Source organism: Pagrus pagrus, assembly GCF_965226575.1.
Source record: "Pagrus pagrus genome assembly, chromosome: 10".
NCBI lineage: Eukaryota > Metazoa > Chordata > Actinopteri > Spariformes > Sparidae > Pagrus > Pagrus pagrus.
The window spans coordinates 25,377,627-25,521,805 of NC_140194.1; the positions used below are offsets into that span (position 1 = coordinate 25,377,627).

A 144,179-nucleotide genomic window follows, 5' to 3' on the forward strand; every position below is an offset into this window, starting at 1 on the left:
ATCAGTTTAAATATCATGTGGACACTTCTGTTCATATTCTCCTGCTCCCTCTTTTTCGCTCGTCCACATAAGCACTCTCTCTCTCTCTCTCCCTCTCTCTCTCTCTCTCTCTCTCTCTCTTGGCTGCGTGTCTGCATCACACTTTTTTTTAATCAACTGATGTTTTTTATAATGCCTCCTTTTAGGGGGTGCTGCAGTCCCCTCAGCACCCTTATTTCCCAAGTCCATGAACCAGATTGACTTAACAGCATTTGTCACTGCGATGCCTCTTCTTAGACACTTCTCCAGGGAGTTGATAGTTGTGCATTGAGCACTTTACGAGCTCTGCACAAACATTTTTCAGCTGTAATATTCAGCGTCTCTCCTCGTTATCCAGGGAGAAACGTATAAAGCCGTGATGAGTTTAATGAGCTCGTTTTCTCAGTACTTTCATTTCCAGCTTGTAACTAACGATGATCGGAGACTTAATGACAAGGAGCTCTGCAGAAGTTGATGTTATCTTGGCTTAAACATCACACGGGTGAACTTTGGTTAAATCCCCGTCAGCCACATGCTCTGAAAAGTGCTGTAAAGCCTGAGATAATCAAGCTAATGCAGTACCATAACATGCAAATGTGCCCTGGTTGAGTACCCGTCAGAGGCAGTCAGTAACGCTGCATAAACCCTCTGGACTGAGAAATATTGCAGAGCGACGTTCTGCCTTCTACTCCTCAAGTAATTGTGGGAGGAAATCGTTTTGCCGCTGATGGCAATGAGGGCTATGACCCGTATCATCATCTTCATCACGGTCATGTTTATCATTGTCTACATCATCATCATTATCATTACCCCTTCTGCCTACATCACCTGTCCAAAAGACAGTCTGGGGGATGGTGATGGTGTTCAGGGATTCATCCAGCCCTTTGGTGCCATAAACTTCGGTCCACAAAAAAAGACATTCTAATTACCTCACCTCAGAGCGGAAAATAGCTTCCTCCTGGAGATTAATAGTCCGAGAAGCTACAGTATAGAGTCCCAGTGTTCACTTTAACTGCCAGATTAGAGGTGGCTTAATTTGAATCTAAATTGAGGCGTAAAAGGCGGGAGGACGGCGACAAAGAAACTTGTTTTGCAGGAAAAGGAACTGGGATTGATTAAAATGTTACACAAAATGGGAACCCGATGGAGTTGAGGTTATTGACCTCAATCTAATCCTGAGCTAATTGCTGAGGGAATTAAGGAATTGGATGTGAGAGAGTGGGAAAAGGATTGTCAAGAAAAAAAGCCTTTTGGCAATCTTCATCTAACCCTAACGGCTGTACAAGGGCAGAGGACTTGATGTCAAATATGCCGCTGAGGCTTTCACTGACGCTTTCCTCTCTGCTGCTTTCACTGCAGCAGTTTGTCTTAGTGCCCAGAAAACAGCTGGTGTGTGTGTGTGTGTGTGTGTGTGTGTGTGTGTGTGTGTGTGTGTGTGGGTGGGTGGATGAGGTAGATGTGTTTATTTGAGTGTGTGCTGCATGCGTGACCTTACATGCCAACTAGTGAACAGAGTAGAGAAAGCAGCAGAGTGCTGCTGAGGCAAATATGAAGCAAAAGGGGATGTGCACAGCAAACACACACACACACATGCACACTTACACACACCTCTGAACCAGAGAACATATGGGCAAACAACACAAAATGTTGGCTATTCTGTTTCAAATTGGAGACCAGCTGTGGCACAGTGACAAGGTGGATATTTCACTCTCAGGCTGCACTCTGCTCTATTAAACTAACTGAAGGAGTCAATTACCGAGGCTGAGGAGAGGAGATCTGGACACAGAAAAAGATTTAGTGAAAGAAAAGTGAAGCTAGATGGAGTCATAGAAGTGTTTAGTGTGTATGGCCCTTGTGCAGCTCTTTGAGTCATGTTGAGATGCCTGATGATGAATCAAGTCCTTCATAAGTACAGCTACATGTAATGATTATTTAATTACTGATTCATGTTTCTGTGTTTTTTTAATTAACTGATTCATTGTTTGGTCTATAAAATGCCACAATGATGTAGAACAGAAAAAAGCAGCAAATCCTCTGGAAACAGCAAAGGTTTGGCATTTTTGCTTGATAAATGACTTAAAGGAAAAGTTGACACAAAAATAAAGTATTCATTCATTGTCTACTCACCCCAAGCCGATGGGAAGTCAGGTGAAGTTTCGTAGTTAACAAAACAATTTCTGGAGCTTCACAGCAAAACAGAATTGCAGCTTTCTCCTAAACAACTGAAGTAGATGGGGACTTGTTTTAAAACATTAAAAAACATCCCCCAAAATAGCACAAAAAGGCTCCATTAAGCTTGTCCAGTATAATCTAAGTCTCTGGAAGCCTCGAGATCCTAAACTGATTAGAAAATATATTATTTACACCCTTTTTAAAGATAAAATCTTCCCTGCAGCTGCTAAGCTGATGCTAGTGGTGTTAGCGTGTGCCTCGTCTGAAGTGTGTGCACTGGCTTGACCTGTTTCAAAACAGTTTGGAATCTCAGGGCTTCTGGAAACTTGGATTATGCCAAAATAGCTATATGGAGCCTTGATATATATACAGTATATATTTTTTTATTTTATTTTATTTTTTTCATTTTAAAATAAGCCCCCGTCACCTGTGAAGCTCCGGAAATGATTTGCAGACTACAAAACTTCACCCCGACTTTCCATTGGCATCAATGTAAGCAGATATTGACTTGAACATAGAACAGTTTTGACGTTATGATCTATGTGTACTGTACTGCTGTGGTATCCACTGAAGTGAGCATGCTAACCAGCTAGTCTCATCCCAGCCCTAGCGCTGTAAACACCAATACTTCCCCAGCTCGCCAAGCTTCCAGTCTTGACCACTAGCTGCATGGCTAACTGAGCTAACTAGCTAACAGCAGCTACAGTTAGCAGCAGTTAGCAGCTACTCTGTATTACTACAGCAATATGCTGCCCAGTGTTTGTTTTGAGTATGAAACAGGTGGCTGATTCCTACATACTGCACCTTTAAATGATTATCAAAGTTGTTGATTAGTTGTCGAACTATCATAAGACAAGAAAGACAATGTTTTTTGTTGTATTGAATTATCTGTGCATTATAACTACCAGATGGTTTGAGAAAGATTCTCGTTATGACAAACAAGCTACGGTTAAGAGTACTTAAAAGACTATTTAATGTTGCACGTGACAACATTTTTACATCCCATGCCCTTTTTTTCTTGTCCCTCTCTCTTGCTTTCTGCTATGGAAGCTGGAATGTGATGAAGGTCAGAGAAAAATAATGTGATATTTACTTAGCGCTTTCTGCTACCATTCACTCCCGCCGATAATGCATCACTCTCAACAGAACATTTAGTCTTTGGCCTTCATTTGACTTCATGAATTTTGTGCAGACAGTGCAAACAAGGTTGTTTTGAGCTGCTGCAGCTCTGTTTAGGTGCCTCACTATTTTGTTAGATCTAAAAGTAAAATGAAACGCCACTCAGAGGAAAGTATATAAAAGTCGATGCTGTACACGTTTTCCTCTGAAAAACATTGTTGTTTTCTGCATTGTGCTTATGCAGTAATCCTTGTTGAGTTAAACTCTCCCCACAGCAGGAAGTGGAAAATACTTCTTCTGTCATCTTCTCTTTCCCGGAGTCATTGCTTATCTGTTTACCGGCCGGCTGGCATGTCGTCTGGCTCCACTGTCTCAACAGCAGCTAATGTCACCGTTCCACGTAACATGACACTCGCTGTGCTGCATTCGCCGTCATGATAGACAGCATGTCAACACCCACACGTGAACACGCAGCAGTCAATATGAGCACATACACATAATCTATGGCTCACAGTCACACAAACCCCAAGCAGAAACAAACTTAGATAGAAGAACCTGTTCCCTTCACAGAAGTAATGATTCCAAAGTAAACCTGAGTCAGAACGAGATGATGTAAAAAAGAGCAAGTTGGCCATCTGTGGACTTGATCTTCAGATGGAGAGATGTCAGTGAAAGCAAAGGAAAACATGCACTCCACAGGGGAGCAGTTGGTGAAGTAAGGGCATCTTCAAGGAGACTAGAAAATGTTCCTGTCTGTTCAGTAACAGCGACCACAGGAGCCTCGAACAAACTGATGCAAAACACACTGCAAGCTCCCATCTGAATGATAACTCATATGGAGGTCAGCACATATAGCGTCATTTATAGACTGCCTCAGCTGTTATGCGTGCGCTTTACATTTTTTGTCTATGGTGTGATGTATGACCTGTGACGCTCTGCTCTTATCTCTGTTGTGGTTCTGACTCCATGTTTGGAGTCGCAGGCCAGATGAGGCCATCCATCAGAGGGGTTTGATCTCCGTCCTGCTGGGTCGCTCCTTCTGCTTCATGTAGAGTGGTGCTGCACTGAGCCTGTTCACCATCTGCCTGCTTCAGGCCTGCTTTGCTGCTTCCACACTCACTGAGCACTGCTTAAAAAAGAAAATAAACACCCTAATATAAAGAACTTCTTGTCCGTTGTAAATGAAGTTTAAAACTAGATAAAATGGATAAACTAGAAGTAATTAGCTGCTTGCTCGGTATGTATGACTCTTTACCTATTTTACCATGGCAGTGTTTTGTTTTTTAACTTATGGGTAGGGATGGAATGGAACTATGTACATGTACTTGAGTACAATTTATACTTCTACTCCAATACATATGAGAGGCAAATATTGTCCTTTTACTACACTTTATTTATCTGATAACTTTAGTTACCAGTTATTTTGCAGATTTCAAAATGTAATGGGCAATCAGATTAAAAAAACAGCATTAGACAGTGAAAAGAGTGTATAATTTACTTAGGAACATGCTTTTGAAACTTAAGCCACTCCTATAGGTGACTTTCAACACTGCCTCTTGAGTCTTTCCAGGTGGTGACCTCAGTGATGGATGTGACTCATATGAGCTCTGTGTTGTAAAACAATTAATGCAACAGTGAACAATTATTTTCTTTATTGATTAATCTACCAATTAATTAAATATTTTTAAAAAATTGTATGTGGTTATTAAACACTTGTGGAAAATATATCTAACGGAGGCAGAATATCTGACAATTTAACAGTTTACTGAAACAGTAAACTTCACAGGAAATTAAATAATTATAAATTACCCCAAGCATCTCTTTTGCATTATAATCTAAAAAACATTGGCCCATACTTCAATATGATCAATATATACGCAGATAATGATAAATCTGTGAGAGGCCAATATGGACTGATAATACTGGCCAACCAAGATATCAGTCGGGCTCCAAATGTCACCATGTTTACATTTTCCAAAAGCGCAACATGACATTTTTAATTGTCATGTTGGAATCACTGAATTTTTAAAAACATTTTTGCTAAAATGATGACTTGATTAATCAATGATCAAAATGTTTGCCACTGCTTACTCATTCAGACAGAAAGCAGTTTTTATTTTGAGTAGATTTTGATCACATGATGAACGCTAGTACTCACTCTTCTTATTGCTTTATTTTTAGTTTCAACCAACACCTGAAAAAAAGAAATATCTGGCTCCATAGCTGCTAAACACTCTGAGTCACTCATGTTGTGTTGCTGCCAGACAGGTAGTATACGGTGGGTTTATCGGAGCGTTTCCACCGGCTGCCTGCTGCTGCTGCTGCTGGAGGCAGATCTCATCAGCACCGTGAAGCCAAAACAAAATGAAAAACTTTCAAAAGCTCAGATAGAGATGAGAGGAACTGCAGATTCTGCTCCTAATTCTGTGTGGGGGACATTTCACATCACACATGGTCATCTGATTGATTGTTAGTATTAAAATATTGATAAGTGCAGCTTTAAACATATTTGGTCAAACTAAAATCTGAATATAAGAATGGATAAAGTCTGGGAATAAGATGAGGATGTGCCACTCACATCACGTCCTCCTCTCTGTGAGGTGGACAAAAATGTATAAACTTCTGAATATACGATGTATAGAGAGCAGGATTATCCTGCTGAGGTGTGCAGAACGATTCTCTCTCCGATGCTCTCTCTGCATTCGTTTGAACAGCTAATGCTCTCGTTCTATAGAGCGAGGAATCGGTTCCCTATTCCCTATACAGTCCCTATACATGATGTATGCACAAGGTCTCTGCATCAAGAAGCTTCGGGGCTGCAATATAAAGTTACGTAACGTAACGCTGCGACTTCACTTCGTTTGTTATGTAACATGCTTTTAAAATCTACAGTGAAGCCTTCACATGAGACATTTTGTACATTCTTATATTTGTTCAGCCACCAAATCCAGTGAAGTTTTCAAAGCGTCAAGGTCAAATTTAAAACACCTGAACTCTCAAATATCTGAATTTTTAAAGCTGAGTCTTCTTTACTCTTTGTCCCTCTGGTTACTTTGTCCTTCTCTTCCTCACTGCGTCTCTCTGTTCTCTGCAGTCTGTGACCTCGAACAACCCCCATCCATCTTGAGAGTTTGATCCTGTCCCACTGTGCCCAGCCTGCCACTGCATGCCTGTGGGGGCTGACTGTCCTGGACTCTGGGACCATGAGACTGCTCTAAGCCCGGAGCCATCTGGTTCTGCTACATTTCCCAAAAGCACACAGTTTGAGTTGCACTTTGTCTTTCCCTCTGGTGCCATACATTTGGTACTTTTGGTACTTGTGCTTTCACTTTTAACCCCTTCACCTCCTCTCTAACGCTGGCATTTCCTGTGGTAAAACAAATTGCATTGGTCTCTACTGTTATTTCTTCATTATGTATCCTTTACTGCTTCCTCCCTCTTCATTTTACCATCACTGGATTGGAAGACTGTCTGTTTTTCCTCTGTTTGTCCTGCCTTCTACCATCAGAGTCTCACCTCTCCTCCTCTCTGTGCCCCATCATCCACTTTCTGACCACAGAGGGGGGGTCAAAGGTCAATTTTAGAAGCAGTTATTTCTTTATTAGTTGTGATGACAAGATAAGAGATCAATCTTTCTCCTCATCTCCAGCTGAAGAGCTTTTAGAGTGGCTCTGCTGCTTACCTTGGCCCATTAATATAAGACCATCTGCCTGCTTCGGGCCTGGGTTCCCAAAAGTAAAATGAGTTTGATCTCTTTCTCTCCAGCTCACTCGCCCTGCTCATTTTTTTCTTTTATCAGTGCTGATTGGGCCTTCATTAAAGGAGGAAAATGAATGGCCCTATGTCTGCTTTGATAACTGAGGGGCTGTCAAAACAAAAGGTTCCCAAGAACTGCAGCTACTGGTGGAAACATCAGTAGAGAGGAATTAATTATAGTGCACTTGGTTATACAACTAGTGGATAAATTGTTTTTGGAGAGAACCTAGCATTAATGCAGCTGTAGATGGCAGACTGGAAGCAAAACATGTTTAATTGTGTAGTAAAGCTGTGTTACATCAGCCTGCATGCTACGAGGAAGCAGCTTCGATCAACAGTGAAACATGTGAGCTCTGTTAAGGTCGCATTAGGTTACAATGTGACAGAGAATAAAGTGAAGTCAAAGAGTCAAAGTCATGATCCTATGTTTTAGTTCCAATGATTTCCTGTTTTATGCTGAAAGTTTATCCACGTTTCACTTTCCACTTCTTGTCTTCATCTGTTTTCCCACCATTTTTCTGTGTATGCCTGTGTTTCATTTGTTCACTAGATCTTCATCAGGTTCAACCTACGAAGGGTAAAGAAAAACACTGACAAATGGTGCATTCCATTACAAGTCGGAAATCGGACTTTCTGAGTCACTATTTCCGACTTCCAGTCTAACAGCGTTCCAGTGCATTAGCTCGGAAAAACATGGACGCTCGCTGCAATTGGAATTGCCACTCGGATGGCCGTTCCATCGCACTTTTCCGTGTTGGAGGTCGTTTTAATCAATGGAATGCGCCATTAAATACACAAAGGCTAATGGACGAATGAAACACAGGTGTACACAGAAAAGTGGCGGGAAAACAGACTAAGACAGGAAGAGGAAAGTAAAACATGAAACTTGACAACTTTCAACATAAAACAGGAAATCAACTGAGCTTAAACCTATGACCATAACAGGGCTTTAAGCTAAACATACATGTATAAAGGCTGACATTTTTTTTATGCCTCTTTCTTGTAGATATTCAAAGAATGCCAAAACAGAATTAGAAATCCATCGACGGGCTGCAGCTCTGACAACCTGTCCAGGACTAATTGCAAAGTTATAAACACTTCAATCCACAGCTAAATTGTTTGATAGCTCTGTAAAACTATTCTCTCTCACATATTTCACTGTTGATAGTAGCTGCTTCCTCGTAGCCAACAAGTTGATGTAACACCTTCAATACTTACTTCAAAATTAAATATTGCTTCCAGTCTGCCATCTACAGCTGTATTAATGACTTCTTTCCAAAAACAATTGATCCATTAGTTGTATAACCAAATACACGATAATCAACAAAAGATTCAGTCTGATAATAATTCAGCTTTTTCCCTCAGGGCATGAGGGCGACTTGGAAAATGGGCATCATTCATCTCTTACTCATGTTTCCACCAGTAGCTGCAGTTCTTCTGGCAGCCCCTCAGTTATCAGCAGACGTACAGCCATTCATTTTCTTCCTTTAATGAAGGCCAAGTCAGCACTAATAAAAAAAGGAATGAGCAGGGCGAGTGAGCTGGAGAGAGAGAGATCAAACTCATTTTACTTCTGGGAACCCAGGCCCAAAGCAGGCAGATGGTCTTATATCAATGAACCCAGCAGGTAAGCAGCAGAGCCACTCTAAAAGCTCTTCAGCTGGAGATGAGGAGAAAGATTGATCTCTTATCTTGTCATCACAATTAAAAAAAAACATTTTACTGTCCATTATAGTGGGTAACGCTTCTTAAATTGACCTCATGTCAGTGTTTTTCTTTACTCCTCACTGGTTGAACCTGATGAAGGGCTAAAGAACAAATGAAACACAGGTGGAAAAATGGTGGAAAAACAGACAAAGACAGGAAGTGAAAAGTAAAACATGAAACATGAGGATAAACTTTCAACATAATACAGGAAGTCAACTGAACTAATATATTTGACCATGACAGGCCTATTAAAACTGGGTTCAACGTCTCAGGTATTTCTCTGCTACACTGAATATTCATGATTAAATAAGCACAGAAAACTTTTCAAAGTAAATTCTGCTTTATTTAGTATCTTTTAAAAACCGAACCCACAAAAATCCAGGATGAAATGTAACTAAGTACATCTACTCAAGTACTGTATTAAGGTACTATTTTGATGTGCTTGTACTTTACTTGACTATTTCCATTTTCTGCTACTTTATTCTTCCCTCCCACTACATTTTGGGGGCAAATATTATACTTTTTAGTCCACTATATTTATTTGATTACTTTAGTTACTAGTTACTTTGCAGATTGCATGATGAAACAGAGTCAAAGTTACACATTTCTAAATTAATGTATTTTAGATAAGATTAACAAAAGCACTGATCCCATAATCAGTCAACCCATAGTATACAGTCCACACGTCAATATATGTGTCATTTACTTTTACTTTTGATACTTTTCAATTGTCTGGTTGACTTTAACTTTTGGCGAAGTATATTTTAGCATGATATCTTTACCTTTACTCAAATATGACTTTTGGGTGCTTTTTACAACACTGTCAAAAAAGAAATATTCAAACCTGTGAGAAAACCAAGGACAAAAAATATAATATAATAAAATATAAATATAAAAATATCCAAAACTTTTAAATCTTGGCCAAAAGTAGACCTCACGTCGGACTTGATTGTTCATTGTAAGAAGCTTATTGAGAAAAAACCTTGTACCTTTTCAAGATCCTAAAGTCTATTGTTTGCAAAACAAATAGAGGCTTAGTGTCTGATCGATGCCAAAAAAAGCAGACTTACAATAGAAGATTGGAGTTTGGCACTCCTCTTTGAAAGATTTGAAAAATAAAAAATGGAAATATCATTTCAGCTTGGTTCCTTTAATAAAGGACCCCTAACATGTGTCCTCTTACTGCCAAAGACCGGATAGGAGAGGCTCTGAGATGAATGTACTGTTAAAACACTCATATTACTATCCTTGAGGTATTGTGAAGAGAGATCTGCACAGAATATTCCTGCAGTATATCTGCAATTGTGAGTCTGCCATTGACTAGAATTGGTTTCCTCTTGAGCTGTTTGTAACACTCAATGGGGATGAAAACTGCACATTACTGTCTCTCACAGCATGACGACACACTATCATTAATAAATGGAGCGGGATGGGGCAGTGCAGCACATCACAGACCTGAAGTGCAGGTGGACTATTTTAGCCCACCTCATCTATCATTAAAACATGCCACTGTATAGACAGACATGTCTGACGATCGGCTGATGGATGGATGGACAGAAAGACAGGAAGGCAGATGATGGCGTGCGGCTCCATTATGAATAAGATTTACTGTGATATATGTCAAATATTTCACAGACATGCGTCTTTGTTGGCAGAACAGAACAGTGATCTCTGTACGACACAGGTACATGTACGACATATTACCATCAGGTTTCACACAGAAGCTCCAGCCTGACTTGTAGTCAACTTATTATTAATGGATGTAGAAGCCAGGTCAGGAGATGAGTACCAACAGGTGCAGCACACAGTTTGCCCTTGTCCAACTCATCTATAAACCATAGAGCGCGTCCCATTATCTACTGTATCTATTTTAATATTTCACCATCCATACTGCAGTGCTCCTCTGTACTGCTGACTGTCAGCACTCTCACTCTGATATGGTGTTTGCATCTGTGTGTGAAGATGCATTAGCCAGAGGGGATTAAGGCTGTGAAGAATTTCACGTCTTAATTAACCCCCACTCATCAATTTCTCCCCTCATGTGTCACGGCAGCAAGCAGGCACAGTCCGGCTCTGTCTCAATCTTTTTCATGACTTATTTGGTTCACATGTCTCAATCCTTTCAAGCTGAAGAATTCAAGGTTTTCCCAGGACAGCGTTTTATTATAGCTGCAGTGGGGATCGCTGCACAGAGAGGATTTATATACAGGTGCATAAAGCAAGTCTTTATCTTTATGGTATTCAGGTCTTATATTCCTGGTTGGGCCGGCTCAAACAAAGGGCCCGCAGGTGGTTTTAAATCAGATTTTGGGTAAAAATCCTAAATAAATCCAGCTGTAACTCACAGTAGCAGTTTGCTGGGCTCAGATCAGATTTTTTTTTTTTGTTTTTCTTTCTCAATGTCAGTGTCAAACTTTTTCTTCTTGACTTGCTCCAAGACATTCATTTATTTCACAACACACAGCCAGTAACAACACAAGACAGCATGCTGAAGTATAAATAGTTTATATTTGAGAAACTAACGTGATAAATATTTCACCATGAGACAGTAAGAGGTTTTTGGACAGTAACTTTTCGGAGTATACATCACAAATGTGATGTCACAGGTGTATATTGTCACAGACCTTTCCATCATCTTATGGTAGCCATCATAGTGTTACATGACATTTAAAGCAACAATGAAAGGAAAGTCCTGGAGAAAGACAGCCGATTGTTGAGTCTCATCAACCCAGGATTTTTTGTGTTGGCGCTTGATCTGAGATGAGTGTCAACAAACAAATATGTTTCCCCAAGAAGTTACATTTTGTTGCTTTGATTGACAAGTTATTTCTTGTACACTTAAAATGACATTTAAGGTTCAATTTGTAAGATATTTGATTGTTGAGTCTCATTCCCTGGTCTTCAAATACTGATGATTTGGGTATGTAGGTCGGGCTGGCCACTGACCCATAGCGTCAGTATTTGATGAGTCTGGAAGAACAATCAACTATTTTACGAATTTGGGCCTTTAAAGGCAACAATAACTTTTGGTTTCCTAGATCCTGTATATGCAGAACATTACCCAAAGAAACATCAGTGAACATTAAAACCAAACCAAATCACCAGGATCAATGTTGGCATGTCCATTTATGCAAACCACAGTTATGTTTCAACTTTATGTTTCTTTAGGTTCAATTAGATTTTTTTTCTTGTGACAACGCTGAGCTTATGTTCTGGTTAGGTTTAGGCACCAAAACCCACTTGGTTAGGGTTAGGAAAAAAATCATGATTTGGCTTAAAGGAAGTGTCTTCTTAAAAATATCTAAATAAATGCTGAAATGCAGTCTTGAGCAGTGGTCACTGGCTTGGCAGCTTTCTTGCTTTACTCCACCACCATAGCTCAGACTACAAATATGAAAGTTAGGGTATGAACATGTAATGTGAGCGTGATAGGACGCGTTTTGCATAACATGTCAATATGGTACAATATGGTGCCTGTGATAAAGTGGTTTGCAGAAACGTTAACTGCTAACATTTTATCCGACAGCGACCGGGCTGGAAAAACAGTAACTAAAATTCACACAAATCCATTCAAGGCTTCTGTTTTTGTTGCATCTGATAATTCTGAAATTGTTTCATGTCACACATGAAATATAAATCAAGTAACATTACATCCCTCTCTCTTCTCAGAAATCTCAATCCACCTACTTCTTATCATTGTAGTGATGAGGCAACAAATATGTTTACCATAATTTGACTTTGGTTGAGGGATTAGCACTAAGCGGGCAGCTTGTGTGCTAATCTGCCCTACTGCCCTTCAGATGAAAAGGCAACGGGGAGCAAAAATATGAAACTAGGTCCAGTGCAGGTGCTGCTCTGAGCCTCTGCAGTTGGAGACAATAAAAAGATACAAATCTGGTGATAAGAGCATATAGAATACAGAAATAATGCAATTGCAGTACAACTGTGGTATGCTGGGTAAAGCAGATAAGACACATACAGTTTACAATATGGCTAACAGATGTAATGTAAGATAACTGGAACTGAAGGATGCTTTTTACACCCATATGGAGTGAATTATACAATGGGAGGTCACAGAACAACACAGCTGACAGTCTCCGGTGTTAGCTGCACATCAGAGAAGTCCATCACCTACCTGGACATTTGTACAAGAATATCTGATATGTATTATAGCACCAGCAGAAAATGGAGGATGCATAGACTCATACATCATGTGGCACAGTGAGCTGCATCCATCAAACACATTATCCCAAGACATTCCCTGTGAGTAGGGTTCGATGTTTTCATATGTACATATACATACACATAAAGATGACATACACTGATTCATAATAAACAGAAGGAAGTGTTTCTCCTTTGAGAGTTATTTGGATTCTCCTCTGGCCTGTGGCCTTCATTATAATAATGCCTAAAATGATTGAATATAACTTTCTTGGAAATTACTGACCTTAAAGCAACTTGAAACCATGACAAGATACTCGGTCAGTGTTATATTTAGAGATCTTTCATGTATAATCTTTGAGATTATGAAAAAAAGAAAAAAAAAACACAGCTTTATCAAAATTCTCTTTCATACGTTATTTTTTACTTGCAGACCCCAAGGATAATACTGAAAAACACTGAAATGCAATCCTGCTATCTTTACAAATGTCATTCTATGGCTTAGGCATACTGGCAGCTGCAGGAAGAGGTTGTCTCATGATGCAAGCCATAACCACTGCAATGTGCAATTTAAACACGATGTTTAATGAAGAGAAACCAAAAACAGACAGGTATAGATTAATAGATGGACACAAACTGGCTGTTAAGTGAAAAAGCTGCTTGAAAGACTAAATAAGAAGGTGCAGCGGCTTTATAACTTAATTAAATCATGCCTGGGGCGAAGAAAAAGAAACCTGCGCTGAATACTGATCGGCTGCTGGTACTGATTCCTTTTATCCTGCAGCGCTTTTGTACGAGGAGACTATCGAGAAACAGGTGAAAGAACTGCAACCTTCCTTGATTCTTTATAGTAAAATTAGTGTTTTGCTTGTGAACAGAACGTCTGAATTAATATTTGTGCACTCTGGAAGGCCTGCATGGATGAGGTTTAAGTATCTCTGTAATGCCCCATGCATTACATAAACCAAACTCTGTTTAATGGGGCATTTCTGGGTGAGTGAAGATGCTTCAAAAGTGTTTACGACTTTAGCTCGCCCGTCTAGGGATTACTAAAAATGCAATGAAAGGGAAAATACATATTCTAGTCTAAGTGACTGTACAGAGATGATTTGGGGGCAAGGGAGCGTCAGAAAAGGGGGGAGGGTACACTACAGTACGTTTTCTTTTGGCTAAAGGGTAGTTTGACTTTCTGGTCTTTTATTTTTTCACGCTGGTTTTATGCTTTATTTTAGCTTTTCTTTAACATAGTCAATGATCACATAAAAAGCTACAGTAACACTTTATAGTAAGGTCCTTGTAATAAGCCTCAGTTAACAGCTTATTAATGCATAATTAGGTATATATAAAAGATCTAAATATATATTAATAATGCTAAGAATAGTCTTGCTTTTTCAAAGACAAGAACATAAAATTTGGACTCCTCCACATGTAAAAATGTTCATATAACCCCTGAAGGTACATTTCTTTTGGCACTAAAAGGGATCTCACCTGGTTTATAAAAAGGGCCGTTTCATTCATACATTTACAAATAAAGTCTTTTTTGTTTAGAAGTGTTAACACTATATGTGCTCAATAAAAGATTTAGGTAAAATATGCTGTAATATCGCTGCTGAGTATGTTGATTTAACTGACTGACTGTGCACTGTCATGTCTCACTGTTATTGTCTAAAAAACACAAAAGGGCATTTTGAAAGAGCAAAAACACACCACAGAATCAGCAGACTATGGGATATTTAAGTAATGGGACGTTGACGTGTGTTGAAATGACAATGCCACAATTATTCACTTATACTGTACATTAAATGACATATTTTGACCTGAAGTCTGACGTGTTCTGTGGTGTCTACATAAGATTTTGTGACTGAGGAACAGTGCAGCATGGCCACATTTTTTTCATTGTTTTTTATATTCCTTGTCGAAGCACTGCTTGTCAATTAAACCACAAAGCAGAGTCATAACACACAGGTTGATGTCTTATGCAGCTAATATTACTTGGAGTAAGTTCTGTGGCCATGACTGGGTTCTGGTTGCCAACGGCAAAAATCAATTTCAGCTGCACGAACACACCAGCAAGCATGTCACACACAAACACACACACACACACAATGTATCATGAGAACATTCGAGTGGGGTGTGGAGTGTGAAGTGGGAAACTCATCAGTCAGGGGGTAGATTCCAGTGCAGGGCTACCAGTGCAGGACTGTTTTTTACAAGATACCATTACAGCAGCAGAGATCTACTGTTAGTGAGCTGCCAATGTGAGTAATGTTTCCTTCCTACAGTTTCCATGTCCACTACATGCCAGGATCCAAGTGATGTTCAACACAGAAGAAAATAAATAGTATAAAATGCTAAAAATGAACCAAAATACTTTCTTATCTTACTAACAATTTAAAGGCAAAGGTGTTTTGTTATAAGTAGTTTGTTCAAGGCTGACACTGTTTGCTGAATTGCACTTGATAAATTGTTTGGGTCTGCATGATATGCACTCTTTGGCTCAAGGCTCAACACTAAAAAAGACTGGAAAATCTGGATAGACTTTGGTTTTTGTTTGTTGTTGATGCTAAATGCCTCCTATGATATTTCCATCAACTTTGCAGCTGATGTGATTAAAAAGCCTTAGAAAGCCCTGGATTTTACTTGCCAAAAGCAACAGCCACGTTCAACCTAGCTTGACCCGTGTGTCCTGGCTGTAGAGAATGACCTGCAGCAGGATGGCCACGTCGATCAGGATCTGGACTGAACCGCAAACCCAGAACTGAGTCGGGCTTTCATTCATCACAAAGTAGGTGGTCTTGAAGACATCGCCGGCCGTCCACAGCAGCACCATCTTCACACTGGAGAGACACAAAGGCGTGAGGACAAGAGTTAAAAAAACAACCACGATGTTTGTTTACAATAACTAAACCAGGGAGAAAACTCGTCACATACCCACATGCCATCAAATTTACAATTTAATGGTGCGATTAGTGTACACAGCAACTTTATCTAAATTGCATGATCGATGCTTTAATATCTCATTAAAACAACACTTTGACTAATGCTTGGTTAGGTTAACACAGTCCATGAAATAAGCACATCAGAAACATCAGCCAGGTCGGACCATTCTGCTTAAAGGGGCAATAAGTACAAATTTTAGTTTTAAAAAATCTAAGATGAACTAAACTTGTCAACAGAATGTGAAGAAATAACAGTTTTGACATTACGTCACAGATGTCTATGCATTGTGTTGCAGAGATGTCACTGATGTTGGCATGCTAACCAGCTAGCCCCAGGCCTGAAAACCTCTTTCTCCCAGCAGTCCAAAGCTCCTGTGCTAGCACGGTAAACATCAACACTCTCCTGGTAGTCCAGCTAAATGCACGGCTAACTGAGCTAACAAGCTAACAGTAGCTACAGCCATGGATGCACAAGCAGGTTACATTTAGCAACAGCAGTTAGCAGTTACTCTGGTGATATGCTGCCAATAGTTGTTGGGAGTATGAATTCAACAGGTGGCCAATTCTTATGTATTGCACCTTTAATGACAACATATATAACCAAGTTTGACAATTTCAAGATGTAAGTAGTAAAAGTGCATTAGAAGTAAAAACAAAAACAAAAAACAAACAGCGCTATGCTTCCTATCCATGTCTATCTGTGAATGTTGGACTGATTTTTTCGAGTGTTTTGGTCTTTATTGTTTCTGCTGTGTAAGAGACAGCAGGGAAGTGGTAAAAAAACACACAATAATTGCCTGTATGAGAGAAAGACACTGAAGAAGATAAAAGTACTGTACCACACCAGCGGCCTGACGCTGACACAATGTACTCTGCTCCTCCACACATCACTTTCTATCATTCCACTGTCGCGCTTTTCCTTTTTACCCCTCCTCTGTACTTCTTGTCGCTGCCTCGACTCATTTACTATACTTTTTCTTTAACTCTTGCCCTTCACAGTCTCTGCCCTGATGCCAGCGTCTCTCTGCTCTCTCTTTTATTCTCTATTCTTGTTCTCTGGATGGTGAAGTCCCATTGGCATGAATGTAATGTGAGTTTGTTCTTTTTATTAGGGATGACTGGGCCTGGGGACAGAGCAGGACTATCAGTCATCAATGAGACATACTGTAAAGGTCAAGGAGGTTAGGGAGAAAGGAAAGGAAAGAGACAGAGACAGACAGCCTGCAGAGGACAGCATTTATCTGGCACGCAGGAAGAGAGACAGGGCGAAGGCAGCATAACCAACAGAGAGAACGAGAGGACCCTCTGTGAATGGGGAGTAGACCTCTGTGAGATATGGATGATGAGTGCGTATGGGGGTAGAGGCAGCCTAATGACTACGGGGATAGCTGCCCTGTACTATCCTTGAGCTCTCCTTGTCATGTCAAACTCCTGACTCTCCCCTGGGCTCCCTCGGGCCCTGATGAGGAACCCAAACATTTGTGGCAAATAATCCTGTCCTGGCATTGAAATGAGGACATCATTATTCAACATATCTGGGAATGCACTAAAGCTGGACTCTGCATGCAAAATCAAAATGTGAATAATGACCCAAACTTATGCAGGCTGCAAACACAGGTTGTGCTGGAGAGCGACACATGTACAGCTGTTACAATAAAGCTGTGGACACTTTCATATGCAATCGACCTAATGGCTCATTAATTGAGTTGTGATGAAATGGATTGATTGTCTGATTGTCACTGTAGGGGAAGTTATTAGTTCAGGTCACATTTTTTCTTTTTAGTTTCTAATGGATGTCAGTAGTGGTAATTAGATTGGTATTTGATTGGCTGTTCAGCGAAGCAAATCAGGGCATAAGAGGAGAAACAGGGAAAGCCCCTTGAGCCTGTCGCTGTAGTATCCATGATTTCACCCATTTAACACAGTTTCTTAGTCTTAGCGGTGTTTTCAAGTGCAGATTTTTGGCCGAGACACAGGCGACGTGAGATGATGTACCGGTTGGCTTTTGTCGCCACTAATTCTTTGATGTCAGTTTAGCGTGTCTGGGTTCTTGGTCCCAATAAAACTCAGTACTCTAGTCATTATTCTGTGACTCTGTACACCATTACTCCACGTTGTGATCCAACTGGATAACATACAGAGATAAAAGAAGCTAGTCATTGCTGACTTTTGGGTCACAGCAACAGGATCTATGAAAGACAACTAATGACAGCTAGATTCCACGCTTTGTATAATGTTGAACAAAAACAACACTAGTATGCAAGAGCTGCAAATAACTCAGCAGGTGTTGAAATAAAACAAACATAAAGCAACATCACCTGGGAATCAGGACTAATGCTAGCGAGCTTGGCTAACTAGCTGCACTTGCCAGGTGAAGATTCCAATTTTCAAGATATCAGTCAGCCGGTGGAAACGGCCGCCCAGAGGATTCAAGCTTAGACACTTTTTACATGAATCTATCAGCTTTTGAGTTAAAGGAAAATTAAATTCTTACAAATGAAAAGTTAAATTCTTCAATTCTGCTTTATATGTCGTGCATGACCAGGAGCTATGGAGGTTAATGTAAGCGAACTTGTATTGCTGTGTAAAAGACATAATTGAGTCAGCTATCTTTGTGACTCTTCCCTACTGGTGCTGCCGTTAGACTTTGATGTATTATTTACCCTGCAGTTGTCACTGGTGCCTGTGGAGGCCATCACTGAGCAGAAGTTTTAAACAGATATTAATTTATTTACACCAAAAGCTAGACCATAACTACTCTGAATGTGAGATGAAAAATCCAACAACACAAAGCCAATCTGTTTCAGTCAACACACAGCTCCCTGCTTTTTACCAGTTTGGTCCAACTGATCCTCCTACCTCCATTTTACCCACTTCAGGCTTTAGGAAGAATCTCTCTCTAACGCTGACCAAGAGGCACTTGTTAAGAGTCTCAATGATGGGTTCTGCTCCCCTACCAATTTAAACTTTTGGAGTAAACACTCCAGGGTTTCATTGAACTGCTCCAAAAATAAGTGTGCTAAAGAATTTAAATGATCATGCTTTTACTTCTCTCCCTCTAAGCTTCCTGTACTCCTTGAGGAGAATACTAGCTTTTTTCCCTCAGAGAGTACCCTTGGTTGAACTTCAGATTTCTTATTTCATCTCTGTTCTTATATTTTTCCTTTCACTGTGAAACTTTCTTCTTTTATCCAGTGTCCTATTCAATCGCCATCTGTACTTTCATTGCCTCTGTCATTGCTTTTGCTCTGCTCCTCTTCTCTATAAAGGGAATAGATTTAGTGACTTTTTTTGGCATCTACTTCGAAACATGCAAAAGCAATAAAGTTGCCTTTTACAGCATGGTTAGCTTGCTGATTGAAGCAAAACACAACTAATGAAGGGAAATTGTTACATTTACAACTACGGAATAAAATAATAATGCTTTGTTTATTTTTCTTCAAAATTCAAGCTACTGTTTGAACATGGGTATAAAAAAAATCACATATTACATCAGTAAAGCTGTATTTAAATTCTAAGTGTACAGGCCATGCCTTGTAATACAGTGGAATGTTTGTGCTGTCTGACACACATCAGTAAAATATGCAATTGTTGTTTACTTACTAACGAAAAATGGAGAAAATTTTAGTGAGATGTGCTGAACGACACAAAACCAACTGAGCGGTAATGTGAGGGGGCATTTTGCATTGCATCAATTCAAGCAAATTTGGTGTTACATCAGTCTCACACCAGCTGTGTTAGAGCAAATAGTTTGCAGGAGGAAGTGCACAGAATAAAGAGCAGCACAAAGCACCCATCTAGGTTGCTATGGACTACATTTTAGCCTTAATCCTATTTCCAATTTTTACCCCTACCCCTCATTTCTGAGTCCCCCCGTGCTTCTGAGAACAGTAGTTACAAGTTGTGGTTGAAATCACCCCCTATGAAATGGGATAACCCTTAGGCCTAATCCCAATGCATCTTGCCCCTAACACTTAGTCCTATCCTCCATTTAGCGTGTTCATGCTAAGTGGTGGATTATCCCTATTCCTGTTGGGATGGAGGGGTAGGAACAAGTTACATGGCCCTCCAAACTGAGGTTTTTGAGATGCACACTTCAAACCGAGGGTTATGAGAAATCTCTATTATTTCAATGTTGTATAGTACTTTTCTTCATAACAAGCATAAAACAATCACTACTAATTTGCTGATGTCTAGCTAGCTAATGTTGCATCATTATTGCTTTAGAAGTATTTCAATGTTGAATTCCCCACTCTGATAGCATATGACACCTGAAACTTGACTACATTCCAGCAGTGAAGTTGCTGCACTTGGTAGCACTCCTCCAATATCCGTACAGACTGACAGGGAATTGTGAGTGTCCATGCTTTTCTATCTCCATCAGACAAATGGCACATAGTATTGTGGTAATACAAGGAATGCCACATTGATGGACCATTGAGTATCATGGCTTTCACTCTGTCACTGTTTTTGGTGCTTTACACCAAAGGTTTTATGTTATCGGCTTTTGGACGATAATGAAATCATAGCCGATAATAGGAAGCCAAATTGCTTTAATTGACTTAACAAGCGCAGCATCTACCCACTCTCATACATAATACAAATCTTATTAGAGTTAAGTAATATTAAATCATCTATCTAAGACATATAATGGTCTTGTCCTTTATGATATATATTGCCATGTTTGAGAGATTTTTACTCAATTCTCAGTTATATAAGTACAGGAAATCAGAGACGCACCAAATTACTTTTTCATGGTTCTTCTCCAGATAAAATGTACCCAGTTGTCAAAGATAACACGTTATTTCACATTTTTTAATTTAAAAAGACGTTCCTGGCCTGTTGTTTAAGCACAGGCTAAGAAGTGAACAAAGTTTAATGATTTTATATTACATAACCCTAATAACATTTGTTGGATTAAACTTCATAGAATGTTTCCCTCCTCTCAGAACCCTTGTGGAAAAGGTATTGCAATCTTGTTTTCTTCCTCTGAAACTGTAAAAAAAATGTTCGGGTTGACAACAAAATGTTTGGTTCTCTAGTCTACATCGCGTGGCTCTACCCAGGTGCAAAGGTCAGACGTCATGATGGGATTACAGCATGCTGCCTTTGTTCTTCGTCTCCTCTGTCTTTATTGGGGAATTGCAAACCGTCTTTAACTCTCTGTTACTGTAATTGAGTGTAGATGCTGCACTTCATAAGTCAATAACAGCAATTTGGCTACTTTGATTTCAATATCGGCCAATAGTCAATAACATAAATGTACCAATATTTTGATGTGAAAGCACCAAAAGCAGTGACAGAGTGACAGCCCTTATACTCATCGGTCAATTTTTGACCTGACTTTTAAACAAAACAAACCTTGTAACAGAAGCAGAGTGAATATAATATAATGTTATAAAAGTCTGGGACAGACACTGAAAAAACCTTAGCATATTTCCTCAGTATAAACACATCAATCATATTTTCATATTTGTATTGAAGCAGCAGATTACCATGTACAAGCATTTCACGGATGGTTTGAGCTGCAAATGAGTAAATAATGGTGAAGAGGAGGAACATGATGCAGAAAAATAGAAATCTAGAAAGTTCCATGAAAAACAAAAACCTTGCCGGTCCAAATGTTGCAGTTACATATATTAGGGTAAATTTTGAATTCAGTGGAGAATAATTTTTTTTATTCCTACCATAAAAATGCACCATTCAGTGCACACACTGTACTTATTCATTTTTTTAAAACTGCTTCATCTGTCGTTCTCCACAACACTCTGACCTTCATTTGTTCTGCATCTTCCTCTCAGCCTCTGTCTTTCTCTGCTCCCCGCTCTGCCTCTTCCTAACCTTCCCTCCCTTCCTTCTCCATCCTTCTCCCTCCCAAATTCTCTGCTCCCCCCTTTGGCTAATTTCTTTGCTCAAGAGACGGCAAACATCATTAACGAGGATGAGTCATTAACAATGTAATTAAGGAGGGCGGGTCATCTGTACAAAAGCGGTCTCTACAGCTGCGCAGCGGAATGGAGACAAAAAAAACAGTTTGAGGTCATTCATCTTTGGATGGAACACACACACACAAACACACACACACTTCCCACATTGTAGAGTCTCTGTTTGTCATGCTAGTCTCATGTAGCTCCATCTGGCAGTGACACCATTATTCAGGGGAGTTGTGGCTCAGTCGACAACTGATGAAAGACCCAGAACAAACAAATGAAGTTGCTCCTGAGTGAGGCTTTGAGTGTCCACAGGGAGAAGGAGTTATTATGGTATTGATTGAGAATATTGACTGACTGACTGACTACCTCGCTGTCACACACTCGTGCACACACACACATACATCAGTCAGTACGTCTGCCAGCTTGTCTTATTTTTGCACAAAAACAGCAAATGCAAACCATGAAATTGCTTATTTGCTTTGCTTTCTCACCAAAGCAAACACACACGCACTGATGCACATACACAAACGCTCTCACGTTGACTCAATTCAGTCGCTCATTGATTACAACTGACCTGATACCTTGATCTGAGCCAAGTGGCAAGAGGTGAGAGACGAAAGGGTGAAATGGTGCGGTGAAACAGTGTACTTCAGGGACGGGAAAGAAAATACGGGAGCTGAGAGATCGATGACGGAGGATGGAGGTAAAAGGAAAATGATGAAAGATGGATGACCATGTGGCCGGGCAAGGGGGCGATAAAACTAGAGAGGGATGAGAAACGAAGCCACCCTGATGGAGAGTTGGAGAGTGACAGGACAAGGGAGAGGGATGGAGAAAACGAGAGTGGGGGTCTGATTGCACGGTGTGATGGCTTCGGCCGTATGTCGGCCAGGCAGTAATTGTGCTGTGTATTGAACGAGTGCTGTCAGGCCAGCTATTAGCTCCTCTAAGCGGCTGGCGTGGACGAGCAGAACACTACTGCGGGAAACAGGGCTGAGTGACATTTAGAAAGAGAGACAAAGACATGGGATGGGGGAGAAAGAGAGAGCAAGAGAGAATTAAAAGGACATGAGTGAGGTACGGTCAATTTAGTGATTTCATGTCCCAAATCATTTGCAAAGTTGTCTGATGCATCTTTAAATGTCACTTTTGAAACAGCATCTAATGGCTTAAGTCATTTTAAAGGACATGCTCTTGTATATCATTTTCAGTATACGGCAGCAGAAGACTTCTTGAGGCCCCATCATTATGCCAGACAGACACTGATAAAATATTTAGCTCTCCAAAAATTTCAAACAGCAACTCCAGAATGATTAAACACACATAATGTCATTTCTGACACTAGGGGTCTCTCAATCAAAGAAAAAAAGGGAAGCAGTGTGGGATTATGGGTGTTGTTGTCATCATTGTTAAAAAAAACATGATTGCCAATGAAAATCTGTCTACCTGACTCAGGCAGAAATGTTCCAAGATTAAGTTTTCATGTTAGTCTCATTTGCAGACTTTCTTTCTCACTGTTTGCCGAAGTTATAGCCACAGGGAACCGAATAACCCACCAGTACCGTTAAATAGAATTATGGATTTCTCTGTGTTTGAATATTGTTGGCAACATTTTGTATAATGTAAGTACACAACTCAGCAGAGTAAATAACAAAGGTCAAGTCATTTTACCTTTATTTAAGTTTCAGCCACTTAATGGTAGAGTTTTTGACCATGCAGGCAGCACCAAGCAGGAAAGTTTTGATTGAGATTGTCCTTACTTACGGGCAACATACACATTCCTGATGCCAGTTTCATGTTATTTTGCTTCCTGACAGAATGTGGTGACAAAATGCACCAGAAAGTATCGATGTGCCTGGAAAGGCATTGAAGAGAAGGACTGAATATTATTAAAAATCTACTTTGTAAATGTTTTATGAGAAAGGAAATGTACTCCACACATTTGTTTAATCTTAAGAATACACATAATGCACTTTGGTGAGCAACGCTGAACGTAAACATAACTTTGCTTACACAAAAATGCCACGGGGGATCATTAAATACTTGGTTAGGGAAAGATCATGGTCATAGTAAAAAATAAGCCTAAAACCTCCAGTGGTTTAACTTTTCACCTTGCGGCATTGATGCATAAGGGTGTGGCTGCAAATGAGCACAATCCAACTATACCCATCGGTGATACTGTACTACACTAGAGCCACTTATCCTTTGTGTGTAACTGTTCTAAATATAAATAAAAAATAATAAAATCTTTAAATTGGTGCAATCTAGATGATAGATAGATTACTTTATTAATCCACAAGGGAAATGTTACGTTCGCAGCAGCAATTCACATAAAATCACACAACTCACAATAACACACAATTGAGAAACAGACACAAGAATAGTAAAAATAACACAATATTTGCAAATTTATACATAAAAACGCCTATAATACTGTGAGATTGAAAGGGGACAGACAGAATGAATAAAACAAAAATTTGAATATAATTCTAAAATGTGCAAAATACGAGGGTTCAGGTCTGGTTGTGCCGTCTCCTCCCTCCGCCCATAGAGTCATTGTAAAGTGCTAGGGCAGTGGGGAGGAAAGACTTGAAACAACGGTCCTTGTTGCAGCGCAGTTGGAGGAGCCTTGAGCTGAAGGCGCTCTGCTGCCTGATCAGCAGGTCGTGGAGAGGATGTAAAGTGTTGTCCATGATGGTCAGCAGTTTGTGCAGTATCCCTCTCTCCAGGACCACCTCGAGGGGCTCCAGAGCAGTCCCCAGTACAGAACCAGCACACATTAAACGATCTCAGCTTCCTCAGGAAGTAGTTTGCCCTGTCCTTTCCTGTATAAAGCCTCAGTGTTGTACCTCCAGTCCAATCTGGTGTCAAGGTCAACACCAAGGTATTTGTCGCTCTCCACTACTTCCACCTCTTCTCCCAGGATGGAAACAGCTCAGGGTAGTCCGGGTCTCCCTAAAGTCTACAACCCTCTGATTCATTTTTGCCACATTTAGAAGAAGATGGTTTTCTCCAAACCATGAAACAAAGCAGCCCACCAGTACTCTGTACTCCTTCTCCTCTCCACCACTGATACACCACACAACTGCAGAGTCATCTGAGTTTTTCTGCAGGTGACCGGACTGAGAGTTGCATTGAAGGTCTGAGGTGTACAGTGTGAAGAGGAATTGTGTGGTCCCCTGTGATGCAGCTGTACTGCTGACCACCTGCTCAGACACACACCCCCCCAGCTGTCAGACTGTCCAAAATCCAGGAGGTTGTTGATGCGTCTGCCTGCATCTGTTGGAGCTTCTCACATAGCAGTGCAGCCTGGATGGTATGGAATGCATTAGAAAAATCAAAAAACATGATCCTTACAGTGCTGCCTGCTTTGTCCAGGTGAGAGTGGACTTGCTGGAGCAGATAGATAATGGCATCATCAACACCAACCTCAGGGCCGAAAGCAAACTGCAGTATGTCCAAAGGGGTGCTCACCTGGGGTCTGAAATGACTCTAATTGGTTGTTTAGCTAAGTGAATAAGTGAAATGGATAAAGAAAGGGAAAGCCCATTGAGCCCAAAGTATCCAACATTTTACCCATTTAGTGCTATCTCCTTTCTTTTTCACTCTGCCCGCAAGTGCCAGTACCACCTCCATCAGGATTACAGGGATTAATACAATACCAAGCAGCTTCCATTTAATGTATTGGTGAAGCCATATAACAATAGAGGTCAGAAGACTATCAGGATCTCTGTTATTGCAGTTGTCGGATTTATTGCAACAGGTATGTGTCATTAGAAGAGGTACTGGATTAGGTTTACTCCATTCTGTGTCCTCTTCACATCCTTTGACCTCCCTCCAAATTGCCCAGTGCCCTCACAACCCCAACCCCATCCCTCTGCTGCTTTAAAACAATCTGTCTCTCTATTTCTATTCACTCCTCACACCAAAACTGCTTCTAAATCATCATCCTCAGCCCTCCTTCACATCTCTGCCTCTACTCCTGTCAACTGCTATTTCGTTATCTTCTTGTCCCAGCCTCCTTTGCTGCCTTTCACCTTGTCCACTGCCCAAGGGACCACTGGATGGACGGATGGATGGATGGATGGATGGATGGATGGATACTAGGACGAAAGGATAGCCAAATTGAGAAAAAGATGGCTGACTGCTTCGCACAGAAACCACAGAGCAGAGAGCAGACTGGACCCATGGCAAACATTTGTATCAGTATATGGAAATTTTATGACTGCAGTCCGGAGTACAGATGTGAAGGTGACCTTGTTGTGGATGGCAAAGCTGTCATGCAACTTTTGCAGAAACAATGTTTACTAAATTCTGCAACACTGAAATCACAATAAAGAAACAGTTTCCCATTAAGGCTGACACAAACTGGGTGTTCTCTACAATAAATGGTTTTAGGGAAAGTAACGCAATCACCTGTTATACTGATGTTTTTCTTTTTTCCATTTGAATTAGTTTTGACTTCAAAAGAAGAACAGATAAATTAATACAACTTCTGTTTAGTTGGTGTCCCCATGGCTGAACCATTGTACAGCATTTTGATCTTGTTGTACAAAACATTACTTTGTTGCAAACCCCTCTGTAAAAAATAATCTATTTGAGGACTTTCTACGACCTAACAGCATAGAAAAAGACAATTTAAATGGTGGTGTCTGAATCTTCTGAATCAAGCTTTCGTGGATAGCGATTCCAAACTTTTGAATGGTACTGTAGGTGTTTCTGCCTTTTGTGGTACATCTCACATTGTAAAGAACATTCTGTAACTCAGTGGACACACAGCACTTTTTCCATCACTGTTGTAGAGCTAAGTAAGCACCTGGTCATAAATTAAAGCAAGTGCGGGCTTTAATCTTTAAATGGGGGAATCCCACTTTGTATGTGAGACCTAAAGAGTCTCCAGAGGAGGGTTAGACTGTCCTCTAATTGCTTGATAGTACTAATACACAACTCCATGGGAAGAGACACGCTTGAGCAGCAGGGGATGATGTTTAAAGCTTCAAAGAGCTTCAATCACTTCTTTTGCATCAACCATGCATGTGTGCATTTGCATGTGTGTCCACGCTCGCAAATCTTTGTATAAACATGTGTGCGCCCACACATGAGGGTGTGTGTGTGTGTGTGTGTGAGGTGATTTAGCAGCAGGGCTGTAGCTCTCCCCAAGGGGGGGCAGATAGAGAGACGAAAATCAAAGGGCCCAGCTAGAGAGAAGCCGAGCTGCTCTTAACCCACTAACTATGAATTATGCATGTTGATCGATTGCACAGAGGCAAACAACGAAAAAGTTCCCAACCTGCCAGAAAAAGATGGATTCTACTTCACCAAATGAAGCGGAGGGGAGGTGAGGAGAAGGAGCAACACACACAGTTTGCCTGAGGATATTTTAGATGCTTTTTAGGAGACTATAAACAAGCCAGAATAAATGAGATGGCTATTTCAGTATATTTATTCCATCTATAATCTTATGTAATCTAAAACAGTGCTCTATTCGTCATACCGTTGCTTCTTAAATAAAAAATCAATTATGAATGCCTACAGAAAACAAAGATTGTGCAAGGCAACACAATCCTGTAGAAGGTATTTTAATAAGTCAATAAGAAGTGAAATTCGCTCACTTGTGATACACTTTATATTCCTGACAAGAACATTTCAAGCAAGGCCTTTATTCAGTGTACAAAGTGAGGCAAATATAGTGGTATAGAGTATAGACAACAGTGGCTGATCACTGTCACATGGAAACCATACAAGTGTTTCAGGTCAGTGTAATAGAAATATAATTCACATAAGCAATCTGTGGCTCATCACTCATCAAATAACTCATCAAATAAAAGAGAAATGTCCCACACTTCAACCCACAAGGCAAAGTTACAAGACCAAACAACAGGAATGTGGTAGCAGGTCGTGTCATCAGCATCTTATATGAAGAAAAGCAATACTGCATTTACTGTATGTGTGGAAAAGCCTCTGTCATCCTGTCTGTCTGAGCCAGGCTCCCGTAGTTGACAGTGGTGATTATGTGAAGTGATTACTGTCTCTGGCAACTTGTATTGAAAAAATCATTGCAACAGTCTGCCCTCCCGACCGCAACTTCAGTCAACTTACCCCTCCCCCCAAATTTTTATCTGCGTCTCAAACAGTATCTACAGCAAAGCTTCTGTAATCGTTGAAGTTGTTTTAGCTAACCTGCTGTCCATTTTGCCTCACTCATCGCTACGTCACTACATGAAGAAGGAGCTGTAGGAATACCACAAAATGTCTTTTCTCTGTTACTACATGAGAGGGGGAGGACAAACGTGGGTTCCTGACCAAACGCTCTATAACAGTTCTTACTGTTGGAATATAGAGCTATTTAACACTTATTTTAATAAAAGATATATCACTTACAGCAGCTTTAATACACAAAGAGTGAGAGATCGTGGGATGAAAGATGCTAGATTCATTCAAGCAAGTCTAGTAATTCATGAGAAAAATTCAAAGGTGTTTCAAAATACTCTGCAATGTTACGAAACTGAGTTGAGTTGAGTTTAAAAAACTATCCACACATGAAGATGTGTGGTAACACTGCCAGCAGCAAAAGAATTGGCTGAATTTTGGAAAATACTGGTGATCAACACTACACCAAAACGTGGTACTATGTCTTGTTTAATTGCTGCCTTAAGTCCAAAACCAATCCTGCAACAATACAAGAATAATATAAAGCATATGAAGTGAATCTGCAATGGAGTTTTTAAAGCAGTGACTGTGTGGCTATTTGATTTTATCTCTGAAAAGCATTGACTGAGGGTTGTAGGGGTTGAGATCATTTTTACATTTCTAAGTAAAAGTCTGAAATGCTGCTTCTCACTGTTGTGCTGTCTGTGGTTTACTACCAGTGTGCCTGGGGGACTGCTTCTGTTTTATCCCAGGCAGCAGGTCCAACATGGCTTTGGCATTTAACTTAAGTTCACTGCCATTATGGATGGGAATATGAGGGAAGCATTATTTGTATAAATTTGTTTCCAAATGCCCTCATGATTTGCATGATGTCTTACTTTACTTGTTTACAGTACAATATGAAGTACAACCCCAAGACTATACAGCAAAACACCAAAACAGGCATTTCTCTAAATCCCTACCATATACTGTAGAAACAAAAGACAATGTGACATCTCATAACACAATCTCCTGTCTTTCCTTGCCTCCGGACAAACAGGACTGTGATATGACAGTGAGAGCTACTGACTTATATAATGGTTTTCGTGTTAACTCACTTTACTATGTAAGGACGAAATGTATGCACACTGTTCAAAACTGGGCTGCAAATAAGGATCATTTACTGTTGAATTTTGGAGGTCAAAAAAGGTGTACAGCTCAGTTTGTTTTATCAAATGAACAGTTCAAAAACCAAGATATTTAATTTATAATGATAGGAAACGGGAAAGAAAAACATTCACCCAGGAAACGTGTTTGACATTAAACAGTTACAGTGTCACAACAAATTGGGACAAAACACTTCCTATCCTGACACACGGAAATGCTTTCATATACAGCTGTCTGTCTTTTCTAAGTCAACTCTCAGTTAAGAGTTTTGGAAAGTACTTGCATTAATTGTTCATCTTTTCTTTCTATAGATATTTCTATAGACTTTTTCGTTTTAAACGGGAGGCTTCCCAACATTATTGCTTATTTGGTTTATGGCCAGTCCTTCCAAACTAAAGACATTCCAACCCAATGGCCAGAATAAATATTAGCTACATTTCTGCAAAATCACAGATACATTTAAACTTAACATTTCTTTATGTTCAATTTTCTATTTCTCTCTTGTCACAACGCTGTGCTTATGCTCTGGTTAGGTTTAGGCACAAAAACCGCTTGGTTATGGTTTGGGGAAACATCATGGTTTGGCTTAAAATGCCTGTTTTGGTCAGCTGGAAATTGTCCCAAAGTCTCAAACATCTGGTTTTGTTGCCACAAACATGGCTTGAAATTGCCCCCAGGTCACCATAAAAATATTCAGCGGTGTCTAACTTACAAATGTTGAAACACCATGACCCCCCATCAACAGTATTCAGTGAATTCACACTTACAAATGCCAAAATGCAGACTCGAACTGCAGTCACCCGTTTGGGCAGCCTTGTAGCCTATAACTGCACCACCATCCCCTCCACCTCCTGATGTGAAAACATGTCATGTGACCGTAATATGGCACGCTTTGTACAAATATCAATATGGTGCACAGCCTATGACATGTACATATTTGGACGAATCTGTGGTTTGTATCGGGGCTAACATTATATCTTGGCGACTTAGCTGTGTCATCCCCATTATCTTTTGCCAGACGGCAGCTGGGTGAACAGACTGTGGCTTGGTTGGGTGTTGTCTTTTAGCACCTCACCAATACTAACGCTCAGTAGATGGGTACCAGTGAGGTTGTGGGCGGTTTGAATGAGGTTTTAATTGGGGGCTCCACCATTGGTGGCTTGAATCATTATCATAGAGCGATTTTGCAGCCTGTGCGAGCTAAGGTTGGTGTTTTTAGAACATTTTTTGTGCAGCAAAACTGAAAACTATGTACATGTACCACATATGCAGCTGCTTTCCTCACACCCACATTCAAGTGTTCCCATTTTGAGACTCACAACTCTGGTTGACAGGTCACAGAGTGCCTGGAGGTCATAACAGTGTCTGTATAATATTCTCCAAGGCCATACTGTGGATGCCCATAGTCCATAGCCTCTACATAATGGCTGCTATAAGCAAAAAGTGAAAACATCAATGGGCTGCTATGGCAGATCGATAGAAACATGACCACCACTCACATTGTAGGGTGTTACCAAAAGCTGAGAGCAAGAAACAAGGTGCTATCTGTGAAGGTGTGAGTGAGACACAGTGACAAAGTGAGAGAATGGGACCTGGATATGCTGCACATGCACAATAATGGGACAGGTGCTTATCTCTATTTTTTTTTGTTGGACTCAATTGAATGTAGGTAGTTTGACTACTCTTGTTCCAGCCATGACGATAAAGAACAGTAAATTGTATTGAGAAAGACAGAGAAGAAGCTGCTGTCTAAGGAAAAGAAAATAAGATAAGAATCCCTTTAGAAACAAAGCTGTTCTGTATTTGTCTGCATAGTTTTCATTTAGTTGGACAGGCAGACTGCCATCTTCGCTGTCCCCTCCACTGTCGCTGAGTGACATTGTGAAGGTTGGCTGCTTTGGTGCAGAGCTTGGAGAGCAGAACGGGAGAGGAGGCAAAATAGATAAAGTTTAATGAGAGGGAAGAGAAAAACAGGCGGGCTCCCCAGGCAGCCAAGCAGACAGCACCGCTGAGCAATCGCTCACACACAAAAGCACATTGTTGTTTATATAAACAAATCACAACTTTAAAATTCAATTGGAGCTTCAACCTGAGTAATCAGTGCTTTCAAATGTCAGGCAGGCGACAGCATCACTCAACGACCAAACTCTGGTGGATTAAAACCTGTCGTCTCCATAAAGTCAATGTCTAACGAATAGCTAAAGTTTAAAGTTTTTTCATGGACTGAATGGTATCGTGTGCTGTAAGTAGTGTTGTTTGTTTTTGAATGAATATAAACTTGAAGGATAATTGTGCAAAATAGTAAATCCATTCAGTAACACACCTATAGTTTGGCTCACTCAGTACACACCAATGGAGCTGTGACATGTTCTATGTGGGTGACAGTCGTCCTGTGTCAGCACTACATGGACTCACAGGGGAAAATCAATGTACTCCTGAGAATGACAGCAACGCATGGTGCACTTCACTGCACCCATGCATTTATCTTCTGGTGGTCAAAAATGCTAACAAAGAAATGATTGATTATCGGCTTAACCTGTATTATTTATTTATTTTATATATTTAAGTTTTACTGAGAGTAATGCTCTCTTTTGCAGGAGTGCACTGTTCACATTCACACCTGGAAGCTGCCCTGACAACTACTGATCAGCCGGGGTTCAGGGCCTTTGCTCAAGGGCACCTCGGTTGTAATGAGGGAGAGAGACAAGGGCTGCGCTTTCTTTCTCGAAATTGCCTACCAGATAAGAAATAAGGCAAGACATAAAGGAGCAAATTTTCAGATGTGAATGATACATTCCCCATATATTTCCTTTTCCATCACGTCCTTCTGTTTTTTCCACACCTCATTCAGTCTTGCCTCTCGCTCCCTCTCTCTCTCTCTTACTATCTCTTTTATTATATCTTTCCATCACAACTCTGTCCCTTCCTTGGTTTCCCAGGAGTAGTGGTATGAGTGTGGAAGTGTGCGCACACACATGCAGAGCATCGATAATGACCACAAAGCTTAATTACACTAAGTGCGACTGAACGTGCCTGTGTGTTCGTCTCTCTCTCTCTGTAACTCTCTGTCTGGTTTTCCACAACATGCACCTGTATGAAGGCGTTCATTTGTGCAACCTGGAAAAGGTGAGAAGTCCTTAATGAAATGAATCCATACACTCATCATCACACCTCAGTAATAGGACTCAGGGGGATCTGGTTGAACAACAACGAGTAACTGTTTCACATGGGATTACATGTGAGGAAGGGCAGACTACATGCTGCCTCATCATATCTGGAAAACAATTTGTTCGTCCTTAAATGAACAAATGGGAGAATCCTTAAGTACACGTGACAAAGGTAAAAGATGTTTAGATGTTATATATGCAGAGACAGGAGTGCTGAATGTGCTGTTTCAACCCAGCAGGGTCATTCAGTTAAACCGTAGAGATCGATAGCGAGGTTAGAAAATATCCATGTTGAAATTACAGTATTTTCTGAAAAGAGTCATTCAGTATTGTGGAATATTTTCTGACATCTGTGTTGTTTCTGTTGGCTTGTATCATACTACCACATTACTGAGTATGCAGGGATTTTGCCATAGATCTGAGTTCAGCAAATTGATGTCCCCCACCCTTTCATCAGTCATCTCAGAGCTCTAATGTAGTTTTATTGCGTATTTAATCCTTGGCGTGATATTCACTCTGAGTTGAATGAGTGCTCACAGAAAGTGCAAGCCCAGATGTATACCCTGAGGATACTTTATGTGAAATGGGGCATATTACAAAGAAAGAACGTCCTGCCATTTAAACAGTAAATCAACTACACTGCAGCATCAGTACACTCTTGCATTACTCGAAGACATCAAAACTGAAGTACATTCACAGCTAATTTCTGGTGTTTATGGATTCATGTGTGGCAAAATATGTGCAGGCTTGACTGAATTTTCTTGTGTGTTTTAGTGTAAAAGCTACTTTGACAATTCTGAGTGATAGTTGATGCACAGAAAACATCGAGAGGGGCCTGAAGGAGAATTGTGGATATACATTAAATACTGCAGTATGTGGAGTATAGATAAGTAAGTGAAAATGATTTATTCTAAACGGGAAAACGGGCACACCCTCATTAGGCAAAAGCCCTTCTCACCTCCTCTTTAGTGACAGTGTACAGAAGTGTACAGTATTTCTATGGTATTCTTATACTATAAAATAGAATACAGCAAACTAGGACAGAACAACACTAACAGAGGGATTACCAAAATGATACGTGAATATCTGCAAGACAAACTGCAAACTTTTGCCATTACCAAGTCTGAACGGTCAAAGTGTCAATCATTTACAGTAATTAGCCGTGCAAGCTGCATGACTCTAGTAACGGTAATGTCTGTCAGAGTATCCACTAAATTGGTCTAGACTGAGAGGAATGCCAACAATGTGCACAGACATTCATGACACATTCATGATGAATTGCAATGACTTTGGTGTCCTCTTAACTTTCATTTAGCGCCATCATCTGTCTGATACTTTGATTTTAGACCAAATGCCTGCAAAACTATAACATTGGGATGTGGAACATCATCTATCTGGTGGGGAGGTACTGGGTCTGGACACCAAACTCCTTCAGAACTGCTGGACTATCCCCTCTTCTGGAGTAGACTAGGATGAGAGGCGCTGGGTGGGTGTAGGACCCGGGTTGCCAACACGGGCCTGCGGACCCCAGTGAGCATATGACTTGCCAGCAGGGCACCTTAACCATAATTTTTTTTTACTAATAGGCCTACATGTAGCTTATTGAATGTATAACAGTGTTCCCCTGACATACTGTATACTTAACTTGGGTGGGCCCAAGTATATTTGGCGACCCATTTTAGCATCTTATACTTGTATTTTTTTTTAGCCGTCCATAAAAGAACGGCATCCACGCTCCCATCTACTGTCAATCACACATGCTCTGCAGACAGAGAGAGATGCTTTCTGGCATTACATCCCTCCTGTAAAAACACTGATTGTGACGCAAGCTCTCCAGTTTGATGTAGGCCTACTTATGCTCCAAAAACAATTTCTCGTGCATCCCGGAAAAAAGGTTGGGGACAGAGGTCACAGTAGTCTAAAAGCTCTCAGATGGATGGATGAGATACAGCCTCACAGAACTGCAAGCGTGGCTGAGGACTGTTGTTCTTGTTCAAGCAACAATGTTAAACATTCCCAAGATGGAGGATTTGCTGCTACTCTTTGTTTTATGGGAGAGGTAGTTGAATCTCATTACATTTTGGGCTGTTAGTCAGACAAAAGCAATTTCATGGCATCACATTGAGCTTTTGGAAATTGTGATGGGCATGATTCATCATTTGCTGACATTTAATAGAACACATGATTACTTGATAAATAAAATGATCATTTACCTTATTTACTTTACTTTAACCCTAACCCTGACTCTAACCTAACCCTAAATAATCAATAGGTTTGCTGCAGCCCTCAAAAGACATATATTTCCTGACTGAATTTGTGTATGAAGGAATTTTGAGTCAAGAACTGGAAAACAAACTGCTGTCGACTCCAGGGAGAGTTGCTAATTCCATCTGTCTCTGCAACATCCTAATTTTAGGATCATCATCCTATTCCCCTCGTGTGCATGTTAACTTCTGTCTGACTTCTATACTTCCAGAATATTCCACAGAAAAAAATGCCTGCGTCCTGAAAAGAAGAAGTAAAATATTTTGTTTTGTCTCTTAGGGCATTTTTCAGAGATGACTGACCAGCAAAGCATGCGAATAGGCTACACACACACACACACACACACACACACACACACAGTATACATGATTTTTGCACTGATGACAGACAAGAGACATAATGAGGAAATAATGATCATAATTAGAATGAAGTTCTGTGCCATTAGGGGCGCAATTGATCTTACAGCCCTCTACCTGAGAGGCTAATCAGTATACACATTGACCTTTGCACACACAAGAATAGCATTCAGAGTGCAAGCTAAGCATTTTGTTTGCCCCCTTTTTCTGCCTCGCTTTCCATTCAAGGTGACCTTGAATTTAACCTGGGTACGATCCAAACCTTAGAATTTACCTTAAAATGTGGAATGTGCTTTGATACCCTGGGGTATCATTTCCAGTTGTTTTGAGCTTGAAAGGAGGGACAGCATGCAAAATTATATTTTTAATTTAAATCAGTGCATCACTCTTTGTCATTGGTAATGCATTTACCCTGGTCAGTGAAACAGATTGTTAAAGATTCAGTCTTTGAGTTTATCCAAACCCTGACTCACTGTTTTTTCCATGTAGCCTCTAATGATTAAAAAATGACCTTATTAGCATATTTTGTTCGTGGGAATGTAAATGACTTGCACTCCCTGAACATTTAGGTTAATGAGAGTACTTTCCACGTGGAATCCTGTGGGAGTGTGTATGGCACTGTAAGTACAGTGAGTGAGTAATGAGCTTTCTGCAAAGCTCTGACCTCAAAGTGTGCTGTACCTCATGCCTTTTGTGGAGCGGTTGTGGAAGTTTTGCAGCAGCTGCGGGAGGCCCAGCATGGCCTCGAACATCACGGCCAGGGAACCCAGCGTCTCCACAAACACCACAGAGTCCAGAAGCAGCAATGTGATGACTGCACAAAGAACGGTAAAGCCAAAGCAGAAGAGCAGGTAGTCCTCGAAGGCGCTCCACTTCCAGAAGTAGCGAAAGTCCAAGTCTGGAGAGGGAGAGGGGAGAGAACGAAGCAGATGGAGAGAAACAATTTAAATTTTGCTCATTAGCTGTCGTCAGTATTGTTTAAAGTTTGGAGAGACTAATTTGAATGGATGTGACAGGTAGAGGAGAGAGGGAATCTGAAGCAAAATGAAGAAAGGGAAAGAAGTGTGGGAGGATTTAAAGGAAAGAAAGAAGACAGAAGAGCCTGAAGAGATGATCGAATAAAGAGGCAGAGCAAGCATGAGGAGGTGTGTGTGTGTGTGTGTGTGTGTGTGTGTGTGTGCGCGCGTGTGGTGCTGGAGGGTGAGAAGGTGCCTACAGAATGTGAGGATGGAAACAGAAGAGCAATGGTGACAGGCAGAGATTGAAAGGGCGATATAGCGGGAAAAAGACGAGAGGAGGAAAGAGCAGGAAAAAGAGTGTTTCATTAAAGGATGCATAGAAATTCTGCAAAGACAGCACTCTTAAATCAATACTACACACGTACATAAGTGAGTGGAACAAAGATAAATGAGATACTCTGAAGCTTTACATTTCTATTACTTTGGAATAACCTAGCCTTTTGCGTGACCAGGCTATACATTTAGAAAGTTTATTACCTTTGGTATAAAGCTATCTTTCCACTGACACAGCTCTATTAATCATGTGTGGCCTTTACCATTCACTGATAAATAACAGGAACACTGCTGTCTGAAGCTGTTGTTTACTACTTTGCTTGAACAAAAGAGGTGGCCCACCCCAGGTACAAAAGTCAGTGTGTAATTCTGAATTGGAATTGAACCAAAATTTAAATAGTCACAGTGGTCGAGTAACCTGGAACAATGTCTCTCCCATCGGCTTCAGAGGGAGCTTACAGCTCCGAGGCTGGTTCAGCAGCTGCCAAGAAAAGCTTGTAGCTTGTGAGGGGAAACATTCAGCCAACTAGATCTACATTCTCGTCACCATCAGCCAGGTCCTCAATGGGCCATAATGTGAGATGATCGACGATCTCTTATTGCTTATGTATGACCATGGAGCTGTGGAAAAACTAGCTGACATCAGCCAAAGGAGATTGATGGCTAAATAAGAGCACATTAGTTAGTGTGGGGACTCAAGTGTGACGCTGCACGCTGCCAAGCATCTGACTTTAACATGTGCTGCTGTTACTTTTCACAATGACTGAATAGGCTGCACCTATATAAGACGTGTATGTGTGTCCTTGCATGTCTATAGATGAGAGACAAACGTTGACAGCAAAGACTGATAAGAAAAATCCTTTCGAATGTGGCAATTATAGGGCTGTAACATATTCATTATTGATTAATCTATACTTTCTTTAATTAACCATTTAATCTATAAAATGCCTGTGGACCAGATGCATACAATTTAATTACCGCATACCTTGTTTGATTCTGGCTGAGGACCTTTGTTTCATTAAATTGTTGCTATTTAATCTTTTGTCAGTCAAATAAGCAGTCAAAATAGTAATTGCTGCTGCATCAAATTGGTAAGAAGTTAGATTTGTATTTATGCTGCAATCCATTGTGATGAACACTCCATTGTAAAAAAACATGGTAAAGTCCAATGAAACAGTCATCCAAGTTGCAACTTCACTGATATGAACACACATGACATCACAACAGTATGACGCCGCACACAATGAACAATAACCTTTCACCTTTTTATCCCTTTTTATGTTATGTAGTGTTTGTGTTGTGAAACATGCTGCTCTTTGTAACCATGCGGTACAAGCCCATTTTCTCTTAATTTGTTGAATCAACTGCTGTGGTTGCTTGTGAAGTTCACAGACTTGCCATACAAACATCAATGAACAAAATTATATATTTAAACTAATTGAAATATGACTAAAAGAAGAAGAATAGAAAATGTAATCAATAATTGAACAAAAGTATCTTTTAATTCCATCCCAGTTGTGTGCCTTATTTGGGGTTTGGATTTAGGTTTTGACTGATATTAGTGTTCAACTGTACAAGACAAACAAAAGCTTTCTTAAAGCTTTCAACAACATCTCAAGATTTCCATTCGGAAATAATAAAATGTAATAATTACTTTAAAAGGAGACTCGAACTGTAAAGGCCTGCCAATGAGCGATGAAGGATATTAAAACCCTGTGTTCTCCTGCCTGCTCTTTCATCCAACACCCCTCTCAATGAAAGAGAAGCACTTCCATTCGTCAGTGCTTCTCTGTCTGAACAAGACCTCATCCATTCATATCATCTCACATACTTTGCATGCTATGTAAGATCACACAAAATATTCAGCACACACACACGTAACACCAGGCTGGGACGCCTCCCATTCCACTCCAGTGAACTGTATCTGCTGTTGCATCCTGGGAGAGACAGATTGAGACATCTCGCGGCGAGTGCAGCGTGGCGCGCTCGCGGCAAACAGCGAACGTGATTAATGGCTTTATCACCTGGAGACACAAAAGACATATCGCCCACAGCAAGCAGACAAGCGAGGTGGGAGAGAAGAGCAGCACAACACAACATGCTTCTCAGCTCTCTCACACACATGCCTCTTGACAAATACCGATTCTCAGGGTGTGACTTGTGTCTGTTCTCACAAACGATGACACTGACAGAAGCCAGAGAGGTGGAGACAGAAAGCCTGACACGCTTACTCACAAGTCCCCTTCACTTCAACACAACATCAAACCTGCAGTCAGTGCCGCCACTGGCAGCTGGCAGAGGAAGACTGGAGAGTCAGGGGAGGCCTAGAGGCTGCCCCTTTATCAGCAACATGAGGGCTTTCCATTTGTTTGAGGCCAAGGTGGTGATGTATAAACATGCTGACAGCAGCAACAATGAGAGTAGTGGTATTTCACAACTCCTGTCAACTTTTCAGTGTATAAAGCCTCCCAATGATCCTCTCACATTTTCATCTTTTTAATTTAGCTTCCCCTCCTTCTCTCTCCAGCTTATCGCCAGCACACACACTTACACATTCAGACACCCAAAACACTCTCCTCTTGTCCTCTTACCAGGCAATCCAATCTATTTTCATGCACAAAGCAACACACCCACTTCCCCTCCTGTTATCCCCGCTCCCTCTCTCTCTCTGTCTGTCTCTCTCTCTCTCTGTCCCATTTCGTCTCTCACTTATAAAGCCTTGTATGTTTACCTGCATAATCAAATTGCCCGGAAGAGCAAAATTAAAAGGGAAAGCTATGCATCATTCATGGAGCCATTTATTTTATTTGGCCTCCTCCCATATCATGCATCATCCCCGGTTTCCTCTTCCTGACTAGCTCACTTCTTTCCTCTCACTGTTTCAAATCTTTTTTTCCACCCACCTCACTGACGAATAAAAGTGCCAGCTTCACACTCAAACACCTCCTTTGTGGCTGCTGTCCTGTCACCCGAGAACAGAACAGGTGGCTTGGCCTTTTCCAAACAGCATCCTCCTGTCTGGTGTGTGTTGAGGCCAGGGCGGCATTTCAAAGACCCGAGAGGCTCCGGAGAGCCAGGAGGAGGCGAGACGCTCTTTCTTCACACAGACTCTTTGTTTACACAAAGCCCATTCAAGATCAAACAATTCAATTACTAAAAACCAGCGAGGAAACAGCGCAGAGGAGGTCAATGCCCGTGTATGAAGTTATTTTGGGAAGATGTGAAGCTGCTCGGGCAGGATAAGTCAATCAATTTAAGCAAGTGTGTGTCTGTTCAGGCTTGAGTTCGAGTTGATTGGGGATGGGAAGGAATGGGATGGAGGGTGAGCGAGTGTGGAAAAGAGGGAGAGAAGACTCGAGTCAGCTGAGTGGATATATGGAGGCTAAACTTGTGGTGTATGGCATCAAGTTGAGCAGAGAAAGCACAGCTCAGAGCTGAGAGACTCTGAGACAGAGACAAGGATGGACACTGACAGCTAGAGAGCCTGGAGATATGCTGAGTCAGCACTATCAGTCTGCGAGCAGAGCAACTCAGCTTGGTGTTATTTTAGGACGTGTGAAAGTTGCTGTTTGACATCTCTGGTGGGTCTGTTGGGTGCTCGGTTCCTTGCTCTAAAGTACAGCTTTTTGTAGGACATGCAGGATGTAATGGACTTTACAGATTATTATAACGTTTAAAAAAAAAGAAATCTTTTTTTAGTTCAGATCAGGCTGAAAATGTCAGGACCCAGAAACTAGTCAAGGGTGATCTCATAGTAGGGGTGTGCAGTATACTGGCTTCAACAGCATCACTGGTGTCAGGTTCTGCTACGACATGGATTTGTTAATCCAGTGTTGTAGCATATTAAAAACAATGGGCTTTCCTGTAGCTATGATGACCTGCAGTTAGAGGGTTAAACATGTCCTTGTAAGTTACATCCAGTGACTACTTGTGCAAGGTCAAAAAGGATCCCAATTTCTCTGTTATTGTCTGCAAGAACCAACACCAACGTCTTCATCTACTGCTGTCATTAGAGGAAGTGAAGCTCCAGTTGATTCACTTTAATGTGGATTTGTGTGCTAACCATCTTAACCGTCTCAATTACTGCTTTCTCAACAATGGCCAGTGATGCAAGAAGAAGGATTCGCTTCAAACTCAAACTCAAGCTCAAGGATGGATTGTTACCAAGTTCAAACTTGGAACCTGTAGGTTTTTGGCATTTTCTGTCAATTGTAGGCTATGGCGTAGGTCATGCATCTATGTAGAGGCTAGGCCGTAGATACAGCGTAGATTCAATGCAAAAGCATAAATCAAGCTTAACTCTGAGAAGGAATCACAGCTTATTTACTAATTAACCTACATTATCTGGCAGGCTAATCCTCCAAAAACACATGTAGGCTCATACCTATTTTAGAATCATGTTTGAGTGGAGTATCCCTTTTATTTTTCTAATACTATGATGTAATACCGTGGCCAGAACAAAACGGGAAAAAAATACTGTGAAATAAACTTCAGCTTATATCGCCAAACCCTATCTCATACTGTAGTTGAACCTGCAGGCTGTCCTTGCTTTTTCAGCTCATGAACACATCTTCACTGGGTATCGATGGCACAGACACCTTCTTGACAAGCTTTCATAGGGACACCATAACACACCAACACCGCTCTGAAAACCAAGACTGGGCATGTTTGCAGAAGGTGGTTCATGAGCAGAACAAGACTGAGTGAAGACAGATAGGAAAGGGTCCGCTGCTCCCTGCTTCTCCCTCTTTCTCTGTCAGCTCTCTGAATAATACAAAAGCTTCTAAAATAATGTCCACTAATTAAGTTACTGTGGGAATGTAACACACTGAAGCACACACAAGAACAAATTGCCTCCCCAGTGGGTTTCCTCTCCTGAACTAGAACATATTCAACTTGGGAGCAGAGTGACTTCATTACACAACTTTGTCTGGTAAAACATTTTGTTAATTTATTAACACAAATATAAGTAATGCTGACTGAGCATTTCACCTACTTCTCCCTTCAGTTTTGCAGAAACTTTGCATCGACTTGTAATCACAAAATCATCTACAATACTTGTAGTATCAGCAATTATTTATGAAATTAAGCAGGACACAGAAGAATCCACACACTGGACAGTCAGCACAAACCTAATTAAAGTTAACCAATATAAGGGAAATTAAAGAAAGAACAGTGATCACAAGAACCATCTCGTTATAATTCCAGAAATGCCCCCGATTTTTATCAACCACCCCTCTACAACATCTGCTCCATTTCACTCTCTTTCCCTTCTGGTTACACAGCAGACAGTTTCTTGCACATTGTCAGCCTGGACAAACATCAGCACTGTGTGTCAGATGGCTGGGGTCCAGTCATGCGTTAGAAGGGTTATTTGTGGTAACAAGAGCTGCTATTTCGGCCCAAATTCACACCTGCCTGGCTGTGAACTTTCCAGTCATGTTCTTGACTTTTGAGTCATCATCTCACATTCTTTCATGTTCATGTACAGTTTAGTCAACAGCTACTGCCAGTCTTCAGTCACACAAACAGTGACCGTCTGACGGCAAGAACTGGCTCTTAACTGGTTTCCTTAGATGCCAAAAGAGCTCAGTGTAAACATGTTCTCACTTAGAGTGGGCAAGACCCAGAAAAACTTAACCAAGTAATTAACAGCTCATTTACCTGAAAATGTAAAAATAAAACAACTGAAAATGTGTGAGATGGTGATAAGCAATTAAAAATAAAACAGACAACACAGTTTGGGTCATTTTCACTGGGAAAAGCAGGATTAAGATAAGAGTTTGTGTCGGGTGGATCTGTTTCGCTAAGAAATTAAAATGTCTGATCCAATCTTGACGATTTACACACAAAAATGCCTGTATACACACACAAAACCACAAGCACAGGGAAATCACAATGTCCACTGCAATTACTGTAACTATAATTTCCAATATCTTCTGTGTGCTTGTTTGCCACAGGGGACTGAGACATATTCCAATAGGCCCTGCACCAAATTGTGTATTTGATTTGCTTTTGTTGCATAATCTTTTCAGCCAACATGTTTAATCCAGTTTTGGATTTGTTGCTTCACTGACCAGTTTGTCCAAAGTACATCCCCTATTTTTATCTTTTATGTGCAGCGAATTAAATAAATAAATTAAGATGTAATGGAAAGCCACATTGTTGCTTTAGTCCCTGGCAGCACTGCAGTGCTCTCTCAGCTCTGTTTGGTCACATCCGCCAAAGCAAAAAAGCCCGTCTGTGTCGTCTAATGCATATCTATTCACAGGGACGACTTGCACATTCATTTGCATAATGTTTTGTGTATTACAAAAGTCATCCATGCAGAAACATCCAAGTAATACATTTACAAGTCAACAGTACTGCCGGTGCTTGCTTGAATGCTAAATGATGAGGGATTGTTAGCCTCGCACAATTACTGGATGTTTATGAGATCAGGAGCCACTCCTCTCAAAAACAAAGAAATACACCTCCTCAAGCACTCCAGCTTTATCACTTACAACACAAACAAAATCCTAAAAATAACAATCAGTCAGTTTTGCCATTTGTATTACAGAATCCCACTTTCCAAACGACAGTCTCACTCTCAGAAGGCTCCAAAACTGCTGTTATATCTAGCCAAAACACTTCACTTAAAGGTCCTATTTGTAAGAAAGGTTGATTTTTGAGTCTCATTCTGAATTCATCAAAACGGACGCTTTGGGTTTCCCAACTCCTCACATGCTAACGTTTATTGGATTGAAGGTAGGGTCTGCTGCTATCCCAAAGTGTCAGTTTTTGACAAGTTCGGAATGGGATTCAAAAATAAACTTTTCTTCCTTTCTTTGAATCAGCCAACTGATTTTTTTTTTTAACAGAGCGAACAGCATCAGATTACTAATTTTGTCATTTCAAAAATGCTCCCCAGCAGAAAGACAAATTAGTTTATGATTAGTAAAAGAAGTGGTGTGTTTTTCTCTGTCACATTAGGAATACCTCCAGCTCAAGTCTGCCCTTAAAAAGAAAGAAGATGTCCAAATACAGATGTCATGGTGGAGACTGCTCCACCGGCAGCATATGGACCACAAGGGGATCAGTCCTGTCAGCAGGAATGAGTACAAGCCAGTACTTTTTAGTATTTTACCCTCGCCTCTGTAGGATTGTCAGTCCTGAAGCAACATTCAGCAGGAGACTACTAAGGGTGAGCATCACGGGGGCAGAGGACACAGGGTGGAATCTCTCAGTTCAGGAAACCTCAGACTTCCCCAGAGTAAGCTGTTGTTGGCTCCTGCGTACTATTGTTATTAGATCGTACTGTGTTTAGAGAAATTGTGTGTCTTTCTCCCAGGTTCACAAGTCAACAGTTGTCTGAGGATGTAAGCCGGAGACCCGCCCACTCCACGTGCATGTGGGTATGTTTATGTGTGAGAGAGTAATTTAACCTTCTTGGTGGAAATTAATCTTCCGAAGTAAAGGCTACCACATCCTCCCTGAATGGTGCAGGACTGAAGCTTAAAATTAGATTTATTTTATAATGTCTACATGACAGAAGATGATAAGCTGTAAAACACACAGATTGGACATTGGTGGACATTAATCTCCCAAAGTCTAGGCTACCCCATCCTTTATGAGGGGTTTTGGACTGAAGGTTAAAATGAGATTTATCATATAAAGCCCACAGATACACTTAATGACTTATTTCCCCTTTGACATTCATGTTGAGAGTAGCAGAGGACTTTGAAATTGATGCATAAAAAGCACAAATTGGAGCATATAAAATTCACCAGAATTCAGGAAATAAAGTGTCTGACACCCCCAGACTCTCCCCCTACCCCTCGGATTGATTTCTGTATCCTGGGCATGGGGCCACTAGCAAGGTGTCTAATTGTAATTGTAATTGTGTCTAATCTCTATTGTGTTTTGGTAGACTAGTAGATAGATGAATGGAGAAACGATGTAAAAGTTGAGCAGCAGAAATGAACACACACAAACATAAAACTATGATTTGAGACAGAGAGAAATGTCCCCGTGTTCGTGCTTTTGACAAATAATCCTTTCTACGAATTCCTGCAGCAGTAGCATTTCTGAGAGTCGGCTGTTTTGACCTTGTGAGTGAACCATTACTGTGTGGTTCCACTACTGATCGCTTCCTTGCTGAATACTTACTGTATGTGTGTTCCTTCTAGCCTCTTGACCCTGACAGGACGTAAGTAATGAGCTCTATTGGCATTAATGACCCACAACAACAATTCTGTGACTGTTTGACCTCTGTTACATACTAATAGATTCAACATCCATACTCCTTCCATAGAATAAATACTCAGCCCCATATACACATCAGGGCCCGAAACCGTCACATTTTACACTTGGCAGGAGTCACTTCTGTGTGGTTCTCCTGTTAATAGAGACGAACAGAAATGATCTATCAAACATTTTGTAAACATGTCCTGGTCTGCTTCACAACAGGAAGATTGATGGCCCACTCCTGAGCATGTTTGTGAGCATCCTTATAGAATACAATATATCTATTGGTACAGTCTCTATGAATCTGATGATAACTGCACCACCCCCAAAGGCAGCGAGAAACAACCACCCGGAGAGACTACCCCCTTTAATTCAGTCAAGCCTAATCCAATATCAAACTCGATAGCCCTGTATCACTTTAAATTCTAAAACACCCATAAATATTTCTCCACAATTTATGTTCACCAGATCAAAGATCCATGCATAAATGATACATATTTGTATGTTTATGTATATATGCATATATACATTACATATCTATTTATTTATTTATTTATGTATGTACTCATAAGTAATGGTTAAATAAGGAAGCCTATGCTGAATTATTAGCTAAAGATTAATGGAGAGGGGGTGGGATTAGATAAATTCACACTTCTTCCCACTCCTTTTCGAACATGCAATTAGAATTGCCTGTTTTCATGTGCCCTTCTCTTTTGTTGGTTTGTTTGTTTATGAATGAAAATGGCGAAAAAATGCCCCATCAATGTTAAGAGAAGTGAGAAAAAATTCCTGGATCCACACCAAAAGTTAGATTTGGAAAATTATGTTTTGCCAATTCACTTTTGTCTTGGAAATTGAGTGCGTGTCTCTTGGTGGGCTGATGTCAGGCTGGGAAATAATTCAAAATGACTGTTTATTGAATTTGGGTGGAATAATGGGGATTATGTGAGTTGTTGAGGTTTTTGTTTTTGAGAGTTTGCCTGATTTAATACATAACACAGATTCAGTTGATTATTTTGTATAATTTTGACACTTCAATGAGTTATCCTTTAACAAGAAGAACTGAACTGATACTTTATATTGTATCATGTATTGATATAGCGAGGTGCTCAAGTGGGAATGGTATGTTGATTTTGGAAAATATATTATTCACATTAATAACAGGCTTATGTAAATTTCATCACAAATAATGTGTTTATTTATAACTGGGGGTCCTGTCCATGGTTTGTTCTCAGGAACACAGACTCCCAGAGAAGAACTCTATTCCCTTCCTCTTTTTGCACAGACCTCTCTTGCTGTCCTCCTTTTAATTCTCCCTCTCGAGATGTCAGTAACAGCACTTCCTCCCTCTCTCCTTCTTGTCCTCTTCTTCTCCTGCATCTATACAGTACTGTGAGTTCCATTAAGCAGAGAAAACCAGTGATAAAGAAAAGCCCTTCACTGGCATTGTCCTTCACTCGCCCTGATAGCATCCATATAAGCCTCTGTATCTTCCTCCGCATTCCAGCTAAATCCGTAATGTCTCAAATCCTTTCAAGATCACACAGGACCGGGTGTGTCTGCAGGTGATTTGGCTTTCAGAAGCTTCAGCGTTCTCTTTCTGAAGTTCACTGCTTATTTTGGATTTGCTGTCGACAGCAAAATGAAAGTTTGATGGCAATTCGAAGAAGAGTTATCCTTCTTCCTTTTCATGTGTTTTTCAAAGGTTTTGATGAGTGAGCAGATATGTTTTCATATTACAGGCCTTAGCTGTTAGCCACTAATCCCAAACACTGTGGCTATTTTCATCTCTGCCATCCATGACAGAACAGACACTTTATAGTACTAGAGGTTCCCCATCATTTGCATTAATTTTGCTCAGAACAACACTGACAGACTGATCTGACTGGCTGGCTGGCTTGTCACCAGCATTAGAATAATGGCTGGGGTAGCATCAGGAGATTCTGATGAGGCACAACATCCTCGCCTTCATTTTTATTTTTTCTCCTGCAAGCTAGTTCTTTCAAACCAGTGTTGGCAGCTCATGCTGTCAGACGCAGCTTGTGAATGCTTGTTTAATAGAAGAAAATCAGGGCAGCGTGCTGACACTGAGCTGACAGTGAGCAGGAAAGTCCATCTTTTTGGGCTGTGATTTCGCCCATAGCTGTAACGACATACGATTCATCCCCTCGGTATGTGAACACTGACACATTTTTATTGTTCTCGCTCTACTCCGGCATGTTGGATTAGAAAAGAAACAATAGCTATGAGATTTAAGTACTGGCTTTCAGCTTTACTGGTGTTTGGTGCTCACATCCATACTTATGGAAGCTCTAAAGGGCCATGCATTCATACATTTTATTTCCTCCGTTTTCCCGTGATAACGAGTTAATTTCATTTGTTTTCTTGAGATCTCGAGTTATTATCTCGAAATAACAACTGCCGTTTTCCCGAGATAACGGAATAATTTTCTCGAGAACGTTGGACCTCCTTTTATTACAGTACTGCTATTCTCAGAGAATGCAGCAGGACAATGACAGTCTTGTCTGAGTTTTTCATGACCTGGTTCTTGCAAATGCATTTGTGTGACATTAGTCAAAACATTCAGCCACTTACAATGAAATGTGGCAGCATTTCACATTGAATGAGTCGAGGCGTACATCCATGCAGTAAGAGTGCACCTAAACCTCTCTTAGTTTTTGTTCCTACAAGTATTCTCAGTCAGTTCCGGCAAACTCTCTGCACAAACCTGACGTAAATCACTTGATTTAACTTGATGAACCTGCCACCTGTTCATGAGGAGATGCACTTTCGTGACATTTTATCATCTGCATAATCAGCAACTCCAACATGCTTATACAAGACCACCTGCTGTGCTCAGTTTCTTGGAAAGTTTTATTCACAAAAAGAGTAAAAAGAAGAATCTGCATCACCAAGTTTTAAGTCCAGGGGCCAGATGCATAGATTCAAGACTAAAACTCTGTGTATGCACAAAGAAAGAAATATGCATACGCAGATTCATAAAGCTGTGGGTACCCCTGATTCTTCATCCATAAATGGATATAGAAATGTCCTTAAACATCATTTGCATATCGAAACTTGTGCGCTCTGCACCACTTATTTGACTTCAGCAGACAAAACATCAGCAGACAAAACATAACAGATTTAATAGTGTGTCAGTAGCAGTATTTGGGGAAATCAATAAAAAACTACTAGTACAGCAGCATATAACTTTGGGAATTAATAAGCCAGGATGCTATGATGAACAGATCAATCATTCTGCATTTTAGCTGAACTCAATTACAAATTTCAACTCTTCATTATTTCTGAAAGTGAATGTGACTTATTCTTAAATTTCTTTTTCTTACATGCAGTCAATTTCCTCTGAGAAGCAAGCAGAGAAGCAGGTTCATAGTTGTCAGAGTAAGATTGAGAGAAAAAGCCAGAGTCCATAGTTTAAAGCAGTGTATTTTAGGTGTGAGCATAGTGTATTTTGGAACATGTTTTCCTCTTGTATTGTCTTTTTTGTTGCCTTGGTGGTGAGGTTTTGGCATTTTTGTTCATGGTGATCGAAACACCTTTGTACCCTGCTCATTTAATGAGCGTATCTCAAAAACGAAAATATGTACATAGTTCAAATAAGTTCTGAAATGTTAAAAATGTTTTGTTCATGTTTCTACATTCAGATATCTTTTGTAACAATATGTTTTGTTGTTGTCAATTTGTTTTTCTATGTATAACACAATTTAAATACTTAAATACTTATACTAATTATGGTTTGTTGACTTATATAACCTTCTAGCTCATGGTGAGTAGATTTTAGGGATATAAGCGTCTGGAGATACTTGAAGAAATGACTTCACAAAAAAAAATACCATTGTAGGCACTGGCAGACCATTTCTATTGCAGAGTTCAAAGCTAGAGTAACACAACTCTTTTGCGTAAGCGCATTTTTTGGCTGCTTTGATTACAGCAGACATAAAAGGGTTCTGAAAAGTGTAGCTGTGGTGGACCATGGTGCTGTGTGTGCTGTGGATGATAACAGGACAGAGTGCTGAAGCCAAGAGCACAGATGCAGTGACCTTGGTGGCAAGGACGGTGGAGTGGAGTGGATGGAATTGAGGAGGTGAAGCATCACTGGAGCACTCATGCTGGGAAAATATAACGGAGACTGCAGACGATCAAATTAACTACACTTGGGCTCTCATGTTCTATGACTCATTCTGTCGCCCTCAGACACTCTCAGACACAAAAACACACGGCGGATGTGGGTACAAATACCTCACAATGTACTGTATATACTATATGCAGACAAATGCACTCTCATATTTCCATTTTCTGTACTTGCTTCCTTGTTGTTTAACACACACAGACACAAAGTTAAGCCGGCTGTGTGTGAAGGTGATCTGGTCCGATAATAATCAGCTGTTGACCAGATGGAAGCGTCGGCAGGTCCAGATAAGGACAACAGCACAGGGGACCAAAAAGGGTCCAAACTATTTATTAGGGTCTCCAAGGTCAGACGTGTTGTCAATGGGAGGCTTTCTTCCTCTAGAGATAAGCAGGTGTAAACAGAAGATAATGTGACTGGAAAACAAAGTCAACGTGTGAGCGGGACTATTATTAACTCCAGAATTACCTTGTGTGTGTCAAAAGCTATCCACATCAACCATGTGACCTTCAATGCAGTAATGATGATTTCCAAAGTGGCATAGAGGGGTTCACATTTAACAAACGTTAAATCGTATGGTTATTATGGTCGGAAAACATTTATTGTTTAATTAAATTCTTAACCCACACGGACAAATTAAACACAGCCTGAGTAATTTAAATCCACATCAGATATACACAGCATTGTCACACTTTAATAGAATAATGATAAGGCAATGACGGCCCAGAGCTTGTAAAAATAACATTACATAATTATTGGGCACATTGGAGCACATGTTGACATTTACTAAGGTAGTGGATTTAAAGGAACACACACTCGGGTACATTAGGGGCATTACAGGCAGTGTATATAAACCCTATTGCTCCCTCTAACCCTGTTTGATTACAATTACATGCACTGAATCATGCACTCGGGGTGTGTGTGTTCTTAAACACAATCATATTTCTGAGATATGAGACTATGTATAAGTCTTAGATTTTGGATGTGATTATACTGTGATCTGCAACAAAACAGTTTTCTTTTCCTGGTTTTAAAGGCTGCATTTCAGTAAGGTGATGTCATTTTTTTTAACACTTAGTCATTATATAGACATTACTGATGATTATCAATCATCATCTCATTGTGTTAAATGTGTTACTGATAACATTCAGCCAATAAATGTGGCATTCCATCTCCCCCTTCCACTGCATTCACGTCACAACACCGCTGTTGTTCGAATCATCTGCCCCCTTAAGTGGTTGCCATTTTTGATGCAGTAGCTGACTTTAACGTAGCTAACACTAGCTAATGTAAATGTTGCTAACGCCAGCTAGCTAACATTAGTATACTGGGCACATACTGTCATTTTAACGTTTTTCCACAAACCAACTATACTATTGGCTCTGCGGGGGTATTATTTCTAAAAACTGATATTTCTACATACAAAGTTGTCAATAATTTGCTATTTCACAAAATTACCAGTGGTTGTCCCTACAATACTGTCCAAACAATAGTAATTTAAGGCCATATCGCCCAGTTTCTGATACAATCTGACATGATTCTGATTCTGATTCTGATTAAACTCAAAAATAGAAACAAAGTGAAATATATGAGCTGTAACAACTAAAGATGCCAGCAAGGAAACAATTTGGAAAAGCTTTTGTTGGGCCAAGTTTAAATCTAAATTAATTAGGCATAAGCAATCATGACGTGTCTCACATAATGGTAATGGGCTCTGACTCTGGATGTATGACAGTAAGAAAAACTGTAACTGTGATGTGAAATACAAACACATGTTATCATATACAGTATATGCTGAACAAATATTAATCATAGAAGAATGTATCTAAATACTTACACGCTGTTTTTCTCACAGTGTGCTCTGAGATATAAGGGAATAGTCACAATCAGTGGCTGACAGATATTCATCTTTTAGTTTTGTGAGGTCATTTTCACAAAATGACCAATTCTGTATAATCTACACTTTACATGCACATAACAACAGCAGTAACAACAGAGGGATGCAATAACTGAAAACGTGTTATCTTTATCTGTTGTGGTCGGGTCTCTTTCGGGACTTGACACACACACGCACGCATGCACACACACACACGTGTGGCATGCTCAGCCACAAACATTTCTTCATCTTCTTCCTCAGGGTTAAATTACCTCGTCACCCAGTCTGAGGCGACAGTAATTAGCACAGCAGTGCCTCATTAAAAGTCATTATTTAGATAGAATGTCATTGACCTTCCTCTCTACGCAACTGGCTACTTTCCTTTGTTCCACTCTCCCTGCATGTTTGTAGCTGCCACCCTAAGATAACGTCCTCAGCAGTTTATTGGGACAGTTTATACCTGTAGCTTTTTATGCAACTATAATAGTGGGTGAGTGGCAATTCCAGGCGGGTGCTAATGAGGCTAAATATTTTACCATCTACGTCAAACAGAGAATAAGCACAAGGGATAAACCTTTTCTTTTTTCTTTTACAATTTAAGACAAAGGAATACGCCATGGCCAACATAATGACTGCCAAAGAAAAAGAAAAATTAGCTGCTCAGATTTAACCTTAAATATATTTAGAAATAAAAATAAAAATGGTGGTTCTTCAGCTGCTCTTGAGACGTTCTCTGCGGTGGTCTGCTGACGTACAAAGCATCTGTCAAGCCTCTGTATGTTTCTTTAGAGGTTTTCTACTGATTATCTAGATCACTGTAGTTAACTAAGTTGAGGAAAACAATCTTTAAAATAAAGTGTATTTATTGAGGATAACACATTAAAGCACTGGTTTCTTTTTGCCTCTAAGGCTCCCCTATGTCTGAAGAATTACTGCAGGGCCCCAGAGGAGACATGCCTGCCATATAGGGGATTCAAAAACAGCTTCTGCCATTGTAGTAGTCTTCAAATATTTATGAAGCCAAAATTATTCTTTACTTCCTTTGAGTCCCATTCATAGCAAACATTTGACAGTAGATGTGACAGAAAGTTCATAAGCTTGAGATTGTTGTTATCATTTGAAACTGAATGGATGATGATTGCTGATGGATAATAATGGGGGATCAGTGAGGTAGGATGAATGAAAGCTGCTCTGATGGTAAAGCATTTCCATGTCACATTAACTATATAACATAAAGCCTAGTGGACAGTTCCTGGCAATGTAAATAATAACACTAGTTGATGTTACACACTCTAATGTCTAAGTAACAGGGACTGGACCATTTTGTCAGTGCTTGTTTTTATAATATAATGCAGACAGAAGAGGATCTGAGTATCTGCGAGAGTTCTTGCTGTGAGGTTGCATCAGTGTCCACTTGCTTCAACAGTTCAGACAGAAGAGGAGAGAAATCGAGAAAGATTAATACAGTTTAGGGGGTATTAAACAGAGACAGAGAAGCAGGAGTAAATAAAGGAAGTTTCAGAATGGCAAACAAATATGTTGCTGTGAGGATAAATTCTGTTCACATCAAAAATGTTCATTCATATTTATAAAAACCTTGCTGAGGGTGGCCAATTATTTTAAACAACACCAGTACTTAAACTCTGAGTGTTACTGAGAGTTTTGCGTCTTGCAGTGTGCTTTCATGTGACATTCGCGTATCATTCAGTGTGGCCACTGCTTCAGTATCAAGGTGTTAATTAAATTGAGGAAATAGGACGTTTCAACGTCTTCTAGTCAGCAGCACGAGACATGGATAGAGTCATCTGTGGAGAAGTGGCAAAAGTTGGCTAGTCAGAGAAGACTTTTGGTTTATAAAAGGGGCTAATTATACAATGGCCAACATTTTACACTATTTTTCACTTATAAACTTGAACACACCATGTCAAACCTGACCTGAACCCAGATATAATTTCTAAGTTTTTGTCTGTCCCGAGAGGTTCGTGTTGGATATCCATGCTCTAGCCCACTTCAGCTTGAACATGAGTCGCAATTTTTGAAAAGAGTCTAAATTTTTGAAATAAGTCTCTATTTTTGAGACTCATTTTCACCCTGCTTCGGTGAAACTATTTGATCAGCAGGAACAGCGAATGTCACAAAATTATTTCCCTGAAAAAGCCTGCATGAGAGACAGACTAATCATCTGGTTGTCTGTTTTTTCTGATACAGTTTCAGAGTTACGTTGATCTTTTTCTAGCCAAATCTGGTGGTGACTTTACAGGTGTGTATGTGTGTGTGGGTTTGAGGCCAGTCCTGCAGGCACTGAGGTTCTTAGGAAGCTCAATGTGACATGTTGGAGACGAGTCAGAGAAGTCTGTGCCAGTCTAGTGTCTCATGGGTGGCAGTGTGCCCAGGGCACAGCATCACCTCTCCAATTAGGACAGCAGGAGAGCAGGCACCCTGCCCACATCTGCTACTATACACACAAGTTCCTGTTCCTCTACAAATTAGATCATTTATTTTTGAAGAGTTTAGAGTCTGAAAACTTTCTATGACAGGATGTGTTTTCATTTCATGAAAACTTTAAGTTATAACTTGGGAAACCCAGTGTCTCTCAAACTTATGAACTTGGTGATGGTGGATGGTTTACTGACAGCAGCACATTTAATCATGCCACTAAACTGCCTAACACACAAGATAATGTATATTTATTATTGTTGTTATCTGTTGTTATTTGCTGAAACAAGGAAAATATACCAAGTAATTACGATTTTTAATAGTTAGAAATGGTTTTAGTTTGCATGTGAAACTGTAATTGTGTCTCTGGGTCTAATCAGAGCACAACACACTGAGCAACAAAGTAGAGTGTGACAGCAGTGGATTTTCACTACAGCCCCACCCCACTCCCACAAAAACACTCCTGTCCCGTCCCAATCTCAGAAGAATTAGTCAGGTCCCATCCCGTTCTTGTGCTGTGTTTTTGTAATGTTGACACTGACTCCATCGTTAGCATCTTAGTTTCAGCAGCTGCGCCTTTACGCCATCAATCCACAGTATACACACATCAAGCCCTGGACCGGTGGCTGCGACCAACCAGCATCCAGAGCAGACAGGAGAAAAAGACATTTGATTCCCGTCCCATTTTTCATGCATGTCCCAGTCACATGATAAACAGTGCTCTTGATACAAATCTTGTGGGAATCCTGCAGGAATCCCATGACCTACTGTACAGGATTGACAAAAGAATGCCTCTACAATGAAGCCGACGCAAAGCGAAGGAGAGAACGTTGAAGCTCATCTCGTTTCAGTTTGACTCAATGAGGGCATAATGATCTTAAACCCCAAAGGGATCTGTGTTTACCATGGCACCACCTTGTCATTAAAGAGTCAAGAAGTAATACGCATTAACCCTCCAAGAATCAAGTCAGTGGACAATTTCTCTCACCTTATATGCATCTCTTGAGGGATTTTATAGAGATTCCCATGTGATATCACATTGCCACAACACTTTCAGCATGGTAAGCATCTCAAAACTAGAGCTTCAACAGTCTATAAGAGATTCAGCTTGTCCTTAATCAGCAGTTTTGTTTCTTTGTAGTGTGATTCTCTTCTTGCTGTGTGACTTTGATAATCCAGCTAGCCACCAGCTGCAGTTCAGCTGATCAGGCTGCAGCTTGCTTCTTCAGTGTGCTAGCAGCTAGCAAAAACAAAGACTGTGAGGGGCCTTTTAGAGCTATTTGAAATTAGAATATGAGAAAACGACAACTTAAACACAAAGTTTAAGTGGAGGGAGAATACATAACGCTGTTCTTTATCATGCACGGTTGCACTGTTTTTGCTACTGTGTTTATGAGTAATAGTCCTTTATTTGACATTGCTACTTTAGTTAAAGTACAAATGAATTAGCACAAAAATATACTTAAAGGTGGAATATGTAAGAATTTTAGTTGAAAAATGGTAGTTGCTCCTACCAACGCTTCGAGCTTGTATTCTGGACCTCTAGCTGCACAGCTAATTGAGCTAACTAGCTAATCACAGCTTCAGTTAGCAGCCGTTAGGGGTTACGCTGGTCATATGCTGCCCCCTGTTGATTTGCAGTATGAATTTCAACAGGTGGCCAATTCTTACATGTTGCACCTTTTAAGAGGGCCTAAAAAAATATGTATATCAGAATAATATACATATGAGCCTATATTATTGTGTCGTACTGGTAATTATTGATGCATTAATTGTTAATTATTTAATGAATTGCTTTAATATTGCAGTTGGTAAAGGTTGAGCAGAATACAATCGATTAATGTCACATTACAGAAGTTAACACTTGGACTGAAGATGTCATATATGATATAACATTACTATTGCTTCTGGATAATAAAAGTACGCAATGATAAAATCAGATACTATGCATCTTCTGTGATTATTTATACATTTTATTGTGTTAAAAACTGTTATTGCTGTTGTTAGCCAAGTTTCCTTGTTGTATTCACTACCCATCCAAAATGCAGATAAATCAGAGGCTGAATTCCTGACTTGTCGACCAATCAGAGCCTTCTTTTCTGACTGCATGGCAACTCTGATTCCCTCATCTCAAACACACCGTGTTTAGACAGGCAAACTCTTACATGCCATGGGCAATCAATCACACGTAATTCAGTTCAGCCTGAGCAAGCCAAGTCCAACCATTACAAAAGTAACAATGCACATTATTGACGTGGTTGACAATAAAAGGCAACATGGTTGCAGGTTTGATTAGATAGCTAAGTCCAGACTATGCTGAATACCATGCCAAAGAAAACTGAAGTGACAGGAATCACACAGCTGTTTGTTCATTTTAACATTTTTTTAAAAGCTTACATGGATGTTTTAAGTCCTCTGTAGTAAAACGTGTTTAGTGCCAAACGATTAGTCTATAAAACAGACAGCTCAACCACAATGAACAAGCTGAGAATGTTTTTTCATCAACTTAACAGGCACTCAGAAGGAATTGACTTCATGTTCAGTTAGCAGGCATCTGGACAGCCTGATATATGGAGGTCTTTAATGACACACAGAAATACAGACACACACACACATACACTCCCAGAGTCATGTTTCCATCACTTTTGGGGACATTACATAGACTTACTTTAATTTCCGGGAAACTTACTCTTACCACAACCATAACCTCTATTTTCCTTACCCTAACCTTAAACCAATTCTAGAACAGGGACTTGCGTTTTGTCTCCATAAGGAAAGCAGGTCCCCACAATGTGAGTAATACATGACCGGACAAGCACATACACAATCTGGGCAACATGCCCTGATACACATACTCAAATGTAATATACACACACAACAGATGGGTTCTTATACCCTAACACACACACACACACACACACACACACACACACACACACACACACACCTGTCAGGTTATATGACGGAGATAGATGGTTATAGATGGTGTCTGTTTGTCAGGTCGTCTCTCTGGTGCTGGTCTAATGAGGTGGCACACTGTCCTGACTGACACAACCAGTCCAACAGGGTCAAAGACAAGTTCATGAATTACTAACCCACATCTATAAATAACCACAAGGTATCAGGGCAGACCCACAGAGAAAGCCTGAAAAATTAACTCAATATCAAATATTCAATTAGAGCAAGTTTTTATTCTGTTTGATGTGACCTTTTCTCCACTAGTCAGGTCAAAGAAAAGCACATTCAGATTCATACTTATCGTGAAATTTCTGATGAAAGGTGACTCTTTTAAATCTTCTAAAATTAGTAAAAGATATTTTGGCCAATGGTTACCATGAAACTGACTGATCAGGATATTCTCTGGGAACGCTCTTTGAGACTAGACATCACACGTTGAACTTACGTGTCATTAAAGGAGCAAATGACATCAGTGTTCAGATTTTTGAGCACAGTTGAAACAAATAAAGTATATTAAACTTTACTGTTCTCAATATTCTTTATAGCATAACATTTTTATTCAATCTTTCTTTATCTATATTGATGAATGCTCAGTTCAAATGAAGCCAAAAACGCCACTTTCCGCTATAAAAAAATTACCTGAATGAATGCGTACTGCGCACTGTGCATCACATGACATTGTAATTACATGGTTCTCCCGCCCTGTCATTCCCAAGAACGCTAACACAAGAGTAGATGCAGATGTTAATCAAGCAGGGGATGCACACAGTCATGAAAAGAGGTCAAATTAGAAGAAAGTAAAAACACCTGTGTGGGTGTACAGTGGGTGTGGAGGAGCTTAAGAAACATATTCAAACTTTTCAGATTTACTTTCAAGTCAAAGTCCTCTGATCGGTATATTTATGTGCTTGTGGGGAGGTTAGTCATTTTAGATTAGAAAGTGGGCAGCAAAAATGTAACTAAATGTACAAGCTGTATGGTCAAAAATCTCATTGTTTCACATAAACTAGAAGAGTTAGCTAAGGAGAAAAATGGAACATGAAATCTGTGTTGTTGAAAACAAGTCAAGTTTTCTCCTGAAGGGTAGACTGAGGTAATAATGTACGCTCTGGCACACACTTAGACACAAACAGGCCTTATACACAGTAGATTCTTTGACTTGTCACACTGTACTAGCAACAACAAAGGTGTTAACACTGGTGTTAGCATTAACAATGGCTCTGTCTTATGGCTCTGTAAATCAGCATACACAATACCAGGACCCTGAAACTGTAGCAAAAGTCAGCCATTACTAATTTTGGTGTTGTATAACAAACACATACACACATTTTGGAGAGTATTGCAGGTACTCCTCACAGTTATATTCTTCATTTCAGGACATGAGACAACAAACAGCCCTTGAGGGAACTGTAGCCATCAGACAAAAGGGAGAGTCACTCCTCTGTCTTCTTGTTTTAATATCCACCAGCATGTCCCCTCTCTTACTTCCAAACACACTTAAGAGACAGGGCAGGCCAAACAATGACTGGGAAAAACACCTTCCTACATCCAAAAGGTAATTACAAGACTTATCTGGTTTAGAAAAATGCTTCCACATTGCTGCACTCCTCTAAGCTTCTCTTAAAACTAACAAAAAAAATTATGTCCACAAATACTTCCTCTGAGGCTCATTATTATATTTCCATTTTTTAAACATTCTGCCGAGTAATCCAATTTGCTCAACTGCAAATAAAGCACCGCTCACCTACCTGACTTCATTTGACTTGCTAATTAAACTTTGCCGTTATCAAGGGTTTAATTAAACACACTTGACGTTGAAAGTAAGCAAAATTTTCGTGTGGTGTAGGATATTTAAATGCAATGAGTCGGGTTTCACAGTGTCGCTCTTTTGTGTCTGTTGAGTGTGTGTGTATGTATGTGTGTGTGTGTGTGTGTGTGTATGTGTATATGTTTGTGCCTGCTTGTGTTTGTTACACCTGATTCGTCCCACTGCAGTACTGCCAGAGTGTGGCAGATAAGGGTGAGTGGCAGAGTCATCATACTCTGCACTGCACCATTCAGTAATTAACTTACTGTGACGGTATGTTGGGTCGAAGTCAGCAAGAAATGCAACGCACATATATGCAAGAGCTTAAGACTCATCAGTGCAGCCTGTCAGACACAAAGACACACACACACAGACAAGGCACTCATAATGTTTGTCTTCATATTCTGTCAAAAGTCACAAGGACAACAGTTTCATGTGGCCTCAAGACAGGGTAGTTAAAGGTTCACATGTGGGTGAAGTCTGGTAAAAGGTGTGAGTTTGAGGTAAAAAAAAAAAAGTACAATGCTCAGCACTGAACCCTGAACAGTAGTTATGTGCCTATTGATTCAGTAGTTTATTAAAAAGTAAAAACAAAATGGAATGCGTTTGTCCTCAATAAATCTTCAGCTGTAAGACAGCCTGAATGACAGGAGTTAGTTACCAAACAGCAGATAATTGGTGTGAATTTATGAGGCAATAAGTTTCTGGAAATAGCGCATGTGATCACTTGTTCAAACCTGAGTGTATAAAAGTAGAACAAAAGTTCACTTAGCAAACGAATTAGCCACTGACTGAGCAGCACGAATGTTAAACAATTCCCATCACGCATCCAGTGTCTGCTCTGTCTAACCTCTCCCAAAGTGGTTATATGAAGCAAATTGAAATTGCTTTCAACACTTGAGTGCTGATGGTTTTAAGGGTGACCAGGAGGTCAACATCAGCAATCAAGAGTCCCATCTCTTCTTCTGTTTATGGTCTGGTAAGCTCTTGCTGGCTCACACAAACAGGATGTTTAAAAGCACGAAGTGACTCAAAGTGTGTTGTGGGCTTAAATGTGGTTTATAATATATAAAATGCATGCCTTATATCTGAGATCAAATGTGTTTAAGTAGTCAGGTTGTGCTTTACCCAATCCAACCAGGAGAGGAGGATGTTGTTCCACTCTTTATTGGATCTGAAATGAACTTCTGGTTGCTCAGATCAAGTCTAAAATCTACTAATTTTCTGACATATTTAAATTATTCACAGAATTCTTGGTGCAACCAATAGGAATTTTCTCATTTGCCCTTACTCTGTTTCCCCAGTGCTCACACTTGCTCAAAGTTACTCCCCACTTTCACTGCACCAAACCTGACACTTAGCCTGGGGTCACATTTGTCTTTGAGAATATTCTCTGCCCCCTGCCAGCCTTTAAATCGCTGTATCATAAGGCCCGGACTGTTAATGTGGCACCCCGGGGCTGCCACAGGAAGTCACTGCAAAGTCATAACTCTGAGTCAGCTCAGTGTAGAGACCATTACAAGGACTCTGCCGAAGAAGCACTAATTTTAGTCTGTAAGTCATCAACATTTTACTTTCATTTTGCACACGATGCAAAAGCCATCATCTTTAGGGATAAGTCACATCTTATAATCAATTAATTTCCAACATTTTCTCACTACTGAATTGATTCAGACCCTGTTTTCATTGTTAAATACCTGCATATTTATGGAGTTTTAAGTCTATTGGGGATTATATTGTAATGGAGTCTAACAATGGTGACACAGATCAAAAACAGCTTCTGTTTTTGCTTACCATTCATTCTGTAGTTACAGCAAATCAGCGTTAAGAGAAAATGTAGTGCATACCAACACACACACACACACACACACACACACACACACAAAGAAAAAAACATTTGATTTACTTCGTCCATACTTGCTCATTAATTATAATGAAGGTGACCCGGCTAGAAATTCAATTTCCTCTGATTATGTTGATCGTCTCTCAGCTTCCACTTAAATCTTTAATGAAAAGGTGGCACTTGAAAACAAAAAAACATCGGCACTTTCAGTGTGGACGTGTGAGTTGTTTCTCCTATGTGTAGTTTGTAACCAAGAAGAGAAAAATGTGTGTCCATCAATTACACCGCTTCAATGTGACTGTGTGTGCTGCTTATATTTGTATTTAAAGGTCATTTCATACAGTTTTGTCCAACCTGAAAAGGTGGTCTGACATCTGAGAACACAACAAACATGAATACATTTCTTGTTCACTGCTGTTCCTGCATTGCTAACAAGAGAACAGTAAAGATAAAATACCCCACTGATACATGAGAGTAAAATAAGTTGATGTGACATTTCTTTCCTCAGAGGTTTGTGGAGGACATGCAGCTCTCATTTCCTTCTTTGTGGACCACACTCCTTTCAGTCAGGTTAACAACTCAGACATAGTTCTCCATTTTCTCTACATTAACCAGAAAGAGATCCAGCATTTCTTCCTGACAACAAAGTAAGTAAAGTTCTAGGGAATTGCTTTAAAGGTTTGCCTACAGAGTGTTGCTGTAACTGTCCACCTTAATGCACACACACTGGCTTGTCTCGCCTTTACTTTCATTCTGAGCTGAAAAATGCTTAAATGGGTTGCCAAATATACTTCGGTGGCCCACCCAAGTAAAGTCTATGTGTGGGAAACACGGAGGCCTGAATATGATTCTCTTAAGTTTTCAACTTGAATCAAAGCAGCGTGCGAGCTTGCAGCGCAATGAACAACCCTAAGTGATGTACAGAGCACAAGAATAAAAAATGTAAACAGGAACAGGTGGAGCCTGGAGGGAATCAGCACAAGCAGCAACAATGAATACAAAAGAAATTCTCCACGTCGCTTTATCTTTTAGCTTCGTTTTTTCTGTGTGTGTGTGTGTGTGTGTGTGTGTGTGTGTGTGTGTGTGTGTGCACGTGTGTCTGTGTGTGTCTTTAGGAGCTAGAACATGAGGTCAGAGAGTAGGGAACAGGTGTTGGCAGGCAGGCAGCAGGATCATAGGATGCCTCTGGTATGGCACACACTGACTTCGGTCTCAGATGTCCCGAGTGACAGGAGAACTTAGAGGAAGGAAGAGGAGGAGGAGGAGAAGGAGGAGGAGGAGGAGAGGTGGGAGCGGATGAGACAGCAACAGAAGGACAGGAAGAAGAGAGTGGACAGAAGAAGAACAGTGGAGGAAGGTGGGAAAAAAAGAAGGGAGGTGGAAGAATGGAAAGATAAAGTGCAGCTGGGTGGGTAGCAGAGAAATGTCAGGAAAAAGAGCTCAGCATGAAAGACCTTTAAAGATGGTTGGAAATGATGCCAACGTGCATCTTGGGGAGAAGGAACTACTTTGCATAGAGATGACCCTGATCTGCTGGAAGGACTTAGCGATGGAGGGACCAAAGGCTCGTCTGATCTATTCTTGTCCTGACCCGACCATCCCCCACCGTACCCGCACTCTGTGAAACCGGACCTAAGGCCCACCCTCCATAGAGGAGAGGGGGCTTGATGTAAGACTGTGATCAAGCTGCGTTCAAGTATCTGGGGTCACGAGGGACAAACGCAACGTGAGAGGATTTGATTCCAAGCTGCATCACTCGCCTGCAGGCAGACGTACTTTCTAATGTATGTGCAACATGTGTAGAAATACAGAGCACAGATAGAAACTCATCCACCCTCAGAGAAAACTTCAATCCACCACCAGACATCATAAATAATTGTGTTCGCTATGAAAAACTTTAAGCGTGGGCCTCATGATGAGTAATACACCGGCTCTTTGCTGAGACAAGAGAGACACAGATGCCTATGATAAAGATGATCATTACTCTCATGTCCAAACACATTCAGTCTCTACTTTCTCAATCACTTTAACAGAAGTGTCACTGACAGTGACACCAAAAGACACACACAGAAATATTTCCCTCCTCACAAGTCAAACACTTGCCATAATCTACAGTGTATCTTTGATAACGCACTCTGCTCTGCATGATCAGAGTATTTCATCATTCAGTTTCAGTCCACAGGCTGTTTTCTAATAAAGATCCTACTCAGATTGATTCTGTCAGCCCATTTGCAAAAGCAATCAACTCAAGCATCTGTGACAAAAAATACAATTACCCATAAAAGACAGCACCCTATAAAGAGTGACCCTGAAAATAATCTTGGATGGACTCGCTCCCTCTGCACACACACACAGACACACACACACACACACACACATACACACAAAGACGCACACAATGACAGTGGATGCGGATATTGTTTAGCTTAATCTTAGCCCTCCATATCCCCTCTCCAATTCTCCCTCTCAGTCCCACTCTTATCCACTTCCTCCTTACACACATCCACTCACACACACACACACACACACACACACACACACACACACACACACACACACACACACACACACACACACAGGCCCAAAATAAACTAAGCTTATGTGTTACAGTACAGCAACTAATACATCCATAGGACATTTGTGCTTTGCCTTGCACTTTCTGACACACCTTAATAAAAGTGACATCAATATTTTCATTATTTTCATTACCCTTCAGGCTATAAGGCAGCATGTGTTTTAATGTCTAGACACAAGCAGCCTTAAGACTCCTGTTCAGTAAATATCAGATTAGTGGTAAATACTGTAAGTGGCAGTCAGAGAAAGGCATTTTGGAAACAGCAGTCTTGCTATCTAAGCTTTTCCAATGGCCCCCTCTTTTGGCAGGAAGTAGGAGTTGAGGCACCTGGCATCTAAACTGCTGACACAGAGAGGTGGGGTGCTGGATGTGTGGTTCACTACCCTGACATGATTTTGAAATTACTGTACATGCGTGACAATAATTATGCTGACAGTTTTGGCACACTGGTTACCTGCAAGGCGGTGTTGCTTGGTGCTCACTCGGTTGGTGTTTTGGACCATGCAGCAGAGGTGGAGCATGCCAAACATGGTGATGATCATCACAACACTCTGGAGCAGCAGGGTGAGCTCAAACTGTTTGCCTATCCTGCATGGACACAAACAGAAAAACAATCTGAGAAACAATAGAATACAATGTAAAAATACAGTGTAGACAACAAATTCATATGGCATTTGCAATTAAAGTATTAATAATAAAAACAACTAAAAACCACATGCAGCACACCAGACTACTCTATTTGATTCTATGGGTTTCATTACAGGACATGTCATATAGGCTATAAACAGCACAGAAAGACCTCATGAATAATGCAATATTCTATAAAGGATCTATTAAATTCTCTTTTCCGTCCCTTCATATGGATCAGTGACCTGTGCTCCCTGATGTGTAAAACGATTTGAGAAGAAGCCTCAAAGTGAGCACCTTAAGGCTCAGATAATATAATCAATCTCTGTGTTCTCTTCCTTTTCCATTAATTTTCTGACATCATGACTGATCTTAAGAGTGACCTCATAGATGGCCTGCGCCTCCCAAAGGGAAAAAAAAAAGAAAAACGGAAGAAAGCAGATGGAATAAAATCCAAAAGACAGACAGAAACTCATTATCATGTTAAAACACATGTGTCTCCCTGTCTTCCTCACCAGAAGAAGATGCGCAGGATGTTGGCTATGAGCAGCACCAGACACACTCTGGTGGAGAAGCCGTCACTGTTGCTGCTCCTCTGGATCTCCTGGTACTGTGGCACATAGGGCAGGGCTCCCCCGAACACCATGACGCAGGATGCCAGCCAGGACAGCAACGTCCATGAGCCCTCCATGTCCTCCTCCTGCAGAACCACCTCTGCATCCATCACACTGTGTGACGCTCAGGGGTGTCCAGAGGGTCTAGACGTTGCACCTGGGAGGCAGCAAAGTGAAAGATCACTGTCAAAATAACGGGAGTTCAGCAGTTATCAGTGATGGATGTTGTGAGGTAACTTAAGGTCAATAACACAGCCTGAAATTAACATTCCCCAAAGAGGCCAACAGCAGTAAAACTTATGAAGCTGGTTGCATGCAAATGCCTCAGTTATGAATGGACAAGTTTGTTTCAAAAACCTGTGACTGCTGACTGCAAATCTAATTAAAGAAAGACTATTCTCCTACCCAAATGGCTAAAAGTAAGCAAACTTTGACTTAATATCTTTTAGCGAAAATAGAATGTATATATTCTTAAAGCATCTTGTATTTCTGTATTTCCTCTTCCTACATTTTGTTATGGTTACTATTCCTTGGCAAAACAGTCAGAAAATGGAATTTCACTTAAGGACTGAGCCTTGGCAACACTACACAACTTTCAAAGACATCAGCTTGCTGTACTGTTCACAGTACACAACTTCCTGTCTTGTAACCAGGAGTTTAGCAGTGGTTGTGGTTTGCACACTGTGTGACTGACCATCGACACGTACTACAAGATCACACACGATATGTGAGAACAGGAATGATGCAGTCCAAGTTGTTAGTGCGCTGATTTGCAGCGAGAAAAAAATAGAAGAAAAAGAGTCTGGGTGAGAGGGTGGATTAGGATGCATGAGCAGCAAGGATTATTTTTTGAATGAAATGTTTAACTGCCTGCTTGTTTTGTGGTTCAGTAAGGACGATGTGGTCGACAAATACTGAAAATCTTGTGTGTATGAACTCTGAAACTATAAGCCATTGTTGTGTGCAGGATAAGACTGGTTTATAGAGCTACTGTAGATGACAGCAGAGGAGAGGGGGAGAAAGGAGAGGAGTGTCTGTCCTCACTGGCTATAGCTCGTTTCTGGCTCCCCGTCTCTTCTGGACAATATGGGCTAAAATCCTGCAGTGTGAACTGTGCACATGCAGTGCAAGTGGTATTTGCACATACACACTCAGACACATGCTGTAAAGGGCAGAGGTGGTCGCACCTGAAGATAAGGGTTGCGTCAATACAACTAGTGCAACGGGTGAACATACATGCATACCATATGTGCTACTCTAAACTACAGTTCTCCACTGACTTGATGACGACCTTTATAAATATTACACAAATACACTTTACTACACAGCTCCACTTCTCTTTCTGCCACCAATCTGGAAGAACTCACCAGCTGAAAAAAATGATGATTTAAAACCTCTTTATTGCAGTCAGTCACATTGCTGGTCAATAAATTGTGCAGGGTCAACAGGTGTAGAGTAAGTAGGGTAGTTATTTTGTTATACAACGTTTGAATAATCCCATAATTTTAGTTAGTAATGATCACTGTCATGTCTGCAGTACCGAAGGCTCAGGTGCTAGAGTTCTATTATCCTTGAAATAGAGGTGTTAGCAGTTATTCTTGAGGGGGTGAAAACATCAATTTCTAAAGGAACAGTGTTATGAAATCATTCTTTCTCTGGAGATCACTACAGAGCAAAAGGATTGGTTCATTACATTTCAGATGGGTTTTTTTATAAACAACTCCTCTGAAAAGGAAGTGGCATGTGGACATATTTGATGTAAGAGCCAGCATGTTGCAAATACTGAAAAGTACAGAAAATTGGTGTGGTGCCATTCTTGTGTGATTGAATGATTCTCCTTGTGGCTGTGTAATAATAATAGTGTCACTTCGCAGAATAAACAGAGGGCCAGCATAAATACAACATCCTGCAGTATGCTCCCACATGTTTTGCAGTCAGTGTCAGCTGACAAGTCACTCAGTATAGCTCAGAGAGCCGGTCAACACACTAAGAAGTACTTAAGTAAAAAATCACCAACAGGTTCTCTGGTAGTAACTTTTTATCACACTGATGGTATGATTGCTTATAATAGGCTATTTCAACACAACAGATGCAGCTGCACTCGGGGCACCGAGAGTCATCCAGAAGATGAACGGGATCTGATTACTCATTAGGCATCTGTTATTTCACACAACTCAGCTGTAAGTAAGGATATAAGGACTGCAGTATCCCAGTCAAGACCTCGCTACTGTGAGAAATGGAGCCAGATGATAGATCTGGCAGAGCAAAAGCCAATTCTCAAGTTATCTACACCTCAGTTTATGTCTCCCTGTCATTTCTGTGGAGCATTTTCAAGAAGTTTGAATTATTAACAACGCAAAGTGAATGCCAAACTGCACTGCAACCCTTGATCACAATCCATAAATGTCTTTTTACGGGTTTTCTGCGGTTAAACATTACTCTGGGCTTTAACAATCATAACTGTCTCCAGCTATTTCCTTCAGCCTGGTGGTGTGAGAGGACAGTGATGGAATGCAAACTAAGCACATTTACTCAAAAACTATACTTACCTAAAATGTAGAGGTTCTTGTACTTTACTTGAGTATTTCCATTTTCTGCTATTTTATACTTCCACTCCACTATCTTCTGGAGGCAAATATTGTACTTTTTACTCCACTTCATTCATTCAAAACTTTAGATACTAGCTAATTTGCAGATTGCATGCCTCATCAGAGCCAAAACAACATTTTTTTAGATTAATTGGTTTTATTGGCAGTCTAATTAAAATGTAAAACAACACTGATTTCAACTATGTGAAAACTGCTTACTATTGGAATCTGATGGTCGGCATGTATTATTTTTTTTAACTTTTTTATAATCAGGTTCATTTAAAAGAGCACGATGTAGTTTCAGAAAAAAAACTCAAATATGTACAATATTGATAAGGTAAAAATACAAATCCAGAAATATTCCTTTAATATATATCCATATAAACAAGCTGTCCTGGAGGGGAATAACGGCCCAGAACATTGTTTGATGTTAAAATGTAGTACCTTGGAAGGGTCCAGCAAACATAAACAAAGAAACAGTATGAAATTGTTTTGTACTTTGATGACAGTTTTATTCAGTTCATTCAGTCATGAAAATCAACAGTGATCAACAGTAATCAATAATCTTCCTCAAAACTACATTGTGCACCTTCAATATCAAATACGTTCAGACTTCCCCTTCAAGTTGTATGTGTATGGGTGACTTTCACTTTTGCTAATGTAATATAATCTCTGAAGTATGACTTTTGGTTACTTTCTACAACATTGCTGATTAAACTACCACACCACAGTAGTCTGTGTTGATGTCCTGGGACACCTCTAGTAACAGAACAGGCTCTGTTATGTAAGCAAAGCATAGCTTCCTGGGGCTGGGTCACTAACATGCCTCAACATACACACATCATTTTTGGGCTACTGGCAGCTACAGTTCAGCACAGTAGCCTAGCCTACATGTCGCAATGAAGCAGCTATTACACCGTGTGGTAACACTGTTATACATTAATATTAGTGTTCAGAGTGGGTTTAGCGTGTGTAATGTCGAATTCACCACTTTAAACAGTTCACCAGAAGCCAATACAGACATATACCGAGGAAGTGTGCGTCTTAGTCCTGAAAGAATAAATCAGCTTTAAAATGCCCGCTCACAAAACGCACGATGACCGCCGGTCTGCTCATGTATCGACGCTGATACACATTTTATGCCTGTGTTAGCGGCAGAAGTTAAGACTGGACTATGTGCGTGCAAAACTATGGACAAGTTCCAACTTCACTCACCTTCCTCCACTTTCCTTCACCTTCTCCAAACACCGACCCGCACACGCACAACTGTGTTTCGGCGTAGAAACACAGAAGTTTCCCTCTGCTGCAACTTACAAATGTCAACTTTAAAGAGAGGAGGAGAAGAGTGCACGCGCAGCCAGGCACACCGCGGCTACACGCGCGCGCACAAACATACACATACACACACACACACACACACACACAGCTCAGTGTTATCACCCTCAACAAACTCCAGCAATAAACACGCAGGTCCTGTAGAGACTCAGTGGGGTGCCGCCTGATATAAACCTGCCCTGAATGAACGGCTCTTCCTGACATAAACACGTAAAGAACAATAAACACTCTACATGCTGCTGCTCATTCAAAACTCAATGTTCCACTTTTCTCAGCACCGCCACGCAGCTCTCGCGAGACTTCCTTTGTTGTGGAACAGCTGACTGTGCGGTGGGTTGTTGCGAGTGACTGCTATCTGTTTCGAACAGTTAGGAACCCGATAGCAAACATAATCGACAGAGAGCTCTCTGAATTTTAGCACTGCTCGGGCACTGATAATCATTCACAGCGCTAACATGGCTGAGACGGACCCCAAGTCGGTGCAGGACCTTACCAATGTGGTGAGTCGTGATCGAGACGGCAAAGCTAGGGTTAGCTGCTAGCCTAGCTAGCAGAGGCAGTCGTGCTAACCAGGCTAAGCTACCAAGCAACGGTTAGCAAAAGTATAGCGCATCAGTAACATTTCATGCTTTTTTATTTTTTTGTATAATAAAAACGTTCACATGTGTTCAACCGGTTTACTGAAGCCAGGACGTCTTGACTTCTGTTTAGCTCATGTTATGTAACTAATGGTCAGTGTGTCCTGTAAATGACATCACCAAATCACAACCGAGTAACCCGCATTGCATTACACAAACAGAAGTTATGCTGCTGTCTAACGATATTTATGTACGTTGTGACGCTTGTTGTAATGGTAGCTGATTGTTGTGTCCATTGTCAGTTCACACCACATCGCATGAAGTGCAGTTTCATGGTGTAAATGGTATTTTACATTCATTCAGCTGAGGTCGTGTTTCTGAGATGAGCAGTGGAGCTGCCCCCACAAACCTCTAACAACCCCGCTGCTAGGTGTATTTATTTATTTATTCATTCAGTTAGTTTTTGCTTGCTTGTTTTTCTTACATTCTTCATTCATTCTATAAATTGTTTTTATTCACATGGATTGTGGAGTAAAGGTTTCTTTAAGTCCAGCCTAACCTTCTCCTCTCAAGGATGCCCACTGAGATATGTTTCTATTTCTAGTTTTAATTAACTTTAATTGTATCATCCTGACTTTTGAGATGAAGGCGCCTTCTAACCATGAGTATTTCACATCTGAGGTTTACATTTGATGAAATTAACAATATAAATTATGAAACTGTTGTCATTTATACACATTATATTATGGGCAGACAGAAAATGCATACAGCTGAAATAATTAGTCGATTAATAAATTGGTCAGCGGAAAGAAAATTAATTGCCAACAATTTTGATTAATTCATTCAGTCATTCAGTCATTTTTAAAGCAAAACTTTAAGAGAACATTAGCTGGTTTAATCTTGAAATGTCAGGATGTGCTGCTTTACTTTGTCATTTATGATCATGAATTAAGGGAGAAAATAATGGTGCAGAATAGTAAGAATTTATAGTACATTGTACTAAATGCTTTTCATAGTGAATCATCTCAAAGAATCATCTCCTGTGCCTACTGAGCTTTTACATAGTTGTCAAGGAAACTAGATCCTTCGGTTATCATAGACCACAAGCACGCTGCCATAGAGTTGGAGAGCAGATGTTTTTAAGTGGCAGAGATATTTTTAGTCATAAAAAGTCTCCTCAGTGTTCTGCAGTATGTCATCCACAAGTTAAATTGGTAAAAATGTGATTAATGGCTGCCATCTACAGTGAAACAACTTTGATCAGAGGATTCATTTATTTGTGGCTGCACCGATGCAACTAACAGTGTTTGTGCTTTTTGTTCCACAGGTCCAGACTCTGCTGCAACAGATGCAGGACAAGTTCCAGACCATGTCAGACCAGATCATCGGCAGGAATATCCTTACTATTGTTCGCCACTTGTTCATTGATTGAATGCACTAAGGTGCAGAATTTTAATCTAGTTTAAATATAATAGATTGGCGTCTCAGTGGTGATTTCTTGCACCCTTCTCTCTTTCACATCCTCTAGTTTCCTTATATAATAGAAGTACGGACGGACAAGGAGATTATTTTGCACATTTGAGATTAACTTTGTGAGTTCATTATGTTCCTTAACTGGTGCTCCACTTGACGAGATGAGCACGCGAATTGATGACCTGGAGAAGAACATCGCCGATCTAATGACCCAGGCTGGTGTTGAAGAGATTGAGGCAGCACCGGAAAAAGCTAAAGAGGGTCAAGGCTCATAATGAAGGTATGAAGGAAGTGGTAGACCAGTATACACCAGTGTACCCTAATATATTCTTACACATATATCATAAGATTGGATTATTGTCTTTTGCCAATTTAAGAATTTAGTCTTTCAATATCCCCAAAAATATGTAGTCCATCTCAATTAATAATTATAAATGTGTCAAAATACATGCTTATTTGTTTGAAAATAAATTAATCTATCAAGAACCAGTTTTACTACATCATGGACCATTTGTTCCATCTCTCCTGCAGGTTCCTAAGTAACACGGCGTGGAGTCGGTCCCACAGCCAGGAGCAGCAGACTTTTCCATTCTGAAAAATGACTTCTATTGATTTGGTGTGTCGTAGTGTGAAATGCTTTTTTATATATTGAATATTGTGATAAACGGTTACAGTTGTGTTATGACTTGAAAAGTTGAACGTTATTTGTAAGCTAGAATAGTGTGATGTGCCCTTCAGAACCTAAAATGCTCACGTGCAGGAATGCAACTTAGTGGATTTTGTGTGCCGAGCCAGCGGTGCCATCATGTATCATAATAATCAATCAAATCCTGTGAGGTGATGGCTGATGGGGACAGTTTTCCCCTAGCCTTTGCCGAGAAGTACAACCCAGCAGGCTAACAGGCCAGTACAACCTCCATCCCACCCAACATGGGACACAGTGAACATCTGAAGCCTGCACTGTTTTATAAACAGCAGTGTTAGTACCAAGCTGTGGGATGCATTCCAATTCTGATTTTCTTCTATTAAAGCTATTTAATACTACGCTGTTTGTCATATGTTACATAATCAATATTAGGCAAGGTGCTGAATGAATTTCTAAAGATATTATCAACTCTGAGGTGCTCAGTGTTTTTCTGTATTTATTCTTTCAAGCCAGAGTTGTATTTTATTATGCAAATTATCTAGAACATCTCAATGTTGCATGTTTTTTGATCTGTATTGGTTATATGTTTTTAAATTACATTTAGTATTACACTTGCAGGTCAAATAAGCTGTGAAATTAGGGATTTATCTTCTATAATGGTCAATAATTACTTTTAACTGACATTGAGTGTGTATGGAATTTGAGGTTTATGCAACAATGTCCACTCAAAATCTTTGTCACTTCACTGCAGAGTGGGAACCTTTATTCAAATTAATGCAAACACAAGATTTACAAACAAAACAACCAACAGCCATCTTCATAATAAAGTGCCAAAATCATCAAATAGAAAAGAACAGCAGTAAACAAAACGTGTCACAATCTATCAGTCTACCAATCACAAGTACATCTGTAGTCTACGAATATATTCTAAGTGCAATATTAAAGTACTGTATGTATTATAAAGTGAATGGTTCCTTAATTGCATCTTTGTATGAGCTTATGAGACAGGGGTTAGAACTCAAAGTCTTCCTCTGTCATGTCGATGGCCCAGGCGAACTTGTCCCTTTGGCTCTTGTTGTAGATTTTGTCTACGAGTACCTCCATGTTCTTACACCTGAACACACGAGGAAAAGATTGTTAGGCATACACTGCAAAATAAATAATCATTTAATATATATATCATTATATATCATTTAATATTTATAATGACATTTTCATTAGTGTAAAATTAGCTTTTCATATCTGCAGAGGTAGCAGGTCCTCTTCAATGAAATCAGCCTGTTTCTACAGTAGCTGAGAAGGGACAAACCTAACATTTGGCTCTACAGAGGGCCGTCAAATATGTACGTTACCTGAAACTCATCATAGGTTTTCCTACACCTTTGTAAAGGAAGGGGTGAAAGGATGGGTATTCAGTTGGTTACAATCTGCAACCTTACTACTAGATGTCACTAAAATGTACACACTGGTCCTTTAAGAACCAGCATGGAGGTATCCAGATAGAGGATGTAAACACACTGCTAGAATACAAGCAATAGAAATAAACCAAATACATTTAATGGGCTATGCATGAGTGAGAAAATTATTCAAAGGACTTTTTAAGTTTTTTAATTTGAAGATGAACAAACTACTGTCATGAATCAGTACAAGCAATACAGAACCTCGGAGCTAAAATACACTAATTTTGCTTTGAGGCAAGAGAGGAAAACACTGTGACAGCATAAATAACAGTCTTAAGTAAAGAATAGCTAAATGTCCACATTATACATTCTTTTGTAGATTTTACTGGAATCTCGCTTTGCTACAGCAGACATGTTTTATCCAAAGTCACCTTGTGTTCTGCATTACTGACAATGTCAGCTAACCTCCTGCTGTTTGGCATACTTTGTTTTAAAGACAGAGTAGACAAATTGTTATACTACAGACATTCCTTATATCTCTGATTAAAGTCATAGAACGCAAAATGAGTCTAATGATCTGTAAACTGACTGCTTTAACTTAACTTTAACGTTATTATACTGTCAATATAATAGCACTTTTCGAACGTTTTTCCAGAAACACTGGTTATTTGGTAGATGGGTTTCTGATTAGATTCACTGAGCTCAGCAGGTTACTATTATGATTTACACTAAACCAGAAGTCAAACCATCTTCAAATTAAGCCCAAATTAGTAGGCTGACCCAGTAATCTTGCTTTGTGATACAGGTGGAGATGCTCCAGGTAGTTCTATTTGAAAACCCAAGTTTGTCTGTGTGCTCGCACTTAGTGTCTGCCTTAATTCATGCATCTGCCTGCCTATGAACAAGTGTTTTTTTACCACGGCATCAAGAGTGTCCATATTCACTCACCAAGCCACGCTAATGCGTGGGTCCAAGTAGTTGAGCTTGGAGGTACCCAGTGCAATCTGTTTGTTTTCTTCTCTGTCAGTCGCCTGTACCTCCATCTTTAGCAGCTGCTCCTCACAACGCTTCACTGCTGCCTTCTTCCGCTCCACCAGCCTGACATAAAATAGACACAAAGGCAGGTGAAATACAGTCGAGACACCTCTGGTAGATATAAGGCAGGAACAGTTCAATGTGTATTCTTTCCACAGTCAGAGCAGGCAAAAAGAAGTGTGTTTCCTTCAGTATTCAGCATTATACAAAAGGTGATTGGTATAAATAAGAAACTGTGCAAAAAGTCCCAACTGCAGAAAACCAATGCCTCTAAAACATTTTTTTAAAACAGTTAAACAATCTCAGGGCTCAGGGTAAGAGATGGGTATACAGCTCCATATACCACTGTTGGATTTTGTTTCCTGGCTCGAATTCCACAAATGGCTGACATTTTTCATTGAAAGCTCTCAGCTGACATCTCTAAACACTCCATAATGTTCTCCCGACATCTAAATATCCAGTGAATCATGAATACAAAGCAATGCACACACAAAAGCAGAAGTCCATTGTGGACGTCATACTGCACTGCACTAACAGTGTTCGTATTTGCTTTTTGGCTCCAGGCACAAAAACAAAAGTTTAACTGCAGGGAAGTTCATTTGAGTGAGTTAACAGCAGGGCCCACCACCACTACAGCTAACGTAATTTCAAGTTCAAGATCTTACACTTCCTATAGCATCGACCCGTGGCTCATTATTCACAGTGAAGCAATTATCTCGATTGTTTAGAGGCCCTTGAACCTGCGGGGTACCTTTCTATTTGTACTCGTGTGTGCAGTGCACCTTGTGATTTAGTCTCCACTGAAGAGGTGCTTGTATTTTAAGATTTTTGTCACTCATTGTTATTTGCTTTAATATCCACAGCTTGCCTTTTATATTTTATTTTAAGACTTACGTCTGTAGCTTGGGGTCAGAGCTGCCTTTGGTCTTGGCCTCCTTCTTGGCCTGTTTCAGCTCCGTCTTTGCTAGCGCCAGCTGTTCCTTTCGAGCATCAATCTGGGTTGGGCACATAAGGACGTGGGCATGTTTTTATATATGGATTACTGTTGGCTTCAAAATGCCATTGCAAGGGCTGGAAGGATTACATGAATGGTCTCTTTAATTAAGCCTAGTGACACAACATTATCATCCCTGCTAATGCATTCTGAGGGAAATGTTAATGTGAGGAATGACGAGGCGTTGAGGTGCTCTTACCTTGGCCTGAAGGTTAGCCATAGACTGATCAAAAGTCTTTGGCGGCGCCCGCTGGTGGTTACACAGAATAGCGACTGCTCTGTTAGCCCTGTTGTAGGACAGCAGTTTCTCTGCCACACTGTCTGCCTCTTGAGGGGGTGACACAACAGTAATTTGTATTTAAGCGGGAAAATCCTGCTGAGAACACATATGTGACCTGACTTATGCATAGACATTAAAAGATAAAATCATGCTCGTGTCCCTCATGTCATTCACACACAGTTTCAACACACACACTATGGCCACATGACAATCAGCAGATTGGCTCTCAGCTGGCAATCCACAAATGAGAACAGAGTGTGACACTTCTATCTTTGAATGGAAACTGTGGCCGAGGCAGCAGCCAATAGGACCCTGATAAGAGCGAAGCAGCACTGGGTAAAGTGATAATGTACACCTGCCATGGCTGGAAAAGCTGGCTGATGTCAGGGTATCTTTAATCAAGCAAGCTAAAAATAAAATAGAAGTCTTATCGTCGGACTGCAGGACACACGCAGCCAGGTAATAAGGCCACGATAAGGGCCAGACTGATAAAAGGCTACAGTATTAAAGCCACTGGAACAGCAGCTGAGGAGTGTGAGCCAGCGCTCTAAAATGCTGTTTATGTCATGTCAGACTGCTTTGTAGCACAGCGAGTGTGTGAGACTTACTGTTTGTGAGCTCTTTGAGCTGCTGCTGTAAAGTGATGGAGGCGTTGTATGTCCTGAAGACCTTCGCAGTCAGACCCGGCATGAGAGAACTCAGGTGCTTGTTCAGCATGTTTGTCTGCAATAAGAAATGGGAAGGCGAGGGACAAAGAGGAACAGTCAGAGAGCAACACAGTCACATCAACAAATCCATCATCATCTCAAAGCCATTACACCAACTCTGCCACTAGGTGGCACTGTGGCATTGTACCACCGCCGTGTCCTCAGAGTCTGTAATATACCATAACAAATAAAACACAAACTACCAACTCTGCCTTCATTATCATCATCATCCATTAGAGCAAGGAGATTAAAAAAGATCACCATACAATTCCCCCTCTGACATTTCTGCAGGTATTATAACAAGTTAGAGCTGTCAAAGCCAGTGCTTAGATATCCATTAGTTCCTGTCAAATGGTTGCTGCAACTGCACCACAACAGCACGGGAACAAAACAGTGTATGGGCACACACCACTGCTGTGAAAGCAAAACAAACAGCACACTCACTGCACACACACTGATATGAGGTGCAAACATGTGGACTTGAGAGGCAGATAACACATGGGTTTCTAAACACAGGGAGGTGAAGCACAAAACGTCCATAGAAGTTCGCTGGTGAGCTCACAGCCAAAGAAGGACTAATTGGGACGATTCCGATGAAGATTACAATAATTATGTGGTTGGATTAATCAGAGCGGGGTCAGAACCCTGTCTGGGGCCACCGACTTGTACAGATATGTGTGTCTCACACTGCAGGAGCTTATTAGAAACAGGATGAGGGAGGGTTAGCATGTCTATATACATGTGCATGCAGGTACACACACACCCACATGCACACACAGTTGCAGTTGTGCTTGCCTTGCTAATGAGCTACCCAACTCTGTCCTTGCAATGCTAATGGAGGTGTCTGAGGAGCAGGTAGTGTAGCTCTCACACCCCTCTTGGCATGATGTTATTGTGTGTGCACAAATCTGTGTGTTTGGCATTATAACAACTTGCTATTACAGCGGTTGTAAATTCCTACCTAGAATACAGCGCGGTTTATACTGGACTTTCTCAGTAATGCTATATTGGACCGTTGATGGTGATGGGAAATAATGCCTGGGGGACAAATACTGATTGTTACAGTTCTTAACTTGCTAAATGATGACCTGTTTTTCATTCTTGGCAGGGTCCAATTTGTGTGTTCTCTGCTTGAGTTACCCTCTCGTTGATGGTGCAATGGATACAATTGAGTGAAAGGAAAATATAAAAGCAGCTCATAGGGAATATTGTACATTGCAGGTAGTAATTTTATATATTTGACTATGAAATCCCAGTGAGGTTACAATTGACCTGAAACTGCAGACAGTGTGTGTACTGTAGCTCTAATGATGTGGACTCTGGAGAGGAGGCTTCCAAACAAGCCTGACAAACGGCTGCTTTTCCAGCTCAGATCAGCCACTCACACTTCAGCATGTTTTTTGTGTGTGTGTGTGTGTGTGTGTGTGTGTGTGTGTGTGTGTGTGTGTGTGTGTGTGTGTGTGTGTGTGTGTGTGTGTGTGTGTGTGTGCGCGCGCCTGAGCAGTTTGGAATCCAATATATATAGTAGCACCTCTTTCTCTTTCTCCCTCTCTGCAATGTCATTCATTATAATTAAATGTCTGCAACACTGAATGCTAACATACTGTATATTTGCATTTATGAGCTCCAGTGTGCATTACATATTTCTGCAAAATCAATATAACTGCATTTCTGTGTTTGGCATTTTGTGAGGTTGGTCAGAAACAGGACAGAGCGAGACAGAAAGGAGTGAGAGCCCAGAAAGTCCTCTGCTGATTATAACTCAGGATGTTACACTTAAAGGATAACTACCGTTTTTTACAACCTGGACCTTATTTCTATCAAAATATATGATAATTTACTCACCCAGATAACTTTGGTGTCATTTGGCGTCGTTCGGACGAAATTAGATCCATTGTAGCGCCGATATATCCATATAATGCGAGTAACGGGGCATCGACACACAGCCTCTATATAACACATTATCTGCCACGAAACTAGTTCATTTCACTAATATTTTGTTATGATACGCTAGTGCTATTCCCCTCTGAGTCCGGGCTCGTCCGTTATCAACATCAGGGGTCAAACTAGCAGTAGCAGCTACAGGTAAACAAGCAGGGCTGTCGCGGGTGCGCGTGCAGCTCAGAGACGACATCTTCCAGGTCAGAGGTAGTAGGTCAACCTACAGAACCCGGATGTTGACAATAGACGAGCCCGGACTCAGAGGGGAATAGCACTAGCGTATCGTAACAAAATATTGGTGAAATGAACTAGTTTCGTGGCAGATAATGTGTTATATAGAGGCTGTGTGTCGATGCCCCGTTACTCGCATTATATGGATATATCGGCGCTACACTGGATCTAATTTCGTCCGAACGACGCCAAATGACACCAAAGTTATCTGGGTGAGTAAATTATCATATATTTTGATAGAAATAAGGTCCAGGTTGTAAAAAACGGTAGTTATCCTTTAAATGAGCCTAAAAGACACAATGAATTTAAAGAGACACAACAAAAACATTTCCAAGGTCTAATTTTGCCTACATGTTACTTGTTTAGTTATCTTGTTGAATTGCAAAATACATAAATAAATCAGTCTCTTTCTTCATCCTGTAAATCATAAAACTATTCACACTGAGTCTCATCTAGGTTATATAAAATTGCCACTTTAGAGTGACTTAATCAGACTTTAGACTTGATTGAAATCCCTCTTTTAACTCGACCCCATCCACATAATGTCAAAAATATGTGAAGCTGCTGACCCTAAACCTTCTGAAAGCAACAATTAAGCCAACTTCATGCAATGATTCAGCAGCCGTATGGAGGACAACACACAGAACAACAGTCTATGGAGTCATGAACTGCCTCTGCGACTTGAGGACAAAGTGATTGTTTGGAGGACGAGAGGATTGATCAATCTTCTGTGTTGGAAAGCCGAGTCACCAGCGTACAGAGTTACTTACTCTGATCACTTATAAATAACAGTGCAGACACTGCATCTTTCAGGTCTGACTGAAGAGACAAATCTGATTTGCCTGCTATTTGAAAACAGCCTTTTTGTGTGAACAACTGACCTCCACACAATTAATGTCTTTGATGAGAGGGAGTGTGCGCCATTATCTCAGCTACTACAATTTCCGCGCCTCCTCCTTGTCTTTGATGCATGAATCAAATTACTGCAGTAGCACCTGCGTGATACAGCTTTGCACTGTACGTGTCAGACAGACCTGCTCGTTTGTGAGGTGAGGGTTTGTGTGCTTGTTTGTGAATGAATCAATGCCACGTGACTATTCGACATGGCAGCTGTAATCTGTCATACCATTAAAACAAATATCCCCTCATCAGCCCAACAAAAATTCCCAAACTTTCTAGACAACAAATAAAATAATTACGTCACAGATATATATTACATGTAGATACCACATTGCACACTGCTGAACATCCATATGGCAGTTTAAGTGAAAATCAGAATGCCTTATGGGTTTCTTAAAGAGCTGTAACAGGTTGTATACTCATACTATAACTGACCCGTGCTGCAAAAATGTTAACCTCTGAAGCGTCAGTGCCATGTGTAAATAAAGTTACCATACAGCAGTGTGACAGCAGGCTTTACCCAGCCTTGTAGTGCAGTGTGGCCAGTTCTGAACAGCTACAAACTAGTTTCTTTAGAGCAAACTGACGCCCTAACAGAGCCTGCAGGACAAGGTTCTGAAAATATTTATTTCAAATAAAGTTTGCCACCCTAAGCAAGGAGTCTGTCATATAAACCAAACAGTTAACACCATGCTCACCAGTCAAGGTAGTGCATCTCTGCACATCAGACAAGCTGATAATTAAATACAAGTAGGAGCATATGAGTGGTACCTGTGTGGAAATGTCTTGATTATGAGATGCATCGTGGTGCAGATGTAGAAAACTCTGCATTGACACAGTGAAGGAACACAAACAGAGGAGTTTGCAGACTATGCGGTTTGTTGATTTTCCCGGCCTTGCCTGGACCATGAAGTTGTAAAGTTAAATTCCAATGCCGCTCTCTTGCATGTGTAATGCACTGCAGATAGATTTGTTTCGTTTTCTGTCATGTTAATGTACTGGGATGGCCAGGGAAGATTCACAGCTCTAATGAGTTAAATATAAATCACATCAATGTATCTCCCTTCCTTCTTCATGTGTTTCTGTTTTCCATTTAGTCCCAACATTTCCAATTTTGTGTCATGGAAATCATTCCCCCTCTGCCATCATGGAGGATCCTTCAACCCTTAAAAGCACCTCTAGGAGACAAGGAATAGCAAGGAAGGGAGACTTCTGGAGGAGCTTAAAGCGAAGAATCGCAGCTGTATGCTCTGCGGAAATTTCTTTACTGGATGGCCCTTTTGATTGGATGTCTTTACTGTTTGGTCAGCTGATCTAACAGGAGATTAAACAGTCGGGTTGCTTTTACGATACAGCAGATCACAACTACCTGTTGATCAGGAATTACAGCACCAACAGCAGCTGTTAACATTTATTCATAAAATAAAAATGACTGAATCAAGAATCAATCATTAGATTTACTCTTCTCCTCCTCTCCTCTTTTCCATTTCAAGTATGTGTCAGCTCCTTCAGGAACATTTGAGATGAGCTATATGAGATGCAATAAAGTGCGCAATCATAAAATGTGATAAATCTAACACTTCTTACACTAGAATATGTAAGAGAACTTAATTGCTAAGTGTTGCAGCATCACACAAAGCTGCCATTCTTCTTTTGTTTGTTTTTATTATTTTACAATACAATTAACATATTCTTAAGCAGTAATGTGGTGTGATTACAACAACAGTAATTACAACAAATAACAGTAATCCAAACATAAATTAGAAGATTTAAAAAGGAATATTAATGTAGATAAAAGTCGACTATGTTAAACAAATTACATATCTAAATGAATACAAGCCTCTTGTGTATCTCAGACTTTTATAGGCCTATATTACAGCTTTTCCACAAAAGTCTATACAGGTTTTTTTCAACGCGGGTAAACCAGCTACTTCCACTTCCCACTTCCCCCAGACAAGGCAGCCTGTCTGTGATTTTTATCTGAAGCGTAACATTGTACGTCACAGACGTCATGTTTGACGTCACCAATGCGCCGGAAACGGTTGTAACAGAACAGAAAACAGCAATAGACCCATTGTGAAGCGTCTGTAAAACGGTGGATAAATTACTCTGAGCATCACAACCCCCGCGAAATAACATGTTTTACTCTCATTATTTGAGCCATTCGTTCCAATAACATTCCAAAAGTCTAGAAGAGCGGCAAGATTAAATTATTGTATCCCCATTCAGGTTAGCCGGGCGCTAAACCAGAAGTTAGCAGGCTCAGTCAGTGGAAGTCTGTAGCGCGCACGCTCTATGGGCCCTACAATGCAGAAGCTATGCAGAAGACAGTCGAGTCATTTTGGCTTCATGCGCCACTGAGCAGCTTTCACAGAAATGAATGGGACGTAGGTCAATAGGTCCGTGGTTCACCCAGGTCTTGCGTTTAGATCAAAGCCGAGCCGAGCCGATAAAAAGGTCAACTGCAGTCAACTGACCCGGGTGTAAATGCAGAGTTTACACATTCCCAGTGCACACAAAAGCCTGATCTAAGCGGGTTTAAGTGGGATTTTTGACCAGTGGAAAAGGGGTATATGACGAACACAGCTGTGCAGCACATTATATGTAACGCCATTGACGTCACTTGGAACCACCACTATGGAACCAAGGGTTTTTTCATTTTGCAGCTTTGGCTCTTCCATCCTCACGACCCTTCCTCACATCTCTCTCACAGAGAGAGAGAGACAAGTGAGGGAAGTGGGACACATAAGTGTAATGAAAAGCACCCCTCTCTCCTTCCACCTCCTACCTACCTTTTTACAGCCATCATCCACCTTCTCCCTCCTAACCTCTCCTCACCTGGACCAGCTGTCACTTTCCTACCACTCCGTCGACTGCCTGCATCACCCCCCGCACACACACACACACTTTCTCTCTCCGCCCTCTCAGTGGCCTGGCCTTTCTGTGTGTCAATCAGTCTGCCCACAGCAGCCATTACCATTCCACCTCCAACACACTCTGACATTTCCTGACACACTAGAGGGCAGAGAGCACAGGTACCGCACTCCTTTCTTCAATTGCTCCATCTCTACATCCCGTCCTGGATCTTCCTATTCCTGCCTGTCAATCTTTATACACCAACACGTGGGCTGTCTTTTAATCCTTCCCAGTGCTTTCTTATCTGCATCTCATTCTCCTCCGTTTCATTAAACCCCTTTCCTCTAATTACCATTCATCTGTTGCATACGCTCACACCTACAACCCTCCTCTTCGAAAGTGCACCACAAGACGATGCATTTCTAAGCAATGACAGCACTTAACCCAAGGTTACACAAGGCTGTGAGCTGCTCCTGCAGTAGCCTGGTTTCCACTACATGAAACCTCTACATTGAGTGATTCTGTATATTAATCCCCGACAAGGACAACCTGTTAGCCTGGAGCATAGGCTAAAATAGACAATAACGCTTTTGATCTTGTTTTATAAAGACTGAGTGCGGCATGAGAAGCCCTGCGTCTCCCTGTGGTGGACTAACCATGTGTACAGCTGCTGCATTCTGTGTGGCCTTGGCGCCTGCAGCCAGTCGAGGTGGTTGAGAGGACTCCAGATTTTTATGTGTGGAAATTCATCCGCCCAGCATGTTCACTTTCAATTTCCACTCGTGCAGTTTCATTTTTATCTGGCAGAGTCCATCCCCTCTCTCTTTTGAAACTCCTTTTCAGCTTTCAATCCCCCCACTCCCAATACCCCCCCCTCTCCTCACCTCCCGTTTTCTCACTTTACTCCTTTCATCTCTCCACACCAATGGCTCATCCTCATTCAATCTCATCTCTTACACCTAACAATTTAGTCCCTGCCTTTGCCTTACTGCCGCTTTCTGTCTCCAGAAAACATTAAAAAAATGTAATTCTATTTTGCTTTCACAATCTTTTTACGCCTTTTCTTCGAATATTACTCACCTCGAGGGAGGTTCTCACATTTTACACAACCTAAGACAAATTCAGGTTCTCTTCTACACAAAGTTAGCAACTATTCAGAGCACTTGTGGCAGTTTTTACTCACTTTTTTTAAAAATCTTTTTTACCAAATACTTTGCTTTTAACACCAAAATGTAGTGCATCAGCTTCCCCAGAATCACTGAAAACATTTGAAAATGCTAAAGGAGCTAAACACTGAGACAGTTAGTGAGACACTTACATTAAGGCGGTCAAAGAGTTCATCTCCAGGCTGCTTGTTCTCCAGGAACAGCTTGAGATTCTTAAAAACCTGAAAGATATACAGACAAATTTGATCAAAGGACTTACATCTGTACACCATAAAAACCCAAACGTTCTTATCTTGTAAGTCTCACCCCAACGCAACCTACTTTGAATACGGACCACTGAAATTGGGAGTTGACATGGGGTGTTGCAGTGACTACGTTTACATGTACAAAATATTCTGGCCTTTGCCCCAATTCCGAAAAAGGAAAATATGCCTACTAAGTGGTTTACATGGCAATTAAAATTTATATCAACTACTAATATTCCTGTTTACATGCAGCAGTGGATAATCCAATTAATGCACCCCAACATGTTGTTAATCACATCAAAGTATGGATGCAATAAAACAAGTTTATTTTAAGTATTCCATTTATTTTAGATGAACTTGTTTCGACCACACGAAGGTCTGCATTGTGATATTTCCAAATATTCACAAACCTGTTGATACCCAACTCTTTCAGAATGTTTAAAAATAGATGTGTTCTGTACCAGACCAGAAATGTGGCCTTTGCTTTTGGACATCATCTCTACCCCAGCCACGCAAACTGTTTGGATAGGCAAGACACAGAGCGGACCGTAAACAGGCAAGAGGCTGTGTGTAGTAAACTGTCGTAAAAACCCAAATTGAGAAGCATATTCTGAATGCGCTCTATACATGTACGGGGAATTTTTTTACAATACAAATAATACCAGCATATCCCACATGTCTTAATTGGAAAATGCTACATTCGGAATAAGGCCTTTATGGAATATGCTGTTAATATGACCTGTATAAAATTCTGGATATTGTCATATTTGGAATAATGGTGGAAAATTTGTGCACATGTCAACACAACCATGTTTCACTAGAGGATAGGGCTGCACTATGGTAAAAAACAAATGAATATATATACACACATACATATACACACACACACACACACACACACATATATATATATATATATATATACACACACACACACATATATATACACACACACACATTATATTATTCACACACACATTCTAAGTAACACTCATAAAGTAGAATTAAATACCGTAGAGAGGCAAACGTACATGGTACGATCAATTTTCATACCACAGTATACCTTAAAAACAACCTTAATTACGATTATTGTGCAGCCCAACTAGGACTACTAGGGCATTCATGCATTCGTATTGTAAGACCTGTGGAACAGCAAACAAGCCAATCAGTCACTAGTCACTACCAACATTAGACACAACTGGGTCAATTTGGATATTTTTCTGTGAAACTGCATTCAATGGAAAAGCAGAAAATACAGTGATTCTTTAAAGTTAGGTCTGAAACACCATAAATGCTGAAGTTACACACGTACAAATACATTATAATTCACAAAAACTCAAGAACGTGTGTGTGTGTGTGTGTGTGTGTGTGTGTGTGTGCGTGCGTGCGTGTGTGTGTGTTTGTTTGTGTCTGAAGTCTGACTTAATTTGTCTATCTCAGAGCAGAGCCAGAAAAGTAAAACTGGCACAATTACATCTGACATTTCCAGCCACCACAGATGCACTGTTCCCCTAATAAACTTGCAAAATATGCAAGACACCAATTAATAGCAACAGATGTGTTGCTTTATATAACACACTGACATATTCACTGGCTGATGTGTGTGGCAATGTTGTTCCCCTTGGCAAATAAAACTGAAAATATGAAACGTAAAGTGCAAGTGCTTTTGGGATGAAAATGTAAATCAGTGTCTGTCTAAAAGTCTCAGAGAAGCAGAGTCACCAAAGTGAGGTCGCCTAATTGGTTTAGTGATGTGTTAGTTGCGTGTATGTGTTAAGAATAAAAATAACCATTTGGAAAATAAATGAATACATTCTCAGCAGGCTGAATGAACCCAACACAATACGCATTTATGCATGTGCAGGTGTCTCCACACACCAGGCTATTTGATAAAGTCGTTCAGTGTTCTCACTGGTGTTCAAATTGAGTAATAACCGGGTGCCTGTCTTTCAAACAATAAACACAGACACCAAAGTGCCGATCAGTCATTGCCTGGGTGTTCATGGCTGGGAAGAACACACGTGTTCATGTGGATTTTCAGCTGATGTTACTTTCTTTCCATTAAATCAGACATACAGTACTGGCCGTCTATATCATGCAAAGCGGCTCCACTTCATTGCCACGGTTGTATTCGTTCCCTGCAGTGTCCAATGTTCTTAGCACACAGTTTGGGGTTTTTTTGCAGCGGCAGAAGATTGCATATTAGTATGTATGAGCCAAATATATAACCTTAAGTATTAGATTAAATAATTTTAAACCCCGCCAGATGTTAGAAATGGAAATTCCTTCCTTCCATCGTTGTTCTGTTTCATTCCATGTGACATTTTGCAGCAATCTCACTGATTTCCCTGGGAATTGAGGATGCTAAAATATGCAAGGGACTAATTAATTCTAGCTAATGTGTTGCTTTTGAATACACTCATTTGAATAATTATATGTTCTGCCAAGAACAACCACAAAACACTTTGGCTGTCAGGTGCTAACATTTCTTTTTATATCTCTGGAATAGGAGATAGCATGGGCTAACAACAGACAAGGGGTTGGAAATTTGCATATGCATACATTCACACACACAAATATGACAGCTGTTTGACAGATTGAACACAAGTTAAAGCTATGGTCTATTGAAAGATTGATCATTATTATTAACATTATTTAGATGGTGGTTATGGCCCAATAGTACGACCTACACAATGTGAAGAGCAAAAGGAACCAAATAAATCCATTCTCTCTAGCGCCTGCAAAACTGCAAAGAAATTGACCAATAGCAGCCATGCGGTCCGCATGGTCTGCAATTTTTCCATCCAATCCCCTCGCTCACTCTCCTGCTCCTGGTCACGCCTCGTCCCAACCCACTTCCGCATTTGCAAGAGGTTTGTTTGGCCCTGAGCAGTTCAGGTATGGAGGGAAAGCAGAGCAACAGCAAGCGGCCTCTGCTTGCCCCACCGGCAAAGGCTGAAAGAAAACGCAAGTCTGTCACTGAAAAGGCAGACACAAAGCGGAGATGTGAAACAAAGAGGGCTCAAACCCGAATAAACATTGGGTCATCGTTTGAACGGTGGCGAAAGCTCCGTGAAGATATGGACCTGAAAACGATGCTGATACAGTTGACAAAGTAACACCTGACGAGTGTTGCTGCAATTAAAGCTGTAACAAATAGTTCAAAAGCTTCATTCAAAACGTGAGTTATAAATCAACATTCAAATGCTGTGCAGCCTTTTATTTTTTTGCATGTCTATTCATTCTGTTTCAGCTTAGTATTTCGGCACACTTGCAGATCAGGATTAAGCTACACTAATATTATAAGCATTATACTAATTCTGGGATTAGCTTCAAGTGGTGGCTGCAAAGGATTGTCTCCAACTAGTGTGATCCAAACATTTCCAATTATAAATTATTTTGAGGGTGATGACATCATAAAATATGACATTTGAAAAAGTTCAATAGCAAACTTAAAAAGACATTTGGTACAGCCCTAGCTGCAATACTTAAGTCTTTTCAAATACCAATACTGGCAGACTGGACTTCAGACTTTTAAGTTTTAACAGAAAGCCTGGGTGTGAACTGAAAGGGTTATGTTTTTAGAGGGCAGGTCTAATGAAAGACGCTACAGCGTTGTATAATGGGAAATATAGGATCCAGTGTTTTTGGAGCTTGACCCGAAACAGGGACTGAAATTTAGGTTATCTCTGCCTCTGCTGCTTCAATTAACTAACCTTTTGTTGTCTCTTGAAAGTTCATCATCTTTATGGAAGGGCAATGCTAAATGGTTGGAATACACCTTTAACTGTAAATACCTGAGGACATGGACCTACCTGCACAAACAGTTAGAAATTAAACTAAAGTGCTCTGGTGTGTTTGGCTTGTGATTGAAAGTGCATGGCATCTTTTTTTAAATCATGAGGCTGTCTAATCCTTGTGTGTTCCACTCTAATGAATTCCTTTGAAGGTAATAATAGCCTGCTAAAACTTCAGTAACTCCTGTTTTTAAGGACAGGTTGTTTATATACTGCTGTCATGAGACTATCAATGAAAAAAAATCAAATCTACGCAACACTATCAAACAAAGAAAAATAAGATCAAAGAAAATAACTTTACTGAATTCAAAGATTTGACCAACTGCAGCAGTTGTGGCATAAACGCTACCTCCTACATACTGAACGTCTTATACAAGGCAAACAAATTGGGATTTCCATATTATGACTAAGTAGGGCTGAAAAATTGATCAAAGTATTATCAAAATTGCATTATGGTAAGTGGAATATCTAAATTGTAGGAGCTGCAATTTTCTGATTAGGGTACAATATCAGGGTTTCCCCCAGTGTATTATAAGCCTGGCGGGCCGCAAGGTCTTACTTGGAGTCACTCCTTCTAAATTCTACTACTCCATTAATGAATCTGTTACCTATAGGGCCCTGCCATCAGTCAATGGTCAGGGTCAGGCCCCTGACACAAAAAAAACACGCTTGGGCACCGGTGGGCCGCTGGTGGGCCACCCTACCACCGGGCTTAACAAGTTTTCTGGGGGGAAACCCTGAATATTCCACAAAACAACTTTATTATGAAGTACTGTAGAGCTGCAGAGATGCCCTTGCCAACAAATCTTGTTCTCTAGATGTAAGAATCCATGTTTGTTTGGTACAAACTCATCATGACCTTTTCTCAGTGGAACATAAAATTGTGCTGCTAAAATAATCATTCCCACTAATTTTGAACCATATTACTATTGTAATATCTGTGAAAACAATCACAGTATGATTATTTTTACCATATTGTGCAGCCCTACTACTACATACCACTTGTGTAGTGTATTCAAACTGCTCTGAATCTTAGAAGAAGAATTCACCTACATGAACACATAATCTAGGAGAAGCAGATTGAAGGGGCAATTCAACAGCTCTTACAGACAGACAAATTAAACCAGCACAGCCACAGGAATCCAATCTACAACTTTGCCCCGAGGACATTTCTCAGTTCCCTTCCTGCCTCAGGCTCTGTGCATGTTGATATGTATGCAAGTGACCTTCTCTGCAGGGGCTTCTGCCAAAACCCAAAGGGCAAAACCTAGATTATTATAATGAAATACACTGATTTACGTATTGCAATGAACAGTCTATCCGAGGTTCATTCTTTGCAGAGTTCTTCAACTGAGAATGAACAGATTTGCCTTGTCCACACAAATGCATGAAAGCAGGAATGAATGTGTATTTCTGGAAGTGTTTTTGGTTCCTTTACCTTCCTGATGACGGGGACCTTGTTGTAGTAGCGAATGGAGTCTTTACCCAGGAAGTCGAACTCCACCACACACTCACTGCCGTCCAGCAGCTCGTGGAGGGTAATGTGCTCAACGCGTAGTGAGCAGCAGCCAACCGTGTCTGCCGTCTCTCCCTCCTCCTTCTCATTACCAGCCCTCAGTGCCAGCTTTTTTGGGGGGTCAGAAGACACAAAATTACACATCAAAATCTGCACGTATTCTCCCAGCACTTTCCCACCATTCCTCCCAATCAGAGCAAACATGTGCCAGTCAGATGACTATTACACAGACGACAATGAAGTAAAAATAGGGAAAACTACAGAGTAAATAAAACTGATTTCGATTTTGACATAGTCTTTGGCATGAGCCAAAAGCAATCATGCACTCGATCTATCATTTCACTCAACGCAGAATGAGATAATTAGCTTTGGGTCACTGGAAGAAAATGGCTACATTCAATCCATTTTTCTCCTTGCAAAACATCTTGCATTCATCTATGTGACAAAAAGCAATCAAGGCACATTGCATTGATTTCCAATATGTTCACTAATCACTAAGGACAATCTGTGAAACTGACAGCAGTGTATTTATAGTACTGGCGTGTAAACAACTAATTGCTGCATCTTTATTTTAGTGTTTTCCTTCGACCAGTGGCTCCAAACAGACCTTGTCTATGAAGTAAAGGGCCACAGCTCTTTGCCGTGTTCCCATCTGTTTAGATTTCAGATCCTGCATGTACTGGTTACGGATGGCGTCCACGCACGTCTTCAGTTTCCGAGCAACCTCATATTTCTCCCAGTCCTTCTCTCCCTGCATTCATAGGACAAAAACGTAAAGAGGGGTGTACACAAAGAGAGGAACTCTGAGCTCTTCCTGCTCAATGTTCCATTCTTTGAGCAGGAAGGTGAGCAAAGAGACAGTGAGAAGGAGAGATAACATTGGGGAAACAGTATAGAGAGGATGGAGGAGAAAACATGAAACAAAACAACAAGAAATACTTTTCCTTGAAAAGCCTCAAAACATTATACAGCATGGTAATGATAACATGCATGCAGGCTGTTATATACATAACACAGTAGAAAACCAATATAAAGACACAACTTTGATAACAAAATTATTTTTGCCTGCTGTTTGCATATTGCAACCATGACAAGATTAAACCCAGCATCAATGAACACACACACACACACACACACACACTTTCATAGAAGCAAACAGTGGAATAACTTAACCTTTACACATGAAGGATGAAAAGAAGAAGGAGGAAGAGTGAGCAAATGGAGGAGGGTGAAAGAAGGGGAAAGAATAAGGAGTCATCACACATGCATCTTCTTTAACACACCTCACTGACACGGGTTTCCATTTACTCTCAAGAAAACAATTATTGAATTTCAATATTTTAGAAAAGCATTTGAATTCTTTAAACAAGGATGCATGCTAGTTGCCTGTAGTTATACAATGCAGATCTAATATCAGAATGATAGTTTTAGTCTAAAGACAACAATATTAGGGGCTACAAGGCTGCCTACAGGATGACAACTTCTGAATGTGTAAGTAAATAAGATGATGATTCAAAGAAAAGACACCAGTGTTAATAGGGTTTAAACTGTTGTTTCTACATCAGACTTTAAAAGTCTAAAGTTTATTTTCAAGTTAAACTGTTTTTTTAGATTAGCAGCATTCAGTGGCCACAAGTTGTTTAAGCCTCTTGTGATTTCTTTTTGTAATTGTGTATAAGGATTTGTGCATCCTGTTGCCTCTCAGTCTCGTTTACAAAAAAAAAAACTGAACTGCACATTTTGGCTGATTACATTTTAGTGCCATCTGTTTTTATTTAACAAAAATATATCTATTTATACTCAGTTGTTAAGCAGACTGTTTTAGCATTATTCAGTTTTAAATATAGTCTTGGAAATTTTGATGCATCACACCCTATGGTGAATATGAGTTGTTACCATCAGGACAATGCTAAAGAAAGCCCTGTGATATGAGGTATGCGTCACTTGCGCTTCTATATATATTTGCATTTATATTCTTTATTGTTGGTAATGATGCAAGGCACTTTGTTGTTCAATGTGTGTCTTTTACTGTAACTGTTGTAATGTTGTGGTTGTTTTTGTTAAAAGCCAGCTGTTGGCACACATTTTGAATATTAGTTGCAGGAAAAATAGATAGTAGCCTGTTTTCCTTCACAGAACACTGGATTACCCCCTTTACAGCACTGTGAACCTGTCTGGAACACAAATTGAAAATATGCTTGATAAATAATGGAATCAGGCTGTGAAATTAAGATTTTCATTCATTATAGTCAGCCTGTGGGCATTTTTTGTAAAAAAAAACAACAACAACTAATTTCTGTTAAGTTACATTCATCAAAGCTGTGGAGGGCCATACCGTAAATCAGGCTTTATATTTTTGTCGCAAGCAGTGAAGTAGAGAGGCTGCTATGGTAACCACAGACTAGTGGTACGTTCAGGTGCTTGTACTGTATCAGTGTTGGCTAAATCTTAATATTAACTGAAGACTCAACCTTTAAAAGGTAAAGTGTCGACTCAAAAATGAGTGATGTAAAGTTATATCAATTTAACAGATGGTGTCTGCCTGTCCCTGAACACAGACAATACACTAACAATAAAACAACTAGGTAAATTAAAAAAGTCATCATTTAGCATTAAACTGGTTATGCTGTATGTGCCGGTGTTACATATGTAGGAGCATTTTTTGACCTGTACCTTGAGTTTTGAGTTGGCATTGAGCATGATGTATTTAATGGAGCCCTGGATGTTCTCGGTCCAGCTGGCCAGCCATGTCACAGTGTTGTCGTGTCTAACCTCCTTCCAGTGGTGACCAGCAGGCGGTACGGGGATACGACCCTCTCTGTCAATGAAGAGTGAGACCAAGAATGAATGCATGTGTGTGTATCTGTGTGTGTGCAGCAATAGCATTAGAGTACAAGCTAAATCCTTCTATAGAAGCTCAAGCTTGATTTGATGTTCTGCTTTAATATACCATATTTTTCAGGGTACCTGAGGAAAACCCTTTCCTTTGTAAGAATCTGAACACCACACTATCTATAGCATTGTATTACCAATACTTGTCTGTCAATATGGATACGCTTTGTCAAACTAGCAAACATAGTATTGTGCATTATAACAACAAAAAGAAATGAAATGATTTAAGGCTTTTTGACCCTTTCTGCATTGAGGACTTCTCTGCTGTGCATCCAGCGAGAAGGTCACACCAAGAGTGTGACAACTGGGTTTTTAGCAGCTAGGGTGATTGTTACATCAGACCAGCCTTTACTTATGCGTCACTGCTCGATGACACAACTCTGTATGCAGTTTGATCTCTTTGCCCCAAGCTCACTTGCTGCAGTTGATGATGACATCCTCTGGTTGGATCCTTTTCTTCAGCATACCCTGTTTGGGATGCTCGCCTCTACCCCGGAACAGCCCTGGAGGTTCAATCTTAAAGTTGCCAATGCGCTCTTTGTGGTGGTCCAGCAGACAATAGCCGTACTCCTCCACGATCTTCTGGTTGGCCTCTTTCACAACCTAAAGGAAAAATAAAACAAAACCATGAATTATTCCATCTACAAACTAAATCATCCACACTGACCTTTAGACAATAACAGAAAGGAGTAGCGTGAGTAATGAAAACAACAAAGGGGAAGGAAAGTGTGAACCTTACCAGTTTCTCCTCTTTGGTCATGTTTTTCCTGGCCTCCACCTTGGCTTTATGCATAGCATGAATCTCTCCAAAGTCACATTTTTCAAGATCTTGAATCAGTAACCTCTCTTCATGGGTCATTTCCTAAACAGAGTACAACCACAAAGTATTCAATACTGAAGTGCGATCCCTTCTTGCGTCTAAAGTTATAGCTGCATAAAAGCTGCCATATACGTATAGTATAGTTATAAAATAATGAGTCCATTAAACAATTAATCAACAATTTGGATAATCAATACATTTTTTCAGTCATTAATCAAGCAGCAAAAAGAGAAAAAGAAAGAATCCCTCTGGAAAACTGACATTTTATAGACTTAACAATCAATTATCCATTCTCAGCTGCTTATCCTGGACCGGGTTGTAATAAATCAAATATATATATTTATTTAGTTGCAGCCCAACCATCCTGGAATGCCAGAAAAACTAAATTGCCTCAGTGACGGCAATAATAACTTTTTTTTTTATTTAAAGTTATTAAGTATTAGATGTTTCAATGCATTTTTAACTCACAGCCTCATTATTTATCACAAGAGGTTTGCACATCCAAACACTTTTATGTGCCAAGAGAAAAGTTGAACTGAAGGAAGAAAGCGGATCTTCACACAATGCTGCGTCATTCAATTTACTGGGAGCATTTAATAAGGCACTATAACAATAATGCATCATAAAAACCTTATTAGACGAACGTGGTCAAAGCAGATGAATGACCTTTCCTTTCATTACTCATCTTTATGGAGGCGGAGCAGACAGAAAAAGAATTAAGTGGTTCGTTATGAAAGGCCAGAGTATAGACCATTTCTGCTTCAGAGGGCAACTGCTGAGCGGGCTAGAGAGTCTTAACACAGTGGTACACTGAAGGCAGCAGTGGACCAGCATAGTTTCAACTGTAATTGTCAACTTTCAGAAGTTACAAGATGTTACCTCATCAAAGAGGTCACCAACAGGGCAGCACTGCAGAGCAATTCAGTGGAGGCTTTATGGTTCATCTCAGAGGTCTCCGGTGTTAAAATGTCATCATGACCCAAGTCACTTTTAATATGGTCTACTGCTGTCGGGCGAGAAAGTAATTGCTACAGGACTACAGGTCAACATTTTGGGGATTATCTGCCTGTATGGACAAAAAATTCCTTTTTGGATATCTATTCTTAAAGGTCAGCCCTTTTAATGAGATAAAATCATCTTTACAGCAGTGCTCATCAGAAACAGGCCAGTGAATAAAGCTGCAACGATAAGTCCATTCATTGATTAGACAATTAAAAGAAAATCATTTTCTAACTACTTTGATAATCGATGAAATGTTTCACTCATTTTTCAATCATTTGCAAGCTTCTTAAATGTAAGGATTTGCTGCTTTACTTTGTGATTTGTGACAGTAAATGACGACTTTTTGAGTTTTAGACTGATGTGAAGACATCACTTCCAGCTCTGGGAAATATACATCAACAATCCTTGTCAATCCAACTCAAGTATCGTCCTGGTTTCTGCCCCGCTCCGAGTCTGTGTGGACTCCACTCCCGTAGTGAAACACAGACAGGCAGCATAGGAGAGGAGAAAGGTGTTAGAGAGCACGGCCGTAATGCACATAAATTAGGTAAATAACACACAATATTTTGTTTCTGTCTCTTAGTTCGAGCTGGCAGTCCAGTTTGAAGGGGCGGGTGGCATATGTGTTAATTTGACAGGAACAGAATCGGATATATCTGACACTGATCGGCTGGTAACCTGTCACGCCTTAAAACCGTCCGATTCAGGTCTCTGACCAATCAATCAGTGCACATCTAATAAAAATAAAGATCATAATATAAGGAAGACTCTTTTATCTATCAAGCTTTTTTAGAGTACTGCTCTGGTCCAGGTGAGTAGTCAAGGTTCAAAAGCAGAAATATATGGCTTTGGCATCTCATCTACCTCCATACCTCCACATCAGCACACAACTCTCTCCAGAGTCGCTCTGACAGTATGGACACGCAGTCAGTCTGCGTGTCTAAGCAAGACTGACACCCGACAGTGGGCGGGCACTGAGGGCAGTGGAGCGAGGAGAGTTTTTTTCCGGCTATAATAAAACAGTTTAATTGGATTTGTTCATATGCAGGGGAGCTACTTGTATGGATTAGCATACCAATGCCTTCACACAAATCGTATTTTCAAGTGCATTGAGCACTAAGCAGCGCAAAATTAATTCTGCATGATACGCCATGGGGCTTGGCACGCTGTTTGCTCTACACAGAGGACACCGTGATAGACACCAGCATGCAGGTAGCAGTCATACACACTCAAACACAAAGCTGGAATACAGACAACTAATACTGTACTTTGGATGTTATCAGGAGAAGGCTTCTGGAGCTGACATTGTGACAAGCTGACACTGCATAATTCCTCTGTATTACAGTTTTGACTAAGACAAAGTACTCATGTACATAGAAAATTAACAATAGTTGACAAAGCTCATCATTCATACTAGCTGCATTAAGGAATATGTTCACATTCAGAGATCTGACAAAACTGTTGTCAGGCATGGGAATATCTTTGATTGGAAATTTTAAAGAGCGCGTTTTCATGTAAATGTTAAATTCACCTCATCTCATTTCATGATTTCAATTCTAAAGCAGCTACACAGAACTTTTATTTTTGTTGATTGTGACGGCCCCTGTGGACCACAGCAGTATGAGCACCAGCGCATCCTGTGGTAAAGACTTTGATCTGGCAAGCTCGTTTGTTTTGAAAGTGAAAAAAAGAAAGAGGCAACATATTTTTAATACTGTTTTTCCAGGATTGATGGCGATGATGTAATATATCTTGCTGAGGGCTAAGATTAATAACTGTAATGTGATGATGGTGAAACAAAGTAAACTTGGTGCTGTACCGTACCACCAGACTACAGAGCAGTTTCTTTCCTCAGGCTGCGAGACCTCTTAATTCATCCTCAGAACTCCAGCATCTCATTTGCTTATGTAGGTCACATAGAAGCATCTGTAGTGTTTCATTACCAGTCCGAAGTTCCTTGTAGTGCATATTCAGTACTAGGGTTAAAGGGAACTACAGGTGTCAGCTTGCTTTACCTTCCTCCAGTCTTTAAAGAAGTTCTCCCGGAACACTTTCTTGGTGCTGTACTCATGGTCCAACATCTGAGCAAAGAACAACCCCACCTCCTCAGCTGCAAGGCTCAGCTTCACCTTCTTACCTGCATACAAAGAAAACAAAAGCATGAGATTTTAACCCAACAAACGATGACTCACCTTTGAAAGCTCAGATCAAAACCCAACATGCTATAACACCTGCCTCAGCTCCTCTAGAGTCCAGTCAGACTAATTCATGGATTTATAGAGGTTTTGCTCAGAGACAAGGACAAAGATCTACACTCAGCTCCACGACTAAGACTGAGCTACAAACAAGAACATTCAAGCAGAGGAATAAACAGATCAAACCAACTCCCTGTGGGATTCTGTTGTCGTTGGACTGCTAAACAAAGCAAAAACGATTACATTCATCAATCAGTGTTTGACCCAATACACCTTTGGCGTCCTGAAGATCCAAATGTGTGTGTGTGCGTGTCTTGTGTTTGTGTGCGCTTCTACAATGGCAAGACCTCTTCAGTTTCATACACAGCCTTGTCCACTGGGCCTCTAAAGTTTAAGGCAGCACTCCGCTGGTTTAAAAAATTGCTTGAATAATGTAAAGTCAAATTTGCTTGACCTTCCAAATTCAAACCAGACAGTTTCTTTTGATTTTGTGGTTATAATCTTATTACATTTTCAAATTAATACAAAAGGGCAGGGGTCTTGTGACTGTGAGGAGAAAGCAATGCAATTTAACAGTCCAGACTTTTTCTTGAACTTAAAACAGGCCGGATGTTGCTTTGATGCATTTTTATGCTCAACTATCCTGCTGGAGATGACTCCTCTTCTTCACAACTACACCCAGGCCCAGTCGTCGATACATATGCACACATTCGGGAAGACTAAAAGACATTTGACCTCTGGCTCCTTTCACACAATCACACAGCTGGCTAGTCAGTGTGGAGTCCACTATTTTGCACTGCCAGGTTTCTACAGTATCTCAGAATGGACAAACTGAACACTGGCTCTGGCGAAGAGCTTCCAAGTTTTTTTGTGTTTTTAGCAGCCACCGGGTTGTTGCAATCTGCAACCTCACTGCTGGAGCCACTAAATCCTACACACTGGACCTTTAATCATAAAGGCTTTAATATCATTAAGGTGCTATTTCAATTAATGTGTGGAATGTTTGTTTTACTTTTTTACTTGATGTAACTTAAATTCACATGTATGTCAACTTCACGTTACAATGTGTTATGTACTATGTGCTGTATTTCTACTTTTGATTATTTATTGTTGTATTTTGGTTATTACTAATTCTACCTCCCCAATTTAATCGCTATACTTGATTCTAAATTAAACTTGATTTATTTTTAAGTTGTTTTTTTATTGTTTTCCATCTTCTCTTTTCTTTTACGTCCTGTTTCATTCACTTTGACATATTCAGCTTCAGTGCTCAACTAACCATTATAGTAGAAGTGAACGTTGTCTGGCAAAGGCTCGTAGTCAGGAGGGAAGTAGGGTCCATTATGTTCCAGGAACTTCCATTTCACCCCATCTTCATACTTCTCTTCCTCCCACCTGACAGAAAGCATGATGGCGAGTAGAAATAAAGGTCAGTAAATGCATTTGAGAAAGTTTAAATTGCTGCTCTCCGCTTTCCCTATGTAGTTTGTGTTTATTGTGTGTGTGTTCGTGTGTGTGTGTGCAGGTGGGTCCGGACAATGCAAGATGAAAAAAGCAGCATTTTCCCAACCATCTCCAGCGACTCTGCTCCTCCTCCTCCTTCTTTTTGATCTTCAACTGTCTCGCCTCCTCAATCTCCTCTTTTGTCCTCTTAGGTTTTTTTGAGACAGGATGCTCTCCTTCCTCTTTCTTTACCATCTGTGCCAAGAAAAAACACTTAAGATGTGAATTCAAATGCTCCCATCATGAACTGCATTTGCTGCAAACTTCACATAGTGTGAGTGTTATTGATGGGAGACAGATTACCTGGGAAAGACAGATGTTTACCTTTTCTGTTTTCTTCTTTGACTTCTTTTTCTCAGCTTCCCTGTCACTTTCTTCTTCCTGCCCATATCGCTTATTTTTTCTCTTTGAGCTGCAGGTAACCACAAGACAGACAGAATACTAATACACAATTTTGAAGGCTGGAAGCTCATTAACTACCAAATTTAAATATATATACACAAATAAGTTCATGTGTTGCAGATGCCAAAATCATTTTGTGAACCTCTAGTATTAATATGTATAAGCCTACATGTAAAAATTGATTTAATTTCCAGCGAGTCCACAGCTCAAACAACTGGTCAGACTTACGATGGTGTAGTGGTGGAATGTGAAGGACCCTCCAAGGGCTCATCCTTTATTCTTTTCCTTTTCAACCCCTTCTTCTTTCCACTAAAGTCATCGTCCATTGGCTCTTGTTTCACCGACTCACTAAAGCACAAAAAGAAGAGAGGACAGTCATTGTCCCTATACATTATAAAGTTGAATGAACTCATTTTAATACTGTTATTTTTTTTTTTTTTCCTTTTCCAATCAAAAGTCTGCTTTGTAGTCTCATGCACTTACAATTCTTTTCATTTTTTCTAAAGACTGCTGCTGCAGCTTTAAAGTTAAAATGTATTACCTCTTAAACTACTTAAGGGTAAGGGACATTTTTCAAAACAAATTTCTCAGAGCTTATTTAAGTTTCAGTATTCTGTTTCTTTTTAATTTTGACTAAGAAAATCCGACTTGAGATGCTGTTTTGAATTAGCCTCCACTCAACAAGCTGATAATAACAAGGCAGAATAAAAGCTTAATGGCGCTTTTCAGTGCTGCCTGCCGCACTGCTGGCTACCGAGTTAGGACAAAATTACCCTCCATGTGGAATAGAGGAAAAAAAAAAAAAACAACCTCAATGATGACACACTGACCACAAGAAATCATATATAATTATGGTAATCAAGCAGCATTATCAAAACCGTAATAATAATGACATGATTACAGCAATTAGAAATAAAAAAAAAATAACTGCACAATTACAAGCTAGGATTTCCCTGCAGAGCGAGGAATTGGTGGCGGGTAGGGAAATAGCCCAAATAAAGAAATCAACACATTAGGTGTGAGTCTGCTAATAAAAAACAGTGTTCTCTTTTTCTTTACATAACAAAATGTAAAGCTCGTTTGAACATTGTTGTCAAACTGACTTTCTGAATCCCAATTAAAAGCTGCTATTTCAACAATGACCTGGTATATATTATATGGGCCTAATGCACTCTCTCTGCACTTCCACAGTATGATGGCTTCTGACTGAGAGTAATGAGCCTTCTTTCAGGTTGTCAGGTCTCTAACTCCAGCTGGTCCAGCTGCAAATGCTGTACATGCTCGAGTTCAGGCGTAAAACAATGATGATGTGGGAACTTTTCTTTACCTAGACGATGAACACATAACACCGTTATGTGTTCATCGTCATCACATCAAGTTTGCGTGAGACTGCAAGGCAATTATAGCCACTGATAGACAGCCCTAAAGACTACAAAAATAATATGCATTACCTCTACAGTCTATACTTCTAAACATTTCTGTGTTATGATGTGGTTGAATATTATTTCTAGCTTACAAGATTCAAGTAACATTGCATTGTATTGCAATAAATTGTGGCCAATTAAATCGGTGAATTCCAGTGAAGTCTGTAGTCCAAGCGGACTCTGGAAGTCTGCATAAAGTCTGCTTGAGGGCCCTTGTGGACTGGATGAAATGTGAAATGTGCTCCAATAGGTTTCCTTGCATCCCATAAGGCTTTGTGCCTCATCACCCATCACAGATGACGCAAATTTAATTGACAAAGACTGAAACCCTGCTGTCTGCCTGGAGGTGTCACAATTACATTCATCAGTGTTCTTAACCTCAACAGAAGGCAATCGACTTTTGACCCAAAGCTCTTTTTATATTCACAAATAATTTTGAATTACTCAGCCAAATGGATACCACCCAAGAGTTACAAGAATCTTGCAAGTACATCAGCTAAGATAATTTATGGGCCAAGGTACAGTTTGAACAGGTGAGTTTTCAGTCTGCAATGGAAGATGTGTAGAGTTTCTGCTGTACTCATGTCAATGAAGAGCTTCTTCTACCATTGTGGAGATTACACATACACAGTAGGAGAAGCCTTTATTTGAATGTCTACCGGTTTCTCTTTTTAGTTTACTTTGCCATCCTTAGAGTGTGCTGTGGCAAAGTTGTTCAGTTCAACTGCTCTGTGTGGAATAAAAAACAAAAGAGAGTGTGTAGAAACATTTTTTTAGGGGGTGTACTGCACCGCTGAGTAAAATCCATAAAAAGCTATACAGAGGGGGTTGGGTCACTGCGTCCATTGACTTTTACAGTCTGTGGCTCTAATAGCCTTATGTTTTTTCTCCAACTCTGATACGCGGCCTTAACTTTAATCCCTGCAGGAAACCCTCTCAACTAGCTCAGTTACCACCTGAGCCTTACTGGAGGAAAAAAACAACTTTAAAGAAAACATTAAAAAGGCAGAATTTAGCTAAATAGTTTTGCCAACTGACATCTCCTTTGAAATACCACTCGACATATTGGGTCTGCGTCTGGAAAACAATCCATTAACGGCTCTGTAGAAACACTGCTGTGAGACAGATTTGACACAGCAGGCCTTCGGCCAAAGTCTTCCATCCCGGCAACACCCTGCCGAGCATCTAACTCCTCAAACCATGCATTCTCATTTATTACTTCCATGACAAGGCACAGATATTTGTCTTTACTGCAGAGTAAATTAATTTTCTGTGAGACAACTTAACACATTGTATAAAATGGGAATGGCTTCTGTCCAGGGCCCTTGATCATCAAAACACAAATTTCATTTCCATCACCTCAGGAGGGAGGAGCGGAGAAGAGAAAAAAGACGAGGAAGATAAGATTTCTGCCACAATCGCTCCATTGTAGCTTTACAATGTTATTATCACAGCGTTTAATAAGATACAGTCTACCCGTATCATGAATCCATCCCTACCTTGGACAGCCGGCTGACTCTTGTCTCTCCGTCTTAGATGTCTTGACCTGAGGGGAGGACATAGATACAGAAGGCTTTTGAAACTATGCATCGTAACTTCAAGTTTACACCAACAAGCATATGCATGAAGTCTAAAAACATTCATACAAGCACACAAGGTCATGTCATATCCCCTAGGACTCCTGGTGAGAACATACATGTACACAGCTGTTGCTTTTCATATTTCATGTCAAGCCTTTATGTGATCCTCTTTGTTCAAAGCCAGTCCAGTGAACATCTAAATTACTGCTCCGTTTATTTAATTTACTGGGGTGAGTAAATAGTGTTTTCTTGTTTGATGGCAGGTTAAAATAATTACTTCCACTGGTCTGGGTATTGGTATGCATGTAAATACACCCTGCCACTGCTGAAAGAATCAAATAGCATGAAGGTAAGACCCACCAGGACATGCTGTTGCACATATAGTAGTTATGACAGCCAGAGCTGGAGTCACTGGGTAATAGGAGCTGGAATTCTCAGCCTGGTATTTGACGTGCTAATTCCAAACAGGGCAAGTGTTATGAAAGGACTCACATGACCATCACAATCCCTCCCCTGGTCAGGAGGACACTGGGCTGCCATTGAGATGTTCTAAACTGAGGTCAGACTAAGTAGGTGAAATTTTAGCCTGTGCTGTACAGAGAAGAAAATGAATGATTTACCTTCTTATGAGACTTTCCATTGTCAGTTTTTTCTGCAGATTTAGTTGCCTTCGCACTGCACATCAGGATGTCGAGACAGGCAGGGATGAAAAGAAAGGCTTGTTAGAGATGCGGTATTTGTGACACATGAGCAGTTAGAGAAATACTGTAGAGGAACTGCAAGGAGAAAGCTGCTTTCAGTTTTACTGTGTCATGACTGAATAGGCCCCTAAGAGACAGTTTGAGCTGCACTTTTAAGTGCAAGCTTGAGGAGAGAGCATATTAAGCTCATGTCAGACTCATGTCTTTGCCTGGTAAGTACCTTTCTAGTCAGACAATGCTAGAAAATGCCACCAATCAGACAATCAATGTCTCAGAGGAGCCCCTTACAGCTCTGAACATGTTTCTTTTCTGTGTGACCTTTTCACCCTTCAGGGCTTGATGTAACATGAAACTGAGCTGCAATTATTGCCCAGCTCTGCTCATTTTTTTATTCACAACTCACAATTTTGAACGTCAGACTGAGGCGGTACAACATTTCATGCAGGAAGCCCTTTCAAAGCTCAGGAAAATTAGTTCCATGAGTCTTGAAGCTGATGAGGATAAGTTGATCCTTAATCAGTGATTCAGTCAGTGTGCCATGAAATAACACGAGGCTAGCTGTCACAGAAAGCTGCCTGCTCTACTGCCAGTACCGCTTACAGGTGTCTATTCATCTCCCTGTTCTCATCAATTACACAAGCCAATGACAGATCACTCCACATTCATTTGTCTGCTCACATATGCATGGTAATAAACGCATCAGATATCAAGGTAAATTAATTTATTCAGATGAAGACGGTGTACCCACTGCACTCAGTGAAATTAATGCATGCACTCAATGCCACCGGCCTGCGTGACAGCTCAGCCAGCGTAGCATTCTCTCAGCAACACTGCTTTATGTCGGTCCTTCAGTGGCAGCACACACACTGCCATATGGCTCTCACTCTCATAAGATTTATCACCAAGTATTAATTATTAATCCAACTTAATTTGTCTCCACATTCCAAAGACATGAAAGGCAGTGCTATTTACAGGATCCATGCAAAACCCAGCTTTGATGTGCGGCCTGTGCTGATGCTGAACAGATGTGCTGCAGTCAGGTCACATGCAGAGCATATCTTCTAAGGGAGCTGCTTTAACTTGGCAATCGCGACAGGGAGTTACACAGGTAACTTGCCTGGTAATGGCACTTGACTTGTTCTTGATGGAATAATGATTAAGTGCGAGCTAAATTGTGCCTGTCAGGAAATCATTTATTTTCTATCCATCTTTACCCTCTCACAGATGACTCACCTGTTCATGATCGCGTCCCCCCCGGTACCAGCGCTTTCATTGTCACTGAGCCTTTTCAGCTTCGTCGCTTTGTACTTTGCTTTTGCTTCTCCTTTGGCGTCCTTCTCTCTTCCCATCTCTCACGCTGGCCTCTGTGGAGCACATTGCACATTAAATGATAGGAAGCAGGTAAAAAAAACAGGGCTGACAGGGAACAAATTATAACCGACCAGGAAAGCTTTGGCTTTCTCATGTTAGCCAATTAGCTAGCTAACTTTAGCCAACGCCAGCAGGAAAGAAACGTCACTTTAACGTTAATTAGCTAACTTTGAAAGCAAATATCTCTCATATCTCTCGTTGGCTTGTGAACATCTACAGTGTCAAAGACTCGCTCACCACTTGCAGTGTCGACAAATACTAGCCGTGAGACTGTGTTTCGTGTAAAATGCAAAATTTTTAGGCGGTTAAATTGGCTTCGTGGACAAAGCGGAGCATCGGTTTTGGCTAGCATTGAGCTGAGCAGGCGTCGAATCTAGCTCAATTCTGATTGGCTGAGAAGCTCCGAGAGTTGCCAGGTTGGGTGGTATACCGCATTCAGTGACCCGTCTGTTCTGTGACCTCTTTTTGACAGCATGATGTTTTGTGACTGATTTTCATGGATTCGTGTGGTGATTAATACTGTATGTCACATTTTAAAAGACTTTACACAATCGGTTATATTTTTTCATGTAACTTGGACGGATGAGACATCTTGTAATTGGTTGGCATGCAGTGGCATAGTTTGTCTTGCCTTGCAATGCACTTTAATAATAATAATAATAATAATAATAATAATAATAAAAATAATAATAATTATATATATATATATATTATTTTATTTTTTTTGTGAACAGATGTATATGTTTGATGGGTCCAGAAGTAGATGAGATTGCACAGCTAATAAATAATGGAGTAAGATGTTGTCACAGTCATGGGAAGGTGCAACACCTAACACATTTATTTATCTAAAGTTATTGTGTTTGCATGGCAGTGTCACCACATCCCATCCTCAGGTTTGCAGTTTTTGTTTCTGTGTTTTGTTTTTCTGATATGTGTACATAGAAATCTGGTTTGTTTATGTCTTCTCGGGCTGTCTTTTACTGAGGCAAGGATTTATCTCCATCAGCCCCACTGTATTCCTCCCACCCAGGGGAGGAATACAGACCAGACCTGGCAGTTCTTCAGGATTTCTGCTAACATCAGTGTCAAAACTATGGATTTTTTAGTAGACATTATTGTTTGATACTACTACTAATAATTCCTAATTATATTGTTATTTTAGACTAAATTCAATTAGAGTTATAGGCCACATTGTATACTTATTTTCTTGTCAAAATGAATATACTGAAACTATTTCTGCATTCTGCAAGTTCTTCATTAAAAAAAAACCCGGATAATTCAATTATTTTGCGTATTGGTTCCTTATGACCCAATCTACTGGATGTGGAAATGATAACAGATATTTTTTAGCATTAATGTCACTTATTCATTTTTTCAAAATGTGAACATTGAAACAAAAAAAGAGCATGAAAGGTCATCCCACCTTATACAAACTGTTTCTATGTTTCTGTGCAGTTGTATAAAAAATTGCAGTGGAAAACATTATTGACATATCATTTCTACAGCAGGGTAGTTCAGACATTGCCACACAACACAGGACAGGTGATTCATGCTTTCAGCTCAGATGAGGGATTCCAATAGAAAAAGAGGATCTGACTTACAGTAGAAAAGCACTGGAGACAGAAGCAATAATGTCGGGTATGTTCCCACTGAGGTCCACAAAGATGGACTGCAGAGGGTTGTCAGTGCAGTTTTTCCACTATATTTTCAAAGGAAGGAATAAAACACATGAAGGCAGATAAAAGTTCAGATGTATGTTCTAGAGAGAATTTTCCAGTGGCTGTAGATGATGGGGAGCAAACCTGGAGCTACCTGTGGTTCCTACACTAAAACCTCAGACTATACAGTTGCTCAGCAAGGTGTCTGAGGCTGAAGACAGAGACAACTCGGGTCCATTAAAGCAGCATAGAGGTATAGAAAGTGTAATCAATAAATGGTTCCTGCTGGTTCAAAGACCTTTGTGATCGGACAAACCATAAATAACACTGTATTCTGTCACCCTACAGCTCCTTTCCATCAAATATGAAACAAATTATTCAGCGCTGACATAAAAATGGCGGTGCCTGCATCATTACTGTCTTCTTGTTTTCCCTTTACTCATTTATCTAGTGAGTGAGTGATATTACCCTATACGTAATTCTAATATATTTCATATTTCATGTTACACAAATGTTAAACAATAAACAGAATAGCATCAATGAATAGGATTCACAACCTTTCCAAAAACTGCCGACAATATTGAAAGGCCTTTTTTTTTCACATTGTCTGTTAATGCTTGTGTTCAGTGTAACATATCACAATACAACTAATGTCATCCATATGCTGTGTTTATGTTCTGAGAGCTGCCATGAAAATGGTTGATTTGGAGTCTCAGTATGTCTATAAGAACATATGGCTCGACTTTGAAATCAGACGAAAGTATTCAGGGCAAGCTGTTGGACAAATCTAAGAATAGATCTTCTTTACTTCATATCCATAAAATGCTTTAAAATAAATTGAATTCATAAAATGTGGTGGTTGTTTCATAATAAGAAAAGGGACAATCCTTTCTTACAGCATTGAGTTCTGTCAGGGACACAGAGAAAAATCAGCTTTCAAAAAATGTGTTTAGGAGGTTATGATCTGCAGATTGTTGAGGAAATGGAAGTCAGAAGGGAAAGGTTTGCACTGTCAGAAAGCCCTGATCCTGTGCATGACCTATTACTGTTCTGCTTGACCATTTTTCAAGCATGCAGAGCACTGGTTTCTCCTGAACACATGCAGACAATGCTATTACAAAAGAGGATAGTTTAAGGCACAGAGGTGTATATTATTGTCTATATCACCTTTGAGATTTTTGATTTATCAGCTTCAGTAGCAGAGAAATATAGTCAAAAACAAAAACTCAATTTAAATTGTGTGTATTGATTTCTGGATTATGGTTTTCCCATTGTTTTTTTATAATATGATGTTCACAGAGAATGTGCCCAATAAGTACAATTTCTAGATCATTGTCTTTCTATCAAGCAGCTACAGATTATTAAAAAATAGGCAACAGCAACTCTCTACAGATTCACCTGTTGGGTACTGTGAATAAGTCAATAAATGGTCACTGGCTGAAACAAAGCTTCACTTATATGTCCTCTGCGAACCTTTAGGTTGTCATATCACGGTGACTAAACTGTTGTTCTGTTTACAGGTCAAGAATCCTGGAACAAAAACATCTATATGTCAACATAAACAATTAACACATGAAAGTAAGGAAATCAGATTTAAAAATAAAAGTTTATTTTACAACCTCCTTTACAACATAACTTTACCAACAGTCTGTTCAGTTCTCAGTATGAGCAGATGAAAAGAAAAGCATGTATTGCTAAAAATGAATGGATTTGGTAAAGACACAAAATGTTAACAAAGAAACACACTGAAACAGAATGTCTGGATCAGCCACAGTTAAAAAAAGGTTTAATACTGATTACATTTCAGGTTTCAGAAGAAAAAGACAATTATAGACCAATGTCCTTCAATTTACACTACTTAAAATTAGTATTGAGATATTTTAGTGTTTCACTTGATTGTTTATTCTGTGACATATCTGAATGTTGTATTGTGTTTTGCCCCCCAAAATAATGCCACACAGTTCATTTGACTTTTATTGCATATTACTATGCATATGTATATATGCACCCATATCCCAATCTCATTTTGAGCAGTGCCCTTATGAATTTGCACGTGGACTTTAATACTTGCCTTTACAAAGTAGTCATTAAATCCACATTATTGATGATTATTAAATAAAAATCTTATGGCATTAATATTCTGTTAAGATACCAACAATCAACCCTAGATAGTGTCACAGCTGAATTATTTTGTCAAAAAATATTGTGATATTTCAGAATATCAAGTGTTATATTGTGTATCACGATATATCCTAAACATTTAATATTAAGGCCATGTGATTTTGATCAAATAAAGAAAGTTCTGTATGGTTGACCCTCTTATATTTTGTACTCATTATATGAGACTAGACCTGTCATGGACCTTCAGTCTATGACAGCTGTACTGTCTCTTTAAGAGACCCGGAAGTGGTTGCCTCCTGTGCGTTCACTGGTCGCGGGTTCCAAACAGACAGCTGAGCTCCCTCCCGGCGATGATATCCCACCCTGTAATCTGGGCTTTTCGCAGCAGTGTGAGGTGCTGGCGACACCGGACTGTCCTCAAAGCGGCTCTCAGGGCCTCGGACGTCAGCGTTTGCCGCTGGTACTCGACCCCAGTTCGTGGCAGTGTCACGAGCATGGAGGAGATACTGGCGAGGGTCGTTGCAGCTGTACCCACATACGAAACAAGAGACAAGTCCCCTCCTCCTCCCGAGTCAAACAGCTTGGACTTTATGCACTTCTACAACAGTCTGAACAAGGACGACAAACTCGGTGTCCTGACGAAGCTGTCTCAAGACTTCGGAGTGGACCACAAGAGCGTCTCGGAGCTCGCCGCGAAGCTGTTGGACACTCAGCTACGAGACTTGGCGACCATTTTGCAAGTTGAAGACAGGCTGCGGTACAGCTTGACTCCCCGATATAAACAGCTGCTTAACCACATAAGCAGAGTCGAGGGAGGAGTGAAGTTTCTGGTGGATCTCCGAGCCGATGTGCTTGAAATAATCTCATCCAAAGCTAGCGAGAGCCCACATATCAGGGTAAAACGTTTGTTTACTTTTTCTACGGGTGCTCGCATGAGTCAAACAGTGCTGTTCGCGTATAGGCGTTTGACACTGTTGGCTGAATGGCTGAACCTGAATGTTTGGATATTGTGTGTGATGTAATTTAACTGCATCAGCAGTATAGCTGCTTACACAACTAACACCCACACTGAGGCATTAACTGCCCCCCTTGCTTTGCCCCATGACATGGCTCACATTTCATCATATCTTGAGTGGCTGTTACCTTTGGCCCAGTTTGCCCCATGCCAAGCTCAGTGAACTAAAATAGATCTTTAAATGTCCTCATATCTTAGGATGCTTTGCAGATGAGTCAACTGAGCTTTTTTGGGGATCAATTTCAGGTCTTCCTTTATATTTTCTCTTTGTCATGGCTGCAGAGATAAAGTTACTGTAGCAGAGCTGCTGCTGTATGCTGTTGTGTTAAAATAGACCCTGTGACAATATTTCATTCTCTACACGGAAGGGCCAAAGCTACTCTGCTGCAGCAACCAGGTGAAAGAGCAGAATATAAATCAGGTATGTAATGAGTATTTTGATGACAAAGTGAAAATAAGATTGAAAGAAAAGGAAGCTGGATTAAAAACCAAAACGTTACATTTCCCATCACACAGACGTGGCTCGTGTAGTCTCATTTACTTTATTGTTCTGTCATTCATGTTCAGTCAAATTAAGTTACAGTTTTCAATGCAGTTCAGCACCAGAGTGTAGGAGTCTCAGTGCAAACCTTGGAATAAGAGCTAATAAACATTCAGATAGAAAGCTTGCTGTCTTATTATTTCTGTACAATTAATTTGTATGAGTATTCAAATGAACACTGTGTGTTATTAGCATCTGAGACCTTTCTTTCAAATCAAGTTTCAGAGGCCAAGGCAGAGTGCATAATGAACCGTAGATGATTGATACTAAAACTTGCTCACCCGTTTCGCGCAAAGAGTAATTTGACGAGCTTGCATATCCAACTACTGTCTTCACAGGTGCATCACCTAAACAAAGGCACTAGTGAGTTTATATTTATGTACTTGTATTAAATGTGCAGTAGAAGACAGAGTTAACTGTGTGACACCATATGTTTTAGTTTGCACTGCAACTAGCGATCGTTTTCTTAATTGTTACATTTTGGGGTCTATAGAAGTGTATGTCAAAAAGTAGAGCAAAATAGAAAGGATTGTGCTTTCAGCAATATCCAACCTGCAGCATTTAGTTTTTTATAAGATGAATCAGGATTTAAACAGTTTTTTAAATCATTTTTTGATATTTTTTTTTTAAGGATAAGTCCACCAGAAAATGGAAATTTAGTCATTATCTACTCACCCATGAGCCGATGAAAAGTCGGGTTTCGTAGTTGACAAAATTACAAAATCATTTCTGGAGCTTCACAGCAGAACAGCCTTGCAGCATTATACTACACAACTGAAGTAGATGGGGACCAGTTTAAAACGGAAAAAAAACAAACAATGAAAGGAAACGTCACACGTCTCCAAACAGCTAGTCCGGCGTGATCTAAGTCCTCGCAAGCGCAGAGAACCCAAATTGATTTGAAAAGACGTCATTTAAACTGTTTTTAAAGCTAAATTCTTGTGGCAGCACGTCTGAAGTGAGCCAGACTACACGTCAAGAGTGGAAATAAAGGCAGTGCTTCAGGAGACTTGGATTGCATGTTTTATGTTTTGTTTTTTTCCAAAGTCGCCATCTACTTAAGTTGTTTATGACAATGCTGCATCACTGTTTTGCGGTGAAGCTCCAGAAATGTTTTGCGGACTAGGAAACTTCACCTGACTTTCCATTGGCATGAGGATGAACAGGGAATGACTGAATTTTCATTTTAGGGTGAAATTATCCTTTGTGCTGGAGTCTATACTTGTTAACCATCAGTCTGTTTTGTATTCCTCATGTTGGCTTTATGTCTACGTTGGAGTCATGATGTGTCCCGTCACGCCTCTTTTGGTTCTGCAGCGCTGCTCGGTTCAGTGTGAACAAACAAAGGCGCAGAAAGTTATAATAATAATATAATAATGCGGAGTCTAAAGGGCTGTAGTGTGAGCTGATGTGAAAGCTGCATTTAGAAAATCAACAAGTGGCTTTGCAGAAGCTTGCAGGCTATATATAGACCGTACTCTGATTTTCAAAAACCCTCACTCTACTATCGCCAGAGGACTAAGAGCCTCTTCTCTCCTGCTCAAAATCTATTTTATTCCTGCCGAGAGGTGGTTCAGATGCATTTAATCCCAATAACAGAGGCCCACTGAGACCTTTTGTAGCTTACAAAGGTCTAAGCTACCTATGGAGTGTTGACCACCTTGGTCTTGGCGGTACACAGCAATCTTTTCTTGTTGTTATTGCCAGAATTGATTGTGCTAAGAATGGGAAAAGGTCGTTGTGATTAAAGCCTGTACTACAGGTGTTGAGCACACATGCATACCAGAGGATAATCAAAAGGAACACTGAAACATGGAGGGAAAAAATGATAGACTTTCTAAAATGACTGGAGTGATGGAAGTTTGGACTTCACAGTGCTGTAGCTACTGCTGTTCTTGGAGGAGTGTCACTTTAAATTCTCTGCTAGATTAGTCTCTCTTTGTTGGATAATTGATTTTTGATGTTCCTCCTCACTCTGTCTCCCTCCAGGCCTTTCATTCTTGTTTCTCGTTCACCTGTCCATAAACTGAGTGGATAAAAGATGTAAAGACGAGTCAGAGATTTCATTTTAAATGCTTTGGATTTCACGAAGTATCAGTGAGCCCCCCTCCCTCCCTTAGATAGACTTTCCAGTCTTGCCAGTGGCATTCAGCCTACTGGACTAAAGGTTCTGGCAACAATCACACAGATTGACCTGCAGACACTTCAGCAGTGTGGTCATTCAGCCTTAGATAGAATATCGTTCTTTCCAGGCACTGCTGTCTCTGTATAATCACATTATAACTCAATATATCAGCTGCAACATCAGCACCTTGCCACACCGGCACGGTGTCAAAAAGTGTTCCTTCATTTTCTTTCCAATGGACTGCAGGATTTTCTTCTTTTCCCGTCCTTCCTCTCCCTCCTACCTCAGGCTTTGAATGCTAGTCCCATTTCAAAAGACTTCATCTTCTGCTGGGTCAATGGCAACACACCTCAGTTTGGCCTTCCCTTTGTGTGAGTAAGAATTGGCTACCTAGGGCAGCAGCTGCACTCTCACGGGTTGTTGATGTGCTGCGTTCCCCCCCCCCCCCCCCACAGAAATGTAAGGCTGGGATTACCGGCCATCGTAGATTATTTCACCTCAGGCAGTTTGTGAAGTACACATATACAGCGTACACGCACTGTCGCATGGGAAGTTTTGCTGAACTTTTTCTTTCTCCGAGGCTTACTTTTGATTTGCTCTTCACTCAACAGAATTTTCCAGCGTGAAACTTCTCAACCATAGAGCTGAATAATGCAGCGCCTGATGCATATGTGTGAGGGAGAATTTCAAGTTTTGTTAGTTTTGGTTTGCTCATTGAGAACTTCAGCCGCTGGCTTTTGTACCATGACTGTGTTTGAGCTTGTTTGTATTAGCTATTTTTATGACTGACAAGCGGGCATTAGAGTAAGCCCGAAGTGAAGCCATCCTACGGAGCAGCCAATATAAGCGGTATTTGTGTGTCTGCGCATGTGCACCGCCTGCGCTTGTTCGTGTGTTTGCAGGAGATTTGCTTTAAATGAGGTCTGACCTTTGCAGGAGGACAGGCCTGCTTTGAAATGGCAAATTGTTTATTGAAGTGCCACGTCTACACCCATCGCAGGTTCAAACGAATCACTCCTCATAATGTGAAAACATTCAGACGGCACACAGATACCCAGGGGACCGCGCACAGTGTGTGAGACACCGTTATGGAATATTTTTATAACCCACAGAAAAGCTCGAGCAACTTCGCTGTCAGTCAGTGAGGTAGAGCTTCAATAAAGGAGGTGGCGAGGCTTTGTGTTTATCCTGTTCTTAAGTAGTCATATAAAAGCCGCAATTTCCAGTTAATGCTTTAAATTAGTTTGTTCTTTATAAGATCTGAATAAAATTACCAACATACTCTCATAGCCCCAATAAATAGACATTTCTTGTAGTGCTCAGATAACTTAAAATACTGGCTACCACTCATTCATTATGAGGAGTTTCCTACACACCAGTGTTTTATTCATATCATATATAGTTCCTTCTTTTATTTTCCCAACAGACTGGCTGCCAAGAGGCAGAATGTGGCGGCTTTCTATTATCAGTTGGATTTGGATGTTAATTCTAAACTCTCACCTTTTTTTTCTCTCCAAGGACCTGAATGGCACTCTGAAGAGTTTGCTTTCAGAGTGGTTCTCTGTAGGCCTGCTCCATCTGGAGAGAATCACCTGGCAGTCCCCCTGCGAGATCCTGCAGAAAATCAGCCAGTAAGGGCATTCATGCTCCCTCACACCGTGTTTTTTTCTCTACCTCTCTCTTTCATTTCATCAGATTTTCTTTTTCTTACATACAAATGATGCAGCACCGTATGAAAACTGAATGGAACTTGAGACTGTAGATATAATCTTCAAAGCATATATCTGAACTCTGTCTGGCTTGTCCAATTATATACGCTAAACATCGATACAAGGTTATGTTAGATTCAAAGCAGAAATAAACATTTCAACTTTCTCCCCCCAGCGTTTCCTTATGTTATTACTGTTGGCACCACTGCCGCGAAGGAAGCCAGGAGCCAGGCTACTACCTGTAACCTGGCTACTGTCCATAGCAAAAAGAAACAACAGTGTGACTCAGAGCGAAACACTAGGCTGCATAAAGAAGTTGGCAGGTTTTGTTACGTCCTGGTCTAGTAGAAAGAATGTTGGTTTTTAACCATCTCATGCTCTGGTGGTAAAGGGAAACACATACCAGTGAGGGAACAGACTTAGACACAACACCGCGCTCTCCATTGATTGAATGCCCATTTGTTATCTCTTGTTTTAGCTCAGTTTCTATCACTCTCCCTCTACACCTCCTTTGCCTCTTCCATCAGCGCCGTTTCTTTTGCAGCGTAGAGTTTTCAGTTATTCCAGTTCTTTCACCATTCATGGGGATATTGACCGGGTAATACAATGTCTCTTACTGTTCTGGTTGGCCAATGTCAGACTTCCTTCCTTTGTGCCGTAATTCAACCTTAATTTTTTCCTAGAAAAATCGAGCCTGGTGGCAGAGTGAAAGCACGTTTTTCACAATGATAAGTTAAAGCAAAAAAGTTGTCTAATGCCGGTTTAAATGTGGAATTAAGTAAGACTCTTATTATGCTAGATCTAACAAACTTCACGCTGCTATCAGCAGTTTTAGCATGCAATCATACGCAGCCATAAAGTGCATATCTAAGACAAATTTTTGAGGGTAATTGTTTTAAAACAGTTAAACGAGTCATCCATAGATGGCTTTAGAACCAACTCCCGAAGCTAACAGTCGCTGAATTAGCTAGCAAGCTACAGCTAATAAAATCGGACAGTTCATTCAGGAGAAAAATGGGATGTAAATGAGACTTTGGCTTCGTCTCCTCTGTGTGAGGGTAGTGGAGCAACAGTAACTAAGGAGGGCGGGGCTTAGCAAACGGTTTATTCAAAAACTGAAAGAGTAACTCTCAGACCCTCTTCCAGGTACGAGGCAGTGCACCCTGTAAGGAACTGGACTGACCTGAAGCGCAGAGTGGGGCCGTACCGCCGCTGTTATGCCTTCACCCATGCCGCCATGCCGGGAGAACCCCTGGTTGTGTTACATGTGGCCCTCACTGAAGACATCTCCGATAACATTCAGGTTAGAGGCAATAGCTGCAGGCTGTTGTAATGGTTTGTCTCACTTTAACACACCTCGGAGGATAGTTAAACATCTGGGATTTACTATTTTGTTCCTCCTCTCAGATGACAAATGGATTATTGCTGTGTGAAAAACAATACAGAGGCCTTTAAACTGCATATCCCCGCGGGAGTAACCTCTACACCGCTGACTTATTTCTCCTGGCATTTACAGTGAGAAGAAGGTGTTTTTGACAACACTGAAATATTCCACGGTGTGAAATAGTGCAGCATTATCCACAGTCTTGCCTCAGCAGCTCTGAAGTAGTTGCACGAGACTCCTGCTTTGGCTCCAGCTATGAAGCTGAGAGGAAAGGGCTTGTATCTGGATGAGTAATGCAGAATTTGTCTGTGAAACAAAAAAAAATGTGTGTTTTTCCTCTTAGAGCATCGTCCGTGAGTTTGCCACACTCCACTCCGAGGAGGATGTCAACAAGGTAAACGCAGCCATCTTCTACTCCATCTCCTCCACCCAGGCCGGTCTACAAGGGGTGGAGCTGGGAAACTACCTCATCAAGAGGGTGGTGCGAGAACTACAGGTGAGTGCCATGGGAAGCAGGGTGAAGTGTAGCACATCTGTCAGCAAAAAGTTGATCGAAGGACTATGCATGGTCTTTTTTAAAAGTCGCATTCAGAAAGGCAATGTACATTTGTTTTAATTCATTAATATTTGTTGTGGGAGCTGGAGAAATGATCACAGCTTCATCTTCAGTAGAACGAGAGCTGCAGTGTTCTTGGTTTATTCTGGCCCACATTTACAACAGTTTCAAAACTCTTCTGTGCCTACATGCAAAGCCCAAACCACTAAGGCTACAGCCACACTAATATGTTTCTGTTTAAAAACCAAGTTTAACAGTTTAAGAAAGAATTTCCGTCCATACTAAAACACCTGAAAACACTTTCCACATGACCATTTTATTGGGATTTTTATTAAAACATTGTCAGCAGCTGTCTTGGCCTCTCTTTTCCATCATTGTACTTTCAATCACCGTTAGTGTCTTTATAAATATAGACACTATAACATCCATTCCATCAATGTACAAACTGAAATATCATAACACACAGTCCACATTTACCAATGATGCTACGTACACCGATCGGACCCAGTTAGGAGGAAAGCATGGGCGTCTGCGTCATTGTGTGTACAAAATACCAAAACGCTTAGAAGAAGCTCCATTTTAAAGGTGTTATTGATAACATAATTATTGATTATTGAACACATTTATTATAATGCTTTTAAGGAAAAGAGACACTTTTGTCCTGCACCTTTCTACAAGCTCTGTAGAGGTTGTTTTTTTTTTTCTTTAGATGATTTGTCTACATAAAAATGTTATCAATATGACCTTTAAGAAATACCTTTGGTAGCTGTCAATGTCAGTGTATAGAGTTTCTCTTAAAGTACATTAGATTGTTATGGTGGCTTAAAGTGATACTGCAGCTTGTTACATTTTAAATAATTTAACTTTAAACTCAAGTCAAGTTAATTGTATTCATATACCCCAAAATCACATTGTGTGATTGAAATATCACAGGTCTTGAATAAACAAACATTCTGGGTCAACAGCATTTTAAAATACCGTAACAGAAAAGCTATTTGAATTCCACTAAAGATTTGTCTTGGGTAAATCTGAGGTAAGGCATAATGTAAGGTCACAGAGGAGGCAAGGTTATGTAAACTTCTGTTTTCTGAAACACCATAAAGTACCCAGTCATATCAGTGAAGCTATAAAACCACCCTGTGTCATTATAGCGAGATAAGAACAGCTTATACTGAGGCAATACATGGCACAGATCCAGCTGAAACCTCCTGCACAGCTCCTCAGCTCCTCCTCTATGGTGTATGTGCAAAAAGTTTGTCTGCTACCCAAACAAGGTGTTTCCCTCTGCATAACTCATGTGCAGAACTCGGTTATACAAGGCTATACGGTAGCCTTCAGGTGTGGCCCAGATGCACAGCAGTATTCCTCCCAGAAATATGTGAAGAATTTTGTTTGATTACTGTTAAAAAATTCCATTTTTTTTCAGCCTCAGTGCTGAGTCATACATCTCCTGGGTGAATTTGAAGTGCATGTGAGCTGAGGTTAAAGTGTGAATGTATTTGCTGAAAGCACACACGTAAACAGAGCAGTAGTCACTAGGCAGGCAGTAATCAAACCTCATCCATCCCTCTCAATAAGCGCAGAAGAACCCTTCATGTCGGGCCACTCCATGTAGCACTTGTTAATAATTGGAACATTGAATGGAGCACTCTGCCCAACAGATGGAGCTCTTTATAGTGCATCCTCATAAAAATAAGGTTTTTTTTAGAGCTTTCAGCTTATTCAAACAACAGGACTGTTGACATGACTTTTCACTTATTGACATTTTTATAAATGGCAACAATACAGTTCATTGAGCTCAGCAGATACTGTTTTGTGTTTTTTGCATCAGCATTAGTGTGATTTGTGTCAGAGGCTGAAAAGTAGGTTATATCGCACCAAGTTGTAAAAGCCTCACAGATGGGGGACGTTGTCTTCATCAAGAGGTCTGCTAGCTTTGCATACCAGCTTCTTCTGTGCTGTCTTTCTAACAAATAAATTGCAAACGTTTATATAATAAACATAAAGTTAAGTTCAACTCAAGTTTCTAGAGCAGATTCTCAAGCCGGGGCCAAGTTCTCCATCCAACTGATGCCAAAAAGTCAGATTCTGGTCTTCTCCCAATTGTGATTGCACTTGTAATTGCATTTTGTGCTTTGTAGGGCAGTAGAAAGTACTGTTTGGAGCTGTTACTACCTTTACTGGACGCTTTCATCAAAAGCGGCCCATGAGTGCAATTATTTTTTTATGATCCTGGTGGGAATCGAACCCCTGACCCCTACAGTGTTAGTTCAACACCCTGAGGCTCCTCGAAACAAAAACGCAGTTGAATTCTGCACCAGCCCTGGCTTTCTGACTGGGCTCCATGTTACTTAAAGGTGAAGAGAGGAGCTACGCAGCCGCAGAGGGACCGCTGAGATGATGGATAGATGATAGAGTGGAAACGAAAAGGTCACAGTCGTGATTTAAGGTGAAGGCAGGAGGTCTTGCTTGTCTTTGTAGATTGGACCCTAGAGCATAGTTCTGGCACGGCTCCTCCTTTTCCTCTATATCCGTCCCCCCTCTTCCTTTTTCACCTTTCCTACCACCTCTGTCCTCATTTCCACTTCCTTCTTTTCTTTGTTAACCCTGTCCACTTTCAACACAGGGAGCACCTAGTAGAGACAAAGTCGAGGTTTGAATGGAAAACAAGACTATGATGCAAACGTAAGGCGCGGGAGCCAGCAGGATGTGGAAAGTGAGAAGGCTGCATTTTGAAGTGGGAGGGCGAAATCAAGGAGAAATGAGGGAAAACAATGTTGCAGAGCGAGGCACACGGACGGCAGCGTGTCCCTCCAGGGGTTGTCTGACACTTCCACTTTCCTCTGCAGCCGTTCACTCCTCTTCTTGCCACATCTCTCACTTATCAACCCATATGCCGGAGCGCGAAGCTGGGTGGAGATGAGGGGGAGGATTTTGGCGAGAGTAGAGAGTAGTGGGGTGGAAGAAAACCTATGAGATGGGTGGGTGTTGTGTGTGTGTGCGTGTGCGTGTGTGGTCGAGACGAGACAAGCGGGAGAGGTGGGTGAGAGAAGAGGACTGGTATTAAAGGTGAGAGTGTGGGGGACTGAGGAGGAGGAGGACAGAATAAGAGGGAGGGAAGGATCATCCATCTCCATCAGTAGGGCAGGTTCGTGAAGCGATGGAGTTGATTTGTAATGCCGTCTCTGTCTGAGGAGTTGAAGGCCAGAGCAGCAGCCTGTGCACAAACAAAAAAGATGTTGTTTTGTGTTTTGATACCGAGGTTGAGTGTTTATCCGCCTTATTTCCACTGTTGAGAAGTTGCTACCTTTTGCATTCTGGTCGGGATCAAATCTCTGCCACCTCTCATCTGTTTTCTCTCTATGTTTACCTTGTTTCCTCAGCCCCATCTCCTCCTAAATTTTGTTCTCGTCAGGCTGAGGCAGTTCCGTGCCGAGCTGTTTCTTTACGCATGTAAATGATTCTGCAACTTCTTTGTGTTTCAAAATAGGGGATTAAAAAAAGAAACCTTTGTGAACCCATAACGCCAGATGTTTTTGCAGACATTCCTGCACACCCTAGGTCTTTATTTCTGTATTTAACACTGGTACAGCTACAAAATAAAATAACATTGCCTCTTAACTTTTCAGACATTGACAGCAAACATAGAAACATAGTATTAAAGGTTTTTGAATCCCCGCCCAAATAAACTTGTTTTAATAGGGTATAGGGTGTATAACGCACACTAGTCTGTATGTATACTGTATATATACACTAGACTGAGAAGGACTGGAATTTATTTAGACTGAGTGAGGTTGAAGGCTGAGGCGGGAAGATGTGTATTGAGTTTACTTATGAAAGAATAAACACAGACCGGCAATTTTCCTGTCAAGCTCATGACCTCCGAGCGAGCATTGTCATACTTATGCTCCCGTTGTGCTTCAGCTGTCACAATTTGCATAAAAATATAGTCTTCACCTGCAGTCGCTTCAGACATATCGGTTTGAGACTCGTCATAAGGACCCTCCAGTACCCATGAAGGCTCTGCTCTGCAGTATACCCGAGACACTCAGACTGTGTCATTGTGTTACTGTTGTATAAGCGAACGTCAGTATTGGTGCCACATCGCCTGCTGTTGTCTGCCACCTGCACACTGTTTGAAAGAGAGACACGCATCACATGTCAGGTCTCAAAAGACCCTCAACACATTTTGGAGAAAACATTACAAAAACAAAGAGTTTGAACAGTTTCTTTAGTGTTTCTAAAATCAGTAAAGTATGTGTTTGAGGGTTAAAGGTGTTATTGACAACATTCAGCCTCTAAATGTGGCATTCCTTCTCCCCCTACCACTGCATTTACGTCACAACACCTCTGTTGTTCGAATCATCTGCCCCCTCAAGTGGCTGCCATTTTGTTGCACTAGCTAACCTTGCTAAAACTAGCCAGTTAAAGTTACCCTTATTAACACTTGCCAGCTAACGTTAAACTTGCTAATGCTAGCCAGCTAAAGTTGACCTTGCCAACGCTAGCTAGCTAATGTTAATGTTGCTGACGCTAGCTTACTTTAACTTTGCTGATGCTACATGTAGCTAACATTAGGCCTCACAGTATGCTCGCTGCATACTGTAGAACTCAGCCGTTTTTACGTTGTTTTTATCCCCACAAACTGGCAACTATCATGGCTCTTGATGCTGACGAAACACGACACCATGTGATACCAACAACGTTATACTACTGGCTGACAAACCTTTCGAGAAGCTGGAACCAACTGTCAGAATTCACACACAGATAAACAAAACAATCATTTTCGGACCCGACACGTTTTTCAATGATTAATTCACAATAATAATAATGTTTTTAAGGAAAAGAGATACTTTAATTTGCACCTTTCTACTGTCGATGTATTTTTTTTTTTTTTTTTTTTTTACGATTTGTCAACATAAAGATGTTTCCAATATGACCTTTAACTCTGTCTCCCTCTCGCTCTCCTCATGTCTTCCAGAGCGAGTTCCCTCACATGTCCCAGTTCTCCAGCCTGTCTCCGATCCCAGGCTTCTCCTCCTGGCTCCAAGGTGTGCTCAGCCAGTACAGAAAGGAGGGCCGGGGCTCTGACCTCCTCTCTGAGCAGGAGTGGAAGGAGGTGGAACAGGCCACCGACTCAGCCCCGGGGACCCCGGCCACCGAGGCCCTCCGCAAGCTGATCGGCACCAGCGAGTGGATGCACTCTGAGCGGCTGTCCCGAGTCCTCGAGCCGGCCCTGATGCGTCTCTGCGCCTGGTACCTCTACGGGGAGAAGAGACGGGGCTACGCTCTTAATCCAGTGGCCAACTTCCACCTGCAAAACGGCGCCACCATGTGGCGGCTCAACTGGCACGCAGACACCAGCCCCAGGGGTGTGGCGAACTCCTGCGGCATCATGGTGAACTATCGCTACTTCCTGAACGAGACATCTAAGAACAGCGCTCTTTACCTGCAGAATAAGGTCATCACGGCGTCGGAGCAGGTGCTGGGTCTGGTGTCCCAATTTCAGAAGAACAGCAAATTGTGAGAAAGGGGCGAGGACACACCCACAGATATGTTACATAGCACTTGATATCATTAATATATTGACTTATGATCTGTATTTTGTTTAATTTGTTTTCAATATTTGACATGTTTCATCAAAAAAACTGCCTCTCGAGCTCCAATCGAAAGACTGTCAGCTGATTTTGTTTTTGAATTAAAATAGGAACATTTTGCACATGGCACGTCTCATCCCATCTTCTGTTTGTAGTGCGTAGGTTAGGCTTTTTGCCTCATTGGGTTTCTGGTTGAAGCTGTTTGATACTGTGTAAGTGCTTCCAAGGCTGAGAGACTGGGGCTAATGAAGCACGAGGCATCTATCAATGCTTTACCGTGTTGCTGGATCACAGTGTGTGTAATGGTGAGACAGGAGCGACGAGGGAGTGCAGCTACTGGAATAAATGATGTTTAGATTCTTTCATTTGGCTGAACTGTCTCTCTGCGAACACGTTGAAAAACGGGAGAATATTGGATTTTGTCTGTCTTTTTCCCCTCTACACCTGCTGTTACACTGACTCCCTCAAAGCTCAATACACAAAGGCATGACAACACAGGCTGGAAATATTACTTCATATTAAATAACTCTAAACAAAAGTGGAATTGTTTCAGCTGTGTATCATCACCGCTCATGTTTTACAGCCCACTTTCCTCACTCTGATCCGCTGGGTTGGACCCTCCTGGTGCCTCCATTCAGGTGATTTAAATAAAAAAAAAAAATCACACACACACACACACTATCAACCTCTCCAGAGAGCCATCGCTGATGTTCTAACTGCTCTGTACAGGTGCCAAGCAGGGCTCATATCAGCCCACACCCCATTGTTGTGAAATAATATATCACAGCAAGTTGACTGTGAAATTACATTTTATCTCTCCTAGGAGCCAAACTTTCTTTTTCGTTTTTTTACCGTCTCTATCTCCCCCCACCACCACCACCTCCCTTTTCTCTCTCCCCGTGCCGCTCGGTGTCCTAGAAACTAATGGAGTGAGAAATAAAGTTAAACTAAATGGCGAGATTGATGGTGTTCAGTCGTGAAGACGGGGGGAGGAGAATAAAGAAGCATAAAAAGGACAGTTGTTTAAAGGATGCCCTTGACAGGCAGCGTGAGTGTCTGCGCACATACCAGGGACAATGGGAGACCTCTATGTGCACAGATGTGCACGGGGGGGACAAGGAAAAGTGCAGCACTATCACGGCATCTCACAATGGAGGACGATGCACGCTTTTGTGCGGGTTGCCATGGAAACAACAATGACATAGTCCTGCAGCTGGCAGCCACGGCTTGTTTTGAGTTACCTTTGCCCAGGAATGGCTGACGGCCCTGGTCACAGAGCGATTTAAAAGTCCAACAGTTTTTAATTAAGAACTTTTAAAAAAAATATAACATGCAGTACAGTGAAAGTAATGACTGCACAGGACCAAGAAGACCGATTGCTCACAAAGTGCTCACACAAACCTCCTTAGCAGAGGCTTTAATACAACGACTGCACACCTATCTGATAGGAACGCTTTTAATTGGTTTAGAAATTAGATAAACTGTTAATCAAGTCCACTTTTATGCGTTAAAAAGATTTAATTTTTATAAGTAGATGCTCAGATGAATGGAATGTGAACGTGTGATTAACATATTGTGACAAAGGCAACGTTTGATTCTGTCAAACATCTGCGATCAAACAGCTTTTTGAACGGATGTGTTTGAACTTTTTTCAGACAAATGCAGCAGCAAGTATTCAGATCACTGACAAGTTCCCACATCGCCACAGTGTGTACTTAGACCAGTCTGTATTTGTATCTAATCAGAATGCGGTTTGTCACATTTCCAGCCCAGCACATGTTGATAATGGATTCACAGCCAAGTTCGATATTGCACCGCTCCGTCGTCTGACACGTCTTAGATCCAGTAGTTTCCAAAAAGCAGCAAAAGACCTGATTAAAATTGATTAGAAACTGTCTGATGTGGAAATTCATGCCTCGTCTAAAAATAATTCAGTAATTCAGACAATCCTTTCATTTTTTTTTTTTTTAAAGAAGAAAGCGTGTGTGTGCGGGGCGGCGGTATATTTCATTTCTTGTCCCTCGTTGGGAGGAAATTGCCTTACAAATGAAGCTAATCCATTTTTTACAGTTCACAGTGGCCAGAAAAGTCAAAGATGTGGCAGAGTGGGGGCTCTGTTATTTTCCTGTTCTAATTTATCTGATAAGGTCTCAGATATGAAAGCCCTTTGTCTTCATCTGTGAAGCAAGTTTAAAGGGACAACAATTGAAACAAGTGCTGCATTGTATCACTCTAATATGTTATATTTTTTAAGGTATATAGTAAACTCTTAAACAAAAAAAAATATACAAAAATGACTGTTAAACATTCGGGCAATCCAAAACCAATTAGAATGATACATTGAAATACTGCCAAAAACTAGTAGTGTTTGTCTCCTAAATAAATGCTAACACATAATTTAATTTAATTTAATTTCCTTTCAAACTCCAATATTTCTTGTGATTGCTTTGCCACTGAGGAAAAGATGGAGTGTGAAAATCATGCCAAGCAAGATTTAATCCTCTAGCTACACTCTCAATGCAAACATATCAGAAATGTCAGAAAAAAAAGAAAAAACATAGAAATGTAATGAAGGTTTGAGATCCAAACATAATGGAAAAGCCATTTCGTATCTGCTGTGTCTTCTTCAAACCATGAAATATGTCACAGTCAGTACACAGTGAACCCTGACCTTTGACCTTTGGCATGTACTGCTTTCTCAAAAAGGGAAATCCACTGAACACCTGCCAACATTAAAGCCCCTGAAAACCTGATTTTTAAATGTTAATTTATTGCTCTGAGGTTTAATATTTATGACTAAATAAGAAAGTTGAAACTTGCGACAAAGCAAACCTGAAACCTGACCTTGAAAATGACATATTAAGCATTTAACACTCAAAAATGGGGACTGTGCGGGTGTAGCTTGATCAGATTTGACTGACAGTAACCACACAACTCACAACAATCCGAGACTTCACCTTTTTCCACTGGTGCAGCGTTGCCAAGCCTGCTTATTATGTGACTTTGGGCTTGTTTTTCTTTAAAGTCGCCTAGAAGTACAGTATCAGCAGTCACAGGTCTTATTGTTTTGGACTTTCTAAAGTGTAGTTGATTCTGTGAGCTGGCTCCCATGTCTCCTGCATTTCCTGTCTCATAAAAGGAAACTGCCCAGCTTGCCCTGTTGCCAGATCCATTGTTAACCTACTCTCTGAAGTGTGGTCTTTCAGTTTCTGGAGGCATGGAAACACTAAAACCCAACATACCTATGTCGTATGACTTCTGATAAAGAAGAATGAAGGAACACACTTTAGAGAGAAGGTTAACTATTGATTTTTTCTCCCAAGTCATTGGCAGGGCTTATCATTTTGTGATCAAACCGGGAAGAGCTGACTGATTTCAGCTGATATGACCGTAGTGACACTGCCAACACGAGTCTCTCCTACACAAAGTCGCGGAACGAAGAATGTGTCGATAAAAAAAATCAGTGGTTAACCAATTCCCTGAACTGTGTTATAGATATGTTGGGTTGTAGCTTGTTTCTCCATGCGTCTCCCATTGACTTCTATACAGCTGCCGCCACAGTCTGGCACCAAAGTAAGATTCAGTGACGTAACAACCCTTTCTTTAGGGTCCTTGCTGTATACCAGAAAAGAAAAGCACAGACAGAAATCTCTTATGTTAACTTACCAAAACTGGTAAACACTGGTTGAGTAAAAAACTTGGTTTCAGGGCCTTTAGCTAGCTTCCTACTACAACCTTCTATCCACCTGCCAGCGGTGCTGTTCAAATGAATTGAATCCTTTGTTTGCCTGGAAAAAGAAGTTAATACACTTTCTGATGTGTTTTTTTAGGGCATCAGCTCAGGTTGAAGAACGTGCCCTCTAGAATTTTATAGTGTGTGGCCTTTTATTGTACCACTTCTGACATTTGAGGGAAATTTTGCACACTTTTGCACACATATTCTAAATGTCACCGTGTGGTCTGTCCACAGCTGTATTTGCAGGTAAGTGATGATGTGAAGACAAGAGGATTTTCAGTTAAAACTGAGAGCGAGAGGAAAACCCTCTGAAAGGCTGCCTGGCTTTACCTGCAGGCCACTGACTCTCCTGTGTGTGTGTGTGTGTGTGTGTGTGGGGAGAGTTCATCCAAGTGTGTTAATCCATTCTTCCTGGTTGCTGTCGCTGGCCCTCCTTCATGCTTCTCACCTCACATCATCACCATTCTCCTCCTCCTCCACCCCCCGGTAACCCCGACCCTGCACCCACAGCTCATCCGATCCCTTGGTCCGTCTTCAAAGGGCTTCACGGTTTTACGAGCAATCGGGACACACGCACACACACGTTCCATGTGCATAGCCACACACAATCACATGGATACACACTTGCCTTTCAGAGTCTGCCTGTATTTTTCCAGATGTCGTCTTTAGGGGGCAGCAGAGTCTCACTCAGAGTGACACTGCATGTAGTTGCAACAACCCCTCTCTGATGTGTTAGTCGGCCAAACACCCTCTTTCCCATGCTTTTCTAATTTACCGTAGCCTCTCTTGCTTCATCCACAGCCTCTCTCGATCCTCTCCCTTTGGGTCCGCGTTGTTATTCCTTCCAGCTCACCCCCTCTGTCCCAGTTGTGGAGTGAGTTTGAGATTGACAGATCTGCTATATCTGGTTATAGCCTGTAATTAAAACTAATTCAGTTTGCTGATGGCATTTTCCACCCCCCTTCATCTATTGCAATTAGTCAGTATTAGTTGACCTGACGCCTCGTATCAGATTGGGTTACTGAATAAAAAAGAGGGAAATAGGCAGAGGTAGCGGTGGCATCACCCGAGGGTGACAGCTTCTCTAGAACTGATACAGTTGCCAGACAGATTGAAATGAGAGTGAATCTCATTGATTGCCCCAGTTGCTTCCTTGGATGGCTGACAGCTTTCTCTGAAAAAGCTGAACAGAAGTTAAACACATTTTCAGTATGTAACCTTTAGAGCCCCAGTATGCACACATGCATACAGCACAGACGTACAGAGCTGGCTCCGCTTAAGAGCTCATCGATCAAGTAAACAGTCGGAGCCCCGGAGGTGATGATCACTCACCAATCGCTCTTCATTTGTCCTTTCCTCTCCTCGTGTCTTGCCCTGGTATCAGGACCACCTGGAAATATCTGGAAACACCTCTCTGCCCCTCGTGCTGCTAATGCAAAGTGTGTCCGACCGTGCATTAGTCAAACTTCCAAACTTTTTGACAGTTGGGAAACAAACCAGATGTTGAGAAATTTAGCAAAACAGATGTTCTGACACACATTGTTTAGGTGCTCTATTTAATCCTTCAGTAAAGTTTAATTAGCGACAAAGGAAAGTCTTCCCTCCCGTGAGTAGAAAAACTTCTTGTAGGACAAAGATGTGACACAATGGGCCAGAAAAATCATTTGCGGCTCAGGAGGTAGAGCAGTTGTCCACCAATCAGAGAGTCCGTGGTGTGTGTGTGTGAGTGGGTGAACGCTGACTTGTGTTGTAGAGCGTCTGTATGAATGTCTGTATCAATTTTCATGAGAATCCATCCACATTTCACCCGAAATCACACATGTCAAACTGCTGATGGTGCTCGGGAAAAGACAGATCACCAAGGTCATTAAGATTATTCCATGGTAACAATAAATGTCTGTACAAAATGTTATAGCAATCCATCCGATACTTTTTGGGGCTATCGAAGTCTGAAGTTGTGCACTGACGAGCTGGTACTACCATCCCTCGAGCCACACTGCTCGTGTGTCAAAAATAAATAAATGAATTGGACGAAATCAATGCAGCAGAAGCAGAGATATTCTAGTTTTCCTTCCCTCCAGAAGTCGAACTCCAAACACATTGGAACCTAAACTTTTATTTTACAACCAACAGACCTTCCCTACCTTGTTATTGCCCACATCTTTGAAGCTCTACGCCCCAGTTTGTAACACAGGCCTCCTGTTAAAGGTAGGGAAGGCGATTCTGGAGAAAGATAGTTGATTAAGTGTCATTCCCTGGTTGTCAAATAACAATATTTTGGGTTAGAGTTTCGGGTCGAATACCGAACCAAAGCGTTGGTATTTTACGGCCGAGGGATGAGACCCAACAATCAACTGTCATTCTCCAGAATCATCTTCCCTTCCTTTAACTATATGTAGTTATCAATAGGATGGATGTGTATGATTAATAAAGATTCTTTAGATTCTTAGATTCTTTTACAACTGCTTTCACATGATAACCCAAGACCTTAATATGTGAAATTGTTGGATTCCCCTTTTTTCTGGTACGAAAAAGTCTCCTAAAAGCCTCTTATTCTCTTATTCACACTTGGAACAGAATATTTCAGGATCATTTATGAAGCTAATTAATACCATTATTACAGCACACAGGTGTCTCATTCGCACTGCAACCACAGTCAAAGCCTCCTTATCGTTCTCAAGACAAGGATTTTTAATGAATTTCAGCTTGCCTCTTGCAAAGGTTCCATTATCTGATGAAATATAAAACACACGCAGCGAGAGAGAGAGTTTTCTTCTGACTTTGCCTCTCCTCCACAGACACACTGAGTAATGAGTCAACGGCTTTTCCTGTCAACACAGTTTGTCTTTTACAGTCACTGCGTGCATCCCGACGACCCATTAGAGCTATAGACCTCCTCCACACTTTCAGTCTCGCCCATGCATCCGCCGGGATATCTTCAAAAATCGGTTTACTCCGTTTCCCTCCCTCAGATCAGCTCACGCTGCACCCTCTCCCTCTGTCTCGACTCTGCGTCTCCCTCCCTTCATCCAGACATGCACAGCGGTTGCAGAGCTGCATATTGAAAGGATGCGCGGTCTCACTTCATGAAGCTGTGAGTCTCATTTAAATAGATGCAGCAGCTGGGCTGACACGCAAGCCTCGCCTCGTGAATCCGTGCTCTTCTTGCGACAAGAGAGAGGGGAGAGCGGAAGCCGACAATGGTGTGACAAATTGCGTTTTCTTATTTTTCATTCCGCTGATTTATTCCTTCCCTCGACTGCACTGCCACCCATCAACACCCCTCAACCCTCACCCACAGCCCTCAGCCACTCCTCCGCTCCGTTCCCATCTTGTCTGTGCTTCATAGAGGAAGGCCTATAGCCACGGTAATGAGGGGGGTTAATTGGCCTTGCTGTGTCTTTAGGAGGCTGGATAATGACGATGGCAGTGGTAGGATAGGGGGTGACAATTTTCTCAATTTTCTCCGGATGCCCACCTGCTGTTTTTCACATAAACTGAAATCTTCCCCGATGAGAGTCCTCTATCGAGGAGGCGAGCAGATAGAAGACAGACTCTCAACATGGAAACTTACATACAGACATCGACACCTTCCACGCTATTCAATTACTCAGGGGTCATGCTCTGATGCTGCGTGCCCTCACAAAGTTGAGTTGATTTGCATTTCCAGGGCAAGTTGGACAGAAATAAAGGAGATGATTGTCCACGGTGATGGATTGCCTGTCTCGAGCAGTGTAAAGGCTCTGCAAGTTGATTTTCAAAGCGGAATAAATGAAAATCATAGAGAACGTTTACGTGCACGCTAGTAATTTAAGGTTTTGATGTGTATATGGAACACATGAAAAAACCGACCTGTCTTGTCTGTGTCGGTGCAGGTACGTCTGGCTTCTCCATATCTCACGACTCAGTCATTTTAGTATTGAATGACTTCCCTCAGCAGTTATAAATGAACTGGTTTCTAGATACTTGCCTCATTTCTCCCTGTCTGTCTTAATACAAATATTCAAGGTCGCTGTAATCATTCCTCCTGTTCATACTGGCCATTCAGATAAACATGTTTTCCAAAGTTTAGCCGAAGCTAACATGAGCCTTCGTTATTTAAAGTCTTATCAATTGGGAGCAATGGAAAAAGGCTCAAAGTCCTCGAGAGAGGAGTTCACGGTGGCTGGATGGGCCAAAAAGTATTGGACTTAAACTGCAGTTTGTTTCCCGTTTCCTGCTGACAGTTAACATTGGTTTCCATGGCTGACGTCAATGCTTCGACATTGCCATGGTAATAGAAGTCTTAATCCGTATTGAGATGCTCCTAAGTATTTTTTCTTTGAAGAGGAAAGTGGCGTTGGGGAGGCTGCACTGAAAAACGAGGCGAAAGACTGAGAGTGAGCAATGGAGCTCCTCTGTGGCATTTAATTCAGGTGCTGGAGCGAATCTAAGACGCACATGGTTATTATGGATCGTTACGAAGGTCAAGTAACCACTGTTCCAAGAGCAGCAAGTTAAATGTTTGACCTTTTTGACCTCAACAATCGGCCAAAAAGTGTTTTGAATGATTACATTCATAGTTGTTAAGTAATAACCTTTACCTTTTCAGCTCTTCTGAAAAAGAAAGGATGTCTTGCTGCCTTTTCATCCTGACTAGTTAACATTATCTAGCTGTAACCTGAGGGTAAAAAAAAAATCATTCACAAAGACTACTGCCATCTTTTAAGGTGAAAGATTTTCTTGCATGATAGTCAGAGAGTGAATTGATGTCAATCTGCAATGGCTCTCTTGCATAACACACACTTTAGTGGCGATTAGATCTTTTAGCGCTTAAAATGTATATGATTTTTCACAGGAACATTTTATTTTCTCACTTCCTCTCTAGAAAAAAAGTGGCGGAGCACTTAGTATATCTTGAAGTAAACATGTATGTAACTCTGTGATCCTACCCTCTCACTGAGGTGACAAAGTGCAGAAACAAGTGATGGGAGCGGAGTGGCTGAGAGAGACACCATTCACCCTGTTACAAGACACTGTACCGTCAACATGTTAATTTAAGGTAAAACACATACATAATGTTGCCTTAAGTCTTTTTTTTTCAAAACTCACACATAACCAGGATTTCTCTAAAACCTAAATCATAACCTGTGTGCATGAAAACACTAGCTAGCTTGAAGATGGGAGCCATAAAACCTGATCATATGCATTTGAAAATGGTCATTATCGATCTTAAAAACGGTGACAGTAATGGATTCAAACAAGTAAAACCACACATTTGGTCCTCAAAGCCAACCAGAGGCACTTTAAATATTGAGTTGTGCACATAACGGCCTTCGCACCAGGTGCCAAGAAATGCAAAATTAGCTTGTTCAGAAAATTGTTTAATCTACATAATTAATAGCAGTTGCAGGAAGTGTCTGTGAAAGGCAACTTGTTGAGAACACTTTTCATTATCCCTCAGTAGCTGTGAGTGTGCTGTGTAAATATACAGTATAGAACGACCATGTCCTGTGTGTGTGTGTGTGTGTGTGTGTGTGTGTGTGTGTGTGTGTGTGTGTTGGATCAATTTAACTCAACATCAGTGCAGTGACCACTGAATCTATTCAGTAACAACAGTTTGTTTGTGTTATTTATTTCCCTGAGCACATAACTCAGTGTTTGTAGATAGAGGTTGTGAGGTCAATGCAATCCATTATTCCTCATCCGTCTCTTTCTTTCTCTTTCTCACCACTTACCTTCACTTTCATCAGCAGCAACTCCTCCTTCCTCTCTATTTCCTCTCCATCTCAGCCACTCCCTTCTTCCTCCATCCTCGTCCCTTCATCCATCTCGATGCTGCGGTCAGTAAGGCCACTCCGGGTGACCGATGAGCAGAGCAATTGATCACTACAAAGTCAGCCTTTTACACTTAATGAAATCTCTGTTCGCTCGCTCCACACATGCAAAGTGTCTGGAAAAGCTCCGCCAACACACACACACACACACACACACACACACACACACACACACACACACACACACACACACACACACACACACAGGTATGAAAAGTCGAGTGTTAGCAGGGACTTGATTAAATCAATTCAAGTAGAGATAGATGGAGAAGCAGGCGGATCAACACGGCTGCTCATGCACCACCAAGCGTCTGTTACTTTTTTCATCTTGAATCTTTGCCCCTGTCTAACTGTGCCTCTCTGCATGTTTCTGTGCCTGGCGTTTGAGAAATATGCGATGGAGCCTTTGATTCGTCACAGTCAGGTGTTTGAGTACATCTCAACAGGCTGGCATTGTTTTGCGATTCATTTGGAGTACACAGACCCTGATTGCAAGCGTGTCTCAGAGTGTTTCATGAAAAAAAACAGGAGACTAAAGTAAAGTGTAAATCCACACAAAAAGAACAAGTAAAATCACTGGAGGTAGGAGCAAACAATGGTCTAAGTGCTTGTGGGTCATGAGTTCAAGTGGCAGCTCATGAAAACCTTGGTTGCTCTAAAAAAAATCAACAATGTGTGTTTGTGGCACAAATTCAGCTCCTTAACAGTAAATGGACAATGACAGTGAAGGAGGGACATAATGAAAATGACTTCCTACATCAACAAGCTGAAGGTGAAGACTTGATGTGTGACAGGAGCAGTGGTACATTATGCCATTTAAACTCTTGCACAGATTGCATCAGTATTGCAGCATAGAATAGAAACAGAAAATCTACTATAATATATCTTCAGGAATAGATTAGTTAATTTCTATTGTGTGTCAATAATATCATTTTTTGTGTTTGGAGGGCCTGAACACGCTGTAAAGGTGACATATGAAACACTTAAACAGCGTTTTTGACCTCATGGGAACTGCATTCTTACTTTTCCATATTTGGAAAAAGGAAACTGCATCACACTTTGCTACAGACAAAAAAGAGATTTCTACATATTGAAAAAAAAAAGTATTTCCATTGGTATTTTCATGAGAGCACTCTTGCTCGAGAGGGATCAGCTGAAGAGCCCATCTTCATCTCTGACCACTCCATCTGCAGGAAGCATCTGTCCGTGTGCATGTTACCATATTTGACTGCATAGAAACAAATAAAAATTTAGAATTTAAGGGGTAATGTTGGCACTTGTCATGTGCACCTGTGCAGATAGAGGATTTTGAAAGTAAAAAGCAGAAGGCTTTAGTCTCCGAACTCTGCTGAATGCCAACATACAACTCCGGTAACGAGGAGTAGTGGCAAATTTCTACTTCTCCAAGACTGGACTACACAGTATTTACCAATATTACTGAAAGTACAAAACACTTTTAACTGCTTATGAAACTGTCTCAATGTAATGCTGCCTCTATGTGAGCTATTTAGGCAAACAAGACCATCAGTGAGAAGATTGACTATTTCCTAATGATTATAGTTATCAGAGCTCCCGACTGACTTTTTACACTAGTTGCCTTTAATTTCTTAACACATTATGTAAATATTTGTAAACAGGAATAAAGGTGCAAATACACATTTGTCTTCATTCAAATCACAGTGCAGGCAACAAGAAATGGCAATAACCACAGACGTTTAAAATATAAACTGCTTAATTTCAGGTGCACCAGTGCGACCAATGAAAATGAAAACGTGGGTTGGATAAGTCATAAAAATTAAAGCTATTTTTGTATGGCGGATTGCTGAGGATGAATTGAGGGGTCTCACAGCCTGAGGAAAGAAGCTGCTCTGTGGTCTGGTGGTTGAAAAAAGCTGTTCTCAGCTGAAAATAAGGTCCCCACAACACTGTTTGAAGCTAGAAAGGTGGCAGGGTCCGTCAAATATAAACAAAGTAAAACAGTATGAAATTGTGTTGTCCTTTAAGGTCAGTCTGTTTATTCAGTTTCAGACATGAAAACAAAAAGAGTTTGTTTATTAGTTTGTTTGGGCATTAAAAAACAGTCAACGAAGATCTTTCTTTTCTGATTAAAATGTATTTCCCAAAACTACATACTGCCCCTTTAAGTGACAGTGCACAGTAAGTACTAATGTGACATATGCCAACAAAAAAGTCTCCCATACTCGAGGGTGTGTGGCCCATTTCAAGCTCTAATAATCTCTCTTCAACATGAAGGTGAAAACCGACACACCAGGTGAAATCTTTCAGCTTTGAACTGTAACCTGCACCTCAGGTGGCTAAAACCCAAATCTGTGTACATGATGCACTTTGAGGGGTTTGTCAATCGGGAGAGACTTGCTAACCATGAATCCAACCAAGACAGGAGCAGGTTCTGTCGGAACGCTCTGCAGAGGGCACCTCAACCTGCCCCACTGGGAACCCTGAGAGAGGTACCTGTGAGATGAGTAACACGGATAATGAGGAACAAGGTGTGATGATGGTGTAGCAGGACCCGGAGATGTCACTGGATGAATAATGGGTGGTAGAAAGAGAGAGGAGAGGCTGGAGTGGACAGAATGTAATCTTGGCTAGGACTTATTGCTGAACTTTGGTAAACTTTCAACAGTACACACTCGCACCCACACACTGTGGATGTGGCTTGTGGCTGTGACCTGTTGTTAAAGAAAGGGACACATCCTCCACCGTGGCAGATGCTGAAGTGAGGGAATAGTGATTTTTATTATGGTAGATTAGTGTCTAGTGTTTACACAGATGGCCTAATTAGTGTGAAACAGAGTGATAGGTGGAGCATTGCAGTATAGCATCAGTGCTTAATGGTGGTTAAACAGAGCATGGCTTGCATTTGATTTCTGATTCCAAAAGAAAGTTGGGATGCTGTGTAAACATGAAACAGAATGTGGTTATCTGCCAATCCTTATTGGCATCAATTGAAAACAGTAGAAAGACAATATATTTAAGGTTTTACCTCATCCAATTCATTGACTTTTGCCCTTTTTCAATGGGATTAGTATTATCAGGGGACCTTATGTGATTTAGAAACTACCACCTCACGTCTGTGTCTCATCTTCAAGAGGGATAAGCAAAATCTGTATTTTACTGATATTTACTGACATTGTCTCCTGGATCTGATGTCAGCCTCAGTAAAGTTGGAATGATATTCACAGATCTGAACCTCCAGGATCAATAACTCATAATCAAACACTGTCAAAACACAAACGATGCCTCATTCATTCATAATAGACGACGGACTACAATCTAATTTTCATCCAAATGAGTTGGACAAGTTACATTGGTCTGTCAGTGGGATAAGAAAAAAGCTTGCTCATTCTACAGAGGTGTGTAAGAACAGTCTGACATGCACACGAGTAAAACTCTTCAGGACTTATTTTGTTTGCTTACAGTTACAGACCATTCCATTAGGGGTGGATTCTGGATTCGGTCGGGAGGGCTGACAGTCACGGTGATTTTTTCTCAAACAAGTTGCCAGAGACAGTAACTACAACAACACATTAGTGGAAGATGACAAAGACATGGTGAGTTAGTTTTTTGCTCTGAATCGCATCACATAATCATCACCATTCAACTGCAGGAGCCGCCTGGCTCTGCTGCCGGGGACAAATGCTGTTTTTTGTGCAGAAATGTGAGTCGGTAGGACAGACAGGACGACAGGGGCTATTCCATGTATAACTGCAGTATTTTTTTCCTCATATAAGTTGCCGAAGACATACCAGTTACGACATTCCTGTTGTTTGTTCCTGTAACTTTGCTTTATGGGTTGAAGTGTGTGACATTTCTATTTTATTTGATGAGTGAAGGATCTATTTAGCTGTCAGACTGTGAACACCATCAGACCGACACACCCCTGATCCACGCCAGCTCGCCTCGAAACTGACCCCCTTCTCCGCATCTGAAACTTTCGCATCGGCGCATGATTCCCGCACCGAAAGGGCAGTGTGAATGGGGCTTGTGTGTGAATAGGCCCTAGATAAATGGGGTAATGTAGTACAAAATGAACCCTTATCAGTTATTTACTAAAGCCCATCACCTCTGCTTCATGGCAGCATCAAAGTGCACAATTAAACACTGGAATAATCTTCTTGGTCTTTCTGACGTTAGAAAAAAAGTTAAAGCTAACTCAGCTAACACATCTCAGCGGCAGTAGAGTGGGCAGCAGTGGCAGCAGCTTCATTAGGAGGTGTGGTCTATGATCCAGAGAAGACTTGCTGCTTTTTTTGATTTGGTGTTGAGAACCACAGTGGTCAGCAGCTCTGCCCTTAAAGGGGACCAGCTCATCAAGGAAGTCTGCCACGTACCTCTCTCTGACCTCATCATGAACAGACAGGTGGCCTCATAATCCACTAATGCCAGAAAAGTGTCAAGTTATTTATGAACCTGCAGCCACACACCCGATGCAATGAAAATGATGCCCCTATACTTATATAAAGATAAGAAAGGTTTCCTATACAGCTTTTGATAGCACAACAATTAGGCTTGTCATGGTAGTCAGTGTTCCCACTGTTACACTGTGGTCGGGCATAAACCAATGACATTACTTTCCCTCCACCCCACCTCCATTTTGCTTTTTTAAAAATCAATACTTAGTTGCACGATGGATGGTGCCTACATGACCCTCGATGTAGGCAGCGATGTCGCTGGAGACAATTCATCAGATTACATGCATCTTCCTCTAGAAACAACTTTTTCACATACTGTATGCAGTATTACCCAGCAAGAACTGTAAACACACTTTCATGTGTACCATTTTTTGAGGTTACCCTTTAATATATATGACAGCATCAAACATGCATTTAATTTGAATTAGATGATGACCATCAAAAAAGACAATTAAATTGTGTGTAAACTAATAGGCGATGCAACATTGTGATTCAGTTCATAAAGAGGCTACGGTCTGGACAAAAATGGGGTTAGGACTCGTGGAGGGCGAGGAGGAAGCTGTCGAGTAGGAGGAGGGCGACAAAGAGGATGAGGAGGAGAAGGATGAAGAGTTAGGGAAAAAGTATGAGGAGGAGGAGGAGCAAAAGAAAGAAGAGGGAGCAAAGAACACAACAGCAGTTGAAATCAGAGCGGCTGTGGTTAACCAGGTGTTAATCATGGCGACCATCAGGCAATGTTAATTTTGGCAGCTATTTTAGATTTGGTCTTAGTCTTTAGATGAAAATGCTTGTTAGTTTTAGTCACATTATAGTCATTTTTATCCTTCATAGTTTTAGTCAAGTTTTAGTCAACAAAACAATTAAGGACAAGTTCTAAAGTTTATTGTAAAGCCTTGTATTTTTCATTATATTCTTTTCTCCCGCAAAATAAAAACGTCCTCTTGAGAAAAACTCGTTTCTAGCCAGGCTGAACCAGCGTGGACACAACTGACTGCCCAGTAACACTGACTTAGCAAATATGCTCAGTTAACATCAGGACTTACAGTTTGGTTAGCTCACTGTGTTACAACTTCAACTGTCTCTTCAGGATGTTTGTATTCTTCCCACTTAATCCGAAGCCACAGGTCATCTCTCAGTCTCCCTTTTCCCTTTTTGCCAAATTATAAATAAAATGTGTCCATAGATCAGTTCCGATTTGGCGACCAACAGCCATCAAGTTGTCGCACAATTACATGGGGGGAAAAACACATTTCTTTGATAGATAGCCCACCACTAACATTTTAGTTTTGTCTTGTCAGCCAAAAAGCCCATACATTTCGTCATTATTAGCAAACATCTATTTCAGCTCGTCATCATCTTGTCTTGGTTATGAAAAAAGGTTGTTGTCGAGCATTTTTTGTCAGAGTTTATTCTTAACGAAACTAACACTGTACTGTAGATGTGCTTTAGGTTCAATCTGGCACAAAAGATCTGTGACCAAAGGTGGTTGGTAATAGTGCAATTAGGAACTGTTGTTGAGACATTTTAGGAGCTTTTACATAAGACACACACACACACACTCATTCACTGACTGTAGCTTTTTAGCCATGCCTTTTTTCTTTAATATTTTTTAGAACGACAAAACACTCAGCCACACAATGAAACTCATACACTCACTTTAGAGTGTTTGTGCAGCCTTGAAATGGAAGACCAAAGGAACCTTAATGTATCTATCGAGCCTCTTGCTGTCTTCCTTCCAACCATGGACATCACAAACAGGCTTGTTGCTACTCTGTCAAGGAGAGCTTAACCATTATAAGGCAAAGGCAAAGCAGAGGAATAAATAAAAGAGTCTGCAGAGGAGACAAGGAGAGGGCAGTGAGAGGATAGACAATGAGAAGAACATGAAAGACCTAAGATATATAAAGAGAATGTTGAGGTTTTTTAGGCAGCTTTGCTGTACATATGCAGCAGTATGCATGTGTTTTTTTCTATTCAAACCAACAAGCTGACCATGAGTGCTTCCTCTCAGATGAACTGAATCATCTCTCCAAATCTCCACCTCTACATCTTTGCAATAAATGTTCATTTTTAACTGTTTCATCCAGTTTTTTGGTACTACATCAGTAAAACCCAGTAAAAAAGAGCATATCACTATCATATATTGTTTTCAACAGTAGAAATATTAGGTGCTTTTTTCTGTTCAAAGCTTGTTTCTATCTGCTTGGATTTAAAAGTTAAATTCAGCATGCTTGATAAACTAAATCAATGCCGTTTATGAACAAGATGTATTCCTCTCCAGCAGCAGTTAACACAACACAAAGGCTCGCAGATGAATATGCTACATCAGAGCTTCTATTGTTATCCATTGCAGACAGCAGAGCCACGGTTATGTACTGACACACCTGAGCACACACCACTAGAGACAGTCACCCACAAAGTGTCCCTCTCAAAGATACATGAATACAATCAGATCAGTAAGACACTTCAGCTGGCAGCTCTCTCAACATTACGTAAACGACTTCCAGTAACCAGAGAAACATGAAACTCTGGACAGATTGCTTTACTTGTTGCTAAAGTAACTGCTAACAACCATACTGACAACCAGCACCTTCTCAATGAACACCTCCAGCAGATTGGCTCAACAACATAGGCCAGTTACAGAACCAATGTAATTTATGGAGTTTCCTGGAAGACAGATACTGGTAGCTTTGTTGATAAAGCCCTAAATGCTGCTAAATGTAGCTGCCGTTCGGTAAGTGGCCCTTGCTGACTCAGCCCCTGGTTCTAAACCTGGCGAGAAAGCCACCTCCGTACTGTATTCTCTTCGTCAAACTGGCCTCCATCTTCTTGAAGGTCTTGCTATGTTCACTGCCAGTCTGGGAGAGTTAGCATCGGCAGCTCTGCAGCTGTGTCACAGTTGCCAGCTGAGGTGATCTACTGGATCAATCTGTAGACTTTTGGTAAGTGTGATTTATTTTTTCACCAAAACATGTAAATACAGGGCCCAGTTTGAAAATACCAAAATCCCCTTTCATTCATTAACCAATATTAACCAATAAGGGATGAAGAGGAAAGAAGGAATTCAAAGGGAGATGATGATAAATCTGACCAACATGATAAAAAGCAGAAATCAGTCTGTGAACCAGAGGTTGGAAGTCTGTTCCATGCAGAACCCTGCTCAGCTTTCCTCAGTCAGAAAGCCATTACAATGGTGGTAGGCAATGAGCTCAGCTGTAATCAGGTTGGTTGGTTTCTTCTATGCAATGTGTAGATGTTTTGAATATAAACTCACCTCTGTGTCTCCAGGCCTTGTCTTTCATTCCATCCCACCCCCTTTATTCCCCTGCCTCTCCTGATTGCACCTACTTTACATCACACGGCCTTGCCCTATGCCTCCACTCATCTCTTTCCGTCTTTATCTCCGATCCTCATGCCCAGCCTGCCTCCGCAGCTTTGTATCTGATTGAGATTCCATTTATATTAGATGTAGATTACATTGGCATTAGATAAATATTGCTTACAAAACCCAGAGGGCACAGCCTGTTTTTAATACTTGTACGCTAGTCATCAAGAAATCCTCCGTTATCTGCAGAACTATCTCTGTGTCTTTCTCGCCTTCACATCAGACTTGCTCATGGTGTGCTGGTGGCTGTACTGCAAACATCAGCTACATTATACCAAGGACTGATATTTGCATGTTAATGGAACAGGCAGGTACAGGATATATCTGATTTTTGTCAGTGCAGAAGTTCCAGCGGGGAATCTTCCTCTTATCTCTCACTGTGCTTAAAATAATTTCTGTGTTATCACTGTCATTAGTCTCCCTCTTTAGACTACATTTTTAAGCTAACTATGCCACCATGATGGTACTGTCATATGCAAATAGAAAGGTACGTGTATTAAGTTAACCTTGACAGTTCTCTTTTTCAGGAACACCCTGATCACATTCACACCTGGAAGCTGCTCAGTACAAGGCTGCTGTCATTGACTGTATAAAATAGTGGACAGAGCCACCCATTGGTTTCTGCAGGGCCGAAACAAAGCCCAATGTTGGTCGTCTCCACCTAACTCAGGGCTAATCAAAAATGGGGTGGACCATGGGTGCAGCTGAAGCAAGCCTAGTTAGTTAAATAAGCCCACGTAGCTGGGAGCTACCAAGCTTGGTAACGCTATAAAGCAATATGTCTACACACATAAAGATTAGCAAATTTCACCGCACGTAACTCAGCCAGCCAGAATACCTTGTGCGTTAGCAGCAAGACGGCTGTTGTGTTGCGTGAGATTTAAGAAAATAACGAATACTTTGAGTTTAGCGTTCATAACCTTTCCTGGAACTTGCAGGAGAACTATTACATTTGTGACACAGCCATCTTACACCTGACTCAGTATTGGGACAGGAAATGGGGGGATTATTCTTGATGTATGTGTTATATGGTAGTAAATGTATTATAAAGAAAATATTTTCTATATTATATAGAGAACTCAAGTTGAAGTTGTAAAACCACGGTGTAGAAATACAATCAAAATGTCTGTTAATTAAAAGTACAATAGTATTAACATCAGAACTCAAATGTAAAACAACTCAAAATGCGAAATCTGTGTCAGAGTAGTATACAGTCCTGTGTTATGCATTTGTGTAGATCAAAACCGCATGCCTTCAATATGTCCTTTACTGGTCTTTAAAACCTGGTAGCAATCACTACATGACAGAGATGTGGGCTCGAGTCATTGTGACTTGGACTCAAGTTGATTTGACAGAAAATAAATGGCTTGAGGCTCAACTAGTACTTGCACTTTAACTAATTACAACAGCCTATTCCATCTGAATATAACAGGATGATATACAACTCAACTTGGTCTTCTCTTATTTATTAAGTTCTCACTTTCCCATGTTTGTCTTTGTCTCAGACGCTTATCTTTAAACACAATGTCCCTTTTACTTGCTTCAGTGACTACTTTTTTGTTCCAAAGTTTAAAAAAACATCTGTCATCTGCAGGTCTGTGTATGATATTGAGTTATCACTATTGGAAAGAGACATTGTTGATATGGCAGTGCAAAACATCATCCTTCAGGTTCTATTTTAAGGGAAACATGATGGAAAGGAAATGGTGCATACAATTCAGTCAATTTGGTCAGATATGTGACTCCCTCTATCAATCTTTCGCCACCTGAAATTTACCAACAGGGAAAAATAGAGAAACATTAAAGGCACAGTACGTATTTTCTGCCACTAGGGGTCTCTCATATCTCTCGGAAGTGATAAATGAAAATCTAACTGACAAAATAATGCATTAAAGTTTATTTCACATTATGTTTAGTCTCGTGGCCGACTTACCTCCTCTCTCTCTGACGCTCTCCCAGAATTTATAGAGACGGGCGACAAAATGAAACGCTGCGTTACACTGAAGACATCGACGGATATATCTGGATTTGAACATTGTTGGACACGTTTGGGATAATGTAAGACGACAGCTCCAAAAATATATAACTAAGGTCTAGTCATTCGAGAGATTTTAAGGCAGAAATGTTACATATTATATAATACATAATATATATATATATATCATATATAAGTGTGAGATGGATTCAGTCAGTGGTGAATCCATATGTGATGAGTTAAGGGAGGAAGGAAAAATCCCTGTCCTCTAGATGTACTGGTAGTGTCAATAGAAGTAGGAGAAGTCAGGCGCTAAATGACTCATTATTATGTCCACGCATGACATCCGGCATTAGCATATCAAATCATGCTAGTGCTGAGCTGCCCTTGAGTTGAAGGCAAGGGGGAGCATGTGTATATTTGCATGTCAGAATTAGAGGAGAAAAGCAGAATGTACACGCGTGTAGACGACACGCCTCAATCATTCTCTCTTCTCTCCCTAGCAAAGCCATTAGCAAACCGTTGAGTTGTCACAAAATGGCAAAATCAAATGGTATCAAATCAAGCTCCGGAAACAATGTTTGTGCTGGTACTGATTCTTTCCATCTGTTTTCATTAAAATGAAAATGAGACGGTGCATCCATCTTGCTGCCAGTGATATGCCTGTATCGGGGAACGAGGAATGTGAAAGCATTCAATATCCAATATCCATTTAGATGACAATGCATGTACTGGTATGTACAGTATGTATTCCAATAAATTAACCATGGACGAGATTATGAAACCTCACATTTCTCATGAAGTTTGAATTAGAATTTCAAAACGTTTGTGGCCTTGAGAGAGAAGATGTAACATTGACCGTGAGTTTTTAACATAATCAGCTCAAAGTATAATTCAACTTTTTTACCAAATTGACATCACATCAACATCGAGTTGATTAAAATTCACGCAAAATTCTATAATGGTTACCTGCATTGTCAGCCCAGTAGTCAAACTGTATGTCTCCAAATAAGCAGTTTCTAATTTCTGACCATATTTTCAGCTCTTTGTTAATAAAGTAAACCAACTGCAATTAATAGGAATTCAGGCAGTGTTTTATTGACATGAAAATACCAAGAGAGGTGACTATAGCCATTTTGTCACCTTTTTATTGACACTTATGCAATTCTTTCTGTCCTATGGGAAAATCTTCACATCTCCTAACTGATTGAGTATTTAAACTAAAACAAGGTGTACAGAGCAGATCAAGCCAGGCAGAAAGACACTGGAATGGCATAGCACATAGGTCCTTTTTAAAGAAATACATCACCCTGTGCAGACTCGGCATCTACAGCTCAACAAAGTCACACACAACAAAAAAGAAACGATTTAATAGCCTACTCAGCAGTGTAGAAGCACAATGACCCTCTGCTTCTGAAACGCTCCTTTTGGGGTAAGAAGCCGCTTGGACAATGGAACAAAACCGTGTTACACCTGCTTGGTCATTGAGACATGCCCTGTGGAATCAAGACGTAATAACCCTCAAACATCTCTAAGTTCAACATCACTGTCGAAACTACAAATCCCAGGTTTCTATAATAATTATTCAGATGTAATGTAACATTACAAACAAAACAAAAACAGGACAATAACGTTATGTCTTGAAGTAAACATGCATGCTTATGACATTGTGTATCAACTCTCCTGCCTGCAGAAGTTGCGTTATATGTGTCGCGGGTTGTTCAGATGAAATTACTTGATGTTCTTTCCTTAACTGGAGTCTCCAGAACAAAAATAGTCTTGCTTAATCATTTAATTAATTATTTATTTAAAAATGTAATAAATAATAATTCTGTATTAAAATGTCTAAAAACGACTAGACTATATTTTGATGAGTTGTTTACTTTATCATACATTATCTCAAATGTTTCCAACAATGCTCAAACCCATAGAAATCCACTATTTACTTAAGGTAATGATGTGTGTCTTCTGGGATAGGGAAGCTGGTGAATGGAACAAAATCTAGTGTTTTCATCAGCAGTGGTGGTTGTCTAATGAGGTATACATCAACAGTGAAAGGAGTTTGATGGCAGGACTATTTGTATTTATTTGCATTACTCATGCAGTGTTTATCAGCCCCAAACAGCCAGTTTACTTACTTTACATTACTTTACACAAGCCATAAGCTAACGTTACTGAGCAACGGCAAACACCAATGTGTGTGTCCGTATGGTTAAAATCAACTCTCAGATATATTAGCAGCCTACTCACCAGAGACTCTGGTTCTCTCTCTTCTTTTCTGCCCTCCAGCTCCAGTCGGCAGTCAACATTAACGTTACACTCCATAAACACCTGAAAACGAAGTGAAGATAAATCCACTTTTTAATCCCAAAAGTTTAAAAGCAATCTCTGAACTCTCCCTCTGTTGGCAAAAGGATCAGAGTAGAATCCGAAGCGACTCGCCATAAACATCCTTTGTTTTGATAGAGAGCCCCCTAGTGGCAGACGTTACATTTTGTACGTTTAATGTTGCCTATCAATAAACTGGAGCCTTCACGTCCCAGTGGACGTGAAGTCACCTGGCAGGTTTTGGCAAAGAGCTGATAAGATCTGCCCTCGGTTACTGAATTTAATTCAAACAAGTTACCAGTATCTTGTTCAGTTTGTGTTCGGGCACATGGCCCTCGAGTTTGAATGGAAATGACAAGTAAGAAAGAAATTATCAAAGTGTGTATCAGTATGCATTAATGTAATTCAAATTCAGTTTGAGGTTCCTCTTTAACATTACTGTCTTACATGATGAGTTATGACAAATCCTGGAAGTTAAAATGTTTTATTTAATGGTCTGTCCCTGCAAATCATCATGGTCACCGTTTTAAAAACAGGCCTCACAGTAAGATCTGGCCATTAAGCAATTACACACAAATTAATGAACAAATAAACAACAGGATCAATCAATAAATCCATTAAGTGGACCGCTCTCTTGGGACTCTGAGACATCTGTTACATAACCGACTGAATGAATGAAAAGCAGAGGACAGTTGGTAACGAAGCTAATTAGTTCTTAGCTGACATATTGAATTAATATATGGGTTGGAAATGAATTTGTCAAAAAGCTTCTTCACTCATCAAATTACCCCTCTACATCTTCTCCTCTTCAAAGATTCAAGCCACTTAGCACACAATACACGTTGTGATGTGTGCCGCCTCACATTCACTTCTTCAGCTGTTTAAATCAACTTCAAAGCAGTGGACATAAACTGCACTCCAGAAAACTCTAATTAACTGCTTTAACAATTAGCCCTCCTCAGCACACTGGCCTGGCCTCAAACACTGGTCCGTCATCTTAGTCAGATTGAAGATATTAATCACAGCAGCATAGACAGATAGAAGGAGTTATTACGACAATTATGACATGTGGTGTCACAGTGAGGAGCACACTGTGTCATTATTCTGCTGAGACACTCTCGCTGTCTTTGAGAGCATTGAACCTGTGTAAACAGCTCCCCACCCAACATCTTACCTTTCTCTCTATCAAGTTAAAATTCCCGTAATTCATTAATCATTTTTACTTGCCCTCTCTTTCAACATCAACACAGTTATTACTTGACGAATCTTAACAGAGGACTGGTCGCATCTTCACATCACCTGAAAACAATGGCACTGGCATTTGGAACATGCAAAGAGTTGCAAGACACACAGAGGCAGGAAGGCAAAAGGACAAAAAGCAGGCTTTAATGATAGGCTGATGTCCACAATCCAAAGTTCAAAATCCAAAATGCTAGCAGCAAAAGGAAAAACAAAACTGAGGACAAAACAGAAGCCACGGAGAACAAAGCAGGAACACAGAGGACACACAACGACTGGTTAACAGGCAAAGGAACACAGACGAACCCATAAAGAGTCAGGGGAAAACACAGAGTTCGGTAACCAACCCTTGATGTCTGTTACAGTTGGAAAATATTTTCGAAGCAAAGAATGAATGAATATGTTAAATGAAACTTCTCGAACCACTCCAGCAGTAAAAACCCACCTCTAGTCTGTCCATCCATAAGCTCATTATGATTCACATCACCCAACATATGGCAACATACTATTTTTGGCAGAGCATCAAGGCGTACAATGGCGCTACACAGAGGCACTGTGTGTATCCACACTTTGGCAAAACGATAGCCGCATCTGCAATTTGCTCATTTGGTGCAAATTGTGGCTGCACAGCCCTCAGCAGCTCTGTGGTCTCCTCTTGTGCACCCACACCTGTCTCACATAATTTCACATAATCACATGTCCATTTTATCCTGATCCAAGCTACACTGTACTGTAGTCTATGGTAATGTAATGTAGTGAATGTGATGTTGTAAACAACCAGTCATGTCTGCTTTTCTAGGTAAAATCCTTTGTTTCACCGAAAGTGATTTGTGTTATTTGTCCGTGCAACGGCAGTCGCATTTTCCCTGTGATGCGGCCATGCAAACAAAACAATCCACGTCAGATAATAGAGTTAAATGATGCCAGTGTTTGATACATTATGTAAATCACACTGAGTGCTGGTCAGTTCAGCACAAAAATGCCTGAGAAATGATAACTTTTCCATGTAATATGAAAAAGAAGCAGAGTTGAATTTATTCAAGTTTTATTTTAGAAGGAATCCTGGAGGAATTTTCTATTTTATTTCACGGCCATTGGAAGGATTCACTCAATCAGCCTGAAATATTTTTGAAATGACTGTCTGTCAGTGTCCATTACACAGAAAAGAATTGACTGAGTCACAGTATCCAACAATGTTTTAGCCTACATGACAATGGCAGACACTCTTGTCTTTATAACACAGACAGACACATAAATGTTGGCAGGAAATATTCCAATTTGCTGTGGCAGTGCTCGAGCCCAGATGTTCTCCCCTCACGTCCTCCAGCTTTTCTGGGGGTAGCCCAAGGCATTACTAGGCCAGATGGGATATGTAATCCCTCCAGCGTGTTTAGAGTCCGCCTTGGGGTCTCCTCGTATTTGGACATGCCCAGACTCAACTCGTGTCTACGTAGGAGACCAGAGAGAAAGGCGTCTTTTCAAAGTCTCCGTGTTTTCAGCTGTTTCAGAAGTTGTGTTAAGTCACTGCTGGTGAAGACAAGTTTACAAGGTACATTTTAGCCACATCACAGACTAAGAAACAAAAGAACAAAAACAAAAGACAAAACAAAAAGGATTTTATATGGTGTTGTGTGGAGATGAATTGAGGAGTCTCTAAGCCTGAGGCAGTGGATACTTCTGTATCTTTTGCCAGATGGCAGCGAGGTGAACAGACTGTGGCCGAGGTGGGTGTTGTCTTTAAGTGTCCTTCCTGATTTTAGTCCTTTATAATGAAAACATTTAAACAACTAAATAACCTAAGACTTTTATTGTGAAGAATTTATAGAAATTAATTAGTAGAGCTTTGTGAGCAGTTATTCTCTGAGGGTACTGAAGGGAAAAAGACTATTTACAGCTGCTCCTTTGACCACTACTCACGACAAGCTCATCATCAGTCAAAGACACACACACTCCATCCCACTCCGTGTTGCAAAATTGGGTGTTGATTCTGAAACAAAAGAAAGCCTCAAATTTACAAGTGACACCCAACAAGCATGTCCATCCTCTTTTAATGTTCTTGCAAATCCAAGCAGTAGCTGGGGGTGATGGGATTGACTGAGGACATTAAAATGAGCCTACAGAAAAAGACTCAGCCATTTAGAGCCGATTGGGAACACATAGAATATATGCATTACTTGTGCTTGCCGAAGAAGAGCAACTTTTCAAACAGACGCTGAAATGGCTGTAATTCCCTATCATCATCTCTTCCGTCATTACATGGTACCAAAGAATGTCCTAAGCTGACCAATTTGCTGCTAATTGCAGGGCATCATTCTGTCATCTCTCAGCATAGAAGACCATAGTGAGTATTGTGGAGATAATTACTATCAAGACAAATACCTTCTGTCAGAACGGTTAAGTCCTGGACAGCTTATAATGCTCTTACTCAAGTAAATCAAGTAAATGATCGACCGACCTCTCGTTGAGTGAAGTAGAAAGTTGCAGAAAAAGCCAATTCTGAGAAGAGCACCATGCTTTCATCTGCCAACCTAACTAAAATTATGACAATGCTCAGTCATTGGGTGTCGGTGGATCCTTTGAGTTGCATGGTGGGGCCTAAATGCCATGGATGCTCAAGCCAGGTTGATGCCCCAAACTCTTAGTCATGTTTCTCAGACCATTTGGGCCAAGCAGCAAATAGAGGGAAATCAGTAAGGTAGAGTTTGTGGTCCAACTATCTCAGTGTACTTCACATGAGGCCACTGGTCCTCAAATATGAGATGCTCTTGGATGGATATTTGACAATAAAGTGAAAGTCGCAATGTGAAAATTCAGTGCTCGATTGAGTTTCAGCCTGTAAACAAGAATCCGCTTTGGTGTCTGTCTTACACCACTCCATTGGGTCAATTGTTGATATACCATACTGTACACTATGAAATGTACTGTAACAGTCAATATTGTGATATAAAAAAACAAGCTTTTATCCTTTTATTTAAGTACATTAAAGGTGCAATATGTAAGATACCTGAATGTTGAGTCTCATTCCCAAGTGTCAAATACCAACACTTTGAGTTGATGGTCTGTAGTAGAAGACTTGGAAAACCTAGAGCGTCTGTATTTGACGACCTGGGAATTCAGCTATCCTCCTTCAGAACTGCTTATTGCACCTTTGACTTGTTTGTAAACAATTATCAGCCTCAATCAGTTAAAAGTCTGAAATGTGAATAAAGTTATGTTGACATATGTGACTTTTTGCCACAGATAATGGTCAGATGGGACAAGGACAGACCACTAAGTGCTTCCATTGAGGACACAATGACTTGCTGAATGGTTTGATTGTGTAAAAATGATGTCAATCATACATTATGCCTTCACAGTCAACAGATCTCAATCCAGTTGAACATCTCAGGGAGAAATTGGACCAACCTGTTAGAAAAAGCTCCCCACCATCTTCATCAAAACACCAATTGTTGTGGAGGAACAACACAACACCTTACTGATGGAAATCTACCCCATATTACATACAAAACAGCCCAGTACAGAACAAAACAGCACGAACAACTCATTTTCTAACCATTAATTTATCACTACGAATCCCTTCAGCTGCTGGTATAGAACATGAGCTGGCTGGTGTGATCCTATCTATTCCTTTGTTCCTTTCAGCAGTGGTGATTTTTATCGTTTTCATCTACTAGAATTTTGACTCGCACT

At 40.6% G+C, this 144,179-nt stretch overlaps 4 protein-coding genes across 6 annotated transcripts; 2 read left to right on the forward strand and 2 right to left on the reverse strand.

The window, feature by feature from the left end:
* Nucleotides 1–11,186: 11,186 nt before the first annotated feature.
* LOC311263799 (solute carrier family 66 member 2) lies at nt 11,187–67,300 on the reverse strand. 2 transcript variants are annotated; one of them, XM_084364117.1, is made up of 5 exons: nt 67,097–67,293; nt 63,195–63,450; nt 62,507–62,640; nt 35,571–35,787; nt 11,187–15,770 (listed from the first exon to the last, which is right to left on the reverse strand). In XM_084364117.1, exons 2-5 carry the CDS (start codon nt 63,401–63,403, stop codon nt 15,596–15,598), a joined length of 735 nt encoding a protein of 244 aa, XP_084220243.1. In that variant the 5' UTR covers nt 63,404–63,450; nt 67,097–67,293; the 3' UTR covers nt 11,187–15,595. The 2 variants fall into 2 exon arrangements, with proteins under 2 accessions (XP_084220243.1, XP_084220244.1); XM_084364118.1 differs by lacking the exon at nt 11,187–15,770 and adding an exon at nt 24,069–25,908 and having other exon boundaries at nt 67,097–67,300.
* Nucleotides 67,301–67,511: 211 nt separating this feature from the next.
* hsbp1b (heat shock factor binding protein 1b) lies at nt 67,512–70,311 on the forward strand. Its single transcript, XM_084364087.1, has 4 exons — nt 67,512–67,716; nt 69,122–69,188; nt 69,421–69,547; nt 69,799–70,311. The coding sequence occupies exons 1-3, from the start codon at nt 67,672–67,674 to the stop codon at nt 69,540–69,542; spliced, it is 234 nt and encodes a 77-aa protein (XP_084220213.1). The 5' UTR covers nt 67,512–67,671; the 3' UTR covers nt 69,543–69,547; nt 69,799–70,311.
* Nucleotides 70,312–70,644: 333 nt separating this feature from the next.
* LOC311263774 (DNA topoisomerase I, mitochondrial) lies at nt 70,645–101,259 on the reverse strand. Of its 2 annotated transcripts, none has more exons than XM_084364084.1 (20): nt 101,109–101,259; nt 100,734–100,864; nt 99,420–99,474; nt 98,719–98,765; nt 96,024–96,143; nt 95,697–95,805; nt 95,461–95,588; nt 95,170–95,285; nt 93,711–93,832; nt 90,613–90,735; nt 90,289–90,476; nt 89,655–89,799; nt 87,589–87,732; nt 86,904–87,089; nt 81,576–81,644; nt 74,231–74,345; nt 73,542–73,669; nt 73,243–73,343; nt 72,262–72,411; nt 70,645–71,027 (listed from the first exon to the last, which is right to left on the reverse strand). In XM_084364084.1, the coding sequence occupies exons 2-20, from the start codon at nt 100,847–100,849 to the stop codon at nt 70,925–70,927; spliced, it is 2,265 nt and encodes a 754-aa protein (XP_084220210.1). In that variant the 5' UTR covers nt 100,850–100,864; nt 101,109–101,259; the 3' UTR covers nt 70,645–70,924. The 2 variants fall into 2 exon arrangements, with proteins under 2 accessions (XP_084220210.1, XP_084220211.1); XM_084364085.1 differs by having other exon boundaries at nt 95,718–95,805; nt 101,109–101,258.
* Nucleotides 101,260–104,155: 2,896 nt separating this feature from the next.
* mlycd (malonyl-CoA decarboxylase) lies at nt 104,156–117,940 on the forward strand. The gene is made up of 5 exons (XM_084364582.1): nt 104,156–105,546; nt 109,850–109,962; nt 111,187–111,343; nt 111,768–111,920; nt 116,962–117,940. Exons 1-5 carry the CDS (start codon nt 105,001–105,003, stop codon nt 117,505–117,507), a joined length of 1,515 nt encoding a protein of 504 aa, XP_084220708.1. The 5' UTR covers nt 104,156–105,000; the 3' UTR covers nt 117,508–117,940.
* Nucleotides 117,941–144,179: the final 26,239 nt, after the last annotated feature.

Coding starts and splice junctions, on each gene's coding strand:
- LOC311263774 (XM_084364084.1), bottom strand. CDS start 100,849: ATGGGAAGAGAGAAGGACGCCAAAGGAGAAGCAAAAGCAAAGTACAAA. Junction 95,286..95,460: donor GAGCAGAGTCGCTGGAGATG/GTTGGGAAAATG, acceptor GCTTTCTGTCAG/GTGGGAGGAAGAGAAGTATG. Junction 72,412..73,242: donor TCTGACCCCAAGCTACAGAC/GTAAGTCTTAAA, acceptor ATTTTATGTCAG/GCTGGTGGAGCGGAAGAAGG.
- mlycd (XM_084364582.1), top strand. CDS start 105,001: ATGATATCCCACCCTGTAATCTGGGCTTTTCGCAGCAGTGTGAGGTGC. Junction 105,547..109,849: donor GCGAGAGCCCACATATCAGG/GTAAAACGTTTG, acceptor TTTCTCTCCAAG/GACCTGAATGGCACTCTGAA. Junction 111,344..111,767: donor ACATCTCCGATAACATTCAG/GTTAGAGGCAAT, acceptor TTTTCCTCTTAG/AGCATCGTCCGTGAGTTTGC.
- LOC311263799 (XM_084364117.1), bottom strand. CDS start 63,403: ATGGATGCAGAGGTGGTTCTGCAGGAGGAGGACATGGAGGGCTCATGG. Junction 62,641..63,194: donor ATCCTGCGCATCTTCTTCTG/GTGAGGAAGACA, acceptor GTGTCCATGCAG/GATAGGCAAACAGTTTGAGC. Junction 35,788..62,506: donor CAAGCAACACCGCCTTGCAG/GTAACCAGTGTG, acceptor CTCCCTCTCCAG/ACTTGGACTTTCGCTACTTC.
- hsbp1b (XM_084364087.1), top strand. CDS start 67,672: ATGGCTGAGACGGACCCCAAGTCGGTGCAGGACCTTACCAATGTG. Junction 67,717..69,121: donor TGCAGGACCTTACCAATGTG/GTGAGTCGTGAT, acceptor TTTGTTCCACAG/GTCCAGACTCTGCTGCAACA. Junction 69,189..69,420: donor AGACCAGATCATCGGCAGGA/ATATCCTTACTA, acceptor CTGGTGCTCCAC/TTGACGAGATGAGCACGCGA.